Consider the following 123448-nt stretch of genomic DNA (forward strand, 5'->3'; position numbering starts at 1 on the left):
CTCCCGCCCGGACCCCTCCCGCCCGGACCCCCGCCCGGACCCCTCCCGCCCGGACCCCTCCCGCCCGGACCCCCGCCCGCCCGGACCCCTCCCCGCCCGGACCCCTCCCCGCCCGGACCCCTCCCGCCCGGACCCCCGCCCGGACCCCGCCCGCCCGGACCCCCGCCCGCCCGGACCCCCGCCCGGACCCCTCCCCGCCCGGACCCCTCCCCGCCCGGACCCCTCCCCGCCCGGACCCCTCCCCGCCCGGACCCCTCCCGCCCGGACCCCCGCCCACCCGGACCCCCGCCCGGACCCCTCCCCGCCCGGACCCCCGCCCGCCCGGACCCCTCCCGCCCGGACCCCTCCCGCCCGGACCCCCGCCCACCCGGACCCCCGCCCGGACCCCTCCCCGCCCGGACCCCCGCCCGCCCGGACCCCTCCCGCCCGGACCCCCGCCCGGACCCCTCCCCGCCCGGACCCCTCCCGCCCGGACCCCTCCCCGCCCGGACCCCTCCCCGCCCGGACCCCCTCCCCGCCCGGACCCCTCCCCGCCCCCGGGACCCCCTCCCCGCCTCGGGACCCCCTCCCCGCCTCGGGACCCCCTCCCCGCACCCGGGACCCCTCCCCGCCCCCGGGACCCCCTCCCCGCCTCGGGACCCCCTCCCCGCCTCGGGACCCCTCCCCGCCCCCGGGACCCCCTCCCCGCCCCCGGGACCCCCTCCCCGCCTCGGGACCCCTCCCCGCCCCCGGGACCCCCCTCCCCGCCCCCGGGACCCCCTCCCCGCCCCCGGGACCCCCTCCCCGCCCCCGGGACCCCCTCCCCGCCCCCGGGACCCCCTCCCCGCCTCGGGACCCTCTCCCCACACCCGGGACCCCCTCCCCGCCTCGGGACCCCCTCCCTGCCCCCGGGGACCCCCTCCCCACCTCCGGACCCCCCCGCGGGATCCCTCCCCTACCCCCATCCCAGGGACCTCTCTCCCTGCCTGGACCCTTCCTCCCCGCCTGGACCCCGGCCTCGGGGACCCCCCCCCTCCTAGTCCGAACCCCGCCTCCCCTCCCAGACCCCACACCCTTCCCTTCGGCCCTCCCCCCCACCTGGAGACCCCTGCCCTCCCTTGACCCGGAGACCCCGGTCCCCACTTCCTGGATCCCAGCCCCCGGCCCCCCCTTCCCGTCCTTGGACCCCCCCAGGAAGGGGCTGTGCCCAGTCTTCTACCTCCCTCCCTCCTTTCCTTCCTTCCTTCCTTCCTTCCTTCCTTCCTTCCTTCCTTCCTTCCTTCCTTTCTTCCTTCCATTTTTCGTCCCTCCCTCCTTTCCTCCTTCCCTTCATTTCCTTCCTCTTCTCCCTCTCTTCCTCTTTTCCTTCCTTCCTCCCCCCTCCCCCCTTTCAGTGCTGGGGCTCCAGCGTAGAGCCTCGACCTCACTTAGCTTTTTCTGCAAAAGGCCATTGCTCTCCCACTTAAGCCCCAGCTCCACTTCTGGCTTTTTGCTGGCGAATTGACGAGAAGAGTCTCTGGGCCTGGCGCTGTGGCTCCCGCCTGTCACCCTAGCTACTCGGGAGGCTGAGATCTGAGGATCGCTGAAGTGAGCCGGCAGGAAAGCCTGTGAGGGTCTGGGGGAGTCGTCCCCCATGACACATGGCATAGCGCCCGGGAGGAACTGGTAGGTGAGGTGCAGTGTGACGCCTGGCCCTGTCTGCAGTGGCAGATTGCTGCAGACTCCAAAGCCCAGGGCCGACCCACAAGCAGGTGAATAAAACAAAAAGTACTGACGCTGCATTTAGCAGCATTGTCTGATTCGTATTTATTTACGGCAGGTGAATGTTGGGCTCACCAGGGAGAGAAGGGTCTCGTGGGGCGGAGAGTGGGCAGGACAGGCGTGGGACAGGACAGCTCAGAAGTGGATGGACAGAAGAGGACTGCCCTTGTCCTGGGCCCTTGACCTGTCTGAGTTTGACTGTTGTGTTTGCTTTTTGTTTTTGGTCGGTCGTGGGGCTTGAACTCAGGGCCTGGCACTGTCCCTGAGCTCTTTTTTGCTCAATCCTAGCATTCTACCACTTTGAGCCACAGCGCCACTTTCTGTTTCCTTGTGTTTAGTTGGAGATAAGAATCCCATGGGTTTTCCTGCCAAGGCTGGCACGTGAACCGCGACCCTCATATCTCAGCCTCCTGAGTAGCTGGGATTACAGGCAGTTTGTGCTCCCAGCACCTGGCTGGGTTTGACTTTCTTAATGAAGCAGGACTGACAGTTACAGGATCTGCTCACAGGAACATCTCGATAGCAACAATTACATTTTGTGGTGGTGTCTGTGACCCCTTGATCTCCAGGGAAGTGGCTGAACCCTAGGCTGAGAGCCACAGGTGGGCCTTGAACCATGGGCAGGACTTGGTAGGGAGAGTGGACCGGGCCTGGTGCCTGCCGGTACGGACCTCCCGCAGCCTCGGCACCTTTGCCTGGAGCTGGGCCAAGGAGCCACAGGGACTTTTGTGCCGGCAGTTTATAGAATTTAAGATATCAGCAAGCGATTACGAAAGGTGTGCGGAAAAGCAGAGTTCAAGAGTAGAGCAGCCAGGTGCGGCCTGAGAGGGTAAATGGCCTTGGAAAGTTTTTGTGGCTTTTACAAAAAATCAACTAACTTCGCAGTATCCGTGTGTGCGTGGTGAGAAGTGGGAGGTGGCCGGTGGTCACCCTGCTGCCAGGCGACGGGAGTCCCCGCACACATGCCGGCTCCCCGCGCTCCACCCTCCCTGACCCCCAGAACCAGCTCTCCTGGGGCCTTACACTTGCTGGGCAGGCGCTCTGCCTCTTGAGCTATGCCCCCCGCCATGTTGCCCTTGGTTATTTTTTCTGAGAGGGTTCTGTGTCTCTGCCTCCAGCCCATCTTGGGCCTTGATCTTGGGCTCTCACCTTCCGTTCGAGACCCCAAGTGCCCACTGCGAAGCCCGGCTTATTGATGGAGATGGAGTCTTGCTAACTTTTTGCCCAGTTTGTCCTTGAACCAAAGTCTTCCCCGTCTTGGGCCTCCGCGCAGCGGGGGTCACAGTTGGTGGTGCCCACCTACCTGTGGACATCAGTTTTTATTTATGCTGGGCCTGGCCACTATTCTTGAACTTTTTTCCTCAAGGCTAGCCCTCTACCACTTGAGTCGCAGCCTTGTTTGCCCGGGCTGGCTTCGAACCATGCCCCTCAGATCTCAGCCTGTTGAGTTGCTAGGATTACAGAAATGAACTGCTGGTGCCTGGCTAGTGACTTCTAAAAAAAGCAAACTTGTCTGCCCCCAGGCCTGAGGCTTCCTGTCCCGAGTGGGGTCCCTTCCACCCGGCCTCCCGCCACCACCAGCCACCTGCCAGCCGCCTCCCAGGAGCCAGGGAAGTGCCCGCACCATCTTCAGCACCGTGAGTTCACCAAACGTCTTTTCTTTATAAATTACCCGGCTTCGGGTACTTCGCTATCACATTGGAAGACAGATTGACATAATGATGTAAGAAATCTCATCCCGGGAGCAGCTCAGCAAACATTCAGTCCTAGACTTTTTCGGTTGCAACCAGGGCAGCCAGAGTGGAGGATAGTGGAGGCCGCGTTGCCCTGTACACTCTGGTCACCTTGTTTGGGAAGGCGCCCGTGTGTGAGGGCTATCAACAGACTCCATTAGGTTTTCAGTGACGTGCTGATTGCGTGTATTTATGGGCTACAGCGTGGCATTTCAGCATGCTGCTCCGTGGCGGGTGATCAGATCAAGGTCACCGGCACGCCCGTCACCTCAAGCTCAGCAATTCTTTGTGCTGGGGATGTTGAAAACCCTATCAGCAACTTGGAAAACAATGTAATTAATTGGCATCAACCACAGTTAACAAGCCCAGTGTGCTGCGTAGATGATTCCTCTCCACTCTTCCTACTCATGACAGACCTGGGGCTTGAACTCAGAGCCTGCACACTGTATCTGAGCTTTTGTGCTCCAGGTTAGAGCCACAGCTCCACGTCCAGCTTTTTCTGAGTAGTTTATTGAAGATAAGAGTCTCCCGGGCTTTCCCGTGCGGCTGTTTATTGAAGATAAGAGTCTCACGGGCTTTTCCAAGCTGCTGATTATTATATGATCGTCCACTGTGGGTGGACACATACTGTCCACTCCTTATTTGCGTCCCTTTCGTCTGTTTTTAGTTCTGCCACGCGGTTCCCCCTTGGCAGGGTGACCTCATGACCTTGGGGAAGGTTCTAGATATCAGGAATTGTTTCTCCTCTCCTCAAAGGGGCAGCCCTTGGGCCACTCCTGGGAAGGGCGCGGTGGGTGAGAGAGGCCTGCCCGCGCACACCACCCTTTCCTCCCCGTCCGCCTGGCCACCGTGGTCTGGGCTTCTCCTGGGAGCCCAGGCCCGGGGTGGAGGATTGTCCTCACTGGGCCCTGGAGCTGGGCTCCTGAAGGACGGGCACATGGCGCCTGTCCTGCTCGCCAGGACCAGTGGGGACCGCGACAGGGCCTCCCTGGGGCTGGAGGCTGCGTAGGCCGCGTGGTCGGGGGCAAGGGCGGCCGTGCCTGGCTCACGGTCGACTGTGAGAACGCGGGGGTCCTGTGACCGTAGTCCCCCCCGTAAAGCGGGGCCCTCGTCTCCACACAGTTGGGGGGGGAGTCGTACATGGAGTGGTGCAGCAGCAGGCTTAAGGCAGCTCCAGCCCCCCTCCCCCCTGCAGGGCTGGCCCTGGCAGGAGCAGAATGCGGGGTCCCTGGGCTCTCACCGGGCTCAGGACTCAGCCGCAGCCGAGTGGGGCTTGGTTGGTTGTTCTGGAGATGGTGTCTCCCTGACTTTTCTTTCCGAATGCCTTGAAGCTTGGTCCTCCAGACCTCAGCCTTTGGAGTGGGTAGGATGACGGGCCTGAGCCACGGGCACCGGGCTCTTAGGATCTTGAGGTGCAGGGTGTGGGGTTCAAGCTGACCCAGGGGCAGTGGGAATCCGGATCACGCACCGGCTGGGGTTCAGTCACACACGCTGTGTTGCGTTTCAGAGCGGGGGGGATCAGGAGCGCACCTCAGGGTGATCCCAAGAACGGCCCAGGACCCTGGCTGTCTCGTGGAGGGGCGGTGCGGGGCCTGCGGGCTGGACTGGCGTAGGGCGGTGCAGCTGCACTTGGTCCCGATTTCCCAGCTCCCACTCACCACCCCCGGCCGGCCGTGAGCAGCCTCAGCCCCGGCCTCCCTGCTGGAGGCCCGGCCCACGCCCCCGGGATGCCCGCGGTCCTGGTGGTGATGAGGCCTGGCCTCTGGTCACGGGCCTCCCTCCCTTCTTCCCCTCTGGGCCCCACTGCGGCCTCCGCTGTGGGAAGGTGCGGGGGGCAGGGCCGCACCGGGTGGAATTCTCATTACCAGCCGGCGGCCAGGACCTGTGCCGGGCAGTGGCCAGCTTCACACCTTCCCGCTGCCTGTTGACCAGAGCCACCTCCCTCAGGGACGAGGTGTCGACGTGGGAAACAGGGTATGCAGGGCCCTCCAAAACAGCCGCCCAGCCCCCAGCGCCCACGGTGGGGTGCGGAGAGGGGGCAGGCCTCCACTGCTAGGCCGGGGGTGCGTGCATGTATGCACGTGCACGTGTGCGGTTGGTTCTCCAATAGCTCATTCACTCAGCCCCAAGTGCGCTCTCCTGGCCCTGGGCGCAGCCGTGCGCTACTGGACGGCTTGGTGACGAGCCCCCAGCGGGTCACCCCGCGTGCCCCGCAGGCCACGGAGCCAAGGCTGCGGAGCAGCGCGCACCTCCGTGGGGGCCCCCGCCACGCCCCCCCACCACCCGTGGACTCCTGGGCCAGGCCCCGCACTGGGGGAACAGCCGAGCCTTTGGGGCACCCAGGGAGCAAGACAGGTCGGGGTGACCTGGGGTGCTGGGCAGCCAGGACTCTTCCCTGGGGAAGGCAGGACCTGAAAGGGTGGCTTTCCCCATGCAGAGGCCAGGCGAGGGGAGCCGTGTGGGCCCAAGTCTGCACAGCCGGTGAAGTGTGCGTATGCTGTGTGTATTCGTGTGCATGCGTGTGCACGTATGCGGGTATTTTTCCTGGTGGGCGGAGGGGCAGACACAGCCTTTCGCATGGACACTGAGCCACGCCTCACCCTTCTCCAGCTGGGGCATCCCTGCAGCCCGCCCCCATGCCAGGCCAAGCCTGGCCGATCCTCACTGGTGACCGGACCGGTCAGTGTCACAGCTCGGGACCGGCTGGGCTGCGCCCCCTGCTGGCAGCACCCGAGAATGTCCGGGCCAACCCTCGGCCGAGGAGGCTGTGCCACCAAGGACGTCTTCCTTCCCAGGCAGAGAAGCTGAGGCACGTGTGCCGGACTTCCCCACACTCGCACGGCCGGCTCTGCGCCTTTGCTTTGAGCTAGTTCAGCTCCATCACCGCCGTGTGCCTCAGTGTCTCCACTGTTCACTCTGAGGCTCAGACCCATCCCCATTTACCCAGGCGAGGCCAGAGGCCAGAGTTGGCACCTAAGGAGCGCTGGCATTAACAGCCATCTCCAGGCCCGGCAGTACTTCCTCTGCAGCCTCTCCTGGAGCCTGCAGGTCTCCCTCCTCCCTTCCCACCCCCTCCCTCCTCATCACCACCCTGCTCCTCTGGCTGGGGGGGGGGCGCCCCCCTGCCAGATAATCAGATTATCGGGTCTCGAATAATCTATTCCATATGGCCTGCCAGCTCGGTGGCTCCTAGGGCTGAAGGTGTGAGGGACAGAGGTGAGGCTCCGGGTGGGTGGGAGCCTCCGTGCTGGGCCTTGGGGTGCGCCGAGATCGGCCACAGTGGTGGGCTGGGGCTGGAGGGTCTGCAGGGGAGGGGGGCAGGACTTCTAACCCCCACAGGGCCCGCTCCCCAGCCTCATCGCCCCAGGATTCTGACCCATCCGGCCCGGAGTGGGGCTGGGACTCCATCTCCGATGTGAAGCAAGGCCTGTCTGTGTTGGGCCCTCACTCAGGGGCCACTGGCTCTGTCTCCAAAGGCGACGAGAGGTGGAAGGAGGCAGGACGCGGGGTTGTGGGGGAGCTCTCGTCTGCTGAGTGGGGTGAGGGCACCGTGGCGGGCGCCCACCCGCCCGGCCCGGCGTGTGAGCCCACGGGATCGCAGTGTACCTACACCCCCCAGCACCAAGGCAGAGGTGGGTGGGCTGGAGGAATGGCACGGGTGTGGCAGGGCGGGGCGGGGGCTGGGGTCCGACATGCTGGAGGGCTGGTGTGGAGTTGTGCCAGATCGTCCCTGGCAGTTGGGACACCCAAATTTGGGGTGTCCTGATGCTAAGCTGGCTGACGGGCTCGGGCAGGCAGGGGTAGCGTTTCCATAGCAACTCTGATTAGCACCCCCGTTGTCAGAAGGGAAATGAAATATGGGGCACAGAGGGGGTGCAGTGCCCAGGACACAGCTTGGCTGGAGGAGGCCAGGAAGCCTCCTGGGCCTAGTAGCAGGCCGAGGCAGGGTCAGAGCCTGAAGGGGCGCGCTCCGTGCCCCCCAGGCCAAGGCCTGAACTCTCACCCCTGCCCTGGTGGGGCTGCCCAGAGGCCTCATTTCCCAGCCTTGCGAGTTACAGGTTGCCCAGAGGGTGGGCTGGGGGGGGGTGGGGGGGGGAAGTAGGGGGGCAGGAGCCCTGGGCTCTGGCACTTGTCAAAACACAGGCCTGAGGTGTGAAGACCACGGCCCAGCTGGCGGGCCTGAGGCCTGCAGAAGTCATTAACTCAGGCGCTCCCTGCTCCCCGCGAGCCGCTGGAGGGGCAGGCGGGGTGAGATCAAAGCGGAGGAGAGGGAGAGGGAGAGGGCCTGGCAGCACTGGGCCCAGAGGCCCGGGGCAGCCGCTGACAGAGCGCCACAGAGGCCTCAGGCCTCCTCAGCCTCCAGGGCTCTGGATCCTGGGAATGGGGTCGGAGGAGGAGAGCCCTCCCTCCCACCCTCCTCCCACAGGCTGGCTATGTGGGAGTGTGCACTCCCTCCCTCCCTGACTCAGAATTACCTGAACCCACTCCCCGCCCCCCCCAGCATCACTGGAAAGGCCCATTTCCTGGGGTCTGAGCCACAGGCAGGCGGCCCGCCATTCCAGGTGGAGAGAGCGGACTGTGCTGCCGGCTCCGGGCCAGGTGGGGTGAACCTCAGGACCCCACCCCCACCTCAGAGGAGGGGCAGTGCCCCGCATGGCTGCGTGCGGCTGCAGAGGAGGGGGCATGACAGAGGACAAGGCCAGAGGAGGGTGGGGGCAACGGAGCCCAAGGAACCAGGTACCAAGGTGCTTAACATTCACTGCCACAGAGAACAGCCCCTTCCCTCCCGCCTCGCTCTGTAGCTATCAATCAACCTATCATCCATCAATCTATATCATCTATTAACCTATATTATCTATCACCTATCATTATCTATCATCTATCTATATCATCTATTGTCTATATCTATCTGTATCTATCAGCTTCATTATATCTATCTATATCATTTATCATCTATCTATGTCTATCATCTGTCTATATCAGCTGTCTATATCAATCATCTATTATCTGTATCTATTATCTATCTATATCTATCATCTATCTATATCTATCATCTGTCATCTATCTATATCTGTGCGTGCTAGCCAGTACTGGGGCTTGAATTCAGGGCCTTGCACTCTTGCTTGGCTTTTGTTTTGCTCTCAAAGGCACACACTATCACTTGAGCCACAGCTCCACTTCCAGTTATTTGATGGTTAATTTGAGATAAGAGTCTCACACAGACTGTCCTGCCTAGGCTGGCTTTGAACTGAGATGCAGGAGATCTCCGCTTCCTGAGTAGCTAGAATGACAGGTGTGAGCCACTAGCCACACAGCTCTAGGCTCATTTTTTTTTTTTTGGTCCGGTGGTGGGGCCTGAACTCTGGGCCTGGGCGCTGTCCCTCAGCTCTTCAGCTCAAGGCGAGCGCTCTACCACTTGAGCCACAGCGCCACTTCCGGTTTTCTGGTGGTTTATTGGAGATAGGAGTCTCACGGTCTCTCCTGCCCGGGCTGGCTTTGAACCGCGATCCTCAGATCTCAGCCTCCTGAGTAGCTAGGATTACAGGCGTGAGCCACCAGCGCCCGGCTCCTAGGTTCATTTTTAAAACTACCTCAGGGACTTCCAGACCGGGGGCTGGAAGGTGCCCACGTGTGTGAGCAGGGCCCGCCCCATGCTGGAAGGGGCTGGGCAGCGGAGAGAGAGAGGGCAGAGAGGGGTCCGGCGCCGAGCCCTCCCGGTGCGTGCGATACTTCCGCTGCCGCGGCCTGTCCTGCGCCTCAGCCCCCACCGAAGCGCCTCCAGGACCTAAGGGGGATGAAGTGGGAAGTCTTTCTCTGGTGGGAGTCCACCCAGTTTAGAAAATCTGTTTGCACAGCAAAGGCCCGGAGGCTTAGGCTGGGGAATTAAGGTTATTAGCAAGTCTCTTCATAGATAGCGGCTGCAGCCAGCCCCTCCCTGGCAGGCCTCTTCTGCCTGGAAGAGAGTGGCCACTGTGGATGAATATCTGGGTGTGAATTTTCATTAACACATCCCTGCTAATAGCCGGGAGAGTCAGGATTGGGGGTGGAAGGGGTCACCTCCTGCTGGAAGCCCCTCCTCTCCTAGTCTGGCCAGGGGTCCGCTGACTGCCAGCCCCTCATCCTGACCTGTGCTGGTGCCCACCACGGGACTGGCGGCTTAGGACGGGAAGTTTGGGAAGCTGCTGCAGGCAGTGTTGGTGCTGCCACCCTGGTGTGACTCCAGAGTCTGGGTGCTTAACCCCTGGTGTGCTGGCTCAGCTCAAGATTATGGGGCCCGGGACTCTGGGGAGCCCCAGGCCCCGCTGGGAAGGGGGCCGGCTGGGGGAGAACAGGGGTGGGGGAGGGAGGAGGTGGAGGAGAAGACAGAAAAGGGCAGGGAAGAGGAGGGGAGGGGGAGGGGGGTTGTCCAGGGCCGCTGGCAGTCCGTGTGGCACAGGGGGGGAGGCAGCCGTGGCAGAGCCCTGACCGCAGCCCTCCACGGGCGCCCTTCCTGCAGTTCTCCACGTGGCCACGCGGCGGCGTCCTCGGGGAGCGCTGGGCCGCTGTCCTGGTCGGGCTGCTGGCCACTAGCCGCTGTCCCGGGCCAGGCCGCTCTGGAAAGCGCGGTTTCCAGGTTTCCAGAGCCCCGGCCTCCGCGTCCCTTACAGCCTCCCCCTCCCCGGTGGCCGTGGGCACCTTGCCCTTGTGCGCCCCAGGCCTCTCCTCCCTGCCCTGCCACCTCTCTTCCCCCTCCCAGGGCTGAGAGCCCCTGCATGGCTGTGGGGTGCAGGGGATGCGGGTGGGGGGGGGGTCTTGGCGGTCTCAGGCGTGCTGACCTGGGCCCCGGGTAAGGGGGGGGGGGGGACAAGCACCTTGCAGTCTGGATCAGCACTGCCGTTTATGTATTTTTTGGGTCCGGTAGAGGGCCTGAACTCTGGGCCTGGGCGCTGTCCCTCAGCTCTTCAGCTCAAGGCTAGCGCTCTACCACTTGAGCCACAGCACCACTTCTGGCTTCTTTTCTGCTTATGTGGTGCTGAGGAATCGAACCCAGGGCCTCAGTCATGCAAGGCAAGCACTCTACCACTGAGCCACCTTCCCAGCCCAGCACTGCCGTTTATTTGGGTGGCGTCTGCCGCGGGGGGCGCCTGTGGCCTGTCCTGGAGGCCGAGGGGCCGGGCCCCGCCATGTCCACCCGCCCTCCCCGCGGCTTCCTGTCTCCTGTGGGTCCTGTCCCTCGGGGCGGCCGCCCAGGCCCAGGCCGGTCACCGCTTCACTTCTTCAGGTTCTCTCTGTGGAGCAGCAGGGAGAACCTCCGCAGCCGGCCCCACTGCTCCTGGCTCTTCTGGATCTGGAAGCTGCAGCGGATCAACGGGGGGGGGGGGGGGGTGAGCGGCGTCCCTCCCCCAGGACAAGGCTGCACCCCTGCGCCGCGGGGCGGGGGAAGCATGGGGGTGAGCAGCGAGCGGCGTCCCTCCCCCCAGGACAAGGCTGCACCCCTGCGCCGCGGGGCGGGGGAAGCATGGGGGGTGAGTGGCGTCCCCCCCCAGGACAAGGCTGCACCCCTGCGCCGCGGGGCGGGGGTGAGCAGCGAGCGGTGTCCCCCCCCAGGACAAGGCTGCACCCCTGCGCCGTGGGGCGGGGGAAGCATGGGGGGTGAGCGGCGTCCCTCCCCCCAGGACAAGGCTGCACCCCTGCGCCGCGGGGCCACGCGCCAAGTGGGTCTCACATCAGTGTCCACGCAGACTGCCTGTCCCCGCGAGTGCAGAGCCGGGCTGCTAGCAGGTGTGGGGGGGTCTGGCAGTGGGCTGTGGGGTGCGGGCTGTCCCCCTGCCCCCCCGTTTCTGCCCTGGGTGCCCAGGTGGCATCAGAGCAACAAGAGGGCCACTTGGTGGTGGTGGTTTGAATCCGGAGCGGAGTCTCCCACTCGCTAGGCAGGTGCTTTAATGCTGAGCCATGTTTCCAGCCCTCTTCTGCGCTGGCCGTTTTAAGATGGGACTTCACTTTTTGCCTAGGACCAGGCCTGGACCGCAGTCCCACCCTTCCCGCTGTAGTGGGGAGCCGGCGTGTGCCGCTGTGCGCGGTTGCTCAAGAGGGACATGTTTCAGGAGCAAGACGACGCTGGCACCGCTGGCTTTGCTCTGAGGCTCTCGCCTCTCTGTCCCTCTTAGCTCAGATCCTCATTTTCTGTTTCCAAGAGCTTCTTACATAGTCTTTTGTATTACACACACACATACACAAACACACACACACAGAGTCACAGTCTGGGCTAGAACTCAGGGCTTGGGCGCTGTCCCAGAGACTAAAAAATGCTAAGACAAAAAGGCTGGGGCACAGCTTAGTCAGAGCACCTACCTAGCAAGTATGAGACCCCAAGTTCAAGCCCTCGTACCAAATGATGCCAATGAAAGTGTGCGACATACTGCGTGCACACTTATTTTCTCACTTAGAATCTTTCAGGAAACAGCCAGTGCACGGCCATGGCCCCTCGCTAAGCGGGTAGAGACAGGTGAGCTGCAGGTTCAAGGCCAGCCTGGGCTGAGTTATGACTCAAAACACAAAGACAAGGGCTGGGAAGGCGGCTCAGTGGTAGAGCGCTTGCCTTGCATGCCTGAGGCCCTGGGTTCCATTCCTCAGCACCACATAAGAAGAAAAAGCTGGAAGTGGTGCTGTGGCTCAAGTGGTAGAGCGCTAGCCTTGAGCTGAAGAGCTGAGGGACAGCGCCCAGGCCCAGATCTGGTTCAGGCCCCACGACTGGACCCCCCAAAAAAAACCCCAAAAAACAAAAACACAAAGACAAAACAAACCCACAGGAATGGACTCTGGAGTCCCTGTGGGGCATGCTCGGGTCGGCCTTGCTCCTCTGTCCCATTTCTCGGGGGTGCAGGGCTGTGGGGCACATGTGGGTGCGGGAGCTGGGCTGGAACCTCAGAACCTGTGTCTCCCCGGGTCCTCGGAACTCATCGGGGGCTGGCAGAGATGGGGAGAGCCGCGCAGGTGGGGCCGGGCGGTGCCAGGCAGGCAGCTGGCCGCCGGCCGCTGTGGATCCTGGCAGAGGCGGCGTGGGCGTCGGCGGGCGGCGGGGCAGCGGTTTGGCACACGCGGCAGGTTGGAAACCACGTGTTGCCACACAGCTTCACCGCTCACCCAGTTTTAGAGGCAGTGGAGGCAACTTGGGGCACAGGAGGGGACGGGAAGCCGCGGGGAGGCTCAGCGTGGAGAGGCAAGCTATTGGGGCATGCGTGCTGCTGATGCGGGTCCTGTGCACGACACGACACGGCTTCCCGCCCGCAGCGGGGTGTTTGCGAAATGACAGGCCGAGAGGGGGGATGGGGTGGGGGCTAGGGGGGAGTCCCAGATGTTAAGCCTCAGAGTGGGGAGAACAAGAACCAAGTGTTTTCCCAACCAGAAATGGCTCAGCAGTGCTGACTCGGCCTCTTCCCCACCGAGGCCATGGGGAGGCAGGGGAGGCAGGGAGGCAGGGGAGGGAGGGAGGCAGGGAGGGAGGGAGGCAGGGAGGCAGGGGAGGGAGGGAGGCAGGGAGGGAGGGAGGCAGGGAGGGAGGCAGGGAGGGAGGGAGGCAGGGGAGGCAGGGAGGGAGGCAGGGGAGGGAGGGAGGCAGGGAGGCAGGGAGGGAGGGAGGCAGGGAGGGAGGGAGGCAGGGAGGCAGGGGAGGGAGGGAGGCAGGGAGGGAGGGAGGCAGGGGAGGGAGGGAGGGAGGGAGGGAGGCAGGGAGGGAGGGAGGCAGGGAGGGAGGGAGGCAGGGGAGGCAGGGAGGGAGGCAGGGGAGGCAGGGAGGGAGGGAGGGAGGCAGGGAGGGAGGGAGGCGGGGGAGGCAGGGAGGGAGAGAGGCAGGGGAGGGAGGGAGGCAGAGAGGGAGGGAGGGAGGGAGGCAGGGAGGGAGGGAGGCAGGGGAGGCAGGGGGGGAGGCAGGGAGGGAGGCAGGGGAGGCAGGGAGGGAGGGAGGCAGGGAGGGAGGCAGGGAGGGAGGGAGGCAGGGAGGCGGGGGAGGCAGGGAGGGAGAGAGGCAGGGGAGGGAGGGAGGCAGGGAGGGAGGGAGGCAGGGAGGCAGGGCAGCTGCTAGGCTGAGGGAGGGGGCGGGGGGGGGCAGGAGGTCAAGGCAGACAGGACGCTTTTCTCAGGAGCCGACCTCACGGAGGGGTGAAGTAAGTTCTGGAAGGCCTTCCCTCAGAATATCACACGGTCAGGAGGGGGCGTTCACAGGGACCGCGGGTGTCCCCTTTCGCTGCGGGGGCTGTGGAACCTCCCTGCCCCTCTGCCTCCAGGCCCTGGGGCCAGTCCGGCCCTGCCACGTGACCCCTGCACCCTGTGCTGCGCCACCTCGCCCGTCACTCATGGACGGAGACCCCCGAACCCCCAAACCCGGCTTCCCAGAGCCGCAGGCCCCGGCCCTCCTACAGACCCGCCTGGCTGCTTCCCACCGCCCATTTCACCTGACGGCAGGTGGACCGCACGCACGCACGCGGGCTGTCCACGCGGAAGCCACACGCCACTGCGCCACGTGCCCGCCTTGCCCTGACCTGGGCCCAGGACTGGGCTGTGGACAGCACTGGAGCTGGGCCCTAGCCTCCACTGTGCCAAGGCTTCACACCTGTCAAGTACACACACCGGCCGACGCGCCTGCCCCTAGCCTCCAGCCCTTAAGTGTTTCCTCTCTCTGTCCTCCCGCCTCTGTCTACGGATACTTTCCTGAGCCATTGACAGCAGCGCCCGCATCCGGAGAGCGGGGCGAGGGTCAGAACCCTCTCCGTAGGGAATAGCCGGGCAGCGGTGGTGCGCTGCTGGTCAAAGCGGTGTCCCCCGTCCCTCCCTCAAGACTCGTGGAGGGGCTGCTGTCCCCGGCACTTCCGGCAGGGACACGCATGGTTGCATGGTCGTGCCTGCCAGGTTTTGAGAAGTCACGCTGTGCTCGGCGCTCCCTGTGTGGTGTGATTTCATACCCACAGCCCGAGTAATCAGGCACGTGAAAAGTGTCCAGGCCAGACGCTGGAGGCTCACGCCTGTACGCCTAGCAACTCAGGAGACAGAGGTCTGAGGATCAAGGTTCAAAGCCAGTCCATGCAGACAAATCAGGGAAACTCTTATCTCCAACTACCCAGCAAAAAGCTGGAGATGGGGTGTGTGTGGCTCAAGTGGTAGAGCACCAGCCTTGAGTGAGAAAGCCAACCAAAGGCAAGGCCCTGAGTTCAAGCCCCAGTGCTGGCACACCTGTGCACACACACACACACATATCCAGTGCTGGCACACCTGCGCACACACACACACACACACACACATCCAGTGCTGGCACACCTGTGCACACACACACACACATCCAGTGCTGGCACACCTGCGCACACACACACATCCAGTGCTGGCACACCTGCGCACACACACACACACATCCAGTGCTGGCACACCTGTGCACACACACACATCCAGTGCTGGCACACCTGCGCGCACACACACACACATCCAGTGCTGGCACACCTGCACGCACACACACACACATCCAGTGCTGGCACACCTATGCACACACACACATCCAGTGCTGGCGCACACACACACACACATCCAGTGCTGGCACACCTATGCACACACACACACACATCCAGTGCTGGCGCACACACACACACATCCAGTGCTGGCACACCTGTGCACACACACACACATCTAGTGCTGGCACACCTGTGCACACACACACACACATCCAGAACGCAGCCTGCTGAGGAAGAAAGCAGGCTCTGCCAGGCCAGGCAGCGCATGCCAGGTATTTTTTTTTTTTTTTGGTTGGTCGTGGGGCCTGAACTCTGGGCCTGGGCACTGTCCCTCCGCTCTTCAGCTCAAAGCTAGGACCCTACCATTTGAGCTACAGCACCACTTCTGGCTTTTTTCTGCTTATGTGGTGCTGAGGAATCGAACCCAGGGCCTCGTGCATGCAAGCGCTCTACCACTGAGCCACCTTCCCACCCATCATGCCAGGTTTTGAACCAGGTCTGGGGGGGGGCGGGGTCAGCCTTCACCTGCTCTGGAGCAGGTGCTCACAGATCGTCTCCAGAGGCTGTGCCTGCGGGATGGCCTTGCTGTAGGCCAGGTCCTTCTGCGAGATGGCGTTGTTCTTGCACATGTCTTGCAGGGGCGGATAGGTCTCAAAGTTAAACCAGAAGATGGAGTTGGGGACTTCCTTGCTGTCGTCCGTGGGTTTGGTGTGTCTGCGCGGGTAGCCTCCTGGAGGAGGTGAGGTTCTGCATCATTGCCTCCTCCGTGGTTGCTGGGGTTCTGGGGGAGCCCCCAGGTGCCCCGCCCCCCCGTACCGTGGAGCAGGAAATACGGGTGTTGTGAGGACACGGCAAACATGGGCTTCCAGGGGAAGGGCAGCTCATGGCTCACGGGGGGCACGAAGGCACAGAGGACCTGGGCCTTGCCCACGTCCATGAGGTTCACAGAGCCGTTCTTGGTGAACAGCAGCACCTAGGGAGCAAAGTGGTGGTGGGTAGGGCCTCCGGACTCCCCCCCCCCCTCCCTCCCCCCCCCCCCCCCCCCCCGCCGAAAGCCCAGGGTAGCCTGAGTGGCCGTTTGGGTCACCATCTGCTGTCCACGGCCCAGCTCGAGGGCCCGGCCTCTGCTCCCCACAGCAGGGAAGGCGGTGCCAAGGCACAGGGCCCCCCGCCCCCCCCGCCCTCCCCCTCCAGTCCTTGTGATCACCATGCTGTGTGAATCAGGATGGCCTCCTGTTTGCCCCTTGGATTTCTGGGAGTTCTGCAGGTTCTAGCCTCGCCCTGTGCCCCACGGCCCCCCCTGCTCCTCCGGGACCTCCCTGCCCCCCCCCAAACCGTCCTCTCATTCCGCCGCAGGACACAGCCAGAGCCTCACCACAGCCCCAGACGAACTTCTCTGCACCCAAAAGCCAGTCCGTCCAGCACATAGCAGGCTGTCAACAGGTATTTTGGGAGGGAAAGGTGGCGGTACTCACAGGACAGAAAAGCAAGGCGGGAACCTACCATGCCAGGCAGGGTTGGGACGGGCGCCACCGCGCACACTGCTTCTTCTGGGTGCGCCTCAGTCCTGCAGGACACAAAGCACACAAGCAGCTCCTGCTTAAAAGGTTTCACACTTTCGGCCTCCTCTTCTAGGCCTCTGCCCCGGGAAACCTCCGCGTGCAGCAGGAGGTAAAACCTAGAACCGCCCACATTCCACTGCAGGGGATGCTTCGTGAAAGCCACATGGAAGCCTGCGCCAAGCACCGTGCTGCATGCCTGCCCTTGGACAGCTGAGGCCGGCTTGTGAGTTCAAGGCCAGCCTGGGCTGCATAGCAAGACCCCCTCCTCGGCAGGTGCGTTTTGACCGCGTGGATGCAGGCCACCATGGGTTTGCTCTGCCCACCGGAGCCTGCGCGTGGCCGGGAGCCCTGGTGCTCGGCGAGGCCATCGGAAGGGGCATGTTTGACCAGGAAACGCTGTCCGCAGACCTGCTCAGGAGCTCGGTGCTGCTGGGGCACTGCGCCCCGTCCGCTGTCACCAGGTGCAGGGAGCTGTTGGTGCACAGCACCACGCACTTCATGCATGACTTCACTGTGCCCTCGGGGAACAGGCTCTGCCCTTGGTGGACCACGAAGTACCGCAGGAAGTGAATGCTTTCGCACAGACTTTCCTCAGGAAGTGCCACGACCCCCAGGGGGAATCCTGGAGAGAGGAAACCCACGTGTGGATGGGGACAGGCTGTGTGTGCGTGTGTGTGTCTGTGTGCGCGCGTGTGTGTGTGCGTGTGTCTGTGTGTGTGTCTGTGTGTGTGTGCGTGTGTCTGTGTGTGTGCGTGCGCATGCGTGTGGTGCGTGTCTTGGTGGGGCAGGAGGGGTTGGCTCACCCTCAGACATGTCCCAGATCGTGAGCACACCATCCGCACAGGCCAGCACCAGGTAGGAGCAGGAGGGGCTGAGCTGGGACACGGTGATGGGCGCCGCGCAGGGCCACACCCCCTCGGGGTCTGGGGGGTAGAGGGGAGTGTCAGCCCCCTCCCCGCAGACCCCCTCCTGCACCGCACTCTCCGCCTCTCCCCCTCTGGCGGTCCAAGGGCCTTTCCAACATGGTGTCGCGTCAGTGTCTGAACTGGGGCTTGAACTCAGGGCCTGGGCGCTGTCACTTAGCTCTTCCACTCAAAGCTGGTGCTCTACTACTTGAGCCGCAGCTCTCTCCTTTTGGCCTCTTGGTAGCTTAGAGATCAGAGTCCCACGGACTTTACTGCCCAGGCTGGGTTTGAACTGTGATCCTCGGATCTCAGCTTCCTGAGTAGCTAGGATGATAGGCGTGAGCACCGGTGCCCTAGGAGGTTTCTATTTCTGGATTTTGCTAGTCACAGGAAACTCACTTTAGAGCTCAGCGCCGCGCAGTTAACCGGCTCTGATGCAGGCTAGGAGGCACCACCCCTGAATCTAGGCCACCCTCTGCCTCAGCTTCCCTGCCGTGGGGTCCCCGTGGCCTACGTCTGATCTGCCCAGGGGCTGCCCCTTGCGGCGGCTCCTCAGCCAGGGAGCACCCCACTTCTGCCTGCACAGCTGTGGTGTCCTCGTGTGAGCTGAGCACGCCAGGCGCCCAGGGAGGACCTTACCCTTCATCACTCGGTTCAGGGAGTAGAGGAAGAAGTTGTGGCTGCCGGTCCAGTGCACGCCGAGGACGCAGGCTGCTCCTGGGGTGGACGGGAGGCCAGGCCGGGTAAGCCGGGAAGCCTCTGTGTGTGCTTCCCCACCGTGGCTCCTGCACTGGCTTCCGGCCGGGAGAATGGGAGCAAGTGGGCTTGGCTGCTTTCCTGTCATCTTGGCATTTGTGTCTTCTCAGTCGCTGGGGTTTGTGTGTGCGTGTGCATGTGCGTGCATATGTGCCTCTGTGTATGTGTGTGTACTAGGGCTGTGTGTAGGGCTGTGTATGTGTATGTGTGTGTACTAGGGCTGTGTATGTGTATGTACTAGGGCTGTGTGTATATGTGTAGGGCTGTGTATGTGTGTGTACTAGGGCTTGAACTCAGGGACTCCTGCTCTTGTTTGGCTTTGCAGCTCAAGGCTAGCACTCCTCCACCTGAACCACACCTCCACTCTGGCCTGTGGGTTATTTTTTTTGGGGGGGGAGGGGTCCAGTCATGGGCCTGAACTCTGGGCCTGGGCGCTGTCCCTCAGCTCTTCAGCTCAAGGCTAGCGCTCTACCACTTGAGTCACAGCGCCACTTCTGGCTTTTTTTCTTTTTGCTTATGTGGTGCTGGGGAATCAAACCCAGGGCCTCATGCATGCAAGGCAGATGCTCTACCACTGAGCCGCCTTCCCAGCCCTGGCCTGTGGGGTTTTTAGCTGGGGTTTGCTGGCCTTGTGGCCCGATCCCATGGAACCCTTAGGCTCTGTCCCCCCCAACCTCTCCCCCCCCCCCCGCCAGCTTGCCACATGCCACATGGACAGGAGTGCACTCACCCGGGGGGCCCTTGACTTCTCCGGGCATCAGCGTGATGCAGCTGGGGAGCAGGAAGTGGAACATGGCTGAGCTGTGGGGGAGACGGTGTCAGGGCGGGGCTCGTGCTGGCTGGCGGGGGGAGGGGGGGCATCTGCCAGGCCGGCTCACCTGAACGGCTCCTCCACATCCTGGTCAGGGTCCAGGTACTTCTTGTAGGAGGAGTAGAAGATGTCCGCGTGCTGCTCCCACTGGCTCTCCCGGATGAAGTGGTTCTGCCCCGAGCCCAGCCCGTACCAGTCTTCCATTTTGCTAAACACTTCCAGGGGGCTTTTAAATGTGGTGCCTTGGTTGAAAAGATGCCAGGATGCAGCCCCGCGCCACGCAGGCAGCCCCTCCCTCCTGCTTTCTGTCTTGGGGATCTCTGAGGAGGGCTCAGGGGTCCGTGCCTCTGTCTCCATCCACTCAGGGCCCACACCTGCCGTCAGATGCCTCTTGCAGCCCTTCCCAGCACCCGCGCCGTTCCATTTGGCAGCCTTGGTCTCTCCCAGTGTTGGTATGCACTGCATCCCCTGCCTTTAAAAACCCTTCTCTTGCCGGGTATAGTCATAGCTACTCAGGAGCTGAGGTCTGAGGATGGCAGTTCAAAGCCAGCTAAGGCAGAAAAGTCCCCAAAGACGCTCTCATCTTTTTTCTTCCTTTTGGTGTGGGGCTTGAACTTTGGGCCTGGGCGCTGTCCCTCAGCTCTTCAACTCAAGGCCAGCGTTCTACCACTTGAGCCACAGCACCACTTCCAGTTTTCTGATGTTTCATTGGAGATAAAAAGTCTCACAGACTTTTCTGCCCAGGCTGGTCTTGAACCGAGATCCTCAGATCTCAACTTTCTGAGTAGCTAGGATGACAGGTGTGGGCCACTGGCACCCAGCTAAGAGACAATAATCTCCAGTTAGCCACTCAGAAACTGGAAGTGGTAGGGCTGGGAAGGTGGTAGAGGCTTGTCTTGCATGCCTGAGGCCCTGGGTTCGATTCCTCAGCACCACATAAGCAAAAAGAAAAAAAAAAGCTGGAAGTGATGCTGTGGCTCAAGTGGTAGAGCCTTGAGCTGAAGAGCTGAGGGACAGCGCCCAGGCCCAGATTTCAGGCCCCACGACTGGACCAAAAAAAAAAACAAAACAGAAGTGGTGCTATAGCTCAAGTGGTAGAGTACTAGCATTGAGCACAAATGGGCTCAAGGACAGTACTCAGGCCCCGAGTTCAAGCCCCACAACAGACAAAGAAAGAAAGAAGGAAGGAAAGCAAGCAAGCAAGCAAGCTTCCTCTTAAGATAGGAAGTGGTGGCTCATGCCTGTGGTCCTAGCTACTCAGGAGGCCAAGATCCAATCACAGTTCAAAGCCAGCCCAAACAGAAGAGTCTGTGAAACTCCATCTCCAAAATGAAGTGGAGACATGGCTCAAGTGGTAGTGTGGCAGTCTTGGACAGAAAAGCCAAGCAAGAAGATGAGGCTCTGAATTCAAGCTGAAGAACCAGCTCCACAAGCCCACGGCTCCCTTTCCCAATCTGTAAGGCTGCTAGCATCCTGCCCATGCCCACATTTTCCTGTTTTTAGGTCCTGGAAGCTTACGAATTTAAAATTTAAATTCGGTTATGAATTTAAAATAGCTTCTCGCCGGGCGCTGGTGGCTGACACCTGTAATCCTAGCTACTCAGGAGGCTGAGATCTGAGGATCGCGGTTCAGGAGAGACCGTGAGACTCCTATCTCCCAATAAACCACCAGAAAACCGGAAGTGGCGCTGTAGCTCAAGTGGTAGAGTGCTCGCCTTGAGCTAAAGAGCTGAGGGACAGCGCCCAGGCCCAGAGTTCAAGCCCCACGGCTGACAAAAAAAAAAAATTAAAATTAAATAGCTTCTACTTTAGAAGTATGCATTGCATCTATTGCCGTCATAAATAGAAAAGGTGGGAATGTGAACGGCTGAGGAGGGGAAGTGGAGCCGGAGATGGCTGTGTCAGGGGGTCCTCTGACCTGACACGGGCTTGGGCGGCTTGATCTTCATAAGGTAGGACGGATAGGTCAGCTTAATATCTCCGCGGAAGTTGATGGACCCATCCTGCTAAGGAGAAGGCACAGCCGGTAGGCCCGGGAGCCATCTTGGAGAAACCCCGGCCCTCAGCCAGAGAGCAAGTGCTACAAGAGGGGACCGAGGGTGAGGACAGGACGGCGGCGCTCTCAGGTCAGGCCCCTGACTCGGGGTGAGTGACACTTCTCGGGTGGGAACACACAGGTGAAGACAGAGGACGGGTCCCCAGTGCAAATTCAAGTCAAAACCAGAACCTTTAAAGTGCACCTCTAGCCATGCTGGAGATCTTCCTTAAAGTTTCTTACCAATGTGTCCAAGTTTTCTGAAGGAACGTTGTCAAGCGTGTTCTGAGGAGGGAAGAGAGGGGTTAATTCCCAGCAGGTTTGCCGAGGAGCCCTCCTGCCCCCTCCGCCATTGCTCCTGGGGTGGGGGTGGGGGTGGGGGGTGGATACGTGCGGGGTGGGGGGGGGGGCCGGGGGAATGGCAGTGTTTCCTACCAAGGGTTTGACTTTTTTCTTTGAATTCAGGTTGGACTGTGGGTACTCCGTCTCCTTGAACCACATGTCCTTGGGCAGTCTGTACACTTCCAGCCAAAGCTCCCCAGCCCCTGCTACGGGAACAAAGGGCCATTGAGCAAGTGCAGCGGCCTTTGGCTGGGGAAGGCCCTTTGCTTGGAACTGCAGCCTGGCCGGGAGACTGGGAGATGGGCTCCGCCGCGCGGCCCCCGGGGCAGCAACTGGATTGGGCTGGAGGGGCAGCCATTTCATAATGGTTTTTGCAAGTTCCACTCTCAAAATAACTTTCCCAGGAAGAGCTGTCGGTCCCCTCCAGCCGCCCTCTGCAAGGAGTCAGGGCTTCGCCCGGGCAGCACCCGCTCCATGCTGAGAGCTGTCCCTGTCTGCAGAGCAAGCGGGGAGGGCCAGGGAAGGAGGGGCTGGACTGGCTGTGGCCACCATTTTGTCATCCACAGGCTCAACTTCAATAGGAAGCCTGCCAAGCTAGGGAGGTGGCTCATTGGCTAATGCCTGTAATCCCTGCTACTTGGGGGCTAAAATTGTGAGCCCCAAGTTCTTAACACCCTCCCCATCTTAACCAATAAAGAGCTGGGCATGAGCTAGGTGCTAGTGGCTCACATCTGTCATTCTAGCTACTCAGGAGGCTGAGATCTGAGGATCGTAGTTCAAAGCCAGCCTGGGCAGGAAAGTCTGTGAGACTCTTTTTTTTTGTCGGTCGTGGGGCTTGAACTCTGGACCTGGGCGCTGTCCCTCAGCTCTTCAGCTCAAGGCAAGCGCTCTACCACTTGAGCTACAGCGCCACTTCCAGTTTTCTGGTGGTTTATTGGAGATAGGAGTCTCACGGTCTCTCCTGCCCGGGCTGGCTTTGAACTGCGATCCTCAGATCTCAGCCTCCTGAGGAGCTAGGATTACAGGCGTGAGCCACCAGCGCCCGGCGTCTGTGAGACTCTTATCTCCAATGAACCACCAGAAAACCAAAGTGGTGCTGTGGCTCAAGTGGTAGCTGAGTAGCTCAGGGACAGTGCCCAGGCTCAGAGTTCAGGCCCTACCACCAAGGGAAGAAAGAAAAAAAAAAAGCTGGGCATGGTGAGTTTGCCTGTCAGCCCAGCTGTGAGGAAACCCAAACAAGAGGATCTTGATCCAGTGCAGCCCCAGGCAAAAAATCTACATGGTTACGTATGACACACGCAGGACAGTCAGTGGGGGCTGGGGAAGTCTGGCCGGCGATCGGCAGCCAGCAGCCGCGCTACTGGGTGGTACTGTGCCAGTGTCATTTGCACCCTGGTCGTGTTCCTCGGTGCGGGCCTGGGAGAGCTGGCGGAAGGACCCAGGAGAGTTGGGTTCTCTCCCTGCGTCTCTTCCCTAGGTGTAAAGTGATCTCCAGGAGTGGATGCAGACGAGGCCTTGCCTTGCAGGAGGATGGCCATGAAGTCGCCGCCTTTGGAGATCTCCACGTGGAGGCAGGTGTTCTGCTTGCTGCTCTCCTCCTGCCGGGAGAGGCACAGCCTGGTCACGGGAGGCAGAGTCCCCGCCCCCAGGACAGGGACGCATGCTTCCCACTTCTTGGCCCTGGGCAGCGGGGGCAGGAGCAGGGCAACATGCTTTTCAGGCCTAGTTCCTGGTGATCTGGGCCCAGGTGTGGGAATCTCCCGGCTAGGTTGGCAAACCCAGAAATCTGTGCTGACGTTTGGTTATTCAGATGATTGAAGTAAGCTCTAATATGTCACCAAATAATCAGCTGGTTGCTGCATGAAAGGCGAGATACAAGCGTGGCCTGAATCCTCAGATTGGGGGCAAGCTGGGATGGGCTCAGGATGCTCACACACTACCTTTAAGGGGCGTGAAGATGACCAGTGAAATAAGGAGCCTGGACTAGTTAGGTTGATAAGCTCCTTAATGAAGGATTAATTCCTTTGTGATCTTTATTGCTTTTTGCTGTTCTGGTAATTGGTTGATCCCAGTGCTTCAAGCTGGCTAAGCAAGCCACACCCCAGGTCTTTCCTTTCCTTTCCTTTGTGTGTGAGTGTGTGTGTGCACACGCGCGTGTGCGCGTGCGGTACTGAGGTTTGAACTCAGGGCCTCTAGCTCTTGCTTGGCCTTTTTTTAAACTCAAGACTAGTGTTACACCACTTGAACCACATCTCCATTTCCAGCTTTGTGCTGGTTAGTTGGAGATAAGAGTCTCACAGGTTTTTCTGCTCAGGCTGGTTTGGAATGTTCCAGAGATATCTGTCACATCTGACTAAACTGTCATCTAGTTCTGAAGTTTCTTTTCTTTTCTTTTTTTGGGGTCCAGTCGTGGGGCCTGAACTCTGGGCCTGGGCGCTGTCCCTCAGCTCTTCAGCTCAAGGCTAGCGCTCTACCACTTGAGCCACAGCACCACTTCTGACTTTTTTTTTGCTTATGTGGTGCAGAGGAATTGAACCCAGAGCCTCATGCATGTAAGGCAAGCGCTCTACCACTGAGCCACCTTCCCAGCCATCCCCCACTATTTCTGTGCTGGGGTCTAGCAGTGCTTGTACGTCCAGAAATGTTTGTCTGGTGAACTTGGATGTGTTAACATTTGGTGTGGGTACTTCTTCTTCATTAACTTCTCCCTTTATCTGAAGTCACCTTCTTCTAAAAGCAAAAAGAACAGGAACTTACTGCTTCGTTGATGGCTTTGATGTGGTAAAGAGAGTCCTTATAAAAGTAAAACAGTCTAAGGACGCCTGAAACAGAGACACAGGCGGGGGTGTAAGCCGGGGCCACTGCCCACCCGCCTGCTCCCTCCTCCACGCCGCCCCTCCTCCAGCCTCACCTGCAGCCCAGGCTGCCCCCCCCCCCCGTCCCCTCTGCTGGCCTAAGACTACTGCACCCCCCACATGCCTCCAGGGCGCACATCTGCCACCCCAAAGCACCCCTTCATTCCACACCCGTGCTGGGGCTTCAGTTGTTTCTGCTTCTCCCTGTGCTGAGCCGAGCTCCTCCTGCCAGCTCAGTCTCTGAGCTCACCTCAGCCAGGAGGCTCCTTCTGCCTGGAGCTCTGCCCACTCAACCACTCCAGCATTCCGCTTCCCGCCCCATCCCAGCGTGCCGTACCCACACACTGCAATTTAGCGCCAGACATCTTGGCAGCCAAGACAGAGAGCTCATAAAGGCACCTGGCTCTCTGTGGGGGAACTCATCAGTCTAATTGGACCTGATGAAGGTCCGTGGGGCCCCTGCTCCATGCCAGGGGAGGACGCCGCCGATTCCTCATCGTGAGGGCTGGCGTGTGCAAAACAAGCCCTTTCTCTAGACCTACTCCTGCCACAGGGCATCAGCATTCCCACAGAGACAGCCTCCGGCCTAAAGTCCACACGCACTCCACTGCAGTTCTCACCAAGCAACGTGGCTGTCATCTCCAGTGATGCCAGGCCGGGGAGGGGCAGGGAACCCCCTTTCTCTGCACCCCACTCATGCCATTCGTCACCCACTAAGTCTTTTTATTGTATTTTCCTTTCGCTTATTTGTTGTTCTTGTTGTTGTTGCTGTTGGTCCGGGGGCTTGAACTCAGAGCCTGGGTCCTGGATCTGAGCTTTTTCACCCAAGGCTAGCACTCTACCACTTTGAGCCACAGCGCCACTTCTGGTTTTCTGGTGGTTCATTGGAGGTAAAAGTCTCATGGACTTTCCTACTTCGGCTGGCTTCCAGTGGCAAGCCTGAAGATCTCAGCTTCCTGAGTAGTGAGGATTATAGGCATGAGCCACTGGTGCCAGGTTTTTATTAAGCTTATTTTGAATTTACACTTACAGGAAAGTTGTATGAAGGTAGCACTCCAAAAATTCCTTTGTGCTGCCTGCCAGTGACTTATACCTGTAAATGTAACTACTCAGGATGCTGAGAGCTAAGAATCAGGTTCAAAGCCAGCTCTGGCAAACAAATCCAAGAGATTTTGCTTTTTAATCTCCAGTTAGCCAGCAAAAAATTCCCTAAGAGGAAGTATGGCTCAAGTAGCAGGGCACCAACCTTGAGCTAAAAAGCCAAGCAAAAGTGCAAGGCCTTGAGTTCAAGCCCCGGTAGTGGCATAAACAAACAGGCTAACATGAAACAGGGGCGTCGTGCCTGGCATGTCATACTCGTGCTGTCTAATTCTGGAGCCTGCCTCTACCTGGAGGGAGAAGATACTGAACACCAGCCCACAGATCCCTGCAGATCAGGCTAACAAGGGAAATCAAAAGGACAAATACCCGTTTCATCCACTGAAGCAATAAGTATTTCACTCCCCAGATCTGCAGCCCAGATGGCAGTGACATCAGCCTTAAGTTTCTCCCAGAGGTATATCCGTTTAGCATTGGACAGGTGGTAGATGGAGAAGCCCTTAGTTCCACCGATGAACAGATAGTCTTGGGAAATAGCCATGCAAGTGGACATTCTGTTGAGCTGGGAAAACAAAATCAAAGAAGAGAAAAGAAAAAAAATTATTCTTGGCTGTCTTCAAGTATGAGGAGCTCATGCTCCAAAGAGGGTCCAGGGCTCTTCCTAGAGAGAGCACCCCCACACTGATGGTGTCTCACTTTGAGCTGGAAGAGGCTAGAGGAAGTGATGTACATTTCCAAGACGAAACAGGACCACAGGCCCCAGCTCCGCTCACCTAGGACCCGTGGGAGCAGCAGCAGCTGAGGTTCTGACAGATTCTCCACCATGGAGCAAGACAATTGTATGCCTACATTAAGGTAGGTTTTCGATATCTCTAGCTGAGTGGGAAAGCACTCCTATATAATTTTCAATTAGCTAGAACACCTTATTTCCCCAGGAAACTACTAGATCAGTTTTCTTCAACCACAGCATTCCTACAATAGCTCAGACATGCACCAGTCTTATTAAATGAAGGTTTCCGGCTGGGAATGTGGCTTAGTAGTAGAGTGCTTGCCTAGCATGTATGAAGCTCTGGGTTCGATTCTTCAGTACCACATAAATAGGAAAAAAAAAAGCCTGTAGTGGCACTGTGGTCCAAGTAGTAGAGTGCTAACTTTGAGCAAAAGAACCTCAGGGACAGTGCCCAGGCCCTGAGTTCAAGTCCAGAACTGGAAAAAAATAAAATGAAGGTTTCTGGCTGGAATTCTTCCCCTGGTTTTCTTATCTATCATTGACACTCAGGGGAGAGTGCACCGCCCCCCCCCCCCCCACCTCCCTGGTGTGTACCTTACCTGGATTTCCTCCTGCGGAGGATACACAGTAGGCCTGACCCGGTTGAGTTCAGCTTCCCTCACGGCTTCCCTCTCTTCAATAACTTCCCATATCTGATCAAACAGGAGGTTCAGCACCTTGTTGATCATCCGGTATGGCTGTGGCAGGGAATCCAGACCCTGATCTGGGTCAAGGAAGGTGTAATCCTTCTCATCGTCCTTATGCCAGTCCTTCTCTGTTGGGGGTGGAACCTCCTGCGGCCCCTTTCTTATGAAATTAGGGAGTCTTGTCTTCTGAGCCTGACCTCCCTTGGAGGACATCGCAGAGGTGGCCCTGGGAGCTTCTGCTCGCCCACGAGAAGCTGAGCACAAAGGAAGCAACGGAAATGAAGCAGGCACAGAGCGAGTCCTACAAGGACTATTTGTTCCAGAGACTGGTGTACTTGATCACAGTCCTAGAACATGACAGATAGGTCAACCCAAGGTGAGATGTGCTGTGAAGGAGGAGTGGAATTTAGAATCGTGTTGCTTTTTTTTTTTTTGGTGGGGCTTGAACTCTGAGCCTTGAGCTCTTGCTTAACACCTGTCATCCAGGCCGGCCCTCTACCACTTGAGCCACACTTCTACTTCCAGCTTTTTGGTGGTTAATTTGAGAGAAGTGTCTCAGGAAGAACAACAGACGTGCACGTGTGGCCCGAGCAGTCTGACCAGCCATGAGCTCCTAGGAAAGAGCCAGGCGAGAGTGCAAGGCCCTGAGTTCAAGTCCCTGGACCAGCACAAAAGAAATAAAAGGAAAAAAAATTTCCAAAAAGTGAGCTGGGCCTCCCAGGTCATTGTTGAAGGCACATTCACCAGGCGGGCGCACAGAGCCTGGTTTATCGAGTAACTTCTGACTTTTAAACATTTGAACATCCAACATAGCGGACTGGGGCCCCACGCCACACCTCCAGACCTGTCAGGGGCAGGCGGATCTGACCCAGGGGCCCTTACTTTGTGGTCTGCGCCTCGAGTGGGCCGACGCTCGCTGCCCTCTTCCTCCATCCTTCGTGGAGTGTTCAGTAACCCTAAGACTCCACCAGAGCGGGCCTAGCTCCAGGGCAGGGACCCCCCCACCATGTCCTCAGCAAAGGCCCGGGGGTCTCGGGCTGGGGAGCCCGGCCGAGGTTCCCTTCGGCGTTCCCCCGTACTCGGGATCCCCGGGGCCTCCGGCTGGAGGGGGACGGCCCCTCACATTCTCTGGAGACCTGGAGACCATCAGGAGTCTGACGGCCTTGAGGGCAGGAGACAGACGTCCGGCTCACCTGCTCTGCCGGCAGCGTGGCGTCGCCTTGGTAACCACAACTTCCGGTTCCGACCGGAAGCCCGCGAAGCGCTCGGCGAGAGACGCGTCCTCTCGTGGGCGGAGCCCAGTCCCTGCTCTCCTGGAGGAGGTGGGCGTGTCCCCTCGGTGGGCGGAGTCTCGGGCCCGCCCTCCTGGGGAGGTGGGCGTGTCCCCTCAGTGGGCGGAGTCTCGGGCCCGCCCACTTGCGCTGAGGGTGCCCCGCCCTCCTGGGGAGGTGGGCGTGCCCCTCCCGTGGGCGGAGTCCCGGGCCCGCCCTCCTGGGGAGGTGGGCGTGCCCCTCCCGTGGGCGGAGTCTCGGGCCCGCCCTCCTGGGGAGGTGGGCGTGCCCCTCCCGTGGGCGGAGTCCCGGGCCCGTGGGCTCCGCCCTCCAGGGATCCGCGGCTCCCCACAGGACCCGCGGGGAGCCGGAGCGACGCGAGGGCCGGGCCCGGGCGCCATGGACGCCTTCACGCGCTTCACTAACCAGACCCAGGGCCGGGACCGACTTTTCAGGTGAGTCCGGCGCCGGGGTTCTCGGCCGGCGCCCCGCCCCGCCCTGGACTCGGCCGGCGGAGGAGGAGGTCGCCGCGGGGAAAGCCGGGCCGCGCGCCGCCGCGCCGGGGGGCCGCGGGTGTCCGCGGGGCGGGCCGCGTGGGGGGCCCGGGTCCCCCCGCCGCGCTCCCGCCGCCGCCCCAGCGGCGCGGGAGGCTGAGCTCGGAGGATCGCGGCTCCGAGCCCGCCCAGCGGGAAAGTTCGAGGCAGATGCCGCAGGAGGAGCTGCGGCGCCAGGGGTCGAGCCTTGAGCCGAGGAAGAAGAGAAGACGGAGCTCACGCGCAGCGCCCAGGCCCCGAGTTCAAGTCCCCGGACTGGCAAAAACAGAAAAGCGCCTTCCGCCCCCCACTCTTACCCGGCGGGTGCCGGGCCCCGGAGCACTCTGAAGCTACAGCCCAGGGAGTCGCAGGCGTGGCCGCAACCCACCGGGCCGAGGGACACTGCAGCGCCGCTGCTGATGCTTCTTGTGACACTTCGATTCCTGCCCAATAGTCCTTTACACCGAGCCACTGTGGCGGTTTTCCTGAATAACTCTCTCTTTTCTGGGTCTGCAGATGCTAACACAAACCCACCAGTGAGAATCGTCCCAGTAAAGAGACTCTGGGGAGCTGGGCAGGTGGCGCAGTGGTAGAGTGTCCTTGCCTAGCATGTGAGCAGCCCTGGGTTCGATTCCTCAGTACCACATACACAGAAAAAGCTGGAAGTGGCGCTGTGGCTCACGTGGTAGAGCGCTCGCCTTGAGCTGAAGAGCTCCGGGATTGTGCCCAGGCCCAGAGTTCAAGCCCTATGACCGACCAAAAAAAAAAGAAAAAGAGAAAGACTCTGGGGTGCCAACATTGCAGTGTTTTGCAACTCTTAAGTAACTCTCAGGAGTAGAGATTTAAATCTTTCACAGGTAGGAGATGGTGTAGTAGATGTACTAAGTGGTCAAGTGAGATAGAAATGCACACCATTGATTCCAGTGCTCACCTCTCAATGACTAAGGCGGACTGCTGTTCTCACGGACGCCATGGGCTCTCCTAAACAGTTGTGTTCTGTTCAGGCTTTATTAAAATCAAAACCTATCACTTTATTGTGCCTACATTGTATCCTGCAAGTCTAGCTTATCAAGGAGGACGGTGGTTAGAATAATCATTTCCACTATACTTAGCAAAGTCTGAGATCTCCAGCAACTCCTACTCCTCTGAACGCTCTGTAGACACTCATGAACAGCCTGGTGGCCCTCCAATAAGGCCTTGTTTTCAGGCCTACTCCTGAGACCAATCTGAGAAAGGAAGCTGTATTGTCATGAGCCTTCAAATCAGAAAACACTTACAAAAGAGACCTGGTGACTCTTGCTTATAATCCTAGCTACTCAGGAGGCTGAGATCTGAGGATCATGGTTCAGAGCCAGCCTGGGCAGGAAAAGTCCATGAGACTCTTATCTCCAATTAACCACCAGGAAACCGGAAGTGGTGCTGTGGCTCAGAGCGGTAGAGCACTAGCCTTGAGTGAAAAAAGAGCTCAGGGACTGTGCCCAGTTCAAGTTCCACGACTGACAAAAAAAAAAAAAAGAGAGAGAGAGAGAGAACTGCACCTGAGGTGTGGCTCAAGTGGTAAAGTGCTTGAGATTCAAACCCCGGTAAAGAGAGCAAAGACCAGAAGAGAAAACCCCTATTTCTCCCTCTCCCTTTCCTTTCCCTCCAGAACCCAGGCTTCCACATTCAAGGTGTGGGCTCTACGGTTGAGACACACGCATAGCCATGTTCCCTTTGCATTTAATTTCCAAAAGCTACTTCACCATTTTGGAGAATGGGCCTTGTTTTTATTGAGGATAATATTTAGGCTAGGAAGGTGGCTCAGTGGTAGAGTGCTTGCCTTGCATGCATGAGGCCCTGGGTTCAATTCCTTAGCACCACATAAGCAGAAATAACCAGAAGTGGCACTGTAGTTCAAATGGTAGAGCACTAACCTTGAGCTGAAGGGCTGAGGGACAGCGCCCAGGCCCAGAGTTCAGGCCCCAGGACCAAAATAATAACATTATTATTATTATATCAAGCTGGGCACCAGTGGCTCACACCTGTAATCCTAGCTACTCAGGAGGCTGAGATCTGAGGATCAAGGTTCAAAGCCAGCCCCAGCAGGAATGTCTGTGAGACTCCAGTCTCCAATTAACCACCAGAAAACTGGAAGTTCGCTGTGGCTCAACTGGTAGAGTGCTAGCCTTGAGCTGAAGAGCTGAGGGACAGTTCTCCAGGCCCAGAGTTCAAGCCCCACAACCACCCAAAAAAAAAAATACATATATACCATATTGGGTCTCAAAGGCAGTTACGGAACACTAGGAACCAGCACCTCCTTTTATGATGCGGAGTTTTAGATGTATTCGGATGTTTGACTGAGAACTTTCTCATTTCTCATTGTGATAACTTTCTCATTTATCAAATTTATCACTAAATCATTGTCACTTGCAGGCTTGACAATAACTGCTTGATTGAAGATTTTATTAAACAGTGTTCCTCCTAGACTTCATATGTATAAGATGCATGTGTACTCATTTGCATCCTGGTGAATAGTTGGCCCTTTTGATTTCTTGGTTTTGTGTTAAGACGGTCATCTAGGTTGGTCCAGAACTCGCTCTGTCACCCTGTCTGGCCTCAAACTCTTGAGCCTCCTGGCTCTGTTTCCTGAGTTGGTGGGATTACAGGTATACAACCAGCTTATTGGTCCTTTAGCTTTAGACACTGAAGTACTATTCCAACCATGGACTGTTGGTTGGTTTCTGCTCATGGGTTAGCTATGGGATAGACAAGTTCACGTGGAACTCTAAAACACCTTCTGGGCTGGAAGTTTGCGCTTTTGGCTGCCTGCTGCCCAGTGCCTTGTTGCAGGGTTCTTTCCCAACGCTGGGTTGCATGGCGCTGGAGCTCGCCCCTGGGTCCCTGGGGAGCGATGACTTCTGCTCCTGTAAGGGCAGCGGCCCCACAGCGTGTGGGATGCACCCGCGCCCTCTCCCTTCCTCCATGAATCGCTTTTTTTTGTTTGTTTTTTTGTTTTGTGGTTTATGGGGCTTGAACTCAGGGCTGGGCGCTGCCCCTGAGCTCTTTCACTCAAGGCGAGTGCTCTACTACTTTGAGCCACAGTGCCACTTCCAGCTTTCTGGTAGTTAATTGGAGATAAAGGGGTCTCATGGACATTCCTGCCTGGGATGGCTTTGAACCTTGATCCTCAGATCTTAGTCTTCCAGGTCTCTTTTAAAGTGTGTTTTCTGGTTAGAGGGCTCATGACAATATAGCCTCCTTTCTCAGATGAGTCTCAGAACAGGAGTTGGCCCAAAAACAAGTCTGGTGTGCAATTCATGTTCCTCATTTGTGTTTCCATTTCAGAGCCACTCAGTACACATGCATGTTGCTTAGATATTTGTTAGAGTCTAAAGCTGGCAGTGAGAAGCTGGTAATGAAGCTCAAGAAATTGGAGTCCAGTGTGAGCTCTGGTCGCAAGTGTAAGTACCTCGACTCCTGAGTTAGAGCCCTCAGCCCCAGCCCCAGTCCTCACAGTGCCTTCTCCAGGGTCACCATTTCCAGTCCACCAAGATCACGGATGAAATTAGCCTGTCAGGTCAGGCTGCCTCAAGGAACTACAGAAAGCTGAAGACAAACACCCACCCGAGTTCACACAGGGGGTAGCCTGGAGCTACACCCTACCTCTGCTTAGTCACGGTGGGTGTGGGGTGGGAAGAGTTTGCACACATCAGACTAGCCCTGTCCTATACCACCTGCCTTCACGGCTCCTCTTCCGGATTTTCACTGCCTAAATGAAGGCGAGCGTCTCAGACTTTATTTCCTCGGCTGGCTTCTAGGTGAGATTGTCCGATCTCAGCCTCCTGAGTAGCTGGGATTACTGGCGTGCACCTGAGGGCCTGAGGGCCTTCATTCTTCCCCCACAGGCTGCAGGTGAAGCTGGGCTTTGCTCTCACACAGATGCTTGTGATCATGTGTCCTGGGGAATGGCACACTTCTGGCCACACTTGTGAGCTTGACTCCTTGCTGACCAGATGTTGCCACAGTTGGCCAGCGGGGACCTCAGAACAAGACTTACCACCTCACCTGTGGAGTGGCTTGGTTTGAGTACTTCCTTCCCAAAGGAGCATTCCTTAGCTTTATGAGAGACATAAAATCACCTGCCCTAAGTAAGGAAATGAGGTTTAATGCTGGCTATGGTGGCTTAAGGTAGAAAAAGAGTAAGATATTTTAGAGGAGGAGAAACGTGAGGTGTGGCTGGAGAAATAGAACATTCTAGAAGGGAGGTTTTCCTGAGCCAAGTCAGGACTGTTATAAGCAAGTGATGGTGTGGAGGATTGGTGTCAAACTGCGCAACTCACCTGGCAAAGGCGGTCCAGGCCACAGGGGTGCAGTGATCTCTTCTAGACGCCTTCCAGGCCAAGATTAGAAATAGCTTAGCTTCTTTAGCATGCCATTGCTTAAAGGTGCTTTAGACTCTTGAAAATCCAGTATGTGTGGATCCAAGACGATCTAAGTAGTTAGTGCCAGGTACTTGGAGAGTTCACACAGGCAAACGCACTGAGTCTGAAGTGCCATCCTGCTCCGTCCACAGCCCCTCCCCCGGGGGTCAGTAAACATATGTCAGCTGACGGTCCCAAGCTGACTAAAGTGCAGGCCCACATCATAAGGACTGCTGTTTAAGAGTTGATCGGTTTGCCTGGGAGCCCCAACTCTGCACTCCGCCCCACTAGCAGTAGTGTGTGTGTGTGTGTGTGTGTGTGTGTGTGTGTGTGTGTGTGTGTGTTTTTAAGTCAGTCTTCTTTGGAAAATCAGCTGTATAAGGATGTCACACAAAAGCTGGGTGCTGGTGGCTCACACCTGTCTACTTAGGAGGCTGAGATCTGAGGATTGAAGTTCAAAGTCAGCCCGGGCAGGAAAATCCATGAGACTCTCATCTCCAATGAACCACCAGAAAACCGGAAGTGGCGCTGTGGCTCAAAGTGGTAGAACGCTCACCTGGAGCAAAGGAAAGAATGTCCCAAGTCCCCGTGGAGAAGGGGGGGGACCCAGCTGCCAGTGTGCCCAGGCTGGTGTGGCGTGCCCACAGCAGCGGAGGAGACACATGGAGGGGGGCACTGTCTTTAGTGCCTCTCAGGGCCACGTTAGGTGGCTGCAGCCTGCAGTCCTTTCCTGCCCCAGCTCCAGCCTCCCGCGCCCGCAGGTGTGTGGAGAGGGGCTGGCGCTGCCCGGTCCCCGGGCGAACGACGTGACTCTCGGCGTGCGCTCTCCTTGCAGGGTTCAGACTGGGCAACGTGGTGCACGCCGTGCAGGCGACGGAGCAGAGCATCCGCGCGGCCGACCCGGTGCCGCGCCTGTGCCTCACACTAGCCAACCTGAACCGCGTGGTCTACTTCGTCTGCGACACCGTCCTCTGGGCGAAGAGCGTGGGCCTGGCCTCCCGCGTCCACCGGGAGCGGTGGCAGCTGCGCGCCGCCCGCCACTACTACTGCTTCCTCCTGCTGAGCCTGCTCCGAGACCTGTACGAGATTGCGCTGCACCTGGCGCAGGCCGCGGACCGCGGGGCCGGGAGAGAGAAGGCCCCCCGGGACGCCCAGGCGTGGCAGGCGGGGGACCACGGGGAGAGCGAGCGGCTCCAGCCCTCCGTCCTGCTCCTCTTCCGGTCCCTGAAGCGGCACCCGCCCCTGCTCCTGGACACGGTGAAGAACTTGTGTGACATCCTCATCCCCCTGAACCAGCTGGGCCTCTGCAGGCCCAGCCTCGGCATCATCGGGCTGGGGGGCCTGCTGTCCTCGCTGGTGGGCATGGTCACCGTGGCCTACCCCCAGATGAAGCTGAAGACGCGCTAGGCCACTCGGAGCCTGTGCCAGCCCCTGGCTGTGCAGATGACATACGTCTGGAAGAACGGGCATTTGTGTTGGCCACCAGCCGGGTTAGACTCTGCTTAGGGTTTTTTTTTTTTTTTGTCAGTTGTGGGGCTTGAACTCAAGGCCTGGGTGCTGTCTCTGAGTTCTTTTTGCTCAAGGTGAGCATTCTATCACTGAGCCACAGCACCACTTCCAGTTCTCTGGTGGTTAATGGGAGATGAGAGTCTCATGGACTTTCCTACTCAGGCTGGCTGTGAACTGCAATCTTCAGATCTCAGCTTCCTGAGGAGCTAGGATCACAGGTGTGAGTCACCCGTGCTTGGCTTTAAGGTTTTTTGGGTTTTTTTTTTGAGTGAGTGCTTAATGATTGGTAATGTAAGAAAGGTCAAGAATAAGGTATAAGGACTGATGTGTGGGGTTTTATTGGGGGGGGGATTTTTTTTTTTGTCCTAAGCATTGAACTCCGGGCCTGGGCACTGTCCCTGAGCTCTTTTGCTCAAGGCTAGTTCCCTACCACTCGGCGCCACAGCAGCGCTTCCAATTTTCTGGTGGCCAATTAGAGATAAGAGTCTCATGGATTTTCCTGCCTAGGCTGGCTTTGAACCACAATCCTCAGACCTCAGGCTCCTGAGTAGCTAGGATGACAGGCGTGAGCCACCAGTGCCTGGCTTGATGTTTGTTTTTTAAAGTGTTGGAATGTATGTGTGTGTGTCTTTCATTTTCTTTATTTTTTTGCCAGTCCTGGTTCTTGAACTCAGGGCCTGGGCACTGTCCTTGAGCTCCTTTTGCTCAAGGCTAGCACTGTACTACTTCTGGCCTTTTCTGCTTCGGTGGTACTGAGGAATGGAACCCAATGTTTCACGCATGCTAGGCAAGCACTCTGCCACTGAGCCAGGTTCCCAGCTTCCCACGTTCCATTCTTCTAACCCTTGCCGAGCTTCTCCCAAGTGACAGCCTGGGTATCATCTGAGTAAGAATGGACAGGGGACGAAAGCATCATGCTAACAGTCTACGAGTGAGAACTCGGGGGGGGGGGGGGGGGGGAGGCCTGGGCTGTGTGCACCTGGGCTTCGCACAGCCACAGTGAATGCGATGTGCAGCTCTCCGCTCTGACTTCCGCCCTCCCTCCTTCCTGGCCCCACCTCTGGGTGTGGGCCACAGGACGAGGGGGCAGAGCCTCTCAGCCCTCTGGCCCTGAGTGGCTTGCTGGGTGCCGGACATTCAGCCGCCCGGGCCCTGTGTCAGCTATACCTGCGAGAAGCCTCTGGAACCTTGGAGAAGCCTCCGGGTCACCCATGAGTAAACAGAAATCCTGACCCGGGGTGGAAGTAGGTGGAAGTTCACCACGGTGTCTGGTACCTCACACAGAGCGCAGGAGCGTGCAGGGCTGTGATCCACTCAGCATTCCCTCAGCCCCCGCCTCCTGCCTCAGGTGTCAGGGCGGAGGTCACCACATCATTTATCTGAATAGAAGATCAGAAGAGGGCCGAGTGCTGGTGGCTCACATCACTCACTAATCCTAGCTACTCAGGAGGCTGAGATCTGAGGATTGCAGTTCAAAACCAGCCCGGGCAGGAAAGTCTGTGAGACTCATCTCCAGTAAACCACTAGAAAACCGGAAGTGGCGCTGTGGCTCAAGTGGTAGAGCGCTCACCTTGGGCTGAAGAGCTCAGGGACAGCGCCCAGACTCAGAGTTGAAGCCCCACGACTGACTAAAAAAGAAAAAGAAAACCAGAAGAATACGCACTGAATGAATTGTGTCCTGGAAATGTGACTGGAAGTCTGTAAAAGTAATCTCAGGTCTTTGGGCTCCTGGTTAACTGAGGTAGATTTAAGGAACTATTTGGGGAATTTTGTAGGCAGCGGGAGGAAGCTTCTGGGAACAACTAATACTTTCCAATCACTGTTTTTTAACCTCGCAATCCTCTACCGTTAGAGATTCATTGTGACCAATAAATTTCTAGATTCAGCCGGCTGGCACGCGTGCATGTGTTGGGGACGGGAGAGGAGCGCTGCGGGAGGCGGCCTGCCGCGGGAGGGTCCGCGTGGCGCCCCACGTGGCAGTGTGTTGTGAGCTGCCCCGTCCACCCGCTGTGGCGTGGGCAGCAAGAGCTGTGGGCATCCCCGGGGCCTTCACGGCCATACTTGGGTCCCTGTGAGTCGGGGTGGGCGGCGGGCAAGCTGGGAAACGCCACCTGCTTTCTCCAGAGCTGCTGTGCACCCCTGTGAGGCCCGCTGCCTCCTCCACGGCCTCCACATTTGTGGGGAGTCCGAGAACTAAAGAGGCTCGTTCACAGCCCAGCACCGTGACCCAAGCGTCCATTCAGGGCCGCGCCTGGGGTGGGAAATCCACCAGGGAGCGTGACCAGCCCCCACCGAGGTGTGGAGGTGGGGAACAGGCGAGAAGAGCGGGCGGGGAACGGACCGAACCCTGTGCCCTGTGCCCCGAGCCCTGCCCGCGCCCCTTGCTCCCCCAGGGACTCCCCTCCCCTCCCTTTCACCAGCCTCACCTCTCACCCACATTGAGAACCCCGCACTGAAGCCGGGTCCAGCTGTGTCAGCACCGCGCCCGGCTCAGAGCCCAGAACACACGCTGCCCTTTGGCCAGGCTGCCGTCCGCCGTGGAAGCCGGGGAGAGGCCCGAGCCGCCCTCTCCCCACGGCCGGCTCCCTCGGCCCCTGTGTTTTCCTGACTCTCCTCCACGACCTCCCTTCGGCTCCTGTGCTGTGGTATTTCACACCCGGGCTGCACGCCGGGGTCTCTGGCGCCCGCTCAGCCCACCCAGCACAGTCCACACCTCAACAGCCAGAAATAGCCCCAGTGCTGTCCTCGGACTCACCTTTGTGAGTTTTTTCCTGTGCCAGTCCTGGGGCTTGAACTCAGGGCCTGGCTGCTGTCCCTGAGCTTTTGTGCTCAAGGCTAGTGCTCTACCACCTGAGCCACAGCGCCATTTCCAGCTTTTTGGTGGTTGATTGGTGATAAGAGTCTCATGGACTTCCCTGCCTGGGCTGGCTTTGAACTGTGATCCTCAGATCTCAGCCTCCTGAGTAGCTGGATGACAGGCGTGAGCCACCAGTGCCCGGCCTTCTTACCCATCTTAACTAAGAGGCCCTGAGGCACCTCCTTTAGCCCCCCCACCCCCACCCCCAGGCACCTCCTTCAGCCACCACGTTGTCAGGTTGGGGAAAGGAACCAACGATTACAGAATTAATTGTTCATGTTTCATGACTAGGGATTGAACCCAGAGCCTCCGGCACGCAAGCAAACACTCCACCACCAGAGCCGCATCCCCAGCCCATGATTGCAGAGGAGTATGGAACCTGAGAATTGATAACTTTAACGACATACATCCCACCAAGAGCAAAAACTGCAGAAGCAGTGCCTCATAACTCCGGAATAACAGCTAATAATAATAACCCCTCTGAGTTCGGGTCTCCTGCCCTGTGAGCTACATCTTCCTGGGCCAAATGTCCTTACAGGGGACCCAGGGGACTCTGGGTCAGATAACCATGGCAACTGGTGGCCCCTGCTCTCCCTTCCTGTCTGCCCTCCCCGAGCTGGGAGCCCAGTGGGCATTGCCCAAGAGTTCCCGGGTGACTGGAGGAGTCTCTGTCTGGAGACGCTGCGGCCCGGACACTCAGAGTGTGGCGGCCATCAGCTACGGTGTGTATGGGGTCCTGGTGTGTGTTGAGTGCTGGGGGCGGGGGTTACTGGGAGGAGGATACCTAGGGGACCCAGGGCCAGGAGTGGAGAGCGTGAGTGGCCTGGGCTACTCGGTTTTCCTGAATGCAGCCCAATGGTTAGTTATGAGCAACTGAAGCCTGACACTCATTAGTCTCTTTTTAGACCCTCAGCTAAGGGCTCGGAGACTCTATCTGAATTTTTTTTAATTTTGTTTATTTATGGTACTCATGCTGGGACTTGAACTCAGGGCCTGAGCGCTGTCCCTTAGTGTTTTCACTCAAGGCTGGCATTCTACCACTTAGGCCACAGCTCCACTTGTGGCTTGTTTGCTGGTTCATTGGAGACAGAAGTCTCTGGACTTTCCTGCCCAGGCTGGCTTCAAACCACAATCCTCAGATCTCAGCCTCCTGAGTAGTTAGGATGACAGGCGTGAGCCCCCGGTGCCCGGCAGCCTTTTCTCTCTCGTAGTTTCTTGCGTTCTTCCTTTCTTTCTTTTTTTTTGGTCAGTCGTGGGGCTTGAACTCTGGGCCTGGGCGCTGTCCCTCAGCTCTTCAGCTCAAGGCGAGCGCTCTACCACTTGAGCCACAGCGCCACTTCCTACGTTATTTCTTGTCTTGAGCGCTTCTAAGCAATGTCAGTGCTGATCTTAGGCCGGGCAGCCGTCCCTGCTGAGGGCCCCGGGGTGGCCTGAGCGTGTGGCGTTCACCCTCTGCTGGGGCTGCTGAGCTCCCAGGCCAGGAGCCCATGAGAAGGAGGAGCGGATCCTGAGGCTCGCAGGCCTTCGGGTCTCTCACACACCCCGGTCTGCCTTGCAGGGTACACTGCTGGGATGGCAGCAAACAAGGGCCCGACCTTGGTGGCTGGAGACGCCCCGGTGAGTAACCTGAGGCGGGCGGACACGCATGCGGGGGTGAGGGGAGGGTGGGGAGATTCAGGAGACAGGCGGGCTGTATGCAATGCACTACTAATTCCTGGACCAGGAGTCAGTTATTCCTGCCTTCATTACCTCTGCAGGGCTGGGGCGGCAGGGGCGTGGGGTGGGGGCGATCTGGGATAAAGAAAAGACTCCTAGGAAAAACCAAGCAAAAGTGTTCCAGGTGGGGCTGGGAAGGTGGTAGAGCACTTGCCTTGCATGCATGAGGCCCTGGGTTCAATTCCCCAGCACCACATAAGCAAAACGAAAAAAGCCAGAAGTGGTGCTGTGGCTCAAGTGGTAGAGTGCTCGCCTTGAGCTGAAGAGCTGAGGGATGGTGCCCAGGCCCAGAGTTCAAGCCCCACGACTGGACCCCCCCCCAAAAAAAATAAAAATAAAAGAGTTCCAGGTGCTTGTGACTCACACCTGTGAGCCTCCCGTACTCGGGAGGCTGAGAGCTAAGGATCTTGATTAGAAGGAAAGAAAGTCTGTGAGATGCTCATCTCCAATCAACCACCAAAAAGTTGGAAGGAGAGTGGTGGTTCAATTGGTAGAGTACCAGCCTTGGGCAAAAACACAGAGAGAGCACCCAGGCCCTGAGTTCAAGCCCAGTACTGGCAAAAACAATAACAACCACCAAAAAACTAACCAACCCACCAATCAAACAAAAAACCCACTGCACAAAAAGGGGCAGAACTATAGGCTGGGAGTTTAGGGGGCTGGCACAGAAGGGGACAGCTGTGTCCCCAAAACAAAGAGCCCAGGCTCAGTCCCCCAACTCGGGCATGTGTGATCTGTGTAGAGCCACTCCATGGGTCACCTTGGTGTCTGTCCCCCGTGAATGTCACCTCCCGTGCGTGGCCTGAGCTGCTGCGTGTGGGAACGAGCCGGTGTCCAGTGCATCTCTGCTTATCTCTAGCCTGTTTCTCACTGAGCCTTGGGGTGATTTTGATACTTCTCTTGGACGCCTCTTGCCAAGGCCACTCGGATGTGGGCCCAGTTCAGATAGTTGCTAAAACTTACGCATTGGGAACCATAAGCCCTCCTCTCCCCCACGCCGGCCTTGGGCTTGGGAGTTGCTGAGTTGCTCAGTGTTGTATTAAGGGCACAGAGAGAGGAAATTCCAGCATTGTGAGCCCCTCCCCCAGCCCCTTGAGCTTTATCTGCAACAGCCCTGCTCTGCCTAGAATGGCATTGCTGCCCGCTCTGTCCAGCGACCCCGTGGGTCTGCTCCGTGGCTCTCCCAGCTCAGCCCGCCGCACAGAGCAGGCCAGGCCTGCTCCTTTAGGTCAGAGCCCTGTCCCGGGGCACAGCTCCAGCATCTAAGCCAGGCCTGGGATGTCTTCCCATATTATTTTTGCTGTGCACAATTCTTATTATTCCAAAGACCAGGCAGTGCCAACAGCCTAAGAATGTCACAGATGCTGGGCGCTGGTACCTCATACCTGTCATCCTAGCTACTCAGGAGACTGAGATTTGAGGATCGAGGTTCAAGGCCAGCCCTGTCAGGAAATTCTGTGACACTCTTGTTTCCAGTGAAGCACCAAAAACCAAAGTGGAGCTGTGGCTCAAATTGGTAGAGTGCTTGCCTTGAGCAAAAAAAAAAGAGTTCAAGGACAGCACCCAGGTCCAGAGTTCAAGTCCCATGATCAACAACAACAACAACAAGAATGTCACAGCTAAGCATCAGTGGCTCACGCCTATCATCCTAGATCCTCAGGAGGCTGAGATCTGAGGATCACGGTTCAAAGGCAGCCTGGGCAGGAAAGTCCATGAAACTCTTATCTCCAATAAACCACCAGAAAACTGGAAGTGGCGCTGTGGCCTAAGTGGTAGAGCGCTAGCCTTGAGCTGAAGAGCTGAGGGACAGCGCCCAGGCCCAGAGTTCAAGCCCCACAACCGACAACAACAACAACAAAAAGTCACAGACTTTCCTGTGAGGGCTGGCTTCTAACCATGATCCAAGATCTCAGCTAGGAGCCACCAACAGGCGTGAGCCAGCAGCACCTGGTCAGTGCAAACCATTTATAAACGACCTGAGGAGTGAGCACCACTTCCGGTGAAGAAGAGACTCCTTAAGGAAGATGTATTTGACCCGCAACCTGTGTGTGTCCGGCGAGACAGACTTGCTCAGCACTGTCCTGGGGCACAGAGGGAGGACGAGGAAGAGTGCAGACCCGAGCTGGGCAGGCCACAGCCAGCCCAGGCGCTGTGTGTGTGTGGGGGGGGAGAGTTCCCAGCCACAGAGACGTCCATGCTCAAGCCCAGCACCGACATGCTGCCTAGCACTTCTGCTTCCGAGCCTTGGGAAGCCAGGATCCTGCGAGGCTGGGAAGATCTAAAGCTCCACACTCTGCGTGGTGCGGCCCTGACGGTAACACAGTGCTCCGACTCTTTCCTGCGCCACACTTCCAAGCCGGCCCTGGCCATAGAGACGAGGCTCTGCTGGGAGAAAGAAAGTGCAAGAGTATGTGTGCGTGTGCGCGCATGTGCATGCGTGCACACGCACACGCACACATAGCATTGTGGCATAGATGTGGAGCCAGCCTGGGGAAGGACACAGTGGATACAATGCAGTGTGTGTGTGTGTGTGTGTGTGTGTGTGTGGTCATACTCCCACGGGAGCCACAGGGGAAGTGGTCTTCCACCCAAAGTCGCGTGGGAGGGAAGGTGAGGGAACTTCACAGGAGACCAGCATCTGGAGAGGGGGCCGGGAGAGAGCACAGCACTGTGTTGATGGCGCCATCAGACGAAAGGAGGAATGCATGTGCACAGGGGCGCAGTGACAGCTGCTCTTTGCTGGGACGGGGGTGGGGTTGGGGGGCCCTGGGGTGGGCCGGCAGTGGCGGGAGGGCTGACTCTCCCCTTCCCCTGTGGCGGGGGCATTGGGAGGTCGCTTATGTTCTCAGTGCCTCCCAGCTCTCTTGGGTCCAGCCTCGCAGTGAGTGCCCTGGCCCCCAGCCCACACCCCCCCCCCATGGGGTAACTCCAGGGTGTTCCTCGGTCTACAGGAGCAGGAGAATGTGCTGCACCGGGTCCTGCAGCTGCCGGTGGTGAGCGGCACCTGTGAGTGTGTTCAGAAGACCTACACCAGCACCAAGGAAGCACACCCGCTGGTGGCCTCCGTGTGCAATGCCTACGAGAAGGGCGTGCAGGGCGCCAGCAGCCTGGCCGCCTGGGGCATGGAGCCAGTGGTCCGCAGGCTCTCCACCCAGTGTAAGTTCTCCCAGGATACTTGGTAACTGCCCACTGATGACACCTGCCCGCCTGCCATTCTGTCTGTCTGTCTGTCAATGTCTGATAACTGATAAAGTGTTCACCCATCTGCCTGACAGCCCATCATCTCCATATCAAGATTTAGGTAACAGCCGGGCACCAGTGGCTCACGCCTGTCATCCCAGCTGCTCAGGAGGCTGAGATCTGAGGATCATGGTTTGAAGCCAGCCCGGGCAGGAAAGTCCCTGTGAGACTCATAGCTCCAATGAACCACTCGAAAAACCAGAAGTAGCGCTGTGGCTCAAGTGGTAGAGCTCTATCCTTGGGGAACAGAGAGCCTCAGGGACAGAGTCCAGGCCCTGAGTTGGAGCCCCACCAACAGCAACAAAAAGATGTAGATACGGCTCTCTTTGCAGCAATTGTCCACCCGGCATGTGCCATGGATGGCAGTGGTGGGCGAAACAATGCCCAAGGGAAGGAGTGGGCACTGGGGACTGGCCAGATCCCCACCCGAGTTCCACATCCAGCCAGGGCAGCGAGAACCAAGAGTCTGGAGCGGAGGCAGCAGCGTGCGGGGATGCGGGAGGGCGCCCGCTCCGCTGCTGGGCTGGTTTGTGACACATGGGGGCAGCAGAGAGCCACGCGCCGGCTACGGCCCCACCAGCCTGGCCCTAAGCAGCGCTCAGTCCCATCTGAGACTGCGGTCTCCAAGCACCCTATGACCAAGCTGAGAGAAACCCCAACTGCGAGAGGAGTCTAGCACCTTCCCCCAGCAGCCTGGAAAGACAGGAGACAGCACATCACCTGCGTGCTCTGCGGCTCAATGAATTAATGCATGAGGGTCTATGAACGTCTTCACGACCCCCCCCCCTCCATCCCCACCACCGGTCAGCCATGTCAACCCCTCCCAGCTAAAAGCCAGGGCCATGGTGATCTGGAGCTGTCTGGGGCTGGGGACTGTCACCGAAGGCCCCCAGGTCTCTGCTGTCACCCGCCTCCCTTGGGGACCCGTGTGTGGTGTGTGTCTTCTCTACTCCTCTGGAGAACCCAGAACCCAGACAGGCGAGAGGCGGCGGGGGGGGGGGGGGGGGGGGAATGACGATGAAGAGAACGATGTTCCTTGCCAGTTCTCGTAGGCTCCATCCCTTCCTCCCCACGATAACCCCCAGTCCACCTTTCACAAGGAAGGAACCTGGAGCCCCACCTCTGGGCTTCAGGTACTTTTATCCAACACACCCCCTTGCAGTCACAGCTGCCAATGAGCTGGCCTGCCGAGGCCTGGACCACCTGGAGGAGAAGATCCCTGCCCTCCAGTACCCGCCTGAGAAGGTGAGCCCTCCCCCTCCCCGCCACCCCCTCCCTCGCCGCCATCGCCCCTCAGGAAGGGCAGCGGCGGGGCTGGCGGGGCTCTGGGAGACTACAGCCAGCTGAGCCAGGGGTGCACACACTGAGATCCCCGCGATCCGACCCTCCACGCCACTCCCCTTCCCTTGGCCCTGTGTCCATGGCTGCCCCCTGGGGACTGGGGCCGGGAGGGCTGGTGCTGTCTTGGGGGAGAGGCAGAATCCTGAGGGCTGGGAAGAGGCCAAACACCCAGCCTCCACCAGCGCCCAGAGTGGATGCCGGCCTTCTAGGCTTTTAATGAGACTCTTCAGTGGGGTCTGAGACCAAGAGCAGCTGCTCCCAGGGCCTGCAAGGAGACCCCACAACCTTACCCGCCCCCCAGATCGCCTCTGAGCTGAAGGGCACCATCTCCACGCGCCTGCGCACTGCCCGGAAGAGCATCAGCGTGCCCATTGCCAGCACCTCCGACAAAGTCCTGGGCGCCACCCTGGCCAGCTGCGAGCTCGCCTGGGGGGTGGCCAAAGACACCGTGGAGTACGCGGCGGGGACGCGGGCCGGCCGGCTGGCCTCCGGAGGGGCCGAGCTCGCCCTCGACGGCATCGAGAAGGTGGTGGGGTTCCTCCTCCCCCCGGCCAGCGAGGAGTCAGGTACCGGCCGGCACTGGGAATCGGCAGGAGGCGGCCCGGCCCGTGAGCGCCCCTCTAGAATGGGTGGGGGGGCAGAATCTTCAGAGGGACCCAGAATCTTGTAGTCCCCTCACCCCACCCGGAGAGAAGGGAAGCAGGCGGGGTCCGGCGTCGGTGGGTAGGTTTGGGGTGACACTAGCGTGGCTCTTTCTCCACCAATCCCCACCCAGCCCCTACTTCTGGACATACCCAGACCCTGAAGGACCCCAAGGCCAAGCCCAGCCTGGCCAGCAGGGTCGGGGCGCTGGCCAACACCCTGTCTCGACACACCATGCGGACCTCCACCTGGGCGCTGAAGCAGGGGCACGCCCTGGCCATGTGGATCCCGGGCGTGGCGCCCCTGGTGAGTGCCGCTGGGGAGGGGGGCTGGCAGCTGGGGGGTCCCCACCCCAACCCACCCCGGCCTCTCTGCTCCTGGGAACTTCTTCTCTGCTGATGGGATTGGCCCCTCAGTTCAGGACGAGGAAGGGCCGGTGGGCTCACTGTCTGGGACCCTGCGCCCAAGGGAGCACTGTCTCTGTGTGGTTTTGCACAGACAAGTCTGGAACTTCTGCATGAGGAGCTTGTGTAGGAAACGCAGGCCCAGAGGGAAGGTAACACATTAAGCATGGAGGGCGGGCTGCGGTGCCGCTTAGTAGAAGAATGCTTGCCAGGATCCCAGAGGCCCTGGGTTTGATCCTCAGCAATGAGAAAAAAATAAAAGTACAAAGATCAGCAAGTCACATGGGGACTTCTCAGCGATTTTGTGACTGTACCGGGGTTTGAACTCAGTGCCTCACGCTCTCCCTTGGCTTTTTTGCCCAAGGCTGGTGCTCTACCACTTGAGCCCCACTCCCCAATTCTGGCTCTTCGCTGGTTAACTGGAGATGAAGAATCCATCCAAGGGATGGCTTCCAACCTCAGTCCTCAGATCTCAGACTCCTAAGTGGCTAGGATTACAGGCGCGAGCCACAGGTGTCCGGCATGAGAGGCAGTTTTAGAAGGATTGCCGGATCTGGGTCACTCCCTCACGCACATACACATGTGCTGAGAACCTACCTGCGCCAAGACCAACAGCGTGCCAGGTGCTGTGGCCCACGAGGACACAGGAGCGGCAAGTGGCTCACTGTCCCCGTACCAAGGGTCCTTTGCTGGTGAGTGAGTATCTCAGCTCAGCCTGCAGTGGGCAGAACCCCAGCTGCTCATGTAGAAGTTGAACAGCAAGGAGGGAGGCCCTGCCACGTCTCCTAAAGATGTGTGGGGCGTGGCAACTCATGCCTGTAATCCCAGCTACAAAGATCTCAAGCCAGGGCAACTTAATAAGACCCCAGCGCAACATTTCACGAGGACTAACGGAAGCTGGGTACCTGTGGCTCACACCAGTCATCCCAGCTACTCAGAAGTTTGAGATCTGAGGATCATGGGTTGAAGCCAGCCCAGGCAGGAAAGTCTGTGAGATTCTTATCTCCAATAAACCACCAGAAAACTGGAAGTGGAGCTGTGGCTCAAGTTGTAGAGTGTTAGTCTTGAGCACCAAGAGGCTCAGGGATAGTGTTCAGGCCATGAGTTCAAGCCCCAGGATCGGCAAAAACAAATTAATTAATTAATTTAAAAGGGCTAGGGGATAGCTCAGGGGTAGAAAGTTTCCCTAGCACTGAATCCCTGGTGCCTCAAGAAAGCTATGAAAGACATCAAGAATGTTCCTATCCAGCAGGTTTAGTAGTGCATGCCTGTAATCTCTGCACCCAGGAGGCTGAGGATGGAGGATCTCAAGTTCCAGGCCACCCTGGACTGCATAGAGAGACCTGTCATTTAAAAAAAAATGGAAGAAAAGTCTTTGGGGACCAGGCCCTGCAACCACTCTGGCCTTGGGAGCGAGGGGCTCTGGACGCTGGGGTCCTGGCGGTCAGCTGACAGACCGCTGAGCCCGAGGTCTGCCGCTGTCCCCCCCCAGAGCAGCCTGGCCCAGTGGGGCGCGTCGGCCGCCATGCAGGTGGTGTCCTGGCCGCGGCAGAGCGAGGGGCGTGGGGCCTGGCTGCACAGCCTGGCCCAGGAGGAGAGCCACGACGATCAGACAGACTCAGAGGGAGAGGAGACGGAGGAAGAAGAGTCAGAGACGGAGGAGAAGTTCAGCGAGGTGAGGGGGAAAGCAGGCACCTCGCATGCCCCGGGCCATGGGATGGGGGGAGGGGGTAAAACAAGGGTCTCTGATGCCAGCCAGAGACCTGGCGCGTGTGTGCAACTCTCGCTCTCTCCGCCTCCAAACCCACAGAGGACAGCATTTCCACGACACTCTCAGCTGATCCTCATAAGAGCCCTTCACAGAGGCAGGTCAGGTGCAGCCGTGTGGTGGTACATGCCTATAATCCCAGCAAAGGGGTGAGAACAAAGTTCCAGGCCAGCCCATACGAAAAGCTATCGATGCTCCAACTCAACAAACCAGCTGGGCGTGGTGGTCTGCTGCTATAATCCCGCTTATAGGCAATGGTACAAGTTGGAGGATCATGGTCTGAGGCTGGTGGGAGGAGAAAAAGCAAGAGACGTTATCTGGAAAAATCACTCAAATGTGGCTGGAGTGGTAGAGTATGTCTAGTGAGTTCAAGGCTCTGGGTTCAAATCCCAGTACTGCCAAAAAGAGGCAGGGCAGAGATAGCCGCCCTGTTTTGCAGATGAAGAAATGCACTCAAGGAGAACACATTTGCCCAAAGCCACACATCAAGGGTCAGAACCAGGCTTGCAAGCTGTCTTCTGTAGTGTGGAACATGAGTGGGTATTCATAAAGGAGCCCTCTCTGTATGACCCACTTACAGGAAGTTCAAAAATAGGTATGGGGCTGTAATCTTACCTAAGTTACATAATTACTATTATAACACAGTGCATAATTACTATTATAAAGCATATAATTACCACTACTGTTGGCAGAAGATCTCAAACTCTACATACTAGGCTCTTGTTTTCTTTTTGTGCCAGTCCTAGGGCTTGAACTCAGGGCCTGGTGCTTTCCCTGAACTTTCTCTACCTCAAGTCACTTCAGCCACTTTCCAGCCTTTTTGGTGGTTCATTGGAGATCAGAGTCTCACAGACTTTTCTGCCAGAGCTGGCTTTGAACCATGATCCTCAGCTCTCAGGCTCTTGGGTAGCAAGATTGACACTGACACCAGGCAATCAAGGTCTTTTAATAGACCTGGGGGCCGCCTGGGCGCCAGTGGCTTACACTCCCAATGCTACTCAGGAGGCTGACATCTGAGGATCCTGGGTTTAAAGCCATTCTAGCTGGGAAAGTCCATGAGACTCTTATCTCCAATTAACTACTAAAAGACCATAGGTGGAGCTGCGGCTCAAGTGGTAGAGTGCCAGCCTTGACTTAAAGAGCTAAGGGACAGTCTAGGCCCTGAGTTCAAGCCCCAGTATGGACACAGACACAGATATGGGGGCTGGGTGTGAGCTCTAGAGGATCCTGTGCTTAGCATCATCTGGGTTTGATCTCCATACTCCTGGCTGCTGGAGGTGCTGATGGTGCTCTGGCCCTCAGGTGTCGGCGCTGCCCAGCCCGCAGGCCCTGCTGGGTGGGGCAGTCCACTCCCTGCGGCGGGGCCTCCAGAGCACCATCTCTGCTGTGACCTGGGCGCCTGCGGCTGTGCTGGGCACCGCAGGCCGGATACTGCACCTCACGCCGGCTCCAGTCGTCTCTTCCACGAAGAAGCGGGCCATGTCACTGTCTGACGCCCTGAAGGGCGTGACTGACAACGTGGTAGACACAGTGGTTCACTATGTACCGGTGAGTCCCCCCCTCAGCCTCCCGCCACCTTCCTGTTCCCAAGGGGGCCCTGACAGGACAGCTAAGGGAGAGCTGACCAGAAGGGCTGCGGTCCCCGTCCCCCCTGCCCCCCGGTCCCTGGACACCCTCCTGCCACCCTCAGTGCCCTCTGGAGGGGCCTCTCCAGCCCTGAGGGCAGAGGTCCAGGCCCCCTGGGCTGAGGCCTCTTGTCTGCACCCCATCATCAGTCTGAGGAACCCCGAGGCCCAGCGTGGTGCGCATCTCACAGTACCCACTGAAGGCCTGGCGTGCTGGCATGTGGTGGCTGGGCAGGTGGGAGGGACTCCCCGGGGGATGGGATGTAAGTTCTAGGGACAGCAGCTGGTCTCTAATGGTCACCCAAAGGGCCCAAGCCACCCCTTGCCCTAGCTAGTCACGGGGGAACGGGAGGGCTGGGAAGCCCCCCAGAGGCAGCCGGCCTGCCCACCTGGGACTGAGGGCACGTCCAGGCAGGGGCAGCCTGGAGCTGGCCGGGTCTGAGTGCGGCCTGTGGCTGCAGCCCAGCAGGAATCGCAGGGCCTCCGGCCTTCCCGGAGCCCTCCGAGCCGCCTGGAACCCAGGGGGTCCGCGATGCCCCCATCCTGCTGCCCCAGCCCCCCACCCGTCCCGTGATGGCCCTCCGTGGGCCCCAGAGGGGACGAGGGTGGTCCTAAGGCGGCCGCGCGTCCCCCAGCTCCCCAGGCTGTCGCTGATGGAGCCGGAGAGCGAATTCCAGGACATCGACAACCCGCCCCCCGAGTCCGAGCGCCGGGGATCCGGGGCGCGGCCCGCCAGCCCCGAGCCCGCGCCGCGCCCCGCGGCGGCCCGCGGCGGCCTGCGCAGCACGCGGGGCCTCAGCGTCCCCTCCTGCTCCGGGCTGGACGACAAGGCGGAGACGCCCGCCGGCCCGCGCCCCGGCCTCCTGGCCATGCCCCGCGAGAAGCCGGCGCGCAGGGTCAGCGACAGCTTCTTCCGGCCCAGCGTCATGGAGCCCATCCTGGGCCGCGCGCAGTACAACCAGCTGCGCAAGAAGAGCTGAGTCCCCGGCCGCCGCCCCGCCCGCCGCCACCCTGGCTCCGCCCCCGCCACGCCCACCAATCACCACGCCCCCGCCAAGCCCCGCCTCGGAGACGCGCTCGGGACCCTAGAGCCCGCCCCGCCCCAGTTAGCTTCAGCCACGCCCACTTCCAGAGCCACGCCCCTTCCCCACGCCACGCCCCACGGTCCCGAGCAGCTTTCTTTAACCCGGGCCCCAAACTTGCAAGTGAGCCCCACCCTAGAGAGGGGGCCCCGGGCGGCCTGAGCCCATCTCCCCGCGGCCAGGGCGCGCGTCCTCCTGAGGCCTGGCCTGTTTATTGGAGAAAAGAGTCTCATGAACTTTCCTGCCCGGGCTGGCTTCGAACCCCTAACTTGAGATTTCAGCCGTCCTGGGAGCGCACACACACCCCACGGGGCAGCCGCTGCTCAGCCCGAGCTCTGGAAGTGCTGGTGCTGAGCGAGTCGAGGGAATGTATAAAATCAGTTTAAACCCGAACGCGGCCGAGTGTGCTTTCCTCGGGCGCCCCCGCCCGGCGCTCGGCGTCCTCCCCGTCCGAGCCTCCTCCTGGCGCGCAGGTGTGTGTGCGCGCGTCCGACGGGGCGGGTGGTCCGACCCTCTGTCCCGGGACAGAAGCGAGGCGACCTCAGAGGTGCACAACCGCGAGAGCGATCGGGGTGGGCGCGGAGACGGGGGAGATGGGAGGTTGGGCCGTGGTCGCGGGGTGGGAGGCCGGCTTGGCACCGAGAGAGGGACCGAGACGAGGGCAGCCGGCCCAGGACGCGGACGCGTCTCGCTGAGGACACTCGACCTGCAGGAGGCAGGAGAAGCCCGGTGGAGACGCTTCGGCCCCAGCCCCGCCCCTCGACAAGGCCCCGCCCCGTGCCAGGCCCCGCCCCTCGATCGCGCCCCGCCCCTTCCGGCCGCTCAGGCCCCGCCCGGCTCCGCCCCAGCCCAGAGGCGGGCGGACTTGCGGGTGAGGGGCGGGATGTGGGGGGTGCAGGGGTCCCGGTGACGGCATCGGGGCGCGCCGCGCGGAGGCGCCGGGCCCGCTCGCACGGCCGAGGGCTGCGCCCGCGCGCCGGCAGGTGGGTGCGGGCTTGGGCTGGGGGTGCAGTGGGGGGAGTCGCGGCCGGGGGGGGGGGCGGGACGAGGCGGGGGAGGGCGCGGCCGGGGGAGGGGAGGGACGAGGCCGGGCACAGCGGGGTGGTCCCGGGACCCTGCCCGCCCTGGCGTCCTGGCTGCCCCCCCTCTTCCTCTCCGGCCGCCAGGGAGCTCCTCCCAGGGCGGGCCGGCCCCCCCTTCCCCAATTATGGGGGCCGAGGCCGGCATCCCGGGCCGGGCCTGGCGGGGCCCCGCATTCGCAGTCCCTGCTTCAAACTTTTTTGGGGGAGTCTGCCGCGTGCGGCGTCCCCGCGCCGGGCACCGCGGCCGGGCGGGGCGCACGGGGACCCCTTGTGCGGTGGGCCCCCGCCGAGGGGCTCACCGAGGTCGGGGTGCGCGGAAGGCCCAGGCAGGCCGAGGCAGGCAGGGCCTGGCCCTGGGCGCTGGTAATGGCAGCTCCGAGGGGACAGAGGGGGTCCCCCGGCCTGGAAAGTGGAAGAGGCTTGGCAATTTCATCGCCGCGGTCAGTGGGCGCAGCACACACACAGGGCAGTGTGTGTGTGTGTGTGTGTGTGTGTGTGTGAGAGAGAGAGAGAGAGAGAGAGAGAGGTTGGCACAGAGCAGAGGCACCTCCTTGGCCCTCTGAAGGTGGGCCTGGCCTAAGCAGGGATGGAGAGATGCTTTGGTAACTGCGGTTGCTGGGGAGAGAGATGAGGAAGGCTTAGTGCCAGGGAGGAGCGTGGTCAGCGTTTTAACTCTTGCCTTTTTTTGAATCCTAAAGGCAGTGACCTGTGTTTGGAGGGTTAACCTGGGCCATGTTTGGGAGGGTTAACCTGGGCGGGGGTGACGTTGATTACCTTTGTATTTCTGAAAGATGCCCCTGGCTGCTTTAGTGGGAGGCATAGGGGGCAGGGAGGGGGGAGACTCAGATACGGAAAGAGTGCTGGCAGAAATCACTCTGGCACCTAGACCAGGGCACTGACCGTAGGATGAGCAGCTCAGGTGATCCTGGGATGTTTAGGAGGTGGAATGGGCAGGATTTGGTGGTTGCAGCACCATCTAGAAGGATCTGTTGGCTGCGTGCGTGCGTGCGTGTGTGTGTGTGTGTGTGTGTGTGTGTGTGTGTGTGTATGAGCGCCCGTGCGCCAATCCTGGGGCTTGACCTCAGGGCCTGGACACTGCCCCTGAGCTTTTTTGCTCAGGGCTAGCCCTCTAGCCCTTGAGCCACAGTGCCACTTCTGGCTTTTTGGTGATTAACCAGAGACCAGAGTTTCATGGACTTTGCTTCCCAGGCTAGCTTCAAACTGGGATCCTCAAATCTCAGCCTTCTCAGTAGCTGAGGTGACGGGCATGAGCCACTGGCACCCGGCTAGGATCTGTTGGCTTTTTAGCAGAAGGTGGGGATGGAGTTCTGTGATCTAAGAGACTACGGGAAAGCCCCGGCTGCTGAGGAATGGAGCTCCCCAGTGGGGTGTGGCTCTTTCCCCATCCCTCCAGAGTCCGTCCAGGCTGTGGGACCTGCAGGGTGTGTCTAGACCCCTGGAGTTTAGGTGCTGGGGACAAGGGGGTCTCTCCTTCTCTCCGCAGAGCCTTTGTTCGGTATGGGGCTGGAGGCCCAGCGGCTGCCTGGGGACGAAGAGGCTCCAGTGAGGGTGGCCCTTCGAGTCCGCCCACTGCTGCCCAAGGAGCTGCTCCATGGACACCAGAGCTGCCTGCAGGTGGAGCCAGAGGATGGCCGGGTCACCCTGGGGCGTGACCGCCACTTTGGCTTTCACGTGGTGCTGGCAGAGGACGCTGGGCAGGAGGCTGTGTACCAGGCCTGCGTGCAGCCCCTCCTGGAGGCATTCTTTGAGGGCTTCAATGCCACTGTCTTTGCCTATGGCCAGACGGGCTCCGGGAAGACATACACCATGGGGGAGGCCAGTGTGGGTGAGTGACACTGCACCAGGCCCTGGGCACCTCTGACCTTCCACTAAGGGACCTGCCTGGAATAGGAAAATAGGAACTGTGCTTTCTGAGGTTACTGTGTTTTTCTTCCCCTTTTTCTTTTTTTCTTTTGTGTGTGTGTGTGTATTGTTGGTGGTGGGGCTTGAACTTAGGGCCTGGGCACTGTCCCTGAGCACTTCAGCTCAAGGTGAGCACTCTACCACTTGAGCTACAGTGCCACTTCTGGTTTTCTGGTGGTTCATTGGAGATAAGAGTCTCAAGGACTTTCCTGCCCGGGCTGGCTTTGAACCACAATCCTCAGATCTCAGGCCTCCTGAGTAGCTAGGATGACAGGTTTGAGCCACCAGCGCCCTGCCCCTTTCTTCTTCTTTTGTTTTTCGTGCTAGGGATGGACAGAGCCTCCTACATGCTAGGCAAGTGCTGTATCGCGGAGCCACATCCCCAGCCCTGCCTGAGGTCACTCCCTGTTGTAGTGCATGCTGGTTGTTGTGACTGAATCTCATAGACTGGGTGGCACATTATCAGAAGTTTCTTTCTCCCCGTTTTGGAGACTGGTCAGTGCTAGTGCTAACAGAGCAGAAAAAGACCCTTCAGACACCTCTTCCTCTAAATAATAAGGGACAAATTCCTCTCCTCCCCCCCATGACCTAGTCCCCCCAATCCTCACACTGTCTCACCCAGAGTAAGGATTCCAACTCATGAGTTGTGGGGAGCAAAGCAGTTAGGAAAGCATGCTTGTTTATTGTAGGAAAACAGACAGGTAACTACACGCACAAAGCAACCTACTTGATAACCGCCTTGTAGAAATCGCCCTGTGAGCATGCCGGTTTCTCTCTGAAAATTATTCTTCTTTAAAAACTAAAAAGTATGTGGCGCCCGTTCTTTCCAATACTGTTTTATTTTCCGGATGATGTATCCCAAGGCTGGGGGTGTCGCTTACCTGCAGTGTTGTCAGCATACTCAGTCTGTGCATTTGATCCCCGGCCCTGCAAAATGCAGAGACAGATAGGTAGACAGACAGACAGACAAGAGATGGAAAACTATGTGTCATGAAGAGTTCTCTGTAGGAGTAAACATTCATGTTGAAAAATCTGGTGGTGTGCAGTGGGGGGGAGGATTGAGGGCCTGGGGGAGGCAGGCGGCCCGACACCCTGCGCTGTCCCCCCTGAACTGCCCCCCCGAACTGTTCCCCACACACCCTGTGCTGTCCCCCCGGGACCCTGCACTGTCCCCCACGCCCTGCGCTGTCCCCCCTGAACGGCCCCCCGGAACTGTTCCCCACACATCCTGAGCTGTCCCCCCTGAACTGCCCCCCCGAACTGTTCCCCCCACGCCCTGCGCTGTCCCCCCGGGTCCCTGCGCTGTCCCCCACGCCCTGCGCTGTCCCCCCCCCCCCAGCCTCCCTGCAGGAGGAGGAGCAGGGCATCATCCCGAGAGCCATGGCCGAGGCCTTCAAGCTGATCGACGAGAACGACCTGCTGGACTGCCTGGTGCACGTGTCCTACCTGGAGGTGTACAAGGAGCAGCTCCGCGACCTGCTGGAGGTGACCACGGCCAGCCGCGACATCCAGCTGCGGGAGGACGACCGCGGGAGCGTGGGTGAGCCGGTGCTCCCTCCCCCGGGAGGACGGGGTGGCCGCCCCCGCCCCGGGGAGGGGCTCACGGCCCTCCGTGCCCGCAGCGCTGTGCGGGGTGAAGGAGGTGGACGTGGAGGGCCTGGACGAGGTGCTGAGCCTGCTGGAGATGGGCAACGCGGCGCGGCACACGGGGCCCACGGCCTTCCACCGGCGCTCCAGCCGCTCGCACACGGTGTTCACGGTGACGCTGCGGCAGCGCGGCCGCGCCCCGGGCCGCGCGTCCCGGCCGGCCGGCCGCCTGCTGCTCTCCAAGTTCCACTTCGTGGACCTGGCGGGCTCGGAGCGGGCGCTGCGCACGGGCGGCGCGGGCGCGCGGCTGCGGGAGAGCGTGCGCATCAACAGCAGCCTGCTGGCGCTGGGCAACGTCATCAGCGCGCTGGGGGACCCGCGGCGGCGCGGCAGCCACGTGCCCTACCGCGACTCCAAGATCACCCGGTGAGGGGGGCGCGGGGGGTGGGGGGGGAGGCTCTGACCCCGCCCCCACCCCGACCTCGCCCCGCCCCCACCCCGACCTCGCCCCGCCCCCACCCCGACCTCGCCCCGCCCCCACCCCGACCTCGCCCCGCCCCCACCCCGACCTCACCCCCCCAGACTTCACCCCGCCCCCGCCCCCGCCCCGCCCCCACCCGACCTCGCCCCGCCCCCGCCCCGCCCCGCCCCCACCCTGACCTCGCCCCCGCCCCCGCCCCGACCTCACCCCCCCCCCCGACTTCACCCCGCCCCCGCCCCACCCCCGCCCCGCCCCGCCCCCACCCCGACCTCACCCCCCCGACCTCACCCCGCCCCTACCCCGACCTCGCCCCGCCCCCACCCCGACCTCGCCCCGCCCCCACCCCGACCTCACCCCCCCCAGACTTCACCCCGCCCCCACCCCGACCTCACCCCGCCCCCGCCCCCGCCCCGCCCCCACCCCGACCTCGCCCCGCCCCCACCCCGACCTCACTCCCCCAGACTTCACCCCGCCCCCACCCCGACCTCGCCCCGCCCCCGCCCCGCCCCCACCCTGACCTCACCCCGCCCCCGCCCCGCCCCCACCCCGACCTCACCCCCCCCGACTTCACCCCGCCCCCGCCCCCACCCCCGCCCCCGCCCCGCCCCCACCCCGACCTCACCCCCCCCGACTTCACCCCGCCCCCGCCCCCGCCCCCGCCCCCGCCCCGCCCCCACCCCGACCTCACCCCCCGACCTCACCCCGCCCCCACCCCGACCTCACCCCCCCACCTCACCCCGCCCCCGCCCCGCCCCCACCTCGACCTCACCCCCGCCCCGCCCCGCCCCCAGGATCCTCAAAGACTCGCTGGGCGGGAACGCCAAGACCGTGATGATCGCCTGCGTGAGCCCCTCGTCCTCCGACCTGGAGGAGACGCTGCACACGCTCAACTACGCCAGCCGCGCGCAGAACATCCGCAACCGCGCCTGCGTCAACTGGAAGCCCGAGGCGGAGCGCGGGGCCGAGGACGAGGCGGCGGCGGGGCCCCGGGGGCCGCCGCGCCACCGCTCGGAGACGCGCATCATCCACCGCGGCCGGCGCGCCCCGGGCCCCGCCGCCGGCCCCCGCGGACCCCGCCGCCGCCGCGCGCCTGGGCGCCGAGTGCGCGCGCTACCGGGCCCGCACCCTGGCCGCCTACAGCCTCCTGCGCCAGCTGCAGGCTGAGCCCGGGCTGCCCGGCGCCGCCGCCCGCAAGGTGCGCGACTGGCTGTGCGCCGTGGACGGTGAGCGCAGCGCGCTGAGCTCCGCCTCGGGCCCCGACAGCGGCGTGGAGAGCGCCCCGGCCGAGGACCCCGCGGCGCCCGGCGGGGCCCCGGCTCAGGTGTGCACCTGCCCGCCGTGGGGGGTGGGGAGGCGGCCAGGGCCCTCCCACTCGGGACGCCGAGATCCGAGGATCCCGTGCCACCCCCGTCCCCAGTCCACCAGCACTGAGCCCGTGGCGCGGGGGCTCAAGCGGTAGAGCGACAAAACCAAGAGCTCCAGGCCCTGAGCTCAAGCGCCAGGACAGACAGACACAGACACACAGTCACTCCTGATGACCGGGGTCCCGGGCCTGGCCGGCAATGACAATACCGTTACTGATTGGTGAACAATGGCCGGAGTAGCCCAGGTGGCCTGCACGGCCGGCCCCCGGGGCCCCGGGGCTCGGAGCAGGGTCGGGTGGGGCCGGGTAGGGCCGGCCAAGCCACCCACTCCGGAAGCCTCTCTCCCGCTCCCCAGGAGGACGAGGGGGCGCAGCAGCTGCTGGCCCTGCAGGCCCAGGTGGCGCGGCTGGAGGAGGAGAACCGGGATTTTCTGGCTGCGCTGGAGGACGCCATGGAGCAGTACAAGCTGCAGGTGGGGCCGCCTTCCAGAGCGCGGTCCGGGGAGGCTGAGATGCCCGGATGACAGGATGAGCACGGGAGGGGGGATGAGGGGGGCGGCAAGGGCAGTTGCAGAGCCGCAGGACGGATTTGTGTGGAGAGGCGGGCCTGTGGCCGGGGATCCCGCCCCGCCCACCGGGCACCCCCGGGGAGCCAGCGCCCTCCGGCACCTGGACTAGGGGTACAGGGCGTGGGAAGCCCTCCGGGGAAAGGGCTGGAGCTTGCGGCTGAACTGGTGCTGTGTCCTGGGGAACCCGGGAATCTGATCTTCAGTCGCCGCAGAGGTGGGGTGCTAGCACCAGGGACCGTCAGCAAGCCGCCCTGCCCGCCGGCCCTGCCCACCGCCGGCCCCGCCCACCGCCGGCCCCGCCCACAGCGACCACGCCCCAGCTGTCACCTACCGGCCACGCCCCTTCACCACGCTCCTGCAAGGCCACGCCCCATTGGCCACACCCACTCATGTCTGTCACACGCTGGTCACGCCCCTTTACCACGCCCCCTACAAGGCCACGCCTTCACCCTCACCACACACTGGTCTGATCCCCTCGCCGATGTCACGCCCATGCACCACGCCCCCTGCAAGGCCACGCCTCCGGTACCGCCCGTATCTTGCAGAGTGACCGGCTGCGCGAGCAGCAGGAGGAGATGGTGGAACTTCGGCTGCGGCTAGAGTTGGTGCGGCCTGGCTTGGGGGACCCCGGGCTCCTGCAGGGCCTGCCCCCCGGATCCTTCGTGCCCAGGCCTCACACAGCCCCTCTTGGGGGCGCCCACAGCCAACGACTGGGCATGGTGCCCTCTGGTTGTCTTCCTGGAGATGAAGTTGACCCTGAGCCGCGGGATGAGGTGAGGAGGGGCAGCGCAGGGTCTCCGGGCTGGGGGTGGGTTGGGATGGGCCGGGCCGGGCCGGGCCGGGCCGGGCCGGGCCAGGCCCTGCTGTGATCGGGTTCAGCTCGGGCTGGGGAGGGTGGCCACGTGGGAACACTCCCTCCTTTCCTTGGAGCCAGCTGTGAGTTACAGGCTGCCTGTTTTGGTGTCCGCGGAGGGAAGGAAGGGTGGGGGGAGGTTAGAGACGGGCTCTGGTTCTCACTCCCGAAGGCTTGCCACTCTGTGTCTCTTCATGGCTAGCCTGGCAAGTTCATTCTTCCCCGGGCCCCGATTTGTCTGAGTCGATCTCCTGTGTTGCATTCACTCCAGCATTTAACCCTCTACCCCTCCTCCCTCCCAGCCCAGCTCATCTCAGCTCACACCCATAATCCTAACTACTCAAGAGGCTGAGACTTGAGGATCATGGTTGGAAGCTAGACCTGTCCCCCTCACCCCCCCAAAAAAGTCTGTGAAACTCTTCTAATTAACCAGCAAAAAGCTGGAAGTGGAGATGTGGTTCAAGTGGTAGGGTGCTAACCTTGAGCAAAAAAGGCACTGAGCAAGAGTGAGAAGTTCTGAGTTCAAGCCCCAGTACCAGCATCCAAAATGATAACATCTAGGAGGTCTTGGATTGGGTGCCTGCCTGTGCACACCCACCCACAGCTCAGCTCTGGCAGGGTTGGGTGGTTAGATGGGACTTGGGTTCGAACCACTTGTGCCTGAGAGCCAGGTGCCCTGGAGCTGGGGTGGGGGCGGGGCGTGTGCCCAGCTGAGCCTGGCCTGGCAGGGAAGGCTGGGCTGGCCTGGGGGTGGTGCCCAGGAGGGGCAGCGCTCTGCAAGGGTAGAGCCGGGGTGGGAAAGGCCCAGAAGATGTCTGCTGGATTCCCCAGCCCCCGCTACTCCCCTAGCAGGTGACGGACGGCAGGGAGGCTGGAGCCGAGCTGCTGGCTGAGGTGGACAGGCTGGAGAGTGGCTCCTCTTCAGAGGAAGAAGAGGAGCTGCCCAGGAGGGCCTTACACCTCCGCAGGTGAGTCCATTGCCGGCCTGATGGGGAGTCGTGGCTGAGTCCTCTCCTCACCAGCCCTTAGTGGCTGAGGCTGTAATATGGGGTGACCCAGGCCTCTGAATCCCCCCAGGTGGCCCTTGATGCCTCCACCACCCCACGCTCTCTCTCTGTTCTCTGGATTCTCCCAGATTCTTGTCCTGGGGACTGGAGGGCCTAGTGGCTTCTTCCTTCAGGCCCAGGCACTGGGCCTGGGTTGGAACCAGGGGTCAGGGGTCAGGGGCCAGGGGCGGGCTGTGGAGAAGGGCAGACTCTTGCTTCTGCTCACCAGGAATGGAGTCAGCCACTGGAGCCAGAGGCAGAGGCCAGGGAGCCCGCTGGACAGGAAGGACCCAGAGGCCTGCCCTCAGGAGCCGGGAGCTGCCACCCCCGGGCCCAAAGGTGAGCTGGGAGGGACGCAGAGCGGGGCTCTTTCCCAGGCACACACCCTGGCAGCTTTTCACCCAGGGAGGCCCTGGCGTCTGCCTGTTCCAGCAGCCGGTGGCCGTCAGGCTGTGGTCCCCACCCGCCAAGCCCCCGCTGCCTCGGCCTGGGAGTGGCGGTTGGCCCAGGCCCAGCAGAAGATCCGGGAGCTGGCCATCAACATCCGCATGAAGGAGGAGCTCATTGGGGAGCTGGTTCGGACAGGTGAGGTGGGCCTCGCCCCCCAGTACCTGCCCTTCCCCGCCCGTGGCTCCTGGGAGGGAGATGCAGCTGCGCGGCCTCAAGCCGGCCACCTGACCCCCCCCTCTGCCTGTCCGCTTTCTCCTCTAACCTGGGGTTCGAGCTGGCTGCGCTTCCATGGCAGTTTGTGGTGAAACACAGTGGCTCCGGAGAGCTTACATGGGCCGTCCGCGGTGGGGCTAACTGCTCAGGGCTGCCTGTTTCAGCGTGCGCATGCCCAGCCTTGCCGCATCAGCAGGGCAGCCTGGGGTGTGTGTGTGTGTGTGTTTAGCCCCTGGAGTTATTGTAATGCTTGGGAGTGTGTGACAGATTCCTGTGCAGTTTCCAGTGAAGAGGCTGAGAAGCGGGGGTGACGGGAACGCGCTGACTTCCTTTTGTCGTTGTTTTTCCTGTACTGGGGCTTGAGCGCAGGGCCTGGGCCCTGTCCCTTAGCTCCTTCACTCAAGGCTGGCCTCTACCACCTGAGCCACAGCTCCACCTATGGCTTTTTGGAGCTTTCGTTGGAGTTGAGAGTCTCACGGACTTTCCTGCCTGGGTCTGGCTTTGAACCACGATCCTCAGACCTCAGTCTCCTGAGTAGCTAGGGTGCCTCCCCTTTCTGGAGACTTTCTGTCCAGGCTTTGCAGACCCTAAGTTTTCCCCCCCTTGGTTCTGATTCCCCGTATTCAGGGCTGGTAGAGTCGATGCAAACCGCAGACACCGTGTCTTCCCGTCCTCCTCCGTCCTGTTACCGTTCAACAATATTTGGACATTTTAAAAAAATATAACCATAAAGCACATTTTACAAAGCGCATGTCATTTGGGGCTGGAGCAGGCGAGCACTCTGCCGCTGCAAACTCTCTCATGCCCAGCACGTAAGACCGGCCTCCCTGTGTGCAGCAGAATCCTCACAGCACTTCACTTAGGAGGACTGCAGTTCAAGGCTAACCCGGCCCCCACCCACCCCTCCCCCCAAGTAGCGACACCCGCTATCAGAGGATGAGCCAGGGTGGCGCTGTGCACTTCCAGCCCCAGGAGAAAAGGGCAAGATCCTATCTGAAGCACAGAAAGGGAGGGAGTGCGGGGAGGGAGTGCGGGGCGGGAGAGGAGGGGGGCCTTCTGCTGGTCTCCACGGCACAACCCGCACAGGCATCCAGGCTGTGGGAAAAGCAGCTCCCTGCTCCGGGAGCCGTGCCCATGCCACCGGGGCCTCCCCCTTGCTTTGCAGGGAAGGCGGCCCAGGCCCTGAACCGTCAGCACAGCCAGCGCATCGGGCAGCTGGAGCGGGAGGCGGAGCGGGCGCGGGCCGAGCTGAGTGAGGGCCAGAGGCAGCTGCGGGAGCTGGAGGCCCGGGAGCCGCGGGACGCGGGCGAGCGCTCCCGGCTGCAGGAGTTCCAAAAGAGGGTGGCTGCTGCCCAGAGCCAGGTGCAGGTCAGTGCCGCGCCCGCGCCGGGGCCCCGGCCCTGGACGAGGGGCCCTGTGTGCAGCCCTGCCCGCTCTGTCTGGCGTGTACAGGAGCCGGCCCCGCTGGGCCCGCAGCACCGCAGGGCTGGCGGGCAGCTCCGTGCTACCCCCCCCACCCCGTCCATCCTTCTGCCCGTCCTTCGGACGCCATCAGTTTACCTTCCCATGGGCCACTGGGCAGACAGCACCCACGTGGCACCTGCCCGCTGTCCACTGGTGGCTGTGGCAGCTGTGTTCCTTTGCTACCCATGCTGTGTTCTTGGGGTCCTAGGTTGGGGACACTGTCCTCGCTGCCCTTCCCCGGGCACCTGCCCTCCGGGTGTGCGGACGCCCTCTGCCCTGGGTGTGGCCCCTTGTGGCCTCATTTACACACACTCCCCCCTTCCCCCCCCGTGGCTGCCTAGGGGCCCGGTGCGCCTCCAGTCAGGTCTCGAGTACAGGGCTGGGGGGCAGGACTCCCATCTGGGCCACAGTACTGTCCATCCTTGCTGATCTGTCCTTTGGGGTTGAGGATAGACCCAGGGCCTGCACCCCTCCACTGAGCCACAGCCCCCAGCCCCTCGTCCCTAATTTCTACCTTCATGGGATTCCACTCACCTCTTTGTGCTCTCGCCCTCCCCCTCCTTCCCATCCTCCCTGTTTCCCTTCCCCTCCCCTCCTTCAGTACAGACGCCCATCCAAAGGGACGGTCAGGAGTCTGGGCTCTGGGGCTGACTGCTGGGTGGACCCGAGCTGTGCTGTGTCTTGGGTTAAGTTCCCCAAACTCTCTGTGCTAAGGTTTCCCAATCTGAACCAAAGGGATAGTAGGAGTCTCCATTGTCACGCTGGTGGGGTTTCACAAACCCGGAGCCCGGCTGACAGCGCTGGGTGCATGGGGCAGGCCCGGCGGCTGCCCGGCCCCTCTGCCCTGCATCCCTTGTCTGCCCGTTGGTCCTTGGCGAGGGGCGAGCACGAAGCCCCACGCACGGCTGTACGGGTCCCAGGTGCTGAAAGAGAAGAAGCAGGCGACCGAGCGGCTGGTGTCGCTGTCGGCGCAGCGCGAGAAGCGGCTGCAGGAGCTGGAGAGGAACGTGCAGCTCATGCGGCGGCAGCAGAGCCAGCTGCAGCAGCGGCTGCGGGACGAGACGGAGCAGAAGCGGCGGCTGGAGACGGAGATGAACAAGCGGCAGCACCGTGTCAAGGTCAGGCCGGGCCCGGGGCGCGTGGGGCCCGGCCTCCTCCTCCCCGTGTGATCTTACAATGTGTGGGGCTGAGCCCCTCTGAGACCCAGCTGTGGGGAGGGCTGAGTGGGCTGGAGCTCGTGGGTGACGGGTGTGCTGGGAGCTGGCGAGCATCTGCGCCCGCGTGCCCGTCTGTGGCTGTGGGTGCACAGGGCAGGCCTGGGAGGGGCGCGGGGCGTCGCTCTGGCCAGCCACATCCACCGGCTCCTCCGCCAGGAGCTGGAGCTGAAGCACGAGCAGCAGCAGAAGATCCTGAAGATCAAGACGGAGGAGATCGCGGCCTTCCAGAGGAAGAGGCGCAGCGGCAGCAATGGCTCTGTGGTCAGCCTGGAGCAGCAGCAGGTGGGCGGGGCGCGCGTGCTCTGCAGCGGGGTTGGCTGCTGCGGGCCGTGGGTGGGTGGAGCCTTCCACCAGGGCGGGGAGCTGAGGGCTCTCCACCCTGTCGCCGCACCCTCAGAAGATCGAGGAGCAGAAGAGGTGGCTGGACCAGGAGATGGAGAAGGTGCTGCAGCAGCGGCGGGCGCTGGAGGAGCTGGGGGAGGAGCTCCGCAAGCGGGAGGTCATCCTGGCCAAGAAGGAGGCCCTGGTGCAGGAGAAGACAGGGCTGGAGAGCAAGCGCCTGCGGTCCAGCCAGGTGAGGCCGGCTAGGGGAGGCCGTGCCTGGGGAGATTCTGCCAGCAGAGATCCAGCCTGGAGACATTTACCCAAGATGAGTCTCTGCCAGGTGACGTTCCTGCCAGGCAAGTTCAGGCAGGTGAATCTGCCCTACGCGACCGCAAGTGAAGCCACGGGAACTCTAGGGCCCGTGGGTGTTGGTGGCCAAGCGCTGGCCTCCTCCCTCCGCTGCCCCTTCCCCTGCTCTGCGCTCTGGGAGCCGGGGCGTCGGGACTGTGGGTCTCCTGTGGGAGGGACGTACCCGCCTTGTCCTTCAGGGAGTCCACGGCCCGTTCTGTCACCTGTGAGGACCATGCTTGCTCTTTCCCTGACCCCTGGCGGTGCTGTCTGTCCCCAGGCCCTGAATGAGGACATCGTGCGGGTGTCCAGCCGCCTCGAGCACCTGGAGAAGGAGCTGTCTGAGAAGAGCGGGCAGCTGCGGCAGGGCAGCGCCCAGAGCCAGCAGCAGATCCGTGGCGAGATCGACGCCCTGCGCCAGGAGAAGGACGCACTGCTCAAGCAGCGCCTGGAGATCGACGGCAAGCTGCGGCAGGGCAGCCTGCTGTCCCCCGAGGTGCGCCCCGCAGAGGCCGCCCTGACCCCGCTCCCCGGCGCGAGCCCTGTCCTCTACCTGCGCCCGTGTCCCGCAGGAGGAGCGGACGCTGTTCCAGCTGGACGAGGCCATCGAGGCCCTGGACGCCGCCATCGAGTACAAGAACGAGGCCATCACGAGCCGCCAGCGGGTGCTGCGGGCCTCGGCCTCCCTGCTGTCCCAGTGCGAGATGAACCTCATGGCCAAGCTCAGCTACCTCTCCTCCTCCGAGACCAGAGCCCTGCTCTGCAAGTACTTCGACAAGGTCAGGCAGCCCGCTCCAGCGGTGGCAGGGCGGGGACAGGCCGGGGCTGAGGGCCCGCCCGTGACCCAGGGCCGCCGCGTGACAGGTGGTGACGCTGCGGGAGGAGCAGCACCGGCAGCAGATCGCCTTCTCGGAGCTGGAGATGCAGCTGGAGGAGCAGCAGCGGCTGGTGTACTGGCTGGAGGTGGCTCTGGAGCGGCAGCGCCTGGAGATGGACCGGCAGCTGACACTGCAGCAGAAGGAGCATGAGCAGAGTGTGCAGCTGCTGCTACAGCAGGGGCGAGGTGGGCGGCCAGCGCGACCCCCCCCACAGGCCCTCAGCCCTCCCCACAGCCCCTCAGCCCTCCCCACAGCCCCTCACGCCCCTCTCCTCCGCCTTCCCTCACTAGACCACCTGGGCGAGGGGCTGGCAGACAGCAAGAGGCAGTACGAAGCCCGGATTCAAGCTTTGGAGAAGGAACTGGGACGCCACCTGTGGATAAACCAGGAGCTGCGGCAGAAGCTCGGGGGCCCCGGGGGCTGCGTGGCCGGCCCAGGCAGGGGTAAGTATGCTCACCCAGCCCCCGGACCCAGTCCCAGCTTGGTCCGCACTGCTGGAAGTCACACACTTCTCTGGGGGAACACTTTGACCACTCACCTGCACCCACCGTTGTTTCCAGTACTTGAACTCAGAGCTGCCTACTTGCTAGGCAGGTGCTCCACCACTTGAGCCACTCCACCAGTCCCTTTTGGTGGAAGTCATTTTCTGGGCTGGGTCTTGCTTTCTACCTGGGCTGGCATAGGCTCTGTGCTTCCATCCTCTCTGAGCTGACCGGCCCGGCCCCAGCAACGACTGGGTGTGCCCCGCCGCCTGTGATCCCTGATCCGTCTGCCAAGTAGCTAGGGCAGACTTGGGCCCCGGTGCCGGATCACCGGATCACACTTGTTTCTGCTGGCTCGTTCCAGTCGCTCACAGCACTGGGCCTCGGGGAAGCCAGGTGTGAGGACAGCATCTCCTCCAAGAACCCACTGTTCTCTTGCAGGGGGCGAACGGCGGACCCTCGGCACGGAGCACAGACAGGCTCCTGGAGAAGATGGGCTGCACACAGCAGGCCCTGAACTTTTCTGGCCACCCTCCCTCCCCGAGGCCGGGCCCCGAGCCAGGGAGGAGCCGAGGGATCCGGTGCGGGGGCCCCTGCCCCTGACATGGAAGCGCTGCAGCCTGGGCGGCGAGGAGCAGGGCTCCCCAGAGGATCCGAGACCACGGGAGGTGGCCGAGCCCCTAGGGGCCCGGGTGTTACCTGCAGGGGATGGGGGCCTGTCCTGGAACTTCGGACCCTTGCTCAAGTCCCGGTGGGAGCCCCGAAGAGCCAGCCCAGGCATGATCGATGTCCGCAGGAATCCCCTGTAGAGCCAGGAGCAAGGCTGCCCCCACCCTGCCCACGCCCGCGGATGGTGGCATCTGGGGCTTCCCCCAAAGTGGGCTCTTCCGCTGTACCTGGGATGCACCTGTTCTCACACCTCCAGACCTTACTTTGCAAGTAGACGTAAATCCTTGCGACCCACTTTGAGCCGCTGCTCGTGGTGTGGGACTCAGGACACAGGCTCCGGGCTCAGGCCCGTGCGCTGGGTTGGCCCGAGGCCAGTGCAGGTCAGCTGCAGCAGGTGTCTGCAGCAAAGGTCTATGCAGTCAGGGGACGTGGGAAATGATGACTTTCTTAGAATTTTTACAAACCATTTTGCAATAAACAGGGATGTGATCTCTTCCTGTGGTTTGAATCTTAAATGTCCCCTAGGTGGTGGTGTGGGGGGGAAGCACTGGAACTTCTCTGGAAGCGGCGTGGCCTGGTGGAAGGGAGCTCCGTGGCAGGTGCCCTTGGCCGCGGGGTGTGCCGGCTCCTGTACACACGCTGGAGAGCGGCGCCGGCTCCTCGCAGGGCCCTGGGAGGCCGTGACATGGCCGCTGGCAGCTCTGCTTCCTGGGTTCAGTGGGTGCCGGGCGGAGCGAGAGCTGGGCAGTGAGCGGCCGGGCCGGGCACACTGGACATGCCCTCAGCCAGCATGAGGTGGGGACATTGGACCAAGCGCTGAATGCCGAGTAGCCTGATGATTTTATTATTACAGAGAATGTAAAAATCTCACCCTGTCGCCCGGCGCAGGTGCTAGGGTTTTGGGGGTTCACAGTGTAAAGAGCACTGCTGGTGTGGGCGGCTCTTTGCAGGACGGTGGGCAGGGTGCGGACTCCTCTCTCCACCTCCTCCAGCCGCGTGCAGCGGGAGGCCATGGTCCTGCGGCTTGCTCTCCCCATCCCAGGCTGCGTGCGCTGCACCGGGAGCCACAGTGCTTGTGGATCCAAGGACAATCTGCACAGCGGGTGTGTGCCTGTGTGCTGGAGCAAACCTGTAATCCCAGCACTCCAGAGGCTGTGACAGGAGGGTCACCGTCTACACAGCAAGACTTCATCTCAAGAGGGGACTGGGGAGCAGGCCCCTGACTTCAAGCCCAAGGGGTCCTGGGGGGTAGCACCTTTTGAACTTTCTCAGTCCGGTTAAGGCAGGGGCGCTGCAGTTCTCGGCACTGGTGGAGTCCGCAGTGGACTGTGTGGAGCTCTGCCTGCCACACTAGCTGATGAGCTTCTTGCGTGTGTAAGTTCTGCTGAAGGGGCGTCTCTGGGAGAGCGCACGGCTAAAAGGAGACTCATCTGGGGCGGAGGGGTGCGTGTCCGCGGCACCTGGGAGGAGGCAGAGGTGGGTGAGCCAGGGCTGCCTGGCGGGCCAGCACAGGCCACCAGTGTGGCTAGGCTGCCGTCAGCAGCTAGAACCCCTAGAAGATGCACAGGGCATGCACCTATTTTTATGTCTTGGATCCGTGGGGTTTATGCTGTTTGCTAGGATTTGAATGTACCCTGGGGAACCCAGTTTTTCTGTGTGCCAGTCCTAGGGCTTGAGCTTTCTTGCTCAAGGCTAATGTTCTACCACTTGAACCACAGCTCCACTTCTGGCTTTTTGCTGGTTTAAGTCTCCAACCTTCCTGCCCCGGCTGGCTTTGAACCATAACCCTCAGTTCCCAGCCTGTTGCGCAGCTAGGCTCAGGCCTGTGCCACTGGTGCCTGGCTTTTGCTCTCTCTCTTAGGTGACAGGGTCTCGCTATGCGGCATGAGCTGGCTCAACTCCAAACGCATGCCTGGCCCAGACCAGGGGTGCAGTTAGCAGGCCAGACCCCAACATCCACAAGGGGCTCGGTGGGGGGGGAGGGTCCCAGATTCCCAACTCGGTGGGGGCTAGCCGTGCATTACCTCTGGGGTCCCTGCCCTGCGAGCTGGGCGTCCGGGCCTGGAACAGCAGCGGGGACTGGGTGAGGGCCTGCAGGCTGCTGGCCGAGAGGCTGCTCCAGCCGGGAGGGGTGGCGCCTAGGACAGGCCACACGTGAGCGGGGGCCTGGGACCCCGAGCTGCCCTCGCTGAGCCCCTGGAGGCCGGGCGCCCACTCACCCGACACAAAGACCTCGTCGTCGTCCGTGGGCACTGCCCAGCCTGGAGACCCGGCGTCTTCCCCGCAGGCCTCGCGCGCCCGCTTGGGCCCCCGCGGTGCCCAGGGCCAGGCGTCCTCAGAGGCGGCCCGCGGCGGCGTCAGGTCGGGCAGCCGGCTCACCCCGTCCAGCTCTCCGTCCTCGGGGCCGGGCCATGTGCCGCAGTCCACCGCACGCTTCCGGCGTGGCCAGGCCTGGATGGCATCGGGCGTCGTCTTCCCGCTCTGTTTTGGTGACGGTGTCCAGGGGACCCCCGTGTTGGCCGTGGGTGGAGAGTGGGTGCTGGGCGGCCTGCGGGACGGGGTGCAGGCCTGGCAGATGAACGTCTGCGCCCCGGCCTTGCCAGGCGTGCTATGTGCAGGCAGTGGGCAGCGGGCATCCCGGGGTGGGCCCGGCCCGGGGGAGCACTCGGGGTCCCCCTCCTTGGCCCCCTCTGCAGCCCCCGGCGGCCTCTTTCTGATCCGGAGCCTGGGGAGGCCGCCCGCCTGCACCTCCAGCTCCACCTCGAAGGTCCGGTCAGCAGCGAGCTGGTGCCGCTCAGGGTCCGCACTGCAGCCCAGGGTGGGGGGCAGTAGCTCGGGGGTGCTGGGCTCCCAGGAAGGCACAGGAACCCTAGGATCACACTTGGGGGCCAGTGGCTCTCCCTCCGGTGACCAGCTACCGCCCTCAGCTTCCTCCAGCAGAGTGAGGTACTCTGTGTCCTTTGCGGGGAGCACAGAAGACACGGGGCTGCCGCTCTCCAAATCGGTGCCTGGGTGACCCCGTCTTTCAGGGCTCGGGGGGGAAGGGCTCCGGGCCTCTCCGCAGCCTGTCCTGATGGCCGGGCTGAGCACAGGAGCAGCAGAGCCCGCGGAGCGGCCTGATTGGAGATCAGAGGGCCTCCTGCCCTGGGTCCCAGCGTCAGACCACAGAGGGGAGGCTCGGGGGGGCGTGGAGGGGTCCGGCGGGGGGTCTCCCCATCCCAGCTCTCCGGGAGGGGACCTGGTAGGGGCGCTCCTCACAGTGCTCCCGGGTGAGGGAAGTCGAGTCCTTGGAGTGATGGTTAGGTTGTGTGCCAGGTCCCATGGCGGGGGCTCAGCCCTGGGAGGGGTCCTGGGGGTGAGCTCCACAGTGCTCGGCCCCGCACACCTGGGCTGGGTGGGGGAGGGAGCCAGGTCCTCCGGGCTGGGAGTCACCAAATGTGGCCATTCCTTGTCCAGCACAGGCCCGGGGGCCGGGGCCGCTGGCCTGCGGGTAGTTCTTGGGGTCTTCGTCCTCAGAGGAGGAGAGGTCCCTGCTGCCACAGAGGGTCTCTCCTGGGGGCCCCCAGGGGCCCCCGGGGAGTTGCTGCCCTGCGAGGAGGCCTGGACAAGGGGCGGTTTTACAGGTGTCTGGCGTGCAGGGTGGCTCTGCGGCCTGGTGGGGGTGCGGAAGGGCGTCCGTGGCGATCCAGACCGCTTTTTCGGGGTGGTCTTGGGAAAGGTTGGAGATGGCATGCAGTTCTTCTTAGGAGTCTGGGAAGAGAAATGCTTGTTTCAGTGCTGGAGCGCTGCGACCCACGGCCCCGCCCCAGGAATCCCCACATGAGAACAGCAGACCCCAGCAGACAGCCAGCACCTTCGCAAGCAGGGCCTCCTCTCCCCTCACCCAGCAGCGGGGTCATCAACCCTGCCGAGCCGCTCTCCTTCCCCACAAACAGTTCTAGCCTTCACCAAAGTCGCTTTGCTCTTGGCTCCATTCAGCTAGTGCTTGCCAACCACTGCGATGCATCAAATACACTATGTGTGTGTGTGCGCGTGCGTGCCCTTTCCTTCCGTGTGTGCGCGTGCGCGCCCTTTCCTTCTGTGTGTGTGTGTGCGTGCGCGCCCTTTCCTTCTGTGTGTGTGCGTGCACGCGCCCTTTCCTTCTGTGTGTGTGCGTGCGCGCCCTTTCCTTCTGTGTGTGTGTGCGTGCACGCGCCCTTTCCTTCTGTGTGTGTGTGTGCGTGCACGCGCCCTTTCCTTCTGTGTGTGTGTGTGTGTGTGCACGCGCCCTTTCCTTCTGTGTGTGTGTGCACGCGTGCCCTTTCCTTCTGTGTGTGTGTGTGTGTGCACGCGCCCTTTCCTTCTGTGTGTGTGCACGCGTGCGCGCCCTTTCCTTCTGTGTGTGTGCACGCGTGCGCGCCCTTTCCTTCTGTGTGTGCGTGCGTGCGCGCCCTTTCCTTCTGTGTGTGTGCGTGCGCGCCCTTTCCTTCTGTGTGTGTGTGTGTGTGTGCACGCGCCCTTTCCTTCTGTGTGTGTGCGTGCACGCGCCCTTTCCTTCTGTGTGTGTGTGTGCACGCGCCCTTTCCTTCTGTGTGTGTGTGTGTGCACGCGCCCTTTCCTTCTGTGTGTGTGTGTGTGCACGCGCCCTTTCCTTCTGTGTGTGTGCGTGCGCGCCCTTTCCTTCTGTGTGTGTGCACGCGTGCGCGTGCCCTTTCCTTCTGTGTGCACCCTTTCCTTCTGTGTGTGTGCGCGTGCACGCCCTTTCCTTCTGACCAGGAAGTTGGCAACATCTTCCTGCAATCCTTCCTGGATTGCTTCAGGGGACGGCGCTGGCGTCAGGCTCGCACTAACAATATGGCAGAGGCAGGAGCAGGAGCAGGGACGTGTGAGGACCCCAGGAAGGAAGGCTAGGGGAACGATGTGAGGCCAGCGGCCACGTGCGGGACAGGGCAGGGAGGACCAGAGCACCTCGGCCACACGCGCTGCGGCCTTCCTTCCTTCCTTCCCCAGAGGGAAGCCCCGCTGGGCTTACAAGATGGACAGCCTTTTCAGCAAGGTCAGCTGAAGGTGCCAGAAAGACACCTCTGGATGAGGGATGGATTTGAGAGTGGCCTGTCTGAAGTAGAGCTGAACTGGTGCACGAGCATATGCGTATACGTGTGTGCGTGTGTGTGTGTACGTGTGAGTACCAAGCCCGTCTCGATGGCTGTGCCCCGAGCGAGCCCCCAGCTTGCAGCAGCAAGGCGGAAGCGGGCAGCAAATGCACACGGAGGCCGGGGCGTGCCGAGGCAGCTCAGGGAAGATGCATGGCGTTGAAGCGGCGTGCCCAGACCACCCCCATCCCCCGACATCCCTCCTCTGCGGTCCCTTTAGCAACACACCACCTGCTTTCTCTCCCCACTGGACCACAGGTTCCAGACCATCCTCTTTGAAGCACTGGAACTTCTATACCTGGTAAGCTGCAGGCACCTCTGAGCCCAGCGCACCTCTTGAATGCTTCTGTACTGGGACTGCACCCCTCTCTGCAGGGCTCACCACCCCACACAGAGCTCCAAAGAGGAGCTTCTTGGGGGACTGGAAATATTGGGCTGGAGATTTCTCTCTCTGGTCTGCAAGTCACAAACAAAAGCATTGTTAAACGCTTCTGGAGACTGGCAGCGACACGGGGCAGGGGCAGGGGGACCCGCCCGGCGGCACCCATGGCCCCGTCACTGCTCACAGCCTCCAGGGGAGTAATGAGGCCTCAATTCAAGCCCAGCTCGGATACTCTAATCAGGACTGAGGGTGAAGGATCTGCAGAGCAGCCCCCTCTGCTGGGACCTGCGCAGTCGAGCCGCCTGGTACGGTTGTGGGGGGGTGCTGACTGTTCATCCAGGCGTCACCTTGACAAGTGTCGCGCCCTGATCTTAACACTGCCACCAAGCCGTGTGGGACTGTGGAGGCTGACGCGGCCAGGATTACCTGATGTGTCCTGCTGGAATGAGCAGACTCTTTGCACACTGCGAGACTTTGGCTGGGACACAGAATAGAAGGAACTAGAATGTGCTCTGCCAAATGCCAACGACTTGATCCGAGGACTTCGTCTCAGAATTGCTTCTGTGAAACAGAATCAGAGTCAGCGACCGGGAAGGAGGTCCAGCTTACGTGGTCCCTTCCCGTGTCACCAGAAAGGGGCACATCCATTGCGATACAGCTCTCCATGAGATGGAAGTCCACAGCGGCTTGAGACTTCTAAATCTAAACCTCCCTGGCCTACTGGACTGTCACCTTCAAGAGACATGACAGGCACTGATAAATGAGGTCTGTACAGTGTGACCTGAAACTCAGCAAGTGCTCTGTGGAAGATCGTCCCCCGTGGCCATGAGCCATCACAGCTTCAAACTGTCTGAGAATGTGCTGAGTGGCCACCCAAGTACAGAAAGATTTCTAGAGAAGTCCGGGGATTGCAAAGAAGAGAGCACACTCACCCCCTTCTCCTTTCTCTGGGGACTCTTCAACCACATCAACTGCAGGGCCAGGATCAGAGGACCTTGAAAACCAGCAGCACAAAGATCTCAACACCACGCTCTGACACACATTCACTTCTCGTCTAACGAGGTAGCGAAGACCACAGGGCTGGACAGCATTAGGGGATGCAAGCTACATGATTGTCATTAGTTCCTTTGGTGCTGGGAATTGAACCCAAGACCTGGCTTAAGCTGAGGGCACACACAACCATGAGTCCAGCCCCGGGTATGACCCCTCTTGAGAATGAGGGGGTTAAAGTGCTATTTTATGGAAAGCAATTTTACAACATCAAGTGGAATGTTTAATCTGAAGAATGCTCTCTTCTGTTTGTTTTATAATGTCCAGAGAGGTGCATCTTCATCCAGTCAAATTGCGTCTGACCATTATTTGTATATACATTTTATTCACTTGCGAGAAGGGAAATTTATCAGTCAGAAGTCCTTGGCAAACTGACAGAAATTGTAACTCTCACGAAGACATTCCCATGTTGCTATGCATTTCTGAGATAGCATAATACTTAGCTGTAACTTTTTATTTTTTATTTTTATTTTTGCCAGTCCTGGGGCTTAAACTCTGGGTCTGAGCACTGCCATTGAGCTGCTTTTGCTCAAGGCTAGCGCTCTACCACTTGAGTCACAGTGCCACTTCCAGTTTTCTGGTGGTTTATTGGAGATAAAAGTCTCACGGAAGCCGGGCGCTGGTGGCTCACGCCTGTAATCCTAGCTACTCAGGAGGCTGAGATCTGAGGATCGCGGTTCAAAGCCAGCCCGGGCAGGAGAGACCGTGAGACTCCTATCTCCAATAAACCACCAGAAAACCAGAAGTAGCGCTGTAGCTCAAGTGGTAGAGCACTCGCCTTAAGCTGAAGAGCTGAGGGACAGTGCCCAGACCCAGAGTTCAAGCCCCATGGCCGACCGGAGGAAAAAAAAATAAAAGGTCTCACGGACTTTTCTGCCCAGGCTGGCTTCAAACCGCAATCCTCAGATCTCAGACTCCTGAGTAGCTAGGATTACAGGTGTGAGCCACTGGCGCCCAGCCAGACTCATTAATGCCATTAATGTATTTCAAAAGTTTCAGGGATGGGAATGTGGCTTAGTGGTAGAGTACTTGCCTCACATGCATGAAGCCCTGGGTTCGATTCCTCAGTACCACATACACAGAAAAAGCCAGAAGTGGCGCTGTGACCCAAGTGGTAGAGCGCTAGCCTTGAGCTGAAGAGCTGAGGGACAGCACCCAGGCCCAGAGTTCAAGCCCAATGACCGACCAACAAAATGAGTCTGGGCTGGAGGCATGGCTAAGTGGTACAGTACCAGCCTCTTGAGTTCACACACAAAGAATGAATCCACTGAATCCTTAAAGAACCAGTCTACAGAAGAAAGATGACAATAATGTGTGTGTGAGTGTGCATGTGCACATGCACACTTGTGCCAGTCCAGATAAGGCCGTGTGCCCGCCCTGGCCAGGATGAGGCCGAGCACTCACCTGCCCTTCAGCTGGCGGTGCAGCAGCCTCCGAGATGTCTGCTTGTGCACCGGAGTCTCGGCCACGCGCTTGGTCAGCAGTCTGTGATAACCTGCAAGGCAAGGGCTTCCACGATGAGCCTCGCTGGACCTCCTCAGGCAGAGGTACAGGAGGCGCAGCAGTGGGAATCCACGCATGGACTCTGCCTAGCTAGAGGGGGGACCATGGTCTTCAAGCTATGTTCTACGTGCCCCGGGTTCAACAGTGTGTCAGCACTGTTGGAAATCCTATGACCACAAAGGCGGAGGCAAAATATCACAAAAGCAATCCTGAGGGAGACCATGTGCTCCTTAACCATCTGTCCATGCTGTCAGTGCTGCTTACGACTAAATAAAATTAAATGTATGCAAATAATAACTCTAACTGCATATAATAACTCTCAGTGGAGTAGGTAGCCATTCTACGCATGGAAGGGTTTTAGAGTGAATTTAAATGACTACAGAGAGGCGGGCACCAGTGGCTCACACCTGTAATCCTAGCTACTCAGGAGGCTGAGAGCTGAGGCTCTCAATAGAGATCCCAAAACAGGAGGGTATTGGGGAAACTCACAAACACAAGGAATTTAACATATTTCTAAGTAACCGATGGGCAGAAAATATTTTTAGATGCCGAAAATGAAAAGACATCAGACAGGATGCAGCTCGAACAGCGCTTAGTGGGCAGTTTATACCTGTAAATGCTCCTGCGTAAAAGAAGTCTCAAACCAGCCACTTAACCTTCACCTTCAAAACCCGAGACGTGAGTTTAAAGCCAGCATGGCCTAGAAAGCGCGATTGTGTCTTGAAAAATAAAATTAAAGAAGAAAGACACACGCAAAACTAAAACCCAAGTAAATAAAAATAAGTAAATGAAATCAAGATTAGAAAATCATGAGAGAAAAGTTCAAGTTCCTTAAAGAGATCAGGTAACATGAATAAACCTAAAGCTAAACTGGCCGAGAGAGGCAAGCCTGAGAAGACTAAGCCAGGAGCACTGTGTGTAGTCTGGGCAGCAGGCCGTGGAGCCTGCCGGAGCCTGCCTGAGCCTGCCGGGTGAGCCGTCCGAGCCCGGGTGGAGCAGCCCCCCGTCCTCTGGTACCTTGCGATGCCGTGCTTCGGGTCTTCTTGAAGCCATGCGGTTGATGCTCTAGGCCTTCCACAGCCGACACGGAATGGCTTCTAGGTAGTCCACGCTTCAGGGATCTCTTTGAAGGAGAAAGCATTTCCTGGTTGAAGAGATTTCTGCGAACTTTGGTAACTTCTGAAAGCACAGGGCAGCAGAAGACAATAAACAACTGACTCTGACCTTCAGTGAAACAGAGCAGCTGCTGAGAGAAGCCATCTCATGTCCAGTCACTACAGCACATTTCCTCAGACCATTTACCACCAGCGCCTTCAAACTGTTTACCCTCCATTCCAAAAATGTGTGTGATTCTGCACAACATAAGCGTGCAATGGTATCCAATAATCTCAACGCCATTCCCAGGAATTGTCTTGGCACTGTGGCTAATCATTTGGCCTTAATAGATGCTAGTTCCTCATTCTCTTTTAATCATTAATGAAGCCATCTAGTCCTGGGCATTTTTTCCTTCTTACGACCTTCTAGGAATGTCTATTTAATCTAGCCGACCTGTACCTTGTTGGTCTATCATTGTATTCCATTGTGGTATTCTATTCCATTACAAGTGCAGTTTAAACCCAGCATCCCAGAAGATAAGGACGACCACATCTTTTACTCAATTAAAAGCTCGATCGCTATGAAATAGACATCATGCTTAAGCAAGAGGACTTGATTCTCTAGATGAGGCAGTCACGCCTGGCGTATCTACGGAGGTATTCCCCGAGGATGAGCATAGTTGGGGGAATGTGGGCGGCGCCTCCTTAGGAGCGGGGATGGAATGGAAGGGGAAAGGAGAAAGCCACCTCTCCCTGACACCACGTGCAAGATTCTCTGCTCTGGCACATCCTCCACCACCATGGACTAAAGCCCCAGAGGCCAAGAGCCAAAATAACTCCTCCCTTAAGCTGATGTGCTCAGATACTGGGTCACAGCAACGCAGAGCCTGTCCTGTTAGTAAACTCCAGCGCTCCCATAGTTCTCCCCCATTTTAGACTTTTTGCTCTCTCGCAGTCGATCCAGCTTTGCAGAGAGGATTCTTTTCAACTGCACCAATTTCATTTCTTTGGATAAATTTACGGCCTGATGGGCTGTCTTAAATCCCCCTCTGACCATCTAGACTCGAGGTGAAGGAAGACAGTGGTCAAGCTGAAAAACCCTTGGCAAAGTTGGCAAGAGTTGGTAGGTGACGCGAAATTCACCACGGGTGAATTCTTCTCCGAGCAACTCACACAGATGAAGAGTCCCCAAATGGGAGCAGCCTTTGGGTCCATCTGTCAACGTCAGAAATGCTAAGGACATGAATAACGTGACACACACCAAAGCGTATCCCTGGTCCCTGTCACCTGCTCAGATTCCATGTGAGACTCACTTCTGACCTGAACGTTTTTCACTTATTGCCATATGATATCCAAAGTTCTGAAACGTGTGATGGCTACAGAAAACGTCACAGTAAACATCACCACGTTCACCAGCTGTCAATAGCTGTTCCTCCCTCCCTCTCCGTCTAGTGCACCCGGGAGAGCAGCCTGAGATCTTCAGCCTCAGGGTCTCTGTTTGCTGAGGCAATACCCACAGGCCAGCACAGCAGCGTGCTGCAAACAGTCCTTCCGCTTTCTCCAACCGTCTATCACAGACCCTGTAGCTTTCACATTTCTTCGTTAGCACCCAGGCCATGGTTATGGGGTGTAGCTTCAGCAAGTACGCTTTAACGACTGGCATCTGAAAGAGCTCCACAGCCTCTCCTCTTTCCTCCTTTTTTTTTCTCTCATGACAATGGCATTTTTGTAGGTTGAAGGCCAGTCTTTTTGCTGGATTTTGAGACCACATAACTAGCATATTACTCTATAAGACGCAGGATTTGGACATTTGTGATTACACGCCACATTCTATCATTCATTGCAGCCATTTAAATGCAGGCAGGGAAAGCAACTGGTCCTTCCAGTGGCTGGTACTTACCTTGCACAGCGGCGTCTTTCACCGGGGGAGGAGGCGCAGGCTGAGAACTGGCCTGGAAGACAAGAGAAACCTGCGTCAGCCCAACAGGCACGCATCTAAAATAAAAGGCCGGAAGTTCCGGGGGGGGGGGGGGGGGGTTGGCGGAGCACTTTGGCCCTGCACTCATTGGACACAAACAGAAGCCCACACTTCTCGACGGATGCACTGGAGTCACACAGAACCTACACTGAAAATGCCCACGGGGCGAACGCTGTTCAGTGCAGACGCTGAGAGAGCAAGGAAGCCTTAGACACAGCAACCACGGGGTTTGTGAAACGGGATGGGGGTGTTTTAGAGAGCAAAGGCACAAGTACAGATTAAATCTTTTTTTTTGTCGGTTGTGGGTCTGAACTCTGGGCCTGGGCGCTGTCCCTCAGCTCTTCAGCTCAAGACTAGCGCTCTACCACTTGAGCCACAGCACCACTTTCAGCATTTTCTGTTTGAGGAATCGAACCCAGGGCCTCATGCATGCAAGGCAAGCACTCTACCACCGAGCCACCTTCCCAGCACCATCAGTATTTCCTTCCTTCCTTCCTTCCTTCCTCTCTCTTTCTCTTTCTTTTTTGCCAGTCCTAGGGCTTGAACTCCGGGCCTGGGACTGTCCCTGAGCTTCTTTTGCTCAAAGTTAGCACTCTACCACTGAGCTACCTCCACAGCCTCAAATCTTTTTTTTTTGCTAGTCGTGGAGCTTGAACTAGGGCCTGGGCGCTGTCCCTGAGCTTTTCTCCTCAAGGTGAACACTCTACCACTTTGAGCCACAGCACCACTTCCGGTCTTCTGGCTGCACAGCTTTTCCTGCCTGGGCTGGCTTCGAACCACAATCCTCAGATCTCAGCATCCTGAGAAGCTAGGATGACAGGCATAAACCACCAGCACCCAGGTTAATTTGTTCATTTTGAACTTTTTCCTACTGTTTTTTCTTTGCATTACCTCTATTATACTCTTGGATGAAATGGTTAATCTAACAAGCGTGTAACTCTTTATTTGGGGGGTTATGGTTTTTACACACAGTCATAAATATTTAAGGCCGGTTGAACATCACTAACCCAAAAGTCCAAAAAATGAATTGCTCTAAAATTATAAAGTTTCTGAATGTCAGCACCCTATGCAGATACTCTGCCATGTGAGGAGCCATGCAGTACAGGGCGCGGAGGGACAAGGCGGGGCGCGGCAGGGCGCAGCGGGACGCGGCGGGGCAGAGCGGGCCGGCCCTGCACGCCGCCTCCACTCTAGGAGCCGCCTCCACTCTAGGAGCCGCCTCTCTGCCCCACAGCACTTACGGTTTTTGTAGCTCTCCTGGGCACTTTGGGAATTTCAATTTGCCGAAGATTCTGTGAAACCTCTGCAAGGCTTTTGTGTCGTATTAATGTGTTTTTCCTGTTAAAAATAGGAAGAAACAGTCCAGTAAGGAAGAGTCAAAGCTACATTTGCGTCTGGAATAAGCCCTGTTTAAAGAAAATCAGCATCTGAGCTGGGCGCTGGTGGCTCACGCCTGTAATCCTAGCTACTCAGGAGGCTGAGATCTGAGGATCGAGGTTCAAAGCCAGCCCGGGCAGGAGAGACCGTGAGACTCCTATCTCCAATAAACCACCAGAAAACCGGAAGTGGCGCTGTAGCTCAAGTGGTAGAGCGCTTGCCTTGAGCTGAAGAGCTGAGGGACAGCGCCCAGGCCCAGAGTTCAAGCCCCACGACCGACAAAAAAAAAAAAAAAAAAAGAAAATCAGCATCTGAGTGCCACTCTTTCATTTGCAGTGACAATGATTCAAGTCCAGGATTTCGTAAGAGAACTACCATACATTCCAGCTAGTTAACCTAAAAGAAAAGCATCATGGGACCCTGAGAAAGGAAGCGGGAGCCTCAGCTCATTTCCTGGCGGGTTCCTAGCTCCTGGAGCCTGTGGAGGACTTGCTCCGCCCCCAGGTAACAGTGCACGTGGGGAACTCTGCTCGGTGGGAACTCAGCTGATTGGCTCCTGAGACTCAGATGTGGGGCAACTGTGCGTTCTTGCACAGGACATGGACAGAGGCCACTGGATCATCACCGTGTGGCGCGAGCCTCCCGGCCACGCTCCTACCTCCTCTTCTTGGCTGATCTGGTGCGGAGCTCCTCCAGCGGGTCAGACTCTGCACCACCTGACCCTGGTCCCGCAGGCTCCAAGGTGGGTGGGGATTTGCTTTCTTGCGTGACGGAGTCGTCACTGAAGAAGTCGGCAGGAAGGACGGCGGCCAGTTTCTGAGGGATCTGAAATGCGAGGTTGTCGTAAAGCTTTCCCAGCATCTTTGGGATGGAGTTGATGTACCTGTGAGGCAGTGGATGTACCTGGGTGAGCCTGGGGCACAGTGACCTCCCCTGCTGCACCCAGCACAGGGAACCCCCAGATGGATGCACTGGAAGGTGGAGTTAGTCGCCACCAAACTCACAATTCCAGGATCTCCTCCAGAAATTCGGACAGGTACGCTGAGTCCTCAACTCGACACAACAGGCGCAGCAAACCTGTCATCTAAGGGAGATTTTAGGAAATGAGCATGTGTCCGGTGCGGGGCAGCACGAGGCTGGAGGACACGTTCCAAGGGCGTGAGGCTGGGGACTTGCCTCCTCCTCCACTACTTGCTCCATCTCATCCGAACATTCTAGAAAAGAAGGGCACTGCAGACACATCTCTAGACGAAGGAATACCTGAAGTTGGCACCTTGAGAGGGAGGAAAAAAAAAAGAAGATACTTAGTCATCTCTACTTGGAGGGCCACCCAGGTATATTTACCCAAGAAACAACCACCAGTAAGAACCACTGCTTTGATAACACGTACAGGGCTCTATGTGTACACACACATACGTACGCATGTACACACACACACAAACATTCACTCTGACTAAAAAGGGTAGAGGTAGGGGAGGAATCCAGAGGTGAAACTCCTCTAACAACTAATGTACTATTTACCAAAATGAATACCAGGAAGTGGTTTTGGGGGGATGGACGCAGGGGCAGAGTATGGGAATGAAGGGTAAGCAAACGGTCATTAAGTGCAATGTACATGATGTAAAAAATCAACTACATTACTAGAGGGTAGGGATGGGAGGGGGGATACGGAGGAGAATAAAGGAAAGATTGACACTGACCAAGAAGCATTGTACTCAGAACCTGACTTGGAGAATTGTAGCTCCTTTATACCACTACCTAATAGTAATAAAGGATCAGCACTTTCCCTAACAATTAGTGTTAAATAACCAACCTGCCTGTGAGAACATTAAGAATCAGCTGCATCTTCAAGCAAGAGGTCATTTTACACTGAGTCGAGCAAATCCCAATTTTGTTTTAAAGTTATTAATCAATAAGTACTTACTCTCTGACTTTATCTTCATTATTCAGTTTTTTTTCTAGATTCTGCAGAAGACTTTTGCTAGTTCCTAAGAGGTTACTTTTTATATGATTCAGGCAGGTCTCCTGAAAACATACAGTCAATTATTACACAAAATACTACTAAGTAAGAAATGATCACTGTTTCAGGTTTCTTTAGGAGCTAATAACTAAGGCCCTAAAAAGAACATGTCCGCTTGCAAATTTCCCTCTCCTCTAAGTATTTGTCCTCTGTATCATATATGGTGACAAGTATTTATGAGCAGTGGGCACACAGAGTTATAGCTGTTTTTTTTTTCTTTCTGTCAGTTGTGGGGCTTGAACTCTGAGCCTGGGCACTGTCCCTGAGCTCTTCAGTTCAAGGCGAACACTCTACCTCTTGAGCCACAGGGCCAGTTCTGATTTCCTGGTGATTAATTGGAGAAGGACTTTGCTGCCAAGCTGGCTTTGAACCGCGATCCTCAGATCTCAGCCTCCTGAGTAGCTGGGATGACAGGTGTGAGCCACCGATGCCCTTCTTACACAGCTGTCTTTAAGACTCCATTTTTGCCAGGCACTGGTGGCTCATGCCTGTTAATCCTAGCTACCCAGGAGGCTTAGGTCTGCAAATCTCTGTGTAAAGCCACCCCAGCCAGAATAATGTGAGACTCTACCTCCAATTAACCAGCAAAAAGAAGAGCTGGAGGCATGCCTCAAATGGTAGAGTACCAGCTGTGACCAAGCAAGCGAAAAGCATGAGGCTCTGAGTTCAAGTCGTGGTACCAGCCAAAAAATTACCAGTAATTACCCCCGCCCACGCAGCCCACTATACCCACCTTCCGAAATCTGGAAGCAGACTCACTCCCTTGTACATATTCTGCTCTTAGTCATTTACAGAATAATGGAATTTTCCCCAGATACCCAAGCCAAATGAACAATCAGTCAATCAACATCTATGACACGATCTGAGCTTTCTTACTTCGAATTCCTTAGTGCCTTTTGATTTTAGGAATGCCTTAATGGTTGAGACCATGCTCTGGGCGCATGAATACAAGCCGGTTTCTTCTGTGGCCACAGCCTTTTGGTAATTTTCACGTAGGTAAGATAGTAGCTCCTCCTCGGTTTTAAAATCTGTGGAGAAAGTGAAAGGGTCACATTCAGGTGAAATCTTGTCTCAGTGAGGTATCTGCTGTCCCTTGGGCAGAGGACGGGGCGTGGACTGTCAGCTGTAGGGCAAGGGTCACGGGACCTAGTGTATGTATGGAGACAAGAGGCGCCATGAACAGCCTCCAGAGCACAGGACCGCTTCCCAACAGAGACAACCCAGCCCCCACGCCCACCGTGTCCAGCACACAGGACCGCTTCCCAACAGAGACAACCCAGCCCCCACGCCCACCGTGTCCAGCGCGCAGGACCGCTTCCCAACAGAGACAACCCAGCCCCCACGCCCACCGTGTCCAGCGCACAGGACCGCTTCCCAACAGAGACAACCCAGCCCCCACGCCCACCGTGTCCAGCGCACAGGACCGCTTCCCAACAGAGACTACCCAGCCCCCACGCCCACCGTGTCCAGCGCGCAGGACCGCTTCCCAACAGAGACAACCCAGCCCCCACGCCCACCGTGTCCAGCGCGCAGGACCGCTTCCCAACAGGGACTACCCAGCCCCCACGCCCACCGTGTCCAGTGCGCAGGACCGCTTCCCAACAGGGACTACCCAGCCCCCACGCCCACCGTGTCCTGAGTGGGAAACTGCGGAACGAAGTGGTTTAAGAAATGCTTCACACGTGAAGTGTACAATATAAACACTAAAGTTAGAAAACACACAGAAAACAAAAACATTGTCTTTTTCGTGGCGGACATGATTTTGTAGGAAGTCTGACAGAAAACCCAGAAAATTTCTAGGCAGGAAACAGTGGCTCATGTCTGTGACCCTAGCTACTCCAGACATAGAGGTTGGGAGGATTGAGGTTGGAAGCCAATTAGGGCAAAAAGAAACAAAAAACATACCCCCTCAAAAAAGAAAACAAGCCAGCCATGATGCTTCCCACCTGCCATTGCAACCATGCTGGAGGTCACAGGTAGGAGGATCTCATTCTGAGGTTAATACTAGGAAAAAGTCAAGACACCACATGAAAAAAATACAGCAAAACCAAAGGCTGGGGTGTGGCTCAGGTGGTACAATGCCTGACCAGCATACTATGAGGCTCAGCAGTTAGTGCATCATTCTGCTACACTACTTATCAGCAACGTACAAGTAGAATTTGAAAACACATTACCACTTATACTACCACCAAAACATATATAATATATACGCTCTGAGGAAGAGTATAAAACCATGAAAGAAGCCGGGTGCTGGTGGCTCATGCCCACAATCCTAGCTACTCAGGAGGCTAAGATCTGAGGATCACAGTTCAAAATCGGCCTAGGCAGTAAAGTCTATGAGACTTATCTCCAACGAACCACCAGAAAAACGGAAGTGGAGCTGTGGCTCAAAGTGGTAGAGCGCTAGCCTTGAGCAAGAAATCTCGGGGACAGTGCCCAGGCCGATCTTAAGCCCCACCACTGACCAACAAAACTAAACAAATAAATAAAAAAAACCTCACAAGATTGTCCCATGAATACTGACAAACTCATGTTCTCTGTGGTATAAAAGCATGATAGAGGGGCTGGGAAGGTGGCTCAGTGGTAGAGCGCTTGCCTTGCATGAATGAGGCCCTGGGTTCAATTCCTCAGCACCACATAAGCAGAAAAAAGCCAGAAGTGGCACTGCGGCTCAATGGGCGAGCAGTAGCCTTGAGCTGAAGAGCTGAGGAATAGGGCCCAGACCCAGAGTTCAAGCCCCATGACTGACAAAAAAAAAGCATGACAGACACAAGTATGTTCCAGAATGGAGGGAGACCTTTGAGTTTACAACTCCTCAGTGCTCTTCCTCTGTCCTCGAGTCTATTGGCCGTTCTTCCTCCGACTGTCTTGGCTGTCTTTTGGGTCCCTTTCTCCCCAGCCACATCTGGACTGCCATCTGGATTTGACTTCTGAGCCTTTACATTCAGCCTGGCAACGTTCAGCATCTTCAAGGAGCGGCACATGGTGTTCATCTTCTGCCTCACCGGAGTGCGGGGGACACCGCCTGTGGGGGGAGAGAGGAAAGACTTCAGTTGAGATGGCCATGGAAGGACATTGAAACCAAGTGTGTACTTCAGGAGGACTTCAGTCAGGAGGTTGCTACCCATAACAAGGCGAGAGAGAGCCTTTCCTTCAACCACAGTAGGCACTCATGAGCCTTGGGGTAAGGCTGGGACGGAAGGACTGCGTTGGAGACCAGCCGGACACAGGGTGAGAACTGTCACCCCCCCTCATTTGGTTAGCATTTCATCTCATTTCATATATATAAAATATCAAATACACAGGGTGAGAACTGTCACCCCTCCTTATCTGGTTAGCATTTCAATCTCATTTCAGGGAATGTCAATCTTATAAAATATATAGTCTCAAAAAAAAAAAAAAGTTTTGTAAGAGGCAGTCTTTCCGTGTGCATACGTTTCTTTTTTCTGTCCTCTGGATTCACCAGGGTAGACTCTTGGCTGAGCTTGCTGTGGTAGAGCTCCGAGAGGTCATGTGTTACTTCACTCTCTGTTCCAGAAGAGGCTTCTGTACCAGCGGAGGCGGCCTGTAGTAAACTGTAAAGTCAAGACATCTAGTATAAAGCCAAGATCGCAATTTTCCAAAGTATTTCTAAAACAACACAAAACAAACAGAAAGACCCACCATCCCTCCTCATAAAAACCAATCTAAAGATATTTCCATAGGATACCTTCAAAATACATTTTCTCAGAAAGGAAAACATCCCCCTAAGGTATCTTCATGGAACCTTTGTGTACAACACTGGCTTTTGATTTTTCCCTTTGTTGATCCTGGGGCTTGAACTCAGGGCCTGGGTGCTGTCCCTGAGAAATTTTTTTTGCTGTTGGTTGTGGGGCTTAACCTCTAGGCCTGGGTGCTATCCCTGAGCTCTTCAGCTCAATGGAAGCACTCTACCACTTGAGCCACAGTGCCACTTCTGGTTTTCTGGTGGTTAACTGGACATGAAAGAGTCTCACAGACTTTCCTGCCTGGGCTGGCTTTGAACTGTGATCCTCAGATCTCAGCCTCTTGAGTAGCTAGGATGACAGGTGTGAGCCACTGGCTTCTACCAACTTTGTTCTTTTCTTTGGTACTTACTCCTAAATTTTTTCTGACAGCCATTTATATGAGTGTTTCATTTAACGTGACAATTTAATAAGAAATTTTTAGCAAAGAGTTTTTTATTTTAGTAGTCAATACTCAAGAGAAATTAGGGGAAAAAAATACCAAAATGACTCCATCAAATCTGAACTGGCACCACTGATGTTAGAGAAAGGAAACCACTTTTCCACCATGGCTGGACTCCAGGGGGCGCTGTGGCGGAGCTCCTGCTGGGCCCACTCTGGAACAGGAGCTGCAGGAATGGTGGACAGAGAGGGAAAGGAGAGGCATCAGAGCCAGAGCAGAGTGCTCATCTGCGCCAGCCTGGCCCACAGGCTTGTGCTGTCTCCAGCTATCCCCAACACAGTGCCAAGTGTTTGTTGCACACACTAACGCTCACTTGCTCACCACTCAGGCGGCTGAGGCAGGACTCCTGGGGTACACTCTGATGTACAGGGACCCCACTCCCCGCACTGAGGTGTGGAGATGGCACCGTGTCAGCACATGGGTTTACACCTTCAGACAAGCTGGAGGTCACACTTGAGCACAGGCACCGACAGATATTGTAGTTAATGACAGGGTAATTCTACATGCGGAATGTGCTGAACCAGAGGACTAACGCAGATAGGACTAAGGCAGAACTTAGAACCGTGCACCACACCCTTCCCACATTTTGTCTATTTGCCCACAAGCTCGTGTGCGTGTTTGTGCATGTGCATCAAAACTAATAAGGCTTGAACTCAGGACCCGTGCGCTCACTTGGCTTTTTCACTCAAGGCTGGTGCTCTACCTCTTGAGCTGCAGCTCCATTTCCGGCTTTGTGGTTCACTGGAGATAAGAGTCTCACAGATTTCCCTGCTCTGGCTGGCTTTGAACCCTCAGTCTCCTGAGTAGGCAGGATGACAAGCACGGACCACGGGCAACTAGCTCTTCTGCTTTTGGAGCAACGTGGCTCCAAGGCATGGCCGGCCTGGCTGTTCTGTCCCCTCAACCCACTCTCCCGATCCCACCTTTGGGCTCGCCCGCTCCGGAGCCCAGCCTGCCAGCAACCCCCAGCTTCCTCCTGCAAACCCCACAGGCTGCTGGCTACTGGCTGGGAAACGTACCACACGAGGCAGGATCTCCAAATGAATCGGGAAGCTGACTCAATACACCATCCACAACATCAGAAAAAAGGGGATCTGTGTCCTGGGCGCGCTCGGCTGCAACTGTTTGCAGAACACGTCTTGGCATCCCAGCCGCCTTGGTTCGAAACACAGTGAGAATCATAGCCCAGGCAGACAGCGGGGAAATGACTCCTGAGACGGGAGGCCAACCCTCGCCAGGGTCCACACTGACAACCTAGAGAGGAAGGAAGGTTCAGTAGTTGAGAACAATGTAAATACGCTTAAAAATGTACCCTAATAAATACGCTTAAAAATGTACCCTAACGCTGGGCGCTGGTTGCTCACGCCTCTAATCCTAGCTACTGAGGAGGCTAAGATCTGAGGATCATGGTTCAAAGGGCAGGAAAAGTCCCTGAAACTCTTATCTCCAATAAACCACCAGAAAAGTGGAAGTGGCGCTGTGGCTCAAGCAGTAGAGCTCTTGCCTTGAGCTGAAAAGCGCAGGGACAGCGCCTAAGCCCAGAGTTCAAGTCCTACGACTGACAAAAACAAAAAAATGTACCCTAACTAGTGAGAGGCAGAGTAACAGTTGGCCGTTGGCGGTAGAAGAGAATGTATTAATCATACAGTCCCAAAGTTTCCATTTATAAACCAGGAATACTCACTAAGCACTTAGCACTTACTCCCTCCATCCTCATAACAGCACTGGATTACATGATTATTATCCCTGTTTTACACGGGGATTAAGGCCCAGGAAAAGTACCTGGGCCAAGGCCGCCCTGCCAGGAGAGGGAGAAGGTAGGTACACCTCACTTCAAATTCACCCTCCAAACGATGAGAGAATATTAGCATCTAGGGGATTTATCAGACCCTCCATTGAGTGGAGGGCCAGGACCTAACCCAGACCGTCCCCGTCCTCACCCCGCACACCGCTCATCAGCGCACACAAAGCTCAGAGCAGCGCCACTCTCCGACTGCCTGTTTTTCTCCAGAATCTCTCTTCTGCTCCCTTCCTCCTTCCTTTTCTCTCCACCCTCCTCTCAAAGTTCCCAGTGCTAGGGATGAACCCAAGGTGTTACACAGCTTTGGCAAGCACTCTGTCACTTGAGTTACATTCCCAGTCTTGTTTTTTCTTTTTTCGTGCCAGTCCTGAGCGCTGTCCATGAAGTTTTATGCTCAAGCCTAGCGCTGTACCAACTAAGCAGGCTTTTTGGGGGATAATTGGGGATCAGAGTCTCACAGACTTTCCTGCCTGGCCCATGAGATTTCAGCCTCGGAGTAGCTAGGTGTGAGCCACTGGTGCCCAGCTCTATTTTGTTTTTGAGCTAGGGTCTCCCTATCTCTGCTTGGTTTTAAACTCTCAACCCTCCCCCTCCTTCCTCTGCTTCCCAAGCAGCTGGGATTACAGGTGTGTGCCACCACACCCAACTTTCTAGTCTTTCACCTTAGGATGCAGTATATCTAGATGCTTCCTGAGATTATGAAGGCAAAAACTAAATAAGGTAAGGAAATTGCTGATATTTTAAAAGTAGGCATCACCTTAAAGTTAAATCCTCTGTATTTATATTCCTTTTCAGAAGACATTCCAAAGTTTGAGTAACTGTTATGCCATTATTTTTTTTGTCAGTTGTCGGGCTTGAACTTAGGGCCCTGGGTGCTGTCCCTGAGCAATCTGGCTCAAGGCTAGTGCTCTAACACTTTGAGTCACAGCACCACTTCCAGTTTCCTGGTGGTTAATTGGAGGTAAGGCTCATGGACTTTCCCACCTGGGCTGGCTCTGAGCCTGATCCTCAGATCTCAGCCTACTGAGTAGCTAGGATTACAGGTGTGAGCCACCAGCATACAGCTTGTGATACTATTTCCATTTTTATGGTGTAGCAGCCACCACTCATTTCCCGTTTGAATATTGCTCTATTTTCCTATGAGAATTTAAAGGTATTAAGGTATTTAATTCATTGCTCAAATGGCGTCTACAGTAATGGGTACTGTCCTGAACCTGTGTGGACCACAGTGCCTAAAGAGACAGCAGATGTAAAGATGATGCCATAAAGAGCGTGCCACTAGTGAGAACAATTACAGGCATGAAGGGCACCTACCAGATGTAAGCCTTGGGCCATCAGCGTGTCAGCCAGCTGCTGGAGTACCAGCCTCTGGGCCCATCTGCCCTCCTCTGGACATTGCAGCATCCAGCAATCTGTGCCCAGTGAGCCGCCCACAGGGAGAGACCACTGGACCACCGAGTCTTTTAGGAAAATGCTAACTGGTTTTTGAAAATGTCTTTGATACATTGCCAAGGGCTCCAGGATAACTTCCAACGCCTCTTCCGTCTCTCTGCCTGGGAGAAAACAACAAAGAACGTTAAAATTCTACCTTGAGAGGTAGCCATCAGGCCAGGCATAGTGCACAGGACTCTACATCTACTTCCCTCTGTGAGCCTCACATCCGAATACCTAACACACCTGCTCACTTGGGAGGCTGAGGTAGGAGGATCAAGAGTTTGAGGCTAGCTGAACACTGGTGACTCACATCTGTAATCCTAGCTGCTCAGGAGGCTGAGATCTGAGGATCGGGGTTCAAAGCCAGCCGGGCAGGAAAGTCTATGAGACTCTTATCTCCAATAAACCACCAGAAAACCGGAAGTGGAGATGTGGCTCAAGTGGTAGAGCGCTCGCCTTGAGCTGAAGAGCTGAGGGACAGCGCCCAGGCCCAGAGTTCAAGCTCCATGACCAACAACAACAACAAAAAGAGTTTGAGGCTAGTTTGGACTACAGAGGAAGACACTGTCTCAAAAAGCAACAGAATCACAATAAAAAAAAAAAAAAAAGTAACAAGCTGGGTGCTAGTGGTTCATGCCTGTAATCCTAGCTACTCAGGAGGCTGAGATCTGAGGATCACGGTTCAAAGCCAACCCAGTCAGGAAAGTCCGTGACACTTATCTCCAGTTAACTACCAGAAAACCAGAAGTGGCGCTGTGGCTCAAGTGGTATAGTACTTGCCTTGAGCTGAAGAGTTGAGGAACAGCACCCAGGCCCAGAGTTCAAGCCCCATGACTGACCCCCCCCCCCCCCAAAAAAAAAAAAGCAACAGAAACCAGACAGAAACTAAAAAGAGATTTCATAGTAAGTCGGAAAACCCAGCTTTCTAGTTGAGACCTTGGTATTGGAACTTAATTCACATTTCAGTTATGATATTGTTGACAGCTATTCTGCTACTCACAAATGAACCTACAAGGGCAAGAGATACTGTCACAGCTGGGTGCTGGTGGCTCACACCTGTGATCCAGCTACTCAGAAAGTTGAGGATTGCAGTTCAAAGCCAGCCTGGGCAGGAAGGTCCATGAGATTTTATTTTTTTTTGCTAGTCCTGGGGCTTGAAGTCTGGACCTGGGCACTGTCTCTGAGCTTTTGCTCAAGGCAAGGGCTCTACCACTTGCTTCTGGCTTTCTAGAGTAGTTTATTGGAGATAAGAGCTTCATGGAGTTTCCTGGCCAGCCACGCTTTGAACCACGATCCTCAGATCTCAGCTTCCTGAGTAGTTGGAATTATAAGCAAGAGCCACCGGTGCCTGGCTCTTTTGTTTTGATTCATGAGCTAGCAGTTGGGTTGGACTAATATACAATCCTTTCCTGTGCTATCTCTGATTTTACTTCATTCCATTATAAGCATTAAATGTTTAGGTTATAAAAAAGAACTCAAAAGCATGGGTCCACCTTGAAGAAATAAATGTACCTAAGACTGAAGAAAAACTATCCAAAGTATTTTTTGCTTACCTTTAACTGGGAGAAATAATGTGCCTTCAATCCGTGGAAATGAGGCTTTGTACTCAGGAGAGTTATAGAGCAAGCTGTTTAAAGTGGCATCAGCTGGCAAAGCTAAAATCCACGGAGAAAGGTGAGGTGTGCCGGACAGCTTTCCTTCATGCTCCAAGTTGGCTTCCCCAGGTCTACCAAAACCCTGGCTGAAAATTTCAGATGGCAAAACAGCACCGCCTCCGTGGTGGAGCAGCTCACACACTGTCCAGTACCCGTCGTGGTCTGGGGAGTCCCACAACTAAAAGAAAAGCAACCAAGAAGCTCAGGTCAGTATCCATTAAGCACTTGTGAATAAAGCTAAGAGGAGGAGGAGAAAGTTGGTAGTAAAGGATCAAGTTATAGGATCAACATGCACCAGACCCAAATAACAGCCAGCACCATTATTATACAGCCCCAGAACGTAAGATGTCTTCAAGAATGTATTCTTTGAGCTTGGCTCCAGGCTACCAAGGAGACTGAGATATGAAGATTGAGGTCTAAAGTGGATAATCCATGAGACTCTTATCTCTGCCAAAATGCTGGAAATAGAGCTATAGCTCTATGGTAGAGCCCTAGCCTTGAGTGGAAAAGCTCAGAGACAGCACCTAGGCTCTGAGTTCAAGCCCTAAGACCAACATGTACGCGCGCGCACGCACGCACGCGCGCACACACACACACAATAACAATGGTAGCTGAGTACTGGTGGCTCATGCCTGTAATCCTAGTTACTCAAGAGGCTGAGATCTGAGGATCACAGTTCAAAGCAGTTAACCACCAGAAAGCCAGAAGTGGCACTGTAGCTCAAAGTGGTAAGAGTGCTAGCCTTGAGCAAAAGAATTCAGAGACAGCACCCAGGCCTCAAGTTCAAGCTCCGTGACTGACAAAAAAGAAAAATGAAAATTGAGGGGCTGAGAATGTGGCTTAGTGCTGGAATGCTTGCCTTGTATACATGAGGTTCTGGGCTCAACTGCTCAGTAACACATAAATAAAACTTAAAAACAGCAAAACGATGTTTTAATAGGATTTCAATTAGTTATAAAACCTATTCTGTCTACAAAAGACTTAAGTGTTTTCTTCTCTAGTAGCTGGCACCTCTCTGGGCTAAGACCAAGCACTTTTGCTGCCCTAACAAATTTTTTCTAGAATTACATTTTCCCCCTAAACATTTTTGCCCTTTCTTTTATTTTTTCCAAACCACAACTGCCTGATTTTTGCATTTGCCAAGTCTTTCGATGGGTTCTTAGATGAAAGTACATCGGTGATCTTAACACACTTAAACACGTTATTCATTTTTACAAATATCTCTAATCTTGCTATTTAACTTACTTCTAGTTTTGTGACGTGTGTTTCTATGAAGTAGAATCATACCTCTCATCTGGTCCCAGCCCCTTCCAAAGCCTTCTCATGGATCAGAACTCAGTCTACACCTTGGTCCATGGATCCAGTCTCTTCTGACTTCTACTATCTTCTCCATTGTTTACTAGGGCTTGGCACTCCTGGCCTGGTTTGTAAACACAAACTAAGCTCATTATTTCTAGCTCACATCCTTACACCTAGTCTTCCCTAGCCTGGAATAGTCTTTCCTAGCCTTCATGCTCCTCCTTCTTTGCTGACCAAAAAGGGTCTTCCCGGAGTACAAACTTGCCTCTACTTCCCCCAGCTGCCTGCCCCATCCCAGCACCCAGCTTTCTTTTCTCCTGAGCCTGAATTGAAATCCTCAGTTTCCTCCAGAAGCTGTTATCTGTTAATGCTCATTTATTCCTTCATCGGTTGCTCTCTGCAGTGGAAGGAAACAACCCCCAGGTCTCAGTGCACCTCATCATAGCATCTTGGTGAAGTACTTGACAAGCTGGAGGAAAAGGGGAGAAGGCATCACAGGAGTGAGGGGCTCTCTGCTTCCACAGGAGCCCAAACTAGTTTTAGACTTGGCATCTGTAACAGTTTACTGAGTCAATAAACAAGCATTTACAGGTCGCCCACCATGTCCCACACACGTGGAGCATCCTGATCACCACGTGAGGCTGGTGGCTGTCTCTGAGAAGAAAGGTGACATGATGGAGGGCAGAGGGGAAGAGAGGGGAGGCACAATTCAAAGGCTGATGGCCTGAATGGACGAAACTCACTCTGCCCAAACCTCTATCGTGGGACGTGACTTAATGGGACGAAGCAAACTGGGTCAAGACCAGCGGGGAGCTGGGCTGGGCTTCCCTCCCACGATGAATTCTGGGGGGGCCGCTCAAAGCGAGGGGGGGGGTGGAAGGCAGATAGGACACCTGCGTGGCGGGGACCCGCAGGTGCTGCTGCCAAGTTCAAGTGGGACCCGAGGTCCCGATCCGTCTCCCTACCTGGGCCGGTTCGGTGGTGTCCACCCAGTACAGGGTGACGCTGCGGGCGGCCATGGCCTCGCGGATCCTCCGGGGCAGCAGCTTCTCCGTCAGCTGGCCGGGGGTGGGCGGCGCGCGCGGCGCCTGCGCCTCGCAGCCCACCGCGAACTGCAGCAGCTCCCGGCGCGAGCGCGGGCAGGAGGCCACGAGGAAGACGGCGTTGGCGAAGCCGCCGAGCGCCGCGCGCGCCTCCTCCGCCTCGGCCTCGGCGTCCAGCAGCCTCCGGCCGCGGCTGCGCAGGACGGGCTTCGCGGGGGACGTGATCTCGGGCCGGTCCCACTGGTAGTCCAGCAGCGTCTCCATCAGGGCGCCGTGCGTGTGGCTGGCGCGGGGCGCCGGGCCCGGCAGGCGGGCGCCGCGGCCGCCGCCGCCCAGCCGCGCCTCCAGCTCCGCCTCGAAGTCCTCCCAGGAGCGGGTGCCCAGCTCGCGGAAGTCGGCCGCGCGGGACGGGCGGCCGCGCGCGCCCTGGGAGTCGAAGAACCTGAAGGCCCAGTGCACCCCGGCCAGGCCGAGCCGGCCGCCCAGGTAGGCGAGCAGGCGCAGGGCGGCGCGCCGGACGCGGCCGGGCCGGGCCGCGCCGCCCGCGGTGTCCAGCACCAGCATGACCTTGTGAGCGCGGGCCATGCCGGCCACGCCGCCGCCCGGGGCCGCCGCCCCCTCCTGAGGCCCTCACTCCGGGAGCTCCGGCGCCATTCACGGCTTCCCCGACGGGCCCGGCTCGAAAAGCTCCCGCGCTCCGCGAGGGCGGCCGCTATTGGCGGAGCCCCTTCCCCGAACTCGGCTCCTATTGGCTGCCTGCCGCACGTCCGTAACGTGGGCACGCCTATTTTTGACGCTAAAAGGAAGCGCGACGGGAAAGCCCCAGCTTGATTGGTGGAGAGCGTGGCTGTGGGGCGGGGCGTAAGAACGTAGCATTCATTGGCTTGTGCATCCGGTTTAAAATTTAAAAGGCGGTGCTTTAGGGGCGTGGCCAAGAGCTGCTTTGGAACCAGAAGCAGGCGACTAGGCAATTCTGCGCAGGCGCAATCTGGATACGGGGGGGTGGGGGGAGAGGGGGAGGAAAGGGGGGTGTGCGCAGGCGCGGTGTGGACTGCCGGCCTCGGTGAGTTTAGGATGGTTTGTACCAAACAGGTTTTTGTTTTTGTTCCAAACAAGTTTTAAACCACCCAGGGCCTTTTGCGAAGGAGAATCAGGTGACGAAGACTTTTAGCTTTCTGTAAATTGAAATCAATTGTTAAAAATTAACCTTTTTTGGTAATCCCAGCACGTGGAGGAGGGGTGGAGGAAGTGGAGGCCGGAAGATTACAAGATCGAGGCCAGCCTGGGCTTCAAACCAAGACCCCGTCCCAGAGCCCCGAGGACGCCTGGACTCCTAGCAGCAAGAGGCTGAGATCTGAGGATTGAGGGGGAAGAAAATCCACGAGATTCTCATCTCCAGCTAGCCAGCACAAAACCACCTGTGAGCAAAAGAAAAAAAGTGAGCCTTGGGTTCAAGTCCCAGTACTGGCACACACGCGCACGCGCAGTACAGACCACAGGGGCCCGCAAAGGCCATATGGGGCCAGACGCACATGACCCAATATTTTTAAAGGAGAAGAAATGTCAACCTAGAATTCCATGTCCAATGACAATATCCCATCGATCTCTATTCCCACAACCCCCCTAAAAGCTGATTTTGCTTTCTGAACCTAGATAGAAGGCACTTGGTTTTCTTCTTCGTCTTTGTATCCTTCCGGCCTGGCAGAATGTACTCAATAAATTACTTCAGTTGAATTTTTTACGTGATCAAGCTTTCTTTCCCCACCTCCCCCCACACAGCCCCAGAAGAAAGTTAAGAGAAGACACACAAAGCCCCACCAGAGGGCAGCAGAAGCAACCCTCCTGGGACCAAAACTTTCCCCAGAACTTCCAGTCCTTAGTTTGCATAAGAAAAGCAGTAGCTAGAGACCCATTAAACTCAAATCTCCGCTGCCCCTGCGACCAGGTCTGTCCCCTCCTCAGGAAAGTTCTTCAAGGATGGAGAAACAAGGCTCAGAGACCCTCTCTCAGTGAAGAAGAGAGTGGGTCTAACACAAGCCTGGCTGATTGCGATCTCTTCTCCAGTCCTCCTTCCCCAGATGGGGCAGCCATTCTGTGCTCTGTGGGCTCCAGAGGCCCCGGAAGCCTCATCCCTCTGCTCTATGCGCTGAAGCCTGCGCCCTGCCTCATTACTAACTTTCTTTAGTAGGGTGCTAACCCACTTCCCTTCTAATGGCTACACAGAGGGTCCCGCCCTCCAAACACAGTAATGACACTGGGCCCTTGTTTAAAAATTAAGAATTTCTAGATGACAGACAGCATCAGAGCGTTCCGCCAAGCCCAAGGCCCTTCTAGCACACCCTTATCTCCACAGGGAGGAGGTTGGATCAGACCAGCAGTTACAAACTAGTTACACATTAGAAACTCCTGGGGACTTAAAAAAAAAAAAAGGCCGAAGCTCTCAATTCTTTTTTTTTTTTTAATGTGTGAAACTGGACTCAATGCTTTTCCATATCCCCCTCCCCTCTCTTGGTGCATCTGGGGTTTGAACTCATAGCCTGCACCTGGGGTTTGAATTCATAGCCCGCACCTGAGGTTTGAACTCATAGCCTGCACCTGGAGTTTGTTTTTGTTTGTTTGTTTTTGGTTGTGGGGCTTGAACTCTGAGCCTGGGCGCTGTCCCTCAGTTCTTCAGCTCAAGGTGAGCGCTCTACTACTTAAGCCACAGTGCCACTTCCAGCTTTTTCTGCTTATGTGGTACTGAGGAATCGAACCCAGAGGCTCATGCATGCAAGGCAAGTGCTCTACCACTGAGCCACCTTCCCAGCCTGTACCTGGGGTTTGAACTCGTAGCCCTGTATTTGCTAGGCAGCACCCCACCGCCTGATAGTGCTCTCGTGCAGGTCAGCTTCCCTGTGTCTCCTCACCTTGCAGGCAGCCAGCATGACAGTCCTGAGCCACTGAGTCCAGCTACTTGATCTCCCCTTCATCGCAGGCTGGTAACTCAGTGGTGACACTGATGTGTTGGAGTTGGAAGCCTGAAGTCAGCTGTGCTGAGGGAACTTACAACATGGCCATCAGCAAGTGCTGGGTTTATTGTGTTGGTCCTCTAGAGTAGAGTGATGGGAAAATACAGAGGATTCAAACTAAATTAAAAATTATATCTGTAACCACGTAGCCAATACATGTGTGTGTGGGTTTATGTATAGCCAGGAAACATTCTGCCATTGTTTGAAAAGTATTATGTGATTCAGCAAAGAAGTAGCTTGCATAATTGACCAATAAGTGGCTGATGAGGTCTCAACACGTCTGTATTATTTCTTCCTCCCTGCCATCAAAACGTCAACCAACATCCGTGCCCCCACGGTGATGAATTACCGCCTTGGAATGACAGTATAGGAGTTTGAAAAGGAAAAACAAAAAACTAACAGAAGTATTTTGCAAGAATTAATTGCCTAAGAAGGATTGGCGGGTTGATTAGTATTTGCAAATGGCATACTTCTCTTATACCAGTAAGATTTATGTGTGAACGTGGCTGTGCGCTTACCCCACTCCCTGGAGGACTGGAACATTCATCTTCTATCTTCCCATTTGGGGCAGCCGTCCAGCGCCAGCTCTCATTCTCCAGGACCCTCTACCCCCAAAACCTCAGCTTTGGGTCAACGTTACTCCTATCTCTGAGTTCTGTGCATAACTGACTTTAAAAAATTATCTTTTTATTGTTATTGTAAAGGTGATGTACAGATGGGCGACAGTTACATAAGTCAGGTAACGAGTACATTTCTTTTAAGGAAAATGTCACCCCTTCCCTCTCTCCCAGTTTTTCTCTCCTGTCCCCACCCACAAGTTGCTCAACATAGTATCTACTGAGTACCACTGCAGATAGTTCACGCTTTTCTCAGCTCAGTGATACACTAAGAGAGATGTTTCATGGTAACATTTTAGAGCAACTTTTGGGGTTTTTTTGGGGGGGGGTTGGTTAGGATCAAATTCATGTTTTCTTTTCTATGTATTTATTTAGACACAGGGTCCCACTACATAGTCTAGGCTTGCTTAGAACTTGCTAGGTAGTCCTGATTGAGTTCAAACTTAAGATCTTCCTGCCTCCTCTCTCAGTGGAGGGATCACAGGTGTAGACCACCACGCTACGCTCAATTGTTCCTTCCCTGGATGGACCAACCATATGGACCAAACTGTAGAGGCCAGGGAAGTGTTTGTGAATTATATCACATCCTATTAATCATACCGCTTTCAGTGTATTCCTTATGTTCACTCCACAAGCATGCACATGGGCCAGGCCAGAACAGGGAGCAGATTGGTGGGCGGCGCATGATCATTACTACGCACTGGCCTCTCCTCATGAACCGCATTTGGATTTAGGGAGCCAGGTTCCGGGCGAGTCCCCGGCTCTGTTGTTATGCTTTCATTTGGTAAACATGACGAGTAGCTTTGACTTGGTTGTGAGTAGCAGTAATAATAACTATTGTTCTAATGATTGTTATTACTATGATGGCTGCTCCCTATGTCTGGTCAGTATGGGCAGAGAATCCTTCCACAGGGAGGGAGAGAGAGAGCGAGAGAGAGAGAGAGAAAGTGCCACTCATTTGAATCCGTGTTCTGGATGAACCATTGGGCAGCCAGATCCTCATCTTAGCCAAAGACAAGGAGACATTTCCCAGCATTCTCTGGGCCAGGACTCCATGTCAAACCTGCTCTCTTCCTCTTACTGGCTGCTGCTGCCAGGTCCCATGGTGGGGGAGGGGGGGAGGACAGAGTGGTAAGACCAGGCCAGGGCAGGGCAGGGCAGCGGAGCAGAACCCCCTTTTCTGAGCCCCAAACGTGCAGGCAGAGCTCCACATGTTCTCACTCCTCACAAGAACTAACTCTGTTATTACGCTTCTTTCCTTTTTGATGGTGGTACTGGAGTTCAAGAACCTATGACCTTGACTTGCTGGCTGGGGGTAGGAGTCTGCGGCTGAGCCACGCCCCCAGCCTGCGTGATTATCTTCGCTTCATGAGAGGGAAGGTGGTCTCGGGGGCTGGGCGGCCTGCTTCTGGTCCCGCAGTGGACACTGGCAGCAGCTGTGTGAGTCTAAACACAGCCCACGCTGAGGGAGGCCCCATACCTGCTGGTTGTACCCCCTCGCCCCCTTCCTCCCCCCACCTCTGCTCCTGTCCAGGGCAGAGTGGGGCCCCTACAGGCCCATTCCAGATGCGATAGTCTCAGCTGGCTGCCTGCCTCCCTCCGCCTCCCTCCGAGTGTGCAGGGCACACCTTATCTGCAGTGATCGGTCTCTGCTCAAGGTCACCTCCTTGGGTTGCTGGCTGGCTCGCTGCCCTGGCCCCGCATGGATAGGACAGTTCCCACCCCCCCCCCACCCCCAAAGCCCGCCCAGCAGCCTGGTCTGGGGGTTGGAATGGGCTCTGCCAGGCCAGGCTAGCCTGGCATGTACACGCCATGCCAGGACTTGAACTCAGAGCCGTGGCTCTCGTTCACCTTCCCTGTTTCAGGCTGGCGCTCTCCCACTTGAGCCACGCCTCCAATCTAAGCTTGGGTGTCTTCATGGGCCTGCAGTGTTCCCAGGGGACCGGCCCCAGGTCAGAGAGCCTCTCCGGCTGGCCACTGGCCCAAGCAAATCAGCAGAGGCGTCCTGAGGGTCTGTCTGTGGGTTCTCCATTCCTCCCACTGCACAGGGCTGCACCCCAACTTCCTCCCGTCCATCTGGCAAGAGATGCCACGGCTCCTGGACTCGGAGGAGGAGGCGGGGGTGGGGGGTGTGGAGAGCAGCGCTGACACTGCATCCTAGATGGGCCTGCCACCTGGACAGCCAGACCCCTCCCCGCACCCTGGGACCCTTGGCGACAGTGGCTCCCGCTCGAGGGTGACATTATTGAGGGCGGCTGCAGCTGGAGTTGCAGCAGGCTTGGCTGGTGGGGAGGGAGGAATGGAGGAAGGGCCAGTTACATGGTAGTCAGATCTGGGGTAATGAAGACCCTGTGTGGGGGGAGGGGGAGGGGACCCCCTCTGGCCGCGGCCATCTGTCATGCTAGGGTGACTGCATTCCAGGTGTAATGATTACTAAAGCCCCTTCTCCTCCTGGGCTGCTGCAGGTGCAGGGTCACCTTAGATAAAGCTGGCCTTGATCCTAAGTGCAGGGGTGACTGACAGAGCCTGGCGGGGGGGGGGGGAGGGGGCAGGGGGGGCGGCTCTGGTCTTACCCTCTGTGGAGCAAGGGGGGAACGTGGGTCTGTGCCCTGTGCTCTGGTGGCAGGGGCTTCGTGTGGGCTGAGGAGCCAGACCAGAGGCAGCCCAGGTGGCAGGGAGATCTGAGTGTGAGCAACCCGGGGTCCCCCGCCTGGCCCCCAACTCATGAGGGCATTGCTCTTACCTGAGTGTCTGTGCATACGTGTGTGTCTGTCTGTCTGTCTGTCGTCTGTCTGTGTGAGTTCAGGGCCTAGGTGCTGTCTCTTAGTTTCCTCTCTCTCGAGGCTGGTGCTCTACCATCACTTGCCCATCCTTCCTCTTTTTGCTGATTAATTGGAGATGAGTCTCCGGGCTGGCTTCCATCCTCAGAATCAGCTTCCTGAATGCTGGGGTGATGGATCGCATAGACTACCCTCCACACCCAGCTCTCAAACTTTTGTTGAACCCTAGTTCCCAGCTGTGTGACATTTGGGGCAAGTGAATGACTGAATGACAGGTGTTAATCTCACGGGATTAGAGGGAATGCTCAGTACCGCCGCCCAGCCAGCGTTTCCATGCTTCCCTACCCTAACATGATCTGCTCCAGGGCCCAACCCCAGTCCTCGCAGGGGGCGTGGGAGAACTGAAGTCTCCACAAGCCTGTTTCAGTCCTCAGTTCCACGTTCTGGACCGCATGTGCTGGTTTAGCTACTGAATAGTGTGAAGCAGCGACATGGTGCTTCCTTGTCTCTAAAAGATCAACTATCCCTCCTCCCCTTCCCCCCTTCCCCACAGCTGCCACCCATCAGGGAGATCTTGCCTTGAAGTTCAGCTCCCCCCCCTCATTCTCAGCCCCTCAGCCTTGCTGTTGAGTGCAGGCCTGGTAGCTCATGCCTGTCATCCCATCTACTCAGGAGGCTGAGACCTGAGGATTGAGGTTCGAAGCCAGCACAGACAGGAAAGTCCTTGTGACTCTTATTTCTGAAAAGCTACTGAGAAAAAGCCGGAAGTGGTGCTGTGGCTCAAGTGGTAAAGCACTAGCCTGAGCACAAAGAGGCTCAGGGTTAGTGCCCAGGCCCAGAGTTCAAGCCCCAGGACCAACCAAAACAACAACAACAACAACAACAACCAGAAATAGGGCATGGCTCAAGTGGTAGGGCACCAGCTGAGCGAATGTGAGCCCGAGTTTGAACAAAAAACACTTTTAATTCCATCATCGAATACACTGTTCTTATTTTCCTAGTTGTTCCAACAGCATTTATAACTTTCCATTTTGACCCAAGAACTCATCAGAGATCCATCAAAACATTTTATGTCTCTTTAACCCAGGCCAGGTACCCTCACTTTCTTCTTGGTCACCGGCAACACCTCCATTTGCTTAAGAATCTAGATGGTGGTTGTGGTCCCAGCACAGTAGCTCATGCCTGCAATCCCAGCTACTAGGGAAGCAAACATTGAGAGGATCTTATTTGAGACAAAGTTAATGGGACCTCCATCTCCAGGAACAGAACAAGCTGGGCCTGGCGTTGAATGAATAGGGAGACAACACGTAGGAGAATCATGGACCAGCTCCCCCCCCACACAAAAAATTGGAGATACTATCTGAGAAATAACTGAAAAGCAAAAGAGGGGCAGGGGTCGTGGCCCAAGTGGTAGGGCACCTGCTAGCAAGCGTGCGCATGTGAGTTGAAACCCTTGTACTGCCAAGAAAAAAAGGAAGAAAGAAAAAGTCCAGGGCAGTTGCAATGTAGCCTTTGAGTTTATCTGCTGGCTCCTTCCAGGGCACCCCAGGGAACAAGTCCCATCCAGTAACCACCTTGTTCTCTGTGTTCTTTGATTCTGGAGGCCTCCGCCCTCCACCCTGGGGGCTGCGGCAGCGCCCTGGCAGTGGCTTTGGGGCCTGCAGGTTGGCTTACTGCCAGGGCTGTGCCCAGCCCAGCCCCGATGGCGAGCACACCCGGCCTGGACGATTTTCAGAAAGCTCCTGGGGAAACCGCACCAGAGGACAGAGACAGAGCCGCTCCCCGACTCTGAGTCACCGCTGGGTACCTGGCTGGCTGGGCCGTGGTTGGTCCCCGGGGCGTGTGGGGCCTCGGAGCCCCACAGGAAGTGGGGATGTGGGAGGCACACATGAGGAGCCCTGCGAGGAAACCAGCTGGCACTGCTGTCACGTTCTGCTCAGTCTCTGCCCTGCGACCAGCCCAAGAGCTCCCAACTCCTGTGCTTGTGTGCCCAGTGCCACTGCACCCGCTGGTCTCCCGCGGGATAGCAGGCAGGAGGGTGACCAGGAGGCCCACTCCGCGCTTTCCCCTGCGGCCGCCCGAGGGAACCTGCGCCCTGCGGGAGCCCTGCCCGCTGCAGAGATTGGTGCAGAGCAGCCGGGTCCTGGGACCTGGTAGGGAAGGACAAACCACAAACAGGGGGTTCCAGCCCGAAGTCCTAGCCAGGAGTAGAGAGGAGAAAAGCCCCAGATCACCCCAGTTCCACCAGACTCACCCCACTACGGGGGGGGGGGGGAGAGCTTTGTTCTGCTTTAACTCCTGGGCCAGTAGACCTGGGGAAGCAGGTCTCTCCCCCCTCCCTTCCCTCCTCTCCTCCTCCACCCCTCCCTCCCTCTCTTCCCCTTCCTCCCTCTCCCCTCCTCCCTGCTTCCCTCCCCCTGCTTCCCTCCTCCCTCAGCTTGCCTTTCCTCCCTCTCCCTCCCCTCCCTCCCTTCTCCTTCCCTCCCCCCTCCCTGCTTCTCTCCTCCCTTCCTCTCCCCCTCCCCCCTTCTCCCTCTGGCTCAGTCCATTGGCCCACAGGGCCATCCCTGGCCTCTGTGTTCCTGGTGTCCTGTTTCCCCCCCTTTCCCTCCCCACTCCCCTCCCTCCCCCGCCTCTATGCTTTTTTCTTTACCCTCCCTTTATTTGGGATTTACAGAAAAGTTGCCAAGAGGTTTTAGAGTTCTCCTCTCAGGTCACGAGCCATAACAGCATAAATTCCCACAGCCCATCCGCCCAGCTAAGTCTAGCGAGCCACCTCACCATGCACCAAGCCTCCATCCAGCTTTATTTGGGTCTCAGGCCTGCAAACACCTCCTGTGGATCCAGGAGCCAATCCAGGGAACCCCACCCCAAGGCCCCCCTCCCTCCCCAGCTCCTCTCCCCCCTCCCAGTCACAAGTCTCAGCTTCCCCTTCCCCTAGTGAATCTGTAATGTGAAACTGACAGGCTTGGTGATGCTGGAGATGGTGGTGGTGAAGATGTGGATGTGATCGTGATGGGGGTGGTGACAGCAATGGTGGGGGTGATCATGGAGGTGGGGTGGGGTGGTGCTGGGGTGATAGGAGTTGGCAGTGACGGTGGTGGGCAATGCTGATGGCATGGAGCTGATGCCGGTGGTGGTGATGGAGATGTAGTGATGGGGATGATGGAGGAGGAGGTGGCCGTGAAGGGCGAAGCAGGAGGAGAGGGAAAGAGGGCTCACATCCAGGAATTCTCTCACCTGGCCCTGTTTTCTTCCCCGTTGCCCAGAACCAACGGGGAAGTGCAGGGACAGGGAGGCGCTCAGAATGGGGGGTGGAGCTGGTCCTTCCCGCTCCCTCACCCATCGTGGGGAGCTCGGGGCCGGGTGCCCCGACACCCCCACCCCAGGCGGCCTCGCTGGCCCCGGACCGGGCGGGCGGAGCTGGGGCGCGGCCCCGCCCCGGCCCCGGCCTATAAGCCCGGGAGGTGAGAGCCCAGCCGTGCTCCCGGCCCGCGTCCGCGCGCCCCTGTCCTGCGCCCGGTCCCGCGCGCCCGCGCCCGGTCCCGCGCGCCCCGCGCCCCGCCCCACGCGCCCCTGTCCCGCATGGCCTGGAACACCGACCTCCGCTGGCGGCTGCCGGCCGTCTGCCTGGCGCTGCAGGCGGCCACGCTGGTGCTCTTCGGTGTGTTCGCGCGCTACGACGCGGACGCCGACGCGCGCTGGTGGGGCGCCCGGAGCCCCGGGAACGGCTCCCGCGACCTGGACAACGAGTTCTACTACCGCTACCCGAGTGAGTCACCAGCCCGGGGCGCACAGGGCGCGGGGAGGCGCAGCCCGCTCCCATCCTGGCCGTCCCTGGCCGTCCCCGCCACACCACCTCCCGCGGCCCGGGCCTCCTCCCCGGGAAGACCCTGGGGAAGACCCCGGCACGCACACGCACCCGCCCGCACCGCCTCACACACTCTTGCTTGACTTTCTTCCTTTCTTTTTTTGCTCAAGGCTGGTGCTCTACCACTTGAGCCACACCTCCACTTCCAGCTTTGGGTTGGTTCAGGGGAGATAAGAGTCCCAGAGAGGGGCTGGGAAGGTGGCTCAGTGGTAGAGCGCTTGCCTTGCATGCATGAGGCCCTGGGTTCGATTCCTCAGCACCACATAAGCAAAAAGAAAGAAGCCGGAAGTGGCGCTGTGGCTCAAGTGGTAGAGCGCTAGCCTTGAGCTGAAGAGCTGAGGGACAGCATCCAGGCCCAGAGTTCAGACCCATGACCAGAGCCCCCCCCCCCAAAAAAAAAATAGAGTCCCAGAGAGAGTTTCCTGCCCCTGGCTAGCTTCAAAGTGTGATCCTCAGATCTCAGCCTCCTGGGTAGCTAGGATGACAGGTGTGAGCCAAGGGGATGTTCTGTCAGTGGCTTGCAGGTCTCACTAGATACACAGGCACTGGTCCTGGTAGGGAGGCTGTGGTAATCCCCCTTCTCTAGGCTTGGGGAGAGCCCTGGAGCCTTCCCTGCCCTGTCTGGTACCCAGGGCTGAGAGTGTGGCCTTGGGATGTGGGGCTGGGCTGCAGCCCCGCTGGGTAGCGTCTCCCGTGCGGACTCCCTAAGCCAACCTGTGCTGACGGTGTGCAGAACTCTGGCACGGTGCTGGGTCTGAGTCACTCACTTCCTAACCCAGCATCTGATCGAAGCACACGAAGCATGGTTGCCTTTCCATGCTCACCATCTGGGAACCAGAAGGTCGGGTCCAAGGTCACCCCCCCACACAGGGGACTCCTTCCATGCCCTGGGCTTTCTGAGCTCCCTGAGCTGCTGGTGCCCCAGGGGTCATGACCTGAAGCGCAGCTCCAACAGCCGCCGTGCCACCAGGCGTCTCCTCCCTGTCCCGTTCTCTTCCTCCAGAACTAGTTTCCCTCAGGTCCCCAAACAACCACACACAGGCAGAACTGCGTGGAGGAAGGTGGGATTTGGGGGCTGTGTTTGTATGTGTAGGGCTCCTGGGCTGACTTGGCTCTGTGCTTGTTAGACAGGCCTTCCCCACCACGATCCTCCTCATCTCAGCCTCCTCTGTGATAGGGATGGGGGCGATGAAAGGCCCTAGAGGCCCCGACTATAGAGGGAAGAGGAAGTTAATTCTTACTGCCCCTTACCAGCAGGAACGTGTGGGTACCAATCAAGGAAGGGCACAGGAAGTGCTGTGCACTCACGCCCCCTAGTGGAGCCTCTGGCGATGGGTAGCCAGGTTGCCCTCCTGTTGTGCAGCTCCGGGCTGGGGGTCAGGGAGGCGGCCACGGAAGCCCCCGGCATGGAGGTGGGTGACGGTCAACTTCCACCGACCCTCAGTGAGTTCATCAGCTCACCATGAGGCATCCTGTTGGTCCTGAAGGGGAAAAGAGAAGTAGGCGCTCACCACTGAGTGATCACTGAAGAGCCCGGCGGGGGCTTTGACGGGGGTCCCCCTTGGAGTGCACCCCCAGAGTCTCTGCTCACACACTACTGAGGGGGGGGGCAGTCTGACCAGAGGGCCAGATCACATCCTTTGCGGAAGGTCTTTGGCGTGCATCTTTGCTGTCGATCCTGGGCCAACCTTTTTAGGCAGCATGCAGACTCACACAAGAAATGAAAATTAACTCACCGGTACCTTTCATGCTAAGAGTAGGACCTGCTGAGAAGCGGAAGAGAAAGGGCGGTGTCCAGGCAGAGGGAGGCTGGCATCTGTGTACTGGCGAGCAGGGAGAGAGAAAAGGACAGTGTCCAGAGAGGGACAAAGATGGAGGGCAACAGGGGGCGGGCAGCTGGGGGCAGAAGGGACAGCGGGGAGGAGGGGGAGGAGGCACAGGATGCACCTGCTCTGGGGCCACTGGGAGACCAAAGGCAGCGCCCTCTCCCCTGCCCTTTGGCTCCACCTGCCCCTCCGGCACTGCCCTGTGCCACGGGGCAGTGGCTCCTCCTCTTTGAAAAGCCAGGCCTCTTTCCCTAGGGGATCCCTCCCCCACTTGTTGGTCACGGCCCCTGGCGTCCACACGCAGACACGTCTGCTCATCTCTCCAGTCCCACATTCCAACCCACAGGTGTCTGCACCTGTCCAGCCTCCAGGAGCCCCTCCTGCCCCCCCCCCAGCCAGGCACAGCGGTCCCATCCCCTGGGGGCATCTCAAGGTCGCCAAGGCCAGGCCAGGATCCAGCTCCTCCCTCCCACCTGCATTTTCCCAGGCCCGGTGATTCTGCCCGTGCAGCCTCACTGCTTCTAGAACTCTCATCTGGAGGCGTCACCTCCCACTCCACAGTCTGTCACCCAGCAGTTCTTCCCGGAATAACCAGAATACCTTTTACGGTGCTTTACATACACGAGCTCCATTTCCAACCATCGCTGGCCATGTGGGGCCGTGGCACAGGATGCTGCGGGACATCAGCCGGCCTTGCGTCCCTGACAGACCCGAGCCCGCGCGGCTCCTGTGCCTCCGCTACAACCGAGCCACGGGGCCAGGAGCCCGTGCTGCCTGGAGCCAACAGCCTGTGCCCCGGCCCACGGCATGCCGGGTTCCGGCCTGTGCCCCCGGCTCTCAGCATGCTGGGGTCTAGCCTGCTGCAGTGGGTCCCGGGGTCTGCCAGCCTGTGGAGGGAGCACTGGATGGGGGCGGCGCAGGCGCTCCTGACCCCGCTGGCCCCTGATCCGTCCCAGCCTGCGGGGCTGGGGTGAGCAGAGGCCTGCTCCAGGCCCAGACCCCCGCCTGCTGTCCCCACAGGCTTCCAGGACGTGCACGTCATGGTCTTCGTGGGCTTCGGCTTCCTCATGACCTTCCTGCAGCGCTACGGGTTCAGCGCCCTGGGCTTCAACTTCCTGCTGGCGGCCTTCGGCATCCAGTGGGCGCTGCTGATGCAGGGCTGGTTCCACTCCTTCAAAGATGGCCACATCCTGCTGGGCGTGGAGAAGTGAGAGGAAGGGGGACCTGGGCGGGGCTGGGAGGAGGTGGGCGGGGCCGCGGCTGGGGGCGGGGCCGCAGGCGGGGTCTGAATGGTGGAGTGGGGGCTTTGTGGTGGGCGTGGCCTTGTGTGAGGCCTGGCACTGGGGCAGGGCCTGAAGGGAGGATTAGCATACCCCAGGGTGGGGCTTGTGTGGTGGGTGGGGCCTTGCGTGGGCGTGGCACTGGGGCAGGCCCTCAAGGGTGAATTAGCATGCCCTGGGCGGGGCTTGCCTGTGGGCGGGGTCTTTAGTAGGGTAGGACCCTGAGCAGGACACTGGGAGGAGGTGGAAGGCGGGGCCTGGATGGATCTGAGGAGTCTCCTGGCCCCTTCTACCTCTGGGTCGGTTTTGAACTTCCATTCTCACATGGCAGCCTCCTGAATAGCCAGAATTACAGGTTTGAGCTGCTGGATCCATCCCCACTTCTTGTTTTGTTTTGCCTTGTTTTTGTTTGTTGGGCATGGCTCATGAAACCCTGGGCCTGGGCGCTGTCCCTCAGCTCTTCAGCTCAAGGCGAGCGCTCTACCACTTGAGCCACAGCGCCACTTCTGGTTTTCTGGTGGTTTATTGGAGATAAGTGTCTCACAGATTTTCCTACCTGAGCTGGCTTTGAACCATGATCCTCAGATCTCAAGTTCCTGAGTAGCTAGGATGACAAGCAGGAGCCACCAGCTCCCAGCTCCTCCCCACTTCTTAAAACAATCTCAGTAGGTCTCATTGTTCGTTTCTCCCCGTGCTTATAAACTGCTTTGACTGCATATCCTCATTCACCCGCTTCACTAATTAACCGGCATCCAGCCCCAACAGAGCCTGGTGCACTTTCCCTGTGCCGTGTAACAAGGGCACTCTGGCATTCCAGACGTACGTGTTTTTCTATGAATGACCCTTTCGTGTATAGAACTCTTGCTAGTTCCGTGGCTCAGCCCTGGGCGCCTGCCTGTCTCCCTTACCCCAGCCTCATCAATGCGGACTTCTGCGTGGCCTCTGTCTGCGTGGCCTTTGGGGCAGTCCTGGGCAAAGTAAGCCCCGTCCAGTTACTCATCATGACGTTTGTGCAAGTGACACTGTTCTCGGTGAATGAGTTCATGCTTCTCAACCTGTTGTTGGTGAGTGGGACTCCCACTGGTGGGGACACTAGGAGGTGGAGGATTGGGGACACAGGATGGGCAGGCGGGGGTGTGGTCCGGGCTGTGTGCAGGCCGCCTGGGCAGGGTGGTGTTGGCGAGGTTGTGTGAAATGGGAGAAAGGAGACACAGGGAAGAGACTGGCTGGGAATGAAGATGAGGAGGCCAGGGACCGGCTGTTGCGAGTGGCCCTGTGACTGGCGGAGTCCCTCTCCACGCTGGGCTCCCCATCTGGGAGCCATGCCCAGTGCCGTGGGGTGGCTGAGGGAGCTGGCATTGAGCTTTACCACTTGGGCTCAGAGATGCCCCTTCCCCCACCCACATGGTCCTGAGGAACCTGAGGACTCAGAACCAGCTGCGTGTGGATGTGTGTGTGTGAGTGTGTGTTAGTGTGTGAGTGCACGCGTGTGTGTGTGAGTGTGTGTGTGAGGGACTTGACGGCGATGGATGAGAAGCGAGGGGGAGACTGCAGACTCCCCCACTTCCTGTCCCTCAGGTGAAGGACGCGGGAGGCTCCATGACCATCCACACGTTCGGCGCCTACTTTGGGCTCACGGTGACCTGGATCCTCTACCGCCGCAACCTAGAGCAGAGCAAGCGGCGGCAGACTTCCGTGTACCACTCCGACCTCTTTGCCATGATTGGTGAGAGCTGGGGAGGGGAAAGCGGGGGGGGGGGGGGGCACCGTCCCCTCCCCCGTTCCCGGCCGGCGGGCATCTACCAGTTGCTTTTGAGCGGGGTGGCAGGGGGAGATTGCCTGTTATGGGTCCCTGTGCTGGGCTGGGATGAGCGTGCCTTCCCTCTCCCTGGGTCCCTTCACTGGGGGGGGGGGGGGGGCATCTGGACCAGGCCCCAGCGGTGGGGTCCACAGCAGTGCTTGGCACTCAGCCCTACCCTTGGTGAGCAGGAGGGGTGAGGGAGGGCGGTGCCTTCAGATAATCCCCTGGTTGGGGGGGAGCACCCTCAGCCCGTTGGGCAGGAACTTGGCCTGTACCCCAGGGGCCCCCAGCGCCAGGTTCCCATCCCGAGCGCCCCTCGGTCTCTCCCAGGCACTCTGTTCCTGTGGATGTACTGGCCCAGCTTCAACTCGGCCGTGTCCTACCACGGGGACGCCCAGCACCGCGCCGCCCTCAACACCTACTGCTCCCTGGCGGCCAGCGTGCTGGCCGCGGTGGCCGTGTCCAGCGCGGTGCACAGGAAGGGCAGGCTGGACATGGTGAGCAGAGGGCGGTGTGGGGGCAGCTCCCGCACGCTCCACCACTCTGAGATGAGAGTCTCCACGCGGCACGCGCCTGGAGTCCCCGTGGGGTCCCCGTGGGGTCCCTGCACCACCTTGCACACGGTGCAAGCCCAAAGCAAGCTGGGGGGGGGAGCTGAGCTGAGCCCCCCCCCCCGCCCAGGTCCACATCCAGAACGCCACGCTGGCCGGCGGCGTGGGCGTGGGCACCGCGGCCGAGATGATGCTCATGCCCTACGGGGCCCTCCTCGTGGGCGGCCTCTGCGGCGGCCTCTCCACGCTGGGCTTCGAGTTCCTGACGGTGAGGGCCGGCCCGAGTCTCCGGGCTCCTGGAAGGGGGGGGTGCTGGGAGCCTGGGCGCCGTGTCCGGGGGGGGGGGGGGGCCCCGGTGTTCACCGCCGCTCCACGCCCTCCCCAGCCGTTCCTCGAGTCGCGGCTGCGCATCCAGGACACGTGTGGCATCCACAACCTGCACGGCATCCCGGGCATCGTGGGGGCCATCGTGGGGGCCGTGACCGCGGCCTGTGCCACGCCCGACGTGTACGGGAAAGCGGGGTAAGGGTGGACGGGGTGGGAGGGGGTCCTCCCTCCTCCTCCCTCCTCCTCTTCCCTCCCCTGTGGGTCCTCCTCAGTCCAGATCACAGCCCTCCCTCTGTCCCTCCGCCCGCCATCTTCCTCCTGCCCCAGAGTGGTGGAGCCTCTGCTCTGCCCAGACCCCACTGTGTGGGGCGGGGGGGGGGGGTGGCAGAGGCTGGGAACCCCCTGGGAGGGGTCAGGACGGGGGCTGGCTCCGCAGGCCTGACCTGCCGCTGTCTCCACCCAGGCTTGTCCATTCCTTTGACTTTGAAGGTTTAAAGCAGAACTGGACGGCGAAGACACAGGGAAAGTTCCAGATATTTGGGCTCCTCCTGACTTTGGCCATGGCCCTGGTGGGCGGCAGCGTCATGGGTGAGCAGCAGAGAAGCGGGGGGCGGCGTCTGCGGGGCTCCCCTGGGTGCACCACAGGGGCAGCCCAGCGCCCAGGACTCCCCATCCCTGTGCTTTGGCTTCTCTGGTGACACCTACTGTCTGCAGGGCTCATTCTAAGATTACCTTTCTGGGGACAAGCTGCGGATGAGAACTGCTTTGAGGACAGCGTCTACTGGGAGGTGAGTTCTAGAAACTTCTTCTGCACAAAGTTAACTGTGCCCACCTCCCCACCATCATCCACCCGGCCAGCGATGCACCCGCTTGTCTGCTGTGGATTTAAGCCCCTCCTTTTCCCCTGGACCCCAGGACCTTATCACCTTCTTTAGTTATAAAAGGACTCAAAGGTTATTAAAGTTAGAGAAAAGTATAAAGTCTCATTGCAAGAGGATGAGGTGCAGCTCAGTAGTAGAGCATGTGTCCAAGGCCCTGAGTTCAAGATCCAACACCACAGCCAAAATAGGAAGGGAGGGAGGGAGGGAGGGACGGTGGGAAGGAGGGAGGGAAGGAGGGAAGGGAAAGAAGGAAGAAAACGCCCATCACCCAAATTCAAACACTTAATGTTTGTGGTACATTTTCTGTCTTTTTCTCTGCCTACACAGCTTTTTCTTAGCTCTTTCTTTTTACCTCCGTAGCCTAAGATTGGCCCAGGGCTCTGACATCTTTAATAAACTCTTCTTTCGGAGCACAGTTCTTTTCCTCCTACCGGTAAAGTCGGCACGGGAGCTACCCAGACACCCACGTGGGTTTGCTTAGCACTGGCCAACAGTCAGAACTGTTAGCGGTTCCCATTCCTGCTTCTGTTTCCAGCTCCATCCTTCCCTCCAAGTTCACACCGTGGCTCCCACGTGTGGTTTAGAGCAGTAAAGTTCTGCAGGGACAGAGGCCGGCCGGAGCCTCGGGCAGTCCCTGCTCACCGGAGGATGGAGCTCGGGACAGATGACCCCGGGAGGCCACCGAGAGGCCAAGGCCGGGCTCAGCTGCCCAGCCTCTGTTCCCCATCCCATGCTTGGACCTGTCCACAGCTCCACAGCTGCCTCTCACGCCTCAGCTTCCAAAACTGGGTTCAGGGCTGGGAAGGTGGCTCAGGGGTAGAGTGCTTGCCTTCTGGGTTTGATTCCTCAGCACCACATAAGCAGAAAAAGCCTGAAGTGGTGCTGTGGCTCAAGTGGTAGAGCGCTAGCCTTGCCCTGACCCAGAGTTCAGGCTCCAAGTCCAACAAAAAAAAAAACAACAACCAACAACTGGGTTCAGCACCCACCTCCAAACCCCCTCCCCCCACCCCCACTCCCCCCCCCCCCAGCCTGCTGATAAGACTCCAGAGTCTGGTTCTTGCTGGATCCCAGCACCTGGATCAGCGATGTGTGCTCTGACCACAAGGGGGCGCTAACCGCCCGCCGTTTGTAGCTCCTGGCCTTGCAGCCCAAGGGGGGACGGGGCGGGGGGGGGGGGGTGGGGGGGGGTGGTGGCAGTCAGTCCCGCCTGGGACTGGCCCAGCGGCCTCTTCTCTCCACAGATGGAAGAAGAGAAGAGCAGGGCCTTCCCGGAGGACACCACCCTCAAGCCCCCGGCACCTACAGGACCCTCGGGACCTTCAGCATCCCTAGGACCCTCGGCATCCTGACCCGAGCCGGGGAGCAGCAGGTGAGCCCTGTGGGTGGGTGACTGGGCTGGCTGTCCCGGTGGGGGTCGGGGTCTCTAAATCCCACCCTGCAGCTTCCTTCTCTGGAGATGCCACGCGGATGGGCCTGGCCACTCCGTGGACCAGTTCAGGCCAGACTCGCTCCTTTTCCCTTTTTTCCCTCAGTGGGTGCTCACTCAGGGGTCCCCGAGCCAGTGCTTGTGAGATCTCCAGGGCCTCTGGTCTTGAACTTGAGATCTTCCTGCCCCAGCCACCGGAGAGCTGGAATTACAGGCCCATACCACAGTGCTCAGCCTCTCTCTCTCTTTTTATAGACAGGGAAATCAAGGCTCAGGGAGAGGCTGGGGAATCCCCGAGGCCACCCAGAGGGCGCGTGGAGTGACCGGTGTCTTTCCAGGCCACTGGTCTTGTTTTTAGAGCTTTTTGACTTGCTTGGAGACCAGTGCTCGCGGATCTCGAGGTCTGGGAGCCAAGGTGGGGTGCCGTGCGTGGCAGGGGAAAGATTGGGGTTTTAGGCAGTAGAACTTCCAGGCTGTGCCCCCTGTTCTGTGAGGTAGCATCTGGCTCATCCGAAGCAGAAAATGAGGCAGGCATCAGTGTAGACCCCGCCTCCCTCCCTGCAGGCCCCACACCCTGTCCCTGGCATTGGAAGGAACTTGTTCGCTTGTTCTCTTCCCCTAGGCGCGGTGTGGCCTGCAGGCCTGTCCCCCCACACACACCCAGGAGGCTGAGGATGGAGGAAGAGGCGGGTCCTCAAGGGAAGGACTGCCAGCCTGGGGGCGTGGTGGCCTGGTCCTGCACCGGAGCAGGGATAGAGTGGGGCCTGGGCCTCAGGGTGGAGGAGGCCTCTTAGCTGTCGACCACCCTCCCCTGCTCACCCCCAGCCAGCACCCCAGGCTCCCTGAGGCCCCAGGCCTCGACGCCATGTAGGAGACATCCTGTGAATAAATGGAGATGATCTTTCTAGAATGGTGTGGATGGATGCGTCTTTGGGGCTGCCTGGGGCTGCCTGGCCCTCACCTGGGGTGAGAAGTCCAGCCTGGGGGGAGGGGCCAGCGGGCTGGCGCTGGGCTGGGCTCTTTCCTTGAGGAGAGTGCCCTGTGGTGCCCTCCTCTCCTCCTGGGCCTGCTCTGGGCACACCAGCAGTTAGGGGGGAGGGGGACAGGGGAGGGATGGAGGGAAGGCACCATCTCCCTCAGCCTGGCCCTCCCTCCCTGCCAAACTAGCAGGTACAGTGTGGGTGACTTTCAGGTGTCCGGTGCTGGGCACAGGTCAGGGTCACAGTCGGGGGTGGGGGGTGGGGAGCTGGCACGGGGGGGGCACTCTGAACTTGGGCAGGTGTGTGGTTAGAGAGCCAGTGCTGACCAGGTGGCTTCCCAGAGCAGGGTCTTCAGAGCAGGGCTCTGGAGGCTGAATAGGAGTTTACCAGATAGAGGGCAAAGGTTTGCACCAGGAAGAGCAGTGGGCCGGGAGGAGACGGCAGAAAGAGGCGTTCAATGGAACAAAGGCTCCTGGGAAGGAGGGGAGGGTAAGGGAAAAAAGCAGGGGTCTCTCTCCTGCCTTCAACTCCACCCTACAGATGTGTGCATACAGACATGTGTGCACACATACACATGCACACGCATGCACGCACACGTGCATGCACACACACGGCCTGGCTGCTCTTCACAGAGCGGGGGAGGGGGAGGGAGCTGAAATGGAACCTATTCATGTTCTGCCATGTAATGCCGCTCATTTTCCACGCTGGGTAAAGACAAAAACCCTTTACAACCTGTTTCTGGAACTTGTCAGCAGCTGCGGGAAGAGCATGTTAATTAAACGTGCGCAAAGGCGGAGGCAGGGGCCGAGGTTCTAATTGGACAGTTTGCTTCGTGGGATTGAAAAACATTGTGACAAAGGAGGAGGTGCACAGCACTCCGCAGGGGTGCGGGGTGGAAAGGAGGGCAGGGGTGTGGTGCGGAGAGGAGGGGGCAGGGGCACAGGGTGGCGAGGAGGGCATGGGGCAGTGTGGAGAGGAGGGAGCAGGGGTGCAGTGTGGAGAGGAGGGAGCAGGGGTGCAGTGTGCAGGAGCAGGGGTGTAATGTGGAGAGAACAGGGGCTCAGGGTGGCGAGGAGGAGCAGGGGTGCAGTGTGGAGAGGAGGGGGCAGGGGGGCAGTGTGTGGAGGAGGGGCAGGGGTTCAGTGTGGAGGGGAGGGGGCAGGGGGGCAGTGTGTGGAGGAGGGGCAGGGGTTCAGTGTGGAGGGGAGGGGGCAGGGGGGCAGTGTGTGGAGGAGGGGCAGGGGTGCAGTGTGGACAGGGCAGGGGTGCAGTGTGGAGGGGGCAGGGGTGCAGTGTGGAGAGGAGGCAGCAGGGGTGCAGTGTGGAGAGGAGGGGCAGGGGGCAGTGTGGAGGGGGCAGGGTGCAGTGTGGAGAGGAGGGGCAGGGATGCAGTATGGACAGGGCAGGGGTGCAGTGTGGAGAGGAAGGCACAGGGTGGCAAGGAGGGGGCAGGGGTGCAGTGTGGAGGGAAGGGGATGGGGCACAATGTGGAGGGGAGGGGCAGGGGTGCAGTGTGGAGAGGAGGGGAAAAGGGTGCAGTGTAGAGGGGAGGGGGCAGGGGGCAGTGTGGAGGGGGCAGGGGTGCAGTGTAGAGGGGAGGGGGCAGGGGGCAGTGTGGAGGGGGCAGTGTGGAGGGGGCAGTGTGGAGGGGAGGGGTGCAGTGTGGAGGGGAGGGGTGCAGTGTGGAGGGGGCAGGGGGCAGTGTGGAGGGGAAGGGGCAGTGTGGAGGGGGCAGGGGGCAGTGTGGAGGGGGCAGGGGGCAGTGTGGAGGGGAGGGGGCAGGGGGGCAGTGTGGAGGGGGCAGGGGTGCAGTGTGGAGGGGAGGGGGCAGGGGGCAGTGTGGAGGGGAGGGGCAGAGGTGCAGTGTGGAGGGGAGAGGGCAGGGGGCAGTGTGGAGGGGGCAGGGGGCAGTGTGGAGGGGGCAGGGGGCAGTGTGGAGGGGAGGCGGCAGGGGGCAGTGTGGAGGGGGCAGGGGTGCAGTGTGGAGAGGAGGGGGCAGTGTGGAGGGGAGGGGGCAGTGTGGAGGGGGCAGGGGGCAGTGTGGAGGGGAGGGGGCAGGGGGCAGTGTGGAGGGGAGGGGGCAGGGGGCAGTGTGTGGAGGGGGCAGGGGGCAGTGTGGAGGGGGCAGGGGGCAGTGTGGAGGGGAGGGGGCAGTGTGGAGGGGAGGGGGCAGTGTGGAGGGGGCAGGGGGCAGTGTGGAGGGGAGGGGGCAGGGGGCAGTGTGGAGGGGAGGGGGCAGGGGGCAGTGTGTGGAGGGGGCAGGGGGCAGTGTGGAGGGGGCAGGGGGCAGTGTGGAGGGGAGGGGGCAGGGGGCAGTGTGGAGGGGAGGGGGCAGGGGGCAGTGTGGAGGGGGCAGGGGGCAGTGTGGAGGGGAGGCAGCAGGGGGGCAGTGTGGAGGGGGCAGGGGGCAGGGGGCAGTGTGGAGGGGGCAGGGGGCAGTGTGGAGGGGGCAGGGGGCAGTGTGGAGGGGAGGGGGCAGGGGGCAGTGTGTGGAGTGGGCAGGGGGCAGTGTGGAGGGGGCAGGGGGCAGTGTGGAGGGGAGGGGGCAGGGGGCAGTGTGGAGGGGAGGGGGCAGGGGGCAGTGTGGAGGGGGCAGGGGGCAGTGTGGAGGGGAGGCAGCAGGGGGGCAGTGTGGAGGGGGCAGGGGGCAGGGGGCAGTGTGGAGGGGGCAGGGGGCAGTGTGGAGGGGGGCAGGGTGCAGTGTGGAGAGGAGGGGCAGGGGGCAGTGTGGAGGGGGCAGGGGGCAGTGTGGAGGGGAGGGGTGCAGTGTGGAGGGGGCAGGGGGCAGTGTGGAGGGGGCAGGGGGCAGTGTGGAGGGGAGGGGGCAGGGGGCAGTGTGTGGAGGGGGCAGGGGGCAGTGTGGAGGGGAGGGGGCAGGGGGCAGTGTGGAGGGGGCAGGGGGCAGTGTGGAGGGGAGGGGGCAGGGGGCAGTGTGGAGGGGAGGGGGCAGGGGGCAGTGTGGAGGGGGCAGGGGGCAGTGTGGAGGGGGCAGGGGGCAGTGTGGAGGGGAGGGGGCAGGGGGCAGTGTGGAGGGGAGGGGGCAGGGGGCAGTGTGGAGGGGAGGGGGCAGGGGGCAGTGTGGAGGGGAGGGGGCAGTGTGGAGGGGGCAGGGGGCAGTGTGGAGGGGGCAGGGGTGCAGTGTGGAGGGGAGGGGGCAGGGGGCAGTGTGGAGGGGAGGGGGCAGGGGGCAGTGTGGAGGGGAGGGGGCAGGGGGCAGTGTGGAGGGGAGGGGTGCAGTGTGGAGGGGGCAGGGGGCAGTGTGGAGGGGAGGGGGCAGGGGGCAGTGTGGAGGGGAGGGGGCAGGGGGCAGTGTGGAGGGGGAAGGGGGCAGTGTGGAGGGGGCAGGGGGCAGTGTGGAGGGGGCAGGGGGCAGTGTGGAGGGGGCAGGGGGCAGTGTGGAGGGGAGGGGGCAGGGGGCAGTGTGGAGGGGAGGGGGCAGGGGGCAGTGTGGAGGGGAGGGGGCAGGGGGCAGTGTGGAGGGGGCAGGGGTGCAGTGTGGAGGGGAGGCAGCAGGGGGCAGTGTGGAGGGGGCAGGGGGCAGTGTGGAGGGGAGGGGGCAGGGGTGCAGTGTGGAGGGGAGGCAGCAGGGGGCAGTGTGGAGGGGAGGGGGCAGGGGTGCAGTGTGGAGGGGAGGGGGCAGGGGGCAGTGTGGAGGGGACAGGAGCACGGGGTCGCAGGGACTGGAACACTGGCTAGGAGGGGCAGGGGTGGTGAGGAGGGGAGCAGTGGCTTTGATTCCAGCTGATTGGGGTGGTGCCCCTCCTGACACCCCCCTGCAGGACCCAGCTGGGGTGGCAGAGCCAGCGTCCCCCAGCACTGAGACCTAATGCAGGAGGGAGGCAGCGCCCGCTTGGCCCTGCCCTGAGGTCTGCTACTTCTCCACCCAGGGGCCTTCAGACACGTGTGCATGCATATGTCCTGTGTGCATGTGTGTATTGTGCGTGCATGTTTACATACATGCACACACACACATGCGTGCATGTGTGTGTACTGTGTGCATGTGCATATGCATGCATTGTGTATTGTGTTCATTGTGTGTGCATGTGCATATTATGGTGTGTGTGTGTGTCATCTAGCCGGTGCTTGAGAGCAGCCCTTCAGTGTGGCAGGAGGGGCTCCACAAATTGTAATCAGATTAAGGGGACCAATCACTTAGGGCTCTTGAAAAGGCCCCAAGGTTTCTAATCAGCTGTGAGGGGGGCGGTGGGTAGTTTTTTTTCCCTCTCTGTCTTTGGTCATTATGTCAATTTGCTAGCCAAATTGTTTGCTTGAGTGGGGGGGGGGGGCGCTTGTGCCCCATTCATGTGATAAGTGGGAACCAGCAGGACTCCTGGCTGGGAAAATAGAAGGGGGAGGCCTGGGGGGGGCAGGGGGCCTGGGGGGAGTCCTAGGGGGCTTTATGCGGGGTGCTGGGGACCTTGTGTGTGCTAGGTGAGCACTCTACCTCTGTGCAGCTTTTATTTGTGTTCCAGAAATCTCCAGCCTAGATGGTTCTCTGGAAGGTCCCTTGAGAGGAAGGGTGTGGAGAGAGAGAGGCGGGGCTGGGCAGAAGAGACATCCCCAGAGGTGCTAGGGAAACGAAGTCCCAGAGGGGGAGACAAGCTGCGCTTTCCTGGGTCTTTCTGTGGGGGCTGTCACCCCAGGGCAGCTGACATGGGGCGTGTCATAAGGAAGAACTGAGGCTCAGAGAAGCCCAGGCTTTCCCCAGGCCACACACTTGTAGTGAAGCAGCAGAGATTTGAACTCTGCTGTCTCATCCTTCCCTAACCACATGGGTTCCTTTCTTTCTTCAACTCAACCAAAAAACAGGAAGTACCGCCCTCCTAGTCCTGGTCCCAGGATCCTATGGGGAGCTCATGGATGATGATGATAATAGATGATGGTTTTCTTAATATGATTAGTAGGGCTCGTGTGTGTGTGTGTGTGTGTGTGTGTGTGTGTGTGTGTGTGTGTGTGTGTGTGTGTGTGGCAGTGTTGGGGTTGTGCTTGCTAGGATGGCACTCTACCACTTGAGCCATGCCCCAGCCCTACTACAGATAATTCTGACTATGCAGGTGCTTTGGCATCTCCCACAAGTAGCAGAATCCACAGATGGTTCGATCTCTTCTATGAAGTAGCAGAGCGATTGCCTAGCGGGTACGCACACCCTCCTCCAAGAGTAAACTTGGCAGACAATAAACATGCTTTAACATTTTTGTTCCAGTTTTTTTTTTTCTTCCATATTAGACAGAGACAAGAAGTGGCTACTTGTGAAAAGCTGCTTTGTGTGTCCTGAGATGTCACCGCCATTCCAGCAGACTAAGCTGGCGCAAGTATCAACCATCAAACTCATGCACAAGGCCGGGGACAGAGACCCCTGGCACTGAAATCCCCTCCCCGCCAGGAAGAGAAAACAATGGAGAGGAAAACAGAACGTGTGCGCATCTGAAACACCAGCGTGAGATGCCACGGCAATTTATACACACGAAAACAACAAGACAAGACAAGAGAGCCCAAGAAAAGTAGAACAATGAAACTTGTTGCAGTTGTTCTAAGAAGCTGGGGGAGAGGGAGATGCAGGGGGCTGGGAGGCGGGTGAGGGTGGTCTGGATACATTGTTCCATGTGTGGAACTGTCCCATTGCTTTCTGCACAACTAAGGCATGTTACTAAAAATAATAAAAGCTAGACTGTAGCGGCTCAGGTCTGTACTCCTAGCTACCCAAGAGGCAGAGATCTGAGGCTCACAGGTCAAAGCCAGCCCAGGCCCTGAGTTCAAGACCCCGGGACCCACAAGAAAAAGAAAGAAGAAACACCTGCTTTCTCTCAAGGAGCTGCAGCCAGCTCCTGGTGGAACTGACTGGGTCCCCCGTCCCTCTTGGCTCCTCTTTGGAGAATCCTTCCCTTCTAGTAACCTGCCCGGTGTCGGTCAGCTGACTGAGTGCCATCCTAAGATCATCCATCATCATCTGATGAAAGAGAAAAGGAGCTGGGCGTAGATTTGCCTCGGTTCCCCCCCTCCCCACGGTGGTCTCTGGGTCCTGTCCCGTGCATGTCCCATGCACGTGTCTGTGGGCTGGGTCTGGGCAGATCGTGGATTAGCATAACACACCCCGGGAGGTGAAGGCCCTGGCCTGCCCTGTGGAGCTGCTTCTTTGTCCTGGGGGGGGACGCCCCCCCACCCCCCGCAGCAGGACCCAGGCGGCTCCTGTACTTCTGACTGCCACGTGAAAGGTGGCCACATAAAGGGGCTGCCTGGGAGCTTTGTGTCCCTCCAGACGGAGTTACAGACGTTTGGGTGACGTCAATTATGGCTGAATAGAGACGTCTGCTTGGCCCAGACGTCTTGGCTGCCATTGGGAGGCATTTCCAGGCCTAGGATGTGACTCACACCTCCCAGGGAGGGGGTGGATGGGGAGGGCTGCGGGAGGGAGGGGGTGTCCTGGAATGCAGGGTGAGGGCCTGCAGAGAGAGGAAGGAGGCCTTGGCTTCCTTCTCTCCAGGCCAGACCGGGCCTCATGTGGGTAAAGGTGGTACAGTCGGGGGAATCGCAGACTCAGAGGTGCCACATGGGGTCCCCGGCCGGGGTCCTGATGGGTTAAGGGATAAGTATTGAGAGGAGGGTTTGAGGTGCCCGTTGTAGGGCTTGAACTCAGGGCCTAGGCTCAGTCCCTGAGCTTCTTTTTGCTCAAGACCAGCATTCTCCACTTGAGCCATACCACCACTTTCAGCTCTTTTTTTGGGGGGGGGGGTCCAGTCGTGGGTCCTGAACTCTGGGCCTGGGTACTGTCCCTCAGCTCTTCAGCTCAAGGCTAGCGCTCTACCACTTGAGCCACAGCGCCACTTCCGGCTTTTTTCTTTTTGCTTATGTAGTGCTGAGGAATCGAACCCAGGGCCTCATGCATGCAAGACAAGCACTCTACCACTGAGCCACCTTCCCAGCCCCTGAAATTCTTATCATAGTGCTATTAACCAGCAAAAAGCCAGAGGTGGAGCTGTGGCAGAAAGCACCAGCCTGGAGTGAAAAAGTTAAGGGAACACAGCCAGGCTCTGAGTTCAAGCCCTAGCGCTGGCACATAATAAACTAAGTAAAGAAATCAGTAAAGTGAGGGGTGTAGCCTCCAGGCACCCCACCCGCGAGGTCAGTAAGTCCTCAGCCAATGAGAAGCTGTGGGACCCAGGATACGGCTGGTTTGTAAAGATGGTACCCACGAATCGCACCTGTCATTGAGGAGGGTGGAGATCAGCCTGGGTGGAAACTAAGGGAGACTCCTCCTCCGCCAGGAGCTGGGTGTGGTCGTGCACACCTGTCACCCCAGCCACAGCAAGGCATAAGTAGAAGAGTGAAGTCCAGGCTGGCCCAGAGTGATAAAGACCCTATTCCCCCAAACAACCAGTGCCCAGAGGGATAGAACTGTGGAGTCCTGCCTAGCAAGCGAGTTCAACCCTCCAGTACAGCCAAGGAATGGGGGAGAAGCAGGAGGAAAAGAGGAGGAAGGGGAGGAGGAGGAGGAGGAGGAGAAGGAGGGGGGGGAGGAGGAAAAAGAAAAGAAATAGAAGGAAGAGGAAGAAGAAGAAGAAGAGAAGGAGGGAGGAGAAGAAAAAGAAGAAGACAGGCAAGGCAGCTCACACCTGTAATCCTAGCTACTCAGGAGGCTGAGATCTGTAGATTGAGGTTCAAAGCCAGCCCGGGAAGGAAAGTCTGAGATTCTTAACTCCAAAGAACCACCAGAAGATTGGAAATAGAGCCAAAGAGCTCAGGGCCCGTGCCCAGGCCCTCAGTTCAAGCCCTGTGACCATCAAAAAAGTGGAAGAAAGGAGGAGGAGAACCCAGAGAACTCTTCATGACAGATGACGCTTTGAGCCTGCCCTTCTCAGTTCTCAGGCCGTGGCTGAGATTCCTGAGTTGGGGCAGGGCTGTCTGCTCTCCCAGGCCCAGCTTCTGGGCAAAGGCCAGGGCCAGGTGGGGAGCAGACCCGCGGCCCCGGCCAGGCCGCCAGCGAGGCCGGCGCCGGCTCCGTGGAGTGAGCCCTGGCCCGCACCCTGGGTCTGGCCGGGCCGGGGAGGCGCGGTGTGGTGACAGCTGGGAAGGTTTAATTGCTCGTCTGTGGCTCCCGAGCACCTCCCTCCGCTGCCAGCCATCTGCATTTCAATGTGAGAAGAGCGGGGAGCCGGCTACTGCTCAAGGGGGTGACAATGATTAATCATTTAAAAAGCAAGGTCTTAATTACAGGCCGCAATTTTTGCTATTTAAGGAGTCCATTAGTTGCCAGAAAGAAGGAAAAAATGATCACCAGTTATTCTGCTCCAAAGTAGAGTGGAGTGGGGCGGGGTGGGGGGAGAGGGAGGGGAGGGAATCAGCTGCTGCTCGGGATGGGGGATTCCCCCCTAGGGGCCGGGCGCTGGGGACAGGAGGAAGTGGAGATCTGGGGTTCGGGAAGGCTGTCCTGGAAGTCCACCTGTGGGGCACCCCCCCAGAGGCCATGTCCAGTGGGTGTAGCTGTGCTGACCCCTGACTCCGCCCTCACTGGAAGTGGGGTTAATTGCCGGACCCTCCCCTCTGACCCCCCACTGGACTTTCTCATTGTCTGATCTCCCATCCTCCCCCCCCCACACACAAAGGGGTGGAGGGAGTGGTGACCTCGTGCGTCCCCAGTCAGAGGACAACCACCCAGGCTCAGTTAGTGGATTAATTTACAGGTCCTCAGGAGGCTGAGAGGGAGAAGATGGAGGCCCCTGTGACCTCTGCAGGTCTCCACCCCAAGGGATTTGGTCACACTGGCCACCCAAGGGCCTGGACACACCCCTGCGGCTGACATGGGCACTGGATGCCCAGCCCAGGAACCTTGTGCCCTGTGCTGCAGCCAGCCCAGGACCGAGCCCGCTGCCAGACTGCCGAGTCCCCAACCCAGATTTTCATGTGCCAGAGGCTACCAGCGCCTTCAAAACCAGTCATAGGTGGGCACAGAGGCTCACTCCTGCAGTCTCGGTTCCATGGAAGGTAGAGGGGAGTAGCGGGGTCCTGGTTTGAGGCCCGCTTGGGACAAAACCACAAAACCCTTCTAGAAAAAGAAAAACAACACGAAAGCAATTAAAAATGAGGGAGGAGGGGGTGGCTCAAGTTGGAACAAGCTAGAAAGCCCTGAGTTCAAATCCTAGTGCCATCATTATAAAAAAAAAAAGTGTCCCAGCCAGGTGCCAGTGGCTCATGCTTGTCATCCTAGCTACTCAGCAGACTGAGATCTGAGGATCGAGGTTCAAAGCCAGCCCGGGCAGGAAAGTCTGTGAAACTCTCATCTCCAATTAACCACCAGAAAACTGGAAGTGGTGCTGTAGCTCAAGGGGTAGAGCACTGGCCTTGAGCTGAAGAGCTGAGATGTGAGGACCGAGGTTCAAAGCCAGCTCAGGTAGGCAGGAAAGTCCGTGAAACTCTTATCTCCAATGAACCACCAGGAAACCGGAGGTGGCGCTGTGGCTCCCGCGGTAGCATGCCTGCCTTGAGCAGGAAAGCTCAGGCCCTGAGTCCAAGCCTCAGGACACACACACACACACACACACACACACACACACACACACACACACACACACACACACACACACACGAGACTGGACGATGAGGGGATGCCGCCATCTTCTGGTGAGCACCACCTCTGCTGGTCCCTGCCCTACCTGCCCCAGGCCCCTGCCAATCTCGAGGAGAGAGCTCTAACCCGGAGAGGCCTCCAGGTGTGGCGGAGCCTGAGGCCCGCTTTCCACCACTCAGACAGGTGTTTGGAGCGTGAGGGAAGGGCTCCCCCTGGGGGGCAGACGCGGCCGCTGCAGGCCCAGCCCTTCCGGTTGTACTGGGGTGGTTGGTGCTCTGGGAGGTGCCCGCGCTCTTCCCCGGGTCCTCACACCAGGCCCTTTACACGGGAAGGCTGATGCGGCCTGCCCCGCGGTGCCCAGCTGCCGGGGGCCTCCCAGGGCCTGGAACCTAGCGACCCATGGCGCCTAGGGAGACACCAACTACCCGGGGCCGGGGGTGGGGGCGGGGGGAGGTCGGGATCAGGACCCAGAGCCCCCTCAACACGGCACATTTGAGGCACAGCATGCTAACTTCGTGAGCATTTCAGAGGAGGGGTCTGGGGGGTGCGGCAGCAGATGGAGAAGTGCCAGGCTCCTCCTGCCCCCCCTGATTTGTTCCCGCTGCCACATCCCACCTGTGCCCATTTCCCAGAGCCTCGCCAGAGCAGGGAGAGGTGTCAGCTCAGACAGGGTGAGTGAGGAGGGCCGAGGCTGTGGCTGGCATAGCACAGGGGCCCCTGGGGGACCTCAAGCAGCTTCTCTGGGAGTCCTGAGCCGGGGGGGGGGGGGCGGGGGGAGGGCATGGCTGGAATGAGTGACCCTAACATGTCTCCCGAAAGGTGGAGCCAAGCAGATGTGTGCTGAACCCCTGCCCTTCCACTCCCTAGATGGTCATCTTGGACAAGCCATGGGACTTTAGTTCCTGGGGGCAAAACGACAGGAAACAGCAACTTCCGTTTAAAGGCCCAAGACCGCCTGGGGATAGAAGGCACCAGAAGCCGAATGTAGACAGTGGCTAGTGGTTATTTGTGCTCTGAAAATGGTATGCGGAGGAGGAGGAGGAGGAGGAGGAGGAGGAGGAGGAGGAGGAGGAGGAGGAGGAGGAGGAGGAGGAGGAGGAGAGGAGGAGGAGGAGGAGGAGGAGGAGGAGGAGGAGGAGGAGGAGGAGGAGGAGGAGGAGGAGGAGCCCAAAGCCTCCTCCTGCGTAGTGGTCTATGGCTTCACGCTGGAGAAGGCGGCTTGCAGGTGGCTGTAATCCTAGCTACTCAGGAGGCTGAGGTCCAAAAATCAGGGTTTGACACCAGCCCAGATAAAGTCCGCAAGTCCGGACAAGAAATGCACTCATTACTTTACATATGTAACTGCAACATCTCTGTACAGTATCTTTACAAGAAAAATGAAATTAAAAGAAAGTCCACAAGTCTCTTATTTTCAATTTATCACCAAAAGGCTGGAAGTGAGGGGAAGGGGAGGAGGGGCAGGGGAGGAAGAAGATAGGGAGCAAAAGGAAGGATGGAAGTAGACGAAGTAGGGAAGGGAGGAAAAAAAGGAGCGAGGAGAGGAGGGAAGAGAAAAGGAAGAAGTAGAGGAGGAGGGAGTGGCAGAAGGGGGAGAAGGGAGGCAGGAGGAAGGCGGCATTGGCGTCATCTGGGCTGACTCAGTTTCCATAAACAGCACCTGAAGGACTCCAGGGTGCAGGCTGGGGCTGAATCTCCCTGGGAGCTAATGTCCTGGGCCCCTGGGAACCGCTGGAATCTAGGACGGGACCCAGGCCCAGACTCCTGCCCCCTGGGCCTGGGGGAAAGCAGCTGAGATTCGCTGGCCACAGGGAGCCGTTACTTACAGTGTGTGCGCTCCTGGTGTGTGCATGAAGCCTGGTGACCTCCCCACGCCGTTCGCCCTTCCAGCTGCTGTTTCCCTGCCTTCCTCCCTCCTGTCAGACAGCCAGAACGAGGCCTCCTGTCGAAGAAGACCCGGATGTAGTAGTCCTTCCTTCCTTCCTCCCTCCCTCCCTCCCTCCCTCCCTCTCTCTCTCTCCCTCCCTCTCTCTCTCTCTCTCTCTCTCTCTCTCTCTCTCTCTCTCTCTCTCTCTCTCTCTCTCTCAGTGCTGGGGACTTGGACTCAGGGCCTTGTGCTCTACGCTTAGTTTTTTCCACTCAAGACTGGGACTCGACCACTTGAGCCACACCTCCATTTCCGGCTTTTGGGTGGTTAATTGGAAATAAGAATCTCATGCAGCTAGGCTCAGTGGCTCACACCTGTAACTCTGGAGGTTGAGATCTGAGGATCTCAGCTCGAAGGCAGGCAAGGCAGAAAAGACTTTTATCTCCAGTGAACCCCTCAAAAGGGGAAATGGGAGGGCTGGGAAGGTGGCTCAGTGGTAGAGCGCTTGCCTTGCATGCATGAGGCCCTGGGTTTGATTCCTTAGCACCACATAGGCAAAAAGAAAAAAAAAAGCCGGAAGTGGCGCTGTGGCTCAAGTGGTAGAGCGCTAGCCTTGAGCTGAAGAGCTGAGGGACAGCGCCCAGGCCCCATGACTGGCAAAAAAGAAAAAAAGTGGGAAGTAGCGCTGTGGCTCAAATAGTAGAGTGCTGGTCTTAAAGCCCAGGGACAGCACCCAGGCCCTGAGTTCAAGCCCTATAACCCAACCCCCCCCAAAAAAAGAATCTCACGGATTTTTCTTCTCAGGTTAGCATCAAACCTCCATCCTCAGACCTCAGCCTCCTAAGTAGCTGGGATAACAGGCATGAGCCACCAGCGCCCAGCTTGGCGTGGCTCTTGAACCCCTCTTAGGAGCGGGGAGCCCTGGTTGTAAGCTAGAGGGTAGAAGGGGCGGGGGAGGGCTCAGGACTCACAGGTGTGAAGAGCAGGGATTTGGGGGGGCATTCAATGTCTTCTTGCCTTTGTTTCTTCTGGCCACTGCCAGCTAAACCAACTGCTCAGGGTGGCCTGCATGCCACCTACAATGCCCCCCCAACCCCTCCAACCCCTCCAACCCCCTCCAAGGGGCTCCCCCAGCCCTGAGCCCAGGAACATCTTGCTGTGAGTCCTAGGAGGAGCAGTTAGTGGCAGACCCAGAGGAGGGGGGGGGGCTGGAGGAGCTGGAGGAGCTGATCTTGGGCTCAGAAGTAGGGGGGCCTGGGTCCCCAGCTGCTGAAGAAGGGGGGGGTAGGAGGCACCGTCCGGGAGCCTGGAAACCTCTCCCCACCAGGCCACAGCAAGGGTGGGAAGTCAGGGCCGGAGTGGGCTTTGTGCCCCGTACAATTGCAGCCGCTCTTCTGGATAAAGGGGCGAACAAAGGAGCCTTCGGAAGTGGCCGCGGGCCTGGCACCCGGGCCGGCCCCAGGAAGCCAGAGCTCCCTGGCCGCCCACCCAGCCACCCGCATCCTAGCAGCTGGGCCAGGCAGGAATCCGTGAAAGCTGAGGATCCCCCCCCCCCGCCACACCCCCCACAGGAGCTGGAAGCCAGAAGAGTCCTCCCCATAGCACAGGGTGGGGTGTGTGTGTGTGTGTGTGTGTGTGTGTGTGTGTGTGTGTGTGTGTGAACAGGCGGTCTCCCTCAATCCCCAGGACATGGCCCCATGAGTGACAGGCGGGCTTAGAAAAGCCCTCAAGCCTGGTGGAGGGTGACCCCCACTTCCCCCCACACACCGAGGAACCCCTCTTTGCAAATCAGCGTGTGCCAGCTGGGACCTTGGGACCCATGGCCATCCAAGAATCCCCAGGTCCTTTGGCCGCCTGGGAGGTCCTGCAGGATCCTCACCCTGGGTGGGTGCCCCAATGCGTGCCCCAAAGGATCCCAGCTCGGGGGAGAGTCCCCCCATAACCCCCCCCCCACCCAGTGCTGAGCGGGCCGGCACTTCCTGGGAGCAGCTCTGGCAGGGTGGGGTGAGGCTCGGCCCAGCCTTTGGGCTGGTCCTTCAGTCTCCAGCTAGGAATGGGGCTCCCTCCCCGGCTCTGGATGGATGGAGGATTTCTGAGGCCTCTGGAAATCTGCAGAGCCCCACCGACAGGACGTGGGGTTCCGAGGGACAGCATGGCCAAGGCGTGGTCCACACGTGTCCGGGCACGTACGTGCGTGTGTGTAACGCACCCCGAACTCCAGGCCTGGCCATCCTGCAGCTCCTTCCCCCACACCGAACACTCAGCACACCCCACTGTGCCCCCCCACACCCACACCTGCCACCCCTTCCCACAGATCGGGGGCCGGGTGTGGGGCTGCGGCCACCCTGGGAGTGAGGACTCAGCCGGGCCCCGGGGGCCGTGGGGGGGGAGCCCTTGGGTCCTGGAGAGAGGGCACAATGCCCCCTTCTCTAGACAGCTGGCAGGCTGACTGCCGGAGACAGCCTCACACTGCCGCGCGTCCAGGCTGCTGGTGCCAGCTCCCTCCCACACCCAAGATAAGGAGCCCTTCTTCCCTGTTGGCCAGAGTCCCCCTAAAAGAGTCGCTGCTGGGCCCCCGTCAGGAAGTGGGGCTTCCTGGCCGCCCCTGCCCCAGCCCCATCTCCTCTCGGAAACCT

General features: G+C 58.7%; 6 protein-coding genes across 8 annotated transcripts; 4 read left to right on the forward strand and 2 right to left on the reverse strand.

The window, feature by feature from the left end:
* Window positions 1–10660: 10660 nt before the first annotated feature.
* Window positions 10661–27012, reverse strand: Wdr93 (WD repeat domain 93). The gene is made up of 16 exons (XM_042670461.1): window positions 26641–27012; window positions 25681–25873; window positions 24116–24180; window positions 22878–22956; window positions 21452–21561; window positions 21260–21301; window positions 20900–20987; window positions 19049–19223; window positions 18901–18971; window positions 18054–18131; window positions 17313–17432; window positions 16918–17131; window positions 16451–16514; window positions 15764–15920; window positions 15473–15677; window positions 10661–10807 (listed from the first exon to the last, which is right to left on the reverse strand). The coding sequence occupies exons 1-16, from the start codon at window positions 26938–26940 to the stop codon at window positions 10723–10725; spliced, it is 2046 nt and encodes a 681-aa protein (XP_042526395.1). The 5' UTR covers window positions 26941–27012; the 3' UTR covers window positions 10661–10722.
* A 1337-nt stretch (window positions 27013–28349) lies between these two features.
* Window positions 28350–48147, forward strand: Pex11a (peroxisomal biogenesis factor 11 alpha). Of its 2 annotated transcripts, XM_042670475.1 has the most exons (4): window positions 28350–28453; window positions 31856–31971; window positions 33767–34352; window positions 48135–48147. In XM_042670475.1, exons 1-3 carry the CDS (start codon window positions 28398–28400, stop codon window positions 34336–34338), a joined length of 744 nt encoding a protein of 247 aa, XP_042526409.1. In that variant the 5' UTR covers window positions 28350–28397; the 3' UTR covers window positions 34339–34352; window positions 48135–48147. The 2 variants fall into 2 exon arrangements, with proteins under 2 accessions (XP_042526409.1, XP_042526408.1); XM_042670474.1 differs by lacking the exon at window positions 48135–48147 and having other exon boundaries at window positions 33767–34448.
* Plin1 (perilipin 1) lies at window positions 37999–49508 on the forward strand. Of its 2 annotated transcripts, none has more exons than XM_042670473.1 (9): window positions 37999–38019; window positions 38856–38914; window positions 41965–42169; window positions 43416–43498; window positions 43896–44160; window positions 44370–44542; window positions 46133–46315; window positions 47711–47956; window positions 48669–49508. In XM_042670473.1, exons 2-9 carry the CDS (start codon window positions 38870–38872, stop codon window positions 49011–49013), a joined length of 1545 nt encoding a protein of 514 aa, XP_042526407.1. In that variant the 5' UTR covers window positions 37999–38019; window positions 38856–38869; the 3' UTR covers window positions 49014–49508. The 2 variants fall into 2 exon arrangements, with proteins under 2 accessions (XP_042526407.1, XP_042526406.1); XM_042670472.1 differs by lacking the exon at window positions 37999–38019 and adding an exon at window positions 38128–38155.
* A 524-nt stretch (window positions 49509–50032) lies between these two features.
* Kif7 (kinesin family member 7) lies at window positions 50033–64559 on the forward strand. The gene is given in 20 exon segments (XM_042670464.1): window positions 50033–50098; window positions 51702–52043; window positions 53460–53660; window positions 53743–54133; window positions 54980–55247; window positions 55249–55509; window positions 55908–56024; window positions 56666–56893; window positions 57823–57941; window positions 58249–58358; window positions 58452–58604; window positions 59848–60050; window positions 61067–61264; window positions 61520–61645; window positions 61761–61937; window positions 62316–62531; window positions 62608–62814; window positions 62900–63098; window positions 63204–63356; window positions 63837–64559. Coding segments are annotated over 19 exon segments (4023 nt in total). The 5' UTR covers window positions 50033–50098; window positions 51702–51715; the 3' UTR covers window positions 64205–64559.
* Window positions 64560–64840: 281 nt separating this feature from the next.
* Window positions 64841–90650, reverse strand: Ticrr (TOPBP1 interacting checkpoint and replication regulator). Its single transcript, XM_042670459.1, has 21 exons — window positions 89961–90650; window positions 87595–87874; window positions 85922–86160; window positions 83826–84060; window positions 82846–82972; window positions 82036–82175; window positions 81398–81625; window positions 79477–79628; window positions 78505–78605; window positions 77753–77853; window positions 77585–77657; window positions 77239–77463; window positions 76445–76541; window positions 75126–75177; window positions 73149–73310; window positions 72033–72123; window positions 70511–70572; window positions 70005–70139; window positions 69495–69652; window positions 66089–67814; window positions 64841–65524 (listed from the first exon to the last, which is right to left on the reverse strand). The coding sequence occupies exons 1-21, from the start codon at window positions 90621–90623 to the stop codon at window positions 65415–65417; spliced, it is 5157 nt and encodes a 1718-aa protein (XP_042526393.1). The 5' UTR covers window positions 90624–90650; the 3' UTR covers window positions 64841–65414.
* Window positions 90651–100002: 9352 nt separating this feature from the next.
* Window positions 100003–109313, forward strand: Rhcg (Rh family C glycoprotein). Its single transcript, XM_042670471.1, has 11 exons — window positions 100003–100215; window positions 103161–103347; window positions 104334–104484; window positions 104999–105146; window positions 105552–105718; window positions 105903–106040; window positions 106158–106294; window positions 106563–106687; window positions 106814–106887; window positions 108222–108349; window positions 109029–109313. The coding sequence occupies exons 1-10, from the start codon at window positions 100029–100031 to the stop codon at window positions 108327–108329; spliced, it is 1422 nt and encodes a 473-aa protein (XP_042526405.1). The 5' UTR covers window positions 100003–100028; the 3' UTR covers window positions 108330–108349; window positions 109029–109313.
* Window positions 109314–123448: the final 14135 nt, after the last annotated feature.

Source organism: Dipodomys spectabilis, unplaced genomic scaffold (assembly GCF_019054845.1).
Source record: "Dipodomys spectabilis isolate Male_0828 unplaced genomic scaffold, ASM1905484v1 ptg000552l, whole genome shotgun sequence".
Taxonomy (NCBI): Eukaryota; Metazoa; Chordata; class Mammalia; order Rodentia; family Heteromyidae; genus Dipodomys; species Dipodomys spectabilis.

Excerpts from the sequence above, each read along its gene's own strand:
- Wdr93 (XM_042670461.1), bottom strand. The coding sequence starts at position 26,940 with ATGTCCTCCAAGGGAGGTCAGGCTCAGAAGACAAGACTCCCTAATTTC. Across the intron at positions 24,181-25,680 it reads TGCTTCAGTGGATGAAACGG|GCGTCCTTAGACTGTTTTAC; the intron begins GTATTTGTCCTT and ends TCTCTGTTTCAG. Across the intron at positions 22,957-24,115 it reads TCAAAGCCATCAACGAAGCA|GAGGAGAGCAGCAAGCAGAA; the intron begins GTAAGTTCCTGT and ends CTCTCCCGGCAG.
- Pex11a (XM_042670475.1), top strand. The coding sequence starts at position 28,398 with ATGGACGCCTTCACGCGCTTCACTAACCAGACCCAGGGCCGGGACCGA. Across the intron at positions 28,454-31,855 it reads GGCCGGGACCGACTTTTCAG|AGCCACTCAGTACACATGCA; the intron begins GTGAGTCCGGCG and ends TTTCCATTTCAG. Across the intron at positions 31,972-33,766 it reads TGTGAGCTCTGGTCGCAAGT|GGTTCAGACTGGGCAACGTG; the intron begins GTAAGTACCTCG and ends CTCTCCTTGCAG.
- Plin1 (XM_042670472.1), top strand. Across the intron at positions 42,170-43,415 it reads CCGCAGGCTCTCCACCCAGT|TCACAGCTGCCAATGAGCTG; the intron begins GTAAGTTCTCCC and ends ACCCCCTTGCAG. Across the intron at positions 44,161-44,369 it reads CCCGGCCAGCGAGGAGTCAG|CCCCTACTTCTGGACATACC; the intron begins GTACCGGCCGGC and ends ATCCCCACCCAG.
- Ticrr (XM_042670459.1), bottom strand. The coding sequence starts at position 90,623 with ATGGCCCGCGCTCACAAGGTCATGCTGGTGCTGGACACCGCGGGCGGC. Across the intron at positions 84,061-85,921 it reads TGGCCCAAGGCTTACATCTG|GTTGTCAGTGTGGACCCTGG; the intron begins GTAGGTGCCCTT and ends CTTCCTCTCTAG. Across the intron at positions 82,176-82,845 it reads GATTTGATGGAGTCATTTTG|TTTACTACAGGCCGCCTCCG; the intron begins GTATTTTTTTCC and ends TTGACTTTACAG.
- Rhcg (XM_042670471.1), top strand. The coding sequence starts at position 100,029 with ATGGCCTGGAACACCGACCTCCGCTGGCGGCTGCCGGCCGTCTGCCTG. Across the intron at positions 104,485-104,998 it reads TGCTTCTCAACCTGTTGTTG|GTGAAGGACGCGGGAGGCTC; the intron begins GTGAGTGGGACT and ends CCTGTCCCTCAG. Across the intron at positions 106,041-106,157 it reads TGGGCTTCGAGTTCCTGACG|CCGTTCCTCGAGTCGCGGCT; the intron begins GTGAGGGCCGGC and ends CGCCCTCCCCAG.